The sequence below is a fragment of the Leopardus geoffroyi genome, chromosome X (assembly GCF_018350155.1).
Source record: "Leopardus geoffroyi isolate Oge1 chromosome X, O.geoffroyi_Oge1_pat1.0, whole genome shotgun sequence".
Taxonomy (NCBI): Eukaryota; Metazoa; Chordata; class Mammalia; order Carnivora; family Felidae; genus Leopardus; species Leopardus geoffroyi.
The window spans coordinates 68758478-68902656 of record NC_059343.1 but is presented as its reverse complement, the minus strand read 5'-3'; positions in this window follow the sequence as shown (position 1 = coordinate 68902656).

Genomic DNA, 144179 nt, shown 5'->3' with positions numbered 1-144179 from the left:
CATGAACAGGGGAGGGGCAGAGAGAGAGAGGGAGACACAGAATTGGAAACAGGCTCCAGGCTCTGAGCCATCAGCCCAGAGCCCCACGCGGGGCTCGAACTCACGGACCGCGAGATAGTGACCTGGCTGAAGTCGGACGCTTAACCGACTGCGCCACCCAGGTGCCCCGAGGCTGTTAATTTTTAATGCTACAGTGCAACATAAAAAAAAGGAATAAAGTTATGTCAAATGAACATGTCATAAAATGTGTTGTTCTTCCTAATATTTAGTTTTTCTTGAATAAATGCTTCTCAGATAGTTTTTTTTTTCAGATAGTTTTAAATTATTGGTTAACTTTCAGAGTTCCAAAAAATGCATTTTGACAATTTTTCCCATGTCTTTGTTTTTCATAGAGAGATTATTATCAGATGTTTTTATATGACAAATTTAACACTGCCTTTTAATTAGGTTATTTTAATTCAAAACTCAGTAGTGGCACAAGACTCCTCCTCTTTTAGGTCTTTCAACAATTTCAACAATTTATCTTCTTTCCTGCATTAAATTAAATTATTATTAATTAACTATAATAATTTGTTTCTTACACTAAATTCTTATTTTTATATATTCATTAAATAACAATCAAAACAACATTATTATAATTTTTCATCATACACCTTGCTTTCTTATTGCTACTTGTTTTTTTAAATGATTTATTAATTTTGAGAGAGAGCAAGTAGGGAAGGGGAAGAGAGAGAAGGGGACAGAGGGTCTGTAGTGGGGTTGGCACTCAAAGCAGGGACCCCCATTTGGTACTTGAACTCATGAAACATAGCCTGAGCAGAAGTCAGAAGCTCAACCAACTGAGATACTCAGGTGCTCCTTTTAATCCTACTTGTAAGTTTTGAAAATTATTTCTTTGTTAATTGTATTTTTTTTTTCAATTTATTGTCAAGTTAGTAACATACAGTGTAGTCTTGACTTCAGGAGTACATTCTGGGATTCATCATTTATATACAACACCCAGTGCTCACCCCAACAAGGGCCTTACTAAATGCCCATCACTTTCCTACCTTCCCAACCCTGACTGCCATCAACCCTCAGTTTGTTCTTTGTATTTAAGAGTCTCTTATGGTTTGCCTCCCTCTCTGTTTGTAACTATTTTCCCCTTCCCTTTCCCCATGGTCTTCTGTTAAGCTTCTCAAGTTCCATATATGAATGAAAACATGATATCTGTCTTTCTCTGGCTGACTTAGTCCACTTAGTTTAATGCCCTCCAGTTCGATCCATGTTGCAAAAGTCCAGGATCGTGATGCCTCCAGTTTTGGTTTTCTTTTTCAACATTACTTTGGCTATTTACAATTGTTAGCTTTTCTTGATGGATAGACCCCTTACTTGTGATATACTGTCTTAATCTCTTGTTACAGTACTTGTTTTAAAATCTATTTTGTCTAAGTATGGCTACTCGGCTTTCTTTTGACATCCAGTAGCATGATAGATGGTTTTCCATGCCCTCACTTTCTATCTCTAGGTGTCCTCATATCTAAAATGAGTCTCTTGAGGGCAACATACAGCTGGATCTTATTTTTTCATCCATTTTGATACTCTATATCTTTTGATTATGACATTTAGTCCATTTACATTCAGAGTGATTATTGAAAGATATGGATTTAGCATCATAATGTTATCTGTAGGTTTTGTGCCTGTGTTGAGGTCTCTGGTCCTTTGCAGTCTTTGCTGCTTTCCACTCACAGAATCCCTCTTAGTATCTCTTGTAGGGCTGGTTTAGTGGTCATGAACTCCTTTAGTTTTTGTTTTGTCTGGGAAAGCCTTTATCTCTCCTGCTGTTCTGAATGACAGCCTTGCTGTATAAAGGATTCTTGGCTGCGTATATTTCCTATTCAACACATTGAATATTTCCTGCCACTCCCTTCTGGCCTGCCAACTTTCAGTGGACAGATCTGCTACTACCCTTATGTGTATACTGTTTTAGGTTAAGGCCCATCTGTCCCTAGCTGCTTTTAGAATTCTTTCTTTATCTTTGTATTTTGCCAGTTTCAGTATGATATGATGTGGTGTTGACCTGTTTTTGTTGATTTTGATGGGAGTTCTCTGTGCATCTTAGACTTGGATGTCTATTTCCTTCCCCAGATTAAGGAAGTTCTCAGCTATAATTTGTTAAAAAAAAAGAAAAAAATCTTTTGCCCCTTTATCTCTCTTCTTCTTCTGAAACTCCTGTGATACAGTTATTATTCCATTTCATTGAATCAATTAGATCTCTCATTTTACCGTCATGGTCTAGTAATTTCCTTTCCCTCTTTTTTTCAGGTTCATCATTTTCTATAATTTTATCTTCTATTTCACCTATTATCTCCTCTGCTTCTTCCAGCCTTACTGTCACTGCATCTAGTTTATTTTGCATCTCATTTACAACATTTCTTTATTCATTGTGACCCTCTCTTAGGTCTTTGATCTATGCAGCAATAGATTCTCTGTTGTCTTCTATGCTTTTTTCAAGCCTAGCTATTAGTCTCATTAATATTATACTAAGTTATTGTTCAGATATATAGTTTTTATCTGTTTTGAGCAATTCTCTGATTATGATTTCTTCCTGGAATTTCTTTTGAGGCGATTTATTCTGTTTTGTCATTTTGGCTAGGTTTCTTTTATGTGATTTAATCTCTGTCTATTCCTAGACTCTACCATTAGACTATTAGCTCCGTCAGGCCAGGAACCACATCTTTCTTGTTATTACTATATCTCACTAACTAGTCCAATGATTGGAAAATAATAGATGATTATTAAACATTTATGAATAAATGAACAAGTGAATTAAAAACTGGAAAATTATTAAGATGTATGGAAGAATGAAAGACAATGTTTAGTTTGGTACCAATGCTATGTGTGTTATGCTTTCAAATACTGTTGTTTCCTGGGGCTTTCAGAGTTGAAGTTCTCCGACATTCAGACTATGAGGAAAATTGAGATCAAAAATCTTAATTTTGTTGTTTATTTATTAAGCTGGCTAACAGAATAAAAACACTATTGTAAATTTAAAAATGTATAAGAAGGTCTCTATGTTGTATTTTTATTTTCAGAGATGTGTCTTTCATATCTAAAGCAATAGCTAGTACATCGTAGGCACACTGAAAAAATTTGTTAAATAAGTAAAAACATATATGTACTTTGTTTCCATATTCTTTATTTTTTCCAGCTTTGTAGAGGCATAATTGACAAATAAAATTATATATATTTAAAGTGTACAAATGATATATATGTTTACTTTGTGAAATATTTACCAATATCAAGTTAATTATCAATCAACTCATATTGTTACATTTATTTTGTGGTGAGAATAATTAACTTTATTATATTATCAAATTCAAGTATACATTGTAGTATTTTTGACTATAGTCACCAGGCTATATGTAAGAACTAAAGAACTTCTTACTGAAAGTTTCATCCCTTTTACTAATATGTCTCCGTTTCCCCCATTTACCTGTCCTTGGCATTTTTTTTTCTGTTTCTTTGAGGTTGACATTTTTTTAAGATTACACTTATAAGTGAAAACACAGTCTTTCTTTGGCTTATCTTTCTCACTCTAATGCATTTTAGGTTCATCCAAGTTGTTACAAAATGCAGGTCTGTCTTCTTTTTATGGCTGGGTAGTCTACTATGAGTGAGTGCCCCTTTTTAAAAATCTATTAGTTTCTTATTTGTCAAATATGATAAATGATAATATTTACCTTATGAGGTTATAATAAGGTTATAATGAAGATTACATGAGGCCATTTAGTAAGTACTTAATACAGTGCTCAGCATTTAATAATTTCTCCATTTAATGTTCATTTTTACTCTTGTTATTATTACTATGACATAACCATGGGATTTAGACTCAAGTCTAAAATGTTTTTTGAAGTAAGTGTCCTTGATCAAATTAATTTTCTGTTCTGGAAAATGGGGATGATAGTTATATTTCTCCAACTTTTTATTTAAATTCCAGGTAGTTAACAAACAGTGTAATATTAGTTTCATGTGTAGAATTTAGTGATTCATCACTTACATACATAACCCAGGGCTCTTACAAATCTCTTCTTTAATAATTATCACCCATGTGACAGATCCCTCCACCCATCTCCACTCCAGTAACCCTAAGTTTGTTCCCTATAGTTAAAGGTCAGTTCTCTGGTTTGCCTCTTGTGGTTTCCCCTATGTTCATCTGTTTTATTTCTTAAATTCCACACATGAATGAAATCATATGTTATTAGTTTTTCTCTAACTGACTTATTTTGCATAGCATAATACACTCTAGCGCCATCCACATCACTATAAATGGAAATAATTCATTATTTCTTTTTCATTATTTTTGGGATTGAATAATATCCCTGTGGTTTGTATCCCTGTACATATACGTGTGTGTGTGTGTGTGTGTGTGTGTGTGTACACACACATCACAGGGATATTATTCAATCCCATACACACATGCACACACATCACACCTTATTTATCCATTTCAGTTGACAGACATGTGAGATGTTTCCATAGTTTGGCTATGGTTGATAGTCCTGTTATAAACATCAGTGTGCATGTACCCCTTCAAATCAGTATGTTTGGATTGATTGGGTAAATACCTAGTAGTGCAAATGCTGAGTTGTAGGGTAGTTCTATTTTAACTTTTTGAGGAACCTCTACACTGCTTTCCAGAGTATCTCACCAGTTTGCATTCTCATGAACATTTTAAAAGTGTTCCTCATTCTCCACATCCTTGCCAACATGTGGTGTTTCCTGTGTTGTTATTTTAGCCATTCTGATTGGTGTTAGGAGATATCTCATTGTAGTTTTCATTTGTATTTCCATGATGATGAGGGATGTTGAGCATGTTTTCATTTGTCTGTTAGCCATCTAGATGTCTTCTTTGGAAAAAATGTCTATTCATGTCTTCTGCAATTTTTTAAACTTGATTATTATTATTATTTTGTGTGTGTTTGTGTGTGTGTGTGTGTGTGTGTGTGTGTGTGTGTGTGTTGAGTTTGGTAAGTTCTTTATATATTTTGGAGCTATTTACCAAATATGTCATTTGCAAATATCCTCTCCCATTCTGAAGGTTGTCTTCTGGTTTTGTTGATTGTTTCTTTCACTATGCAGAAAATATTTATGTTGATGAAATAACAACAGTTTATTTTTCCTTTTGTTTCCCTTGCCTCAGGAAAGATATCTAGTAGGGAGTTGCTATGGTTAATGTCAAAGAGGATAATGTTTATGTTCTCCTCTGGGATTTTGATAGATTTCTGTCTCAAATTCAGATTTTTAAATAATTTTGAATTTATTTTTGTGTATGTTGAAAGAAAGTAGTCCAGACTCATTCTTTGCATGTTGCTGTGCACTTTTCCAAACAACTTTTGTTGAAGAGACGTTTTTTTCTGTTGGGCATTCTTTCCTATTTTGTTGAAGATTAATTGACCAAATAGTTGTGGATTCACTTCTGGGTTTTCTATTCTGTTCTATTGATATGTGTCTATTTTTGTACCAGTAGCATCCTGTCTTGATCACTACAGCTTTGTAATATAACTTGAAGTCTGGAATTGTGATGTCTTTAGCTTTTTTTTTTCAAGATTACTTTGAGTATTCAGGGTCTTTTTAAGTTCCATACCCATTATAAGATTGCTTGTTCCAACTATGTGGCATTTTGGTAGGGACTGCATAGAATGTGTAGATTGCTTTGGGTAGTAAACATATTTTAACAATATTTGTTTTTCTTATCCATGATCTTGGAATGTTTTGCCATTTATTTGTGTCATCTTCAATTTCTTTCATCAGAGTTTTATAGTTTTCCAAGTACAGAAGTTTTTCCTCTTTGGATAGGTTTATTCTGAGGAAACTTATGGTTTTGGGTGCAATTGTACATGGGATTGATACCTTGATTTCTCTTTCTGCTGTTTCATTATTAGTGTGTAGAAATGCAACAGATTTCTGGACATTTATTTTGTATCCTGTGACTTTACAGAATTTATGTATCAGTTCTTGCAATTTTTTTGTGGAGTCTTTTGGGTTTTTTATATAGTGTACCATGTCATCCACAAACAGGAAACATTTGACTTCTTTCTTGCCAATTTGGATGCACTTTGTTTCTTTTTGTTTTCTTTTTGCTAAGGCTAGGACTTCCAGTGGTATGTTAAATGACAGTGGTGAGAGTAGATATCCCTGTCTTGTTCCTGACCATAGAAGAAAAGTTCTCAGTGTTTTCCCATTGGAGATGATATTCCTTGTGGGTTTTGTATATATGGCTTTATTATGTTGAGATATGTTCTATCTCTGTTAAGGGTTTTCATCATAAATGGATGTTGTACTTATCCTTTCTTTTATTAATGCACTGTGTCACGTTGCTTGTTATTGAGCCATAGCTGCAACCCAGAAATGCATCCCATTTGATCATAGTGAATAATTATTTTAATATATTGTTGGATTCAATTTGCTAGTAGTTTGTGAATAATTTTTGCATTTATGTTCATCAGGGATATTAGTTTATAAATATCTTTCTAGTGGAGACTTTGCCAGGTAATTCTAGCCTCATAGAAAGAGTTTGGAAGTTTTCCTTCTGTTTCATTTTTGGAATAGTTTGAGATAAATAGGTATTAACTCTTCTTTAAATGTTTGAAAGTATTTTCCTGGGAAGCCATCTGGGCCTTAACTTTAATTGTTGGGAGATTTTTGATTATTGATTCTATTTCTTTGCTGGTTATAGGTCTGTTCAAGTTTTAAATTTCTTCCAGATTCAGTTTTGGTAGTCTATATGTTTCTAGAAATTTATCCATTTCTTCCAAATTGTCAGATTTGTTGGCATATATTTTTTCATAATATTCACTTATAATTATTTGTATTTATGTAATGTTATTTGTTACTTGTCTATAATTTGTGTTTTATTTATTTAGCTCTTTTTTTTTGAAAAGTCTGGGTAGGGGTTTATAAATTTTATTAATTTTTTTCAATTAACCAGGTCCTGGTTTTATTGATCTGCTCTACTTTATTTTAATTTTTTTAATGTTTGTTTATTTTTGAGAAAAACAGAGACAGAGTGTGAGCAGAGGAGGGGCAGAGAAAGGGAGACACAGAATCTGAAGCAGGCTCCAGACTCTGAGCTGGCAGCACAGAGCCTGACACGGGGCTTGAACCCACAAACTGTGAAATCATGACTTGAGCCAAAGTCAGATGTTCAACCGACTGAGCCACCTAGCACCCCTGATCTGTTCGACTTTAAAAAAAAAAAAGTTGTTTCTATATCATTAACTTATGCTCTAATCTTTTTATTTCCCTTCCTTCTTCTGCCTTTAGGCTTTGTTTGTTGTTCTTTTTTCTATCCTTTTACATGTATGGTTAGGTTGTTTATTTGATATTTTTCTTTCTTCTTGAAGTAGGCCTAAATTGCTATTTATTTTCTCCCATAGAACCACTTTTGCTGTATCCAGAAGGTTTTGAACCATTGTGATTTGATTTTCATTTGTTCTAATGTACTTTTAAATTTCTACACTGATTTCTTTGTTGACACATTCATTCTTCCATAGCATGTTGTTTAACCTACCTGTATTTGTAGTCTTTGTAGTTTATCTTGTGGTTGACTTCAAGTATCATAGCATTGTGCTCAGAACACATGCATGGAAAGATCTCAAATATTTTGTACTGTTGAGGCCTGATTTTTGACCTAGTATATGATGTATTCTAGAGAATGTCCCATGTGCATTTGGGGGGGGGGACATGTGTATTCTGCTGTTTTAGGATGGAAAATTATGAATATAAATGTTGTATATCTGATCCATTATGTCACTCTAAGTCATTGTTTCCATGTTGATTTTCTGCTTAGATGATGTGCCCATTGATGTAGGTGGAGTGCTAAAAGTCCCCTTTGATTATTGTATTATTATCAATGAGTTCTTTTATGTTTTTTCTTAAGTATTTTACATATTTTGATTCCTTCATATTGGGGGCATAACTATTTACAATTGTTAGATATTCTTTTTGATTTTCCCTCTGATTATATATAGTGCCTTTTTTCATCTCTTGTTACAGATTTTGGTTTAAAATCTAGTTTTTATGATATAAGTATTGCTATTCCAACTTTCATTTGATGCCCACTTGTGGGATAAATATTTCTCCATCTCTTCACTTTAAATCTGCAGGTGTCTTTAGGTCTAAAATGAGTGTCTTGTAGGCAGAATATACATTTTTTATCCATTCTGACACCCTATAACTTTTGATTGAAACATTTAGTTCATTTACATTCACAGTTATTATTGATAGATATGTATTTAGTGCCATTTTATAATTTGTTTTGTTGTTGTTTCTTGGGATTTTCTCTGTTCCTTTCTTATCTTTGTCACTTTTACTCTTTCCTTTACAATTACAGCATCCCCTTTAATATTTATTGTATGCCTGGTTTAGTGGTAATAAACTTATTTAGTTTTTGTTTATATGGAAAACTGTTTATCTCACCTTCGATACTGGATAATCACCAGATTTTTCCCATTCAGCATGTTGAATATATCATGCACTCTTTTCTGGTTTCCACATTTCTGTGGAGGAATATTCTGATAATGTTATTGGCCTTCCCTTGTAAATTTTGGACTTGTTTTGTCTTGCTCCTTTTATGATTTTTTTCTTTATAACCATACTTTACAAATTTAACTACAATATGTCTTGGGGTTGGCCTATTTCATTTTATTTTGATGAGTTCTCTGTGCCTCCTGGATTTGGATGTCTGTTTCTTTCCCCAGATTAGGGATAGTTTCAGCTATAATTTCCACAAATATACCTTCTGCCCCGCTTTCTTTCCCTTCTTCTTCTGGGACTCATAATAGGAAAGGTATTTTGTTTAATGGAGTCACTGAGTTGCAAAGTCTGCTCTTGTGATTTAACATTTTCTTTTTCTCTTTTGTGCAGCTTCATTATTTTTCATAATTCTGTCTTTTATATAGTTATTTGTTCCTTACTTCTTCCATTCTTTTAGTCTTTACATTCACTTGGTTTTGAATTTCAGTTTCTTTCTTTTGAGATTCATTCCTCTGTTTTGTCAGTTTGTCTAAACTAGTTTATTCTTCTCTGTGTTAGGAAAGCTTGTAAAGTGTCCTACTCCTAAGAGTAATGGCTTTATGAAGAAGAGATCATATCATGTCCAGGCACTGGGCTTTCAGGAAGTGTCTCTGATGTGTGCTGTGTGAATTTTGCTGCTGTGTTATGTATTCTTTACCCCTCAGATCAGTATTCTGCAGAGTTTCTCCTTGCTTGCAGTGGGGGGTGTTTGGACCTTGGCCAGAGTGTGGTGAGTTTTAACTAGCTGTGCTCTGGTTGGCTTGCTAAAAGAGATGTGATGCTATTTCCACTAGATCTGAAGCTTGTTGAATTCTATGGTCAGTAGACATATTGTGTCCAAAGTTTTGTGTTTGTCTTCTTGGAGAAGGCCCACTGCTGGTCTTTAGGCACACCTGCCCATGAAATGCAGTAACAGCAGATTGCAGGGAGGAGGGTTTGGTGTAAGCAAGTTAGGCCACCCTCAGTAGGTGTCTCTGTGACTATGCTGAGGGATAGGGGAATAAAGTGATAACCACAGTTTCTTTTGTCCCTGAAAGGCAATGCCACCTCTCAGAGATGTGCCCCAAGAAGAGGGAACAGTATCTCCCTGTGCAATTTTGGTGATCCTCAAATCATGTAATCTGCCCTGGAGTTATCTGCTTGCCTTCTTTTCAGGTGAAGGGCAGCATCTTCAGGTCTCTATACCAGACAATAACAGGACCTCGAAAATTCCAGTCTTAGACCCCACTGTTTTCAAAAAATTCCCAAAATTCAACCCCTTTTACTTTCCCTGTCAATGTTTTTGGAGAAGTGTTTTTTTGTGTGCAATCCTATGCCTGTGTGCTGCTTTTTCTCTCTTACTTTTCCTTATGAATGCAGCACACCTGATCCATTTCTCCCCCAAACCACGTCTCTGCACTTCTTACCTTCCTCAATGTGGCCTCTGCTGACTTTCTATTGTGCAGTTTGTTCTATAATTTTTCAGGTCAATTTCTTGAGTATTCAGAATGATTTGATAGTTATCTAGTTGTGTTCAAGGAATGAGGCAAGACTAGGGTCCTCTTACTATGAAGCCATCTTAGCTCCTTCTGATAGTGATATTTTTAAAAGGAAGCCATATACATTTTCCCCCAGAGCTATTGTCAAGGGTTAATGAGGTGATATATTTTAAAACATTGTGTAGGCTATATAATGCAAATATTATGAGTGTACTAAATATGTTTACATAATTTTAAGCAACTGGCAAATTTATATAATGAGGTAATATAAACTAATAGGGTTTAATTTGTGTCTTTCCAAAACAACATATTTCCATTTCACATGACCAGAATGTTGGAACTTAAAGCAATATTGGGATTGTCTGTTCCAAACTCTCCACCTATTTAGAAGAAACTGAGGTTTAGAACTAGGTGAGTTTTGCAAAGTACATAATGAGTTCATGGCGTAGATGAGTATAAAACTCAGATTTCTGCATATCTCATCTAGTGTAGTTTTCAAAGAAAATTATGATACTACTATGATGCTATTGGCAGGAAAATCGAGAACTAGAAGAAAGTATGTTGAAACATTTGAGCCTCTGTATTACACTGGTCTTATTTCATTGGTTATTAATTCACTAATACCTACAGTAAACCTATTATGTAGAAGTGGATGTTACTGGGCTTCCTAATAAGTGCAAGAGTGGTGGATGCAGATACCTTCCACCAAAATCTAGAAGCATAATATTACATGTATGCACTTATCTAAAACCCATATGAGTATATGTGTTTGTATTCACTTTGAAAAAGTACTTATTGATTTTGAAAATTAGAGTTTTTTTGGGGATTTGTTGGCTTGTTTTGACACTATCCAAAAGGCTTAACTAATGGAAGTTAAAATAAACAGAAAAAAATCATTAAAATAAAAGACTGATATATCTGAATCCTTGTTTCATATTTCCAATGAAATAGAGCTAAAAGAGTCTGAAATCTATTAAGGATGTAAAGAAACTCTTATCAATGGTAGTGTGCTTTGTGGTAAATGGGAATAATGTAAAACGGGTAATAGTTTTCTTTGGTGTAAGATATGCACAGGGTTAAATTTCTGCTCGGTTACTTATTAGTTCTATAACATTTTGACAAGCTTTTAATCTAAGAAAATATTTCCTTATCTGTCAAACTAGGTTTCAGACTAATACCTATTTTATTGGATTGTTATGAGGATTACATGATATGATAATCCATTTAAAGCTCTTACTACAATGCCTGTGTAAAGTAAGAACTCAATAAACGGGAATTGTTATTATGATCTGTGTTTGTTGCTGAAGTAACACATAATAAAGCCTAAAGGTATAAATAGTAGAAAATCTCCCCCAGTCAGTAATTAGTGCTACAATTTAGCTCTGCTAGATGGATAGAATTTTATAGGTCATTTAATAGCTACTTTCCTTGTTTTTCACTCTAATTTTCACATGGAACTGCATTTAGCTTTTCCCCTTTTATCTATAATATCTAAAAATTTTAAAATAAAAATTTTACCCATGTGAGTAACTCATGGGTAGAATTATACAATCTTATGGTAAGCTTCTTATGTAATGCTTGAAGCTGTCAATTAGACCATTAAGAGTGTTAAAAAATACCTATCTTAACAGGGGTTTTATGTGTCCTTATGTATGTATATATGTATGTATGTATGTATGTATGTATTTTTGTTTTCCCTTTTTTAGATATCACCATTGATCCTAGTTAAATAATCCTTTACAAACATGGTAAATTGAGATTGCTCCTTGAATGCAGACCAAACTTGCTCTTTGTATTTTATACACAATACCTTTTCACATATTTGCAGAGCTTTCATGTGCTCCAGTGAACTTTTCTTTCTCACGAAAGATAAACAAAGGTATTTGAAACATATATCACATGACAATCTGTCCATTCTAATTACTATCTTTATCATTATTTTCAAATCATGTAATGCATGAAAAACCTATAATTTCCAGATAGAAAACCAATATTTTAGGTATTGTTTGACTTCAGAAAGTAGAACAGGAATATCTCTTCCCTTATTTCAAGTATTGTACTTCTGTTAATGTTGTATAATATCACGTTAAATTTTGGCTGTCATATATTGTTTTTACTCTCACTCAACTCAGTGTCAAAGAAAAGTCATTGAACCTTTATTGTGTGTGCTATAGGAAAATCTTCCTTAGGCGTTCCGTAGACATATTCCCCTTTGCTGTTTTTTTAATTTTCTTTCTTTCTTTCTTTCTTTCTTTCTTTCTTTCTTTCTTTTTAATTTACATTCAAGTTAGTTATCATACACTCCAACAATGATATCAGGGGTAGATACCTTGATGCCCCTTACCCATTTAGCCCATCCCACCTCCCACAATGCCTCCAGTAATGCTCTGTTTGTTCTCCATATTTAACAGTCTCTTATGTTTTGTCCCATTCCTTGTTTCTATATTATTTTTGTTTCCCTTCCCTTGTGTTCATCTGTTCTGTGTCTTAAAGCCCTCATATGAGTGAAGTCATGTGATATTTCTTTTTCACTGACTGACAAATTTCGCTTGCATAATACCCTCTAGTTCCACGAAGTTGCAAATGACAAGATTTCATTCTTTTTGATTGCCGTGTAATACCACATTGTATATATGTACTGCATCTTCTTTACGCATTCATCCAACGATGGACATTTGAGTTCTTTCCATACTTTGCTTATTGTTGAAAGTGCTGCTATAAACATTGGGGTGCATGTGCCCCTTTGACACAGCATACCTGTATCCCTTGAATAAATACCTAGTAGTGCAATTGCTGGGTCATAGGGTAGTTCTATTTTAAAATTTAAAGGAACTTCCATATTGTTTTCCAGAGAGGCTGCACCAGTTTGCATTTGCACCAGCAGTGCAAAAGAGATCCTCTTTCTCCACATCATTGCCAACATCTTTTGTTTCCTGAATTGTTAATGTTAGCCATTCTGACAGGTGTGAAGTGGTATCTCATTGTGGTTTTGATTTATATTTCCCTGATGATAAGTGATGTGGAGCATTTTTTCATGTGTTGGTTGGACATCTGGATGTCTTCTTTGGAGAAATGTCTATTCATGTCTTTCAACCATTTCTTCACTGGATTGTTTGTTTTATGGGTGTTGAGTTTGATAAGTTCTTTATAGATTTTGGATACTAATCCTTTATCTGATATGTCATTTGCAAATATCTTTTCCCTTTCCATCGCATTCTTTTTAGTTTTGTTGATTGTTTCCTTTGTTGTGCAGAAGCGTTTTGTTTTGATGAGGTCCCAATAGTTTGTTTTTGTTTCTGTTTCCCTTGCCTCTGGAGATGTGTTGAGTAAGAAGTTGCTGCAGCCAAGATCAAAGAGGTTTTTGCCTGCTTTCTCCTCAAGGATTTTGATGGCTTCCTGTGTCACATTTAGGTCTTTCATCTCTATTGAGTTTATTTTTGTGTATGGGGTAAGAAAGTGGTCCACGTTCATTCTTCTGCATGTCGCTGTCCATATTTCCCAGCACCACTTGTTGAAGAGACTGTCTTTATGCCATTGGACATTTGTTCCTGCTTTGTCAAAGATTAGTTGGCCATAGGTTTTCAGGTCCATTTTTGGGTTTTCTCCTCTGTTCCATTAATCTGAGTGTCTGTTCTTGTGCCAGTACCATACTGTCTTCATGATTACAGCTTTGTAATACAGCTTGAACCCCAGAATTGTCGTCCTTCCTGCTTTGGTTTCCATTTTCAAGATTGCTTTGATTTTCAGGGTCTTTTCTCATTCCATACAAATTTTAGGAGTCTTTGTTTTAGCTCTGTTAAGAATGTTGGAGTTATTATGATAGGGATTACATTGAATATGTAGATCGCTTTGGGTAGTATTGACATTTTAATAATATTTGTTCTTCTTATCCAGGAACATGGAATCTTCTTCCATTTTTTTGTACCTTCTTCAATTTCTTTCATAAGCTTTCTATAGTTTTCAGTGTATAAATTTTTCACCTCTTTGGTTAGATTTATTCCTGGGTATTTTATGTTTTTTGGTGCAATTGTCAATAGGATCGATTCCTTGATTTCTCTTTCTGTTGCTTAATTGTTGGTGTATAGGAATGCAACAGATTTCTGTGCAGTGATTTTATATCCTGCAACTTTTGAGAATTCATGAATCAGCCTCACATTTTTTTGGTGGAATCTTTTGAGTTTTCTATGTAAAGTATCATGTCATCTGCAAAGACTGAAAATTTGGCCTCCTCTTGGTTGATGTGGATGTCTTTGATTTCTTTGTGTTATCTGATTCCTGAGGCTAAGTATTCCAGTACTATGTTGAGTAACAGTGGTGAGAGTGGATATCCCTGTCTTGTTCCTGACCTATGGGGAAAGCTCTGTTTTTCCCCATTGAGGATGATATTAGCATTGGGTCTTTTATATATGGCTTTTATAATCTTGAGGTATGACCCTTCTATCCCTACTTGTTTGAGGGTTTTTATCAAGAAAGGATGTTGTATTTTGTCAAATGCTTTCTCTGTATCTTTTGAGAGAATCATATGATTATTGTCCTTTCTTTTATTGATGTGATGAATCACATTGATTGGTTTCCGGATTTTGAACCAGCCCTACATCCCAGATATAAATCCCACTTGGTCGTGGTGAATAATTTTTTTAATGTATTGTTGGATATGTTTGGCTAATATCTTTTTGAGGATTTTTGCATCCATGTTCATCAGGGAGATTAGTCTATAGTCCTCCTTTTTGGTGGGATCTTTGTCCAGTTTTGGAATCAAGGTAATGCTGGCTTCATAGAATGGGTTTGGAAGTGTTACTTCAATTTATGTATATTTTCTTTTTTTTTTTTTTTTTTTTTTTTAATTTTTTTTAAATTTTTTTTTCAACGTTTATTTATTTTTGGGACAGAGAGAGACAGAGCATGAACGGGGGAGGGGCAGAGAGAGAGGGAGACACAGAATCGGAAACAGGCTCCAGGCTCTGAGCCATCAGCCCAGAGCCCGACGCGGGGCTCGAACTCACGGACCGCGAGATCGTGACCTGAGCTGAAGTCGGACGCTTAACCGACTGCGCCACCCAGGCGCCCCAAATTTTCTAACAGCTTCAAGAGAGTAGATGTTAACCCTTCCTTAAATGTTTGTCAGAATTCCCCTGGAAAGCCATCTGGTCCTGGACTCTTGTTTGTTTTGGAATATTTTAAATTACTCATTCAATTTCTTTACTGGTTATGGGTCATTTTAAATTTTCTATTTCTTCCTGTTTCAGTTGTGGTAGTTTATGTTTCTAGGAACATGTCCATTTCTTATAGATTGACCATTTTATTGTCGTATAATTTCTCATAATATGCTCTTATTATTGTTTTTATCTCTGCTGTGTTGGTTGCAATCTCTCCTCTTTCATTCTTGATTTTATTTATTTGGGTCCTTTCCTTTTTCTTTTTGATTAAACTGGCTAGTGGTTTATCAATTTTGTTCATTCTTTGAAAGAACCAGCTTCTGGTTCCATTGATCTGTTCTACTTTTTTTTTTTTTTTGGTTTGATAGCATTAATTTATGTTCCAATCTTATTATTTCCTGTATTCTGCTGGTTTTGGGTTTTATTTGGTCTCCTTTTTCTAGCTCCTTATGGTGTAAAGTTGGGTTGTATATCTGTGACCTTTCTTCCTTCTTTAAGAAGGCCTGGATTGCTATATACTTTCTTCTTATGACTGCCTTTGCTGTGTCCCACAGGTTTTGGGTTGTGGTGTTACCATTTTAATTGGTTTCCTTGTACTTTTTAATTTCTTCTTTAGCTTCTTAGCTGGCCCATTCATTCTTTAGTAGGATGTTATTTAGTGTACAAGTATTTGTTACTTTTCCAGATTTTTTCTTGTGGTTGATTTCGAGTTTCATAGCATTGTCATCTGAAAATATGCATGTTATGATCTCGATTTTTTGTATTTACTTAGGGCTGATTTGTGTCCAAGTATGTGGTCTATTCTGGAGAAGATTCCACGTGCACTTGAGAAGAATGTATATTCCACTGCTTTAGGATGAAATGTTCTGAATATATCTGTTAACTCTATCTGGTCCAGTGTGTCATTCAAAGCCATTGTTTCCTTATTGATTTTCTGATTAAATGATCTGTCCATTGCTATAAGTTGGGTGCTGTAGTCCCCTACTATTTTGGTATTATTATCAATGAGTTTCTTTATGTTTGTGATTAATTAATTTATATATTTAGGTGCTTTCATATTTGGAACATAAATGTTTACAGTTGTTAAGTTTTCTTGGTGAATATGCCCCTTAATTACGATATAGTGCCCTTCTTCATCTCTTGTTACAGTGTTTATTTTAAAGTCTATATTGTCTGATACAAGTATGGCTACTCTGGCTTTCTTTTGTTGACCATTAGAATGATAGATGGTTCTCCATCCCTTAACTATCAATCTGAAGGTGTCTTTTGGTCTAAAGTGGGTCTCTTATAAACAGACTATACATGGATCTTTTTTTCTTATCCATTATGTTACCCTGTGTCTTTTGATTGGAGCATTTAACCCAATGACGTTTAGAGTGAGTACTGAAAGATATGAATCTATTGCCATTAAGTTGGTTGTAGAGTTGGAGTTTCTAGTGGTGATCTCTTGTCCTTTCTAGTTTTTGCTGCTTTTGGTATCTATCAATCTACTTATTTAATCTCTTCTCCCCTCAGAAAGTCCCCCTTAAAATTTCTTGTAGGCCTGGTTAGTGGTCATGAACTCCTTTAATTTTTGTTTGTCTGGGAAACTTTTAATCTCTCATTCTATTCTGAATGACAGCCTTGCTGGATTAAGAATTCGTGTCTGCGTATCTTTCTGATTCAGCATATTGAATCTATCCTACCACTCCTTTCTGGCCTGGCAAGTTTCTGTGGATAGGTCTGCTGCAAACCTGATCTGTCTTCCCTTATACGTTAAGGACTTTTTTTCCCTGTGCTGCTTTCATGAGTCTTTCCTTGCCTGAGTATTTTGTGAATTTGACTCTGATATGCCTTGTTGATGGTCAGTTTTTGTTGAATCTACTGCGAGTCCTCTGTGCTTCAAGATTTTGATATCTATGTCTTTCCACAGGTTAGGAAAGTTTTCTGCTATGATTCGCTCACATAACCCTTCTACCCCTCTCTCTTCATTTTCTGGGACCCCTATGATTCTAATGTTGTTCCCTTCTAAAGAGTCACTGATTTCTCTAAATCTTACATTGTGCTCTTTTGCCTTAATCTCCCTCTTTTTTTCTGCTTCATTTTTGTCCATAAGTTTGTCCTCTATATCACTGATTCTCTGTTCTGCCTCATCCATCCTTGCTGCCACTGCATACATTCGAGATTGCAGCTCATAGTATGTTTTATTTCATTCCGACTAGCTATTACTTCTTTTATCTCCACAAAAAGGAAATTTAATCTATTTTCAATTCCATCTATTATTATTATTTTTGTGATTATAAATTCTGGTTCAGACATCTTGCTTGTATCTGTGTTAGTTAAGCCCTGGATGTAGTTTCTTCCGGCTCCTTCTTTTGGTGTGTATTCCTTCATTTTGTCATTTTGAAAGGAGAAAAGGAATTAACGAAGTTAAAGAAAAATAAAAAAAACATTAAATTAAAATAATTAAAATTAAAATATTAAAAACAACAAACAAAAAAATCAAATAACTGATGCTAGATCCTAGGTGTGTTTTGCTCTGGGTGTTGAAAAGGGCTTGATACATTAGAGAAAAAAAGGTGGAAGAAAAAAAAAAAAAACAGGAAATCATTTTAAGATTTGAAAAAATGAATACACTGAAATAGAGTAAAATGAAATATCGAAGTACAATAAAATTTGAAAAAAATACATAAAAGTAAAATATATAGTAGAAATAAAATTAAGGAAAATGTTTTTAATAAAAATTGAAAATAAAAACTTGTTTTTATCTTTTTGTATTCAAGAAAAAGAAAAGAAATGAAAAAGTTAAAAACAGGAAAAAAAAGAAAATTGAATAGATGGACCAGTGAACAGACTAAAATATGATTGAAATTCTACTTCATCTAGAATTAAAAGTATAAGCACTTTATAGTTCATAAACTAGCAGGTGAAGAGACTTGTGTTCATGAAGAGCAAGGTTGGCCCAGTTGGGAGGGGCTTAATGTAATAGCTCTGTTCTCCACTAGATGACGCTGTTTAGCTTACTGGGGTGGATTGTCCTGGTGCATCTAGTGTGGGAGCAGTGAAAATGGCATCTCCCCGTTACCAAGTCTGTTGTATCAGGACTCCGTTCTTCCCGATCACCAATCACGCATCTGTCCTTTGTCTTTGGCTTCCATCCACTCCCCACATTTACACTGTCCATGACTATGTCCCAGGAAGCACCTCCCTCCTGACTTTTATCTCCGTTGCAGCTGTGTTTCCCTACCCCTTACTTCCTGGGGACTGAGGCTTTGACCCATTCTGCCCCTCTGCAAGAGGATCTCACTAATGGCCGGGTGCTGGCCATACCCAGGTACCTTCACAGGACTGTGCTGCTGCCGATGCCCAGATACTGCAGCTGGGTGCCAGCCCACCCCAGAAAAATTTCACAGATCCTGTAGCAGGAGCGTTTCAGGGATTATGGCAAATCACAACACACTTCTGGTCCCAACTTCACCCTTAAAGACATTGTTCCAGCACCAGCGAATGTGGTGCTGGGGTCTTTGCCTTTGGGGGAGCCACAAAGCCTCTACCAGATGGGGAACCACCTCTCCCCATGTGGCCTGAAGACCCCTGGACTTCACTCTGCTCCTGGGGATTCACCTTTCCCAACATAACACTGCCAGGCACTGCCAGGTATTGAGCTGTGGAGTTTCATATTCTGCACCTCCCCTGTTTATAGAGTCTTAATGGAATTTAAACCCTCTTCTTTCTACTTTCTCCCTTTTTAGTTCAGTCCCTGTGATTGTTTCCACTTTCCACTTTCTCTCCAGCTGATTTGGGGGGGGTTGCTTTTCCCATATTCTCCCCCCATCTCTATCCTCTCTCCATACACAAAAACAGCTCCCCGCCCCCTGCGGATTCTCCCTTCCCCAGTTCACTTCTCTGCACCACATACCTGCTGAGTTCTGTGCTTCAGGTTGTGCAAATTGTTGTCTTAATCCTCAGATCAGTTTTCTAGGTGTGCAGGATGGTTAAGTGTTGATCTGGCTGTATTTCATGGATGTGAGACACACAAAAAGATTCCATGCTGTTCCACCATATTGGCTCCTCCTGACATATTCCCCTTTTCAATGCAGAAATATTTTTCTTTCTTCCTTTTTTTTTCATGCTGATGATAACTACCATATATTCTGTTTCCTGATGTGCCACTGGAATAACATCAGCAAAACTGGAAACTAAAGTTCTCAAACCTCTTATTCTACCACAGAAACACTGAAACATTTAGAAACTATCTGAACCACTATATCAATGCTCTGGAAACCATTCAAAAACTTTTTTTAAATGTTTTTATTTATTTTTGAGACAGAGAGAGACAGAGAATGAGCAGGGGAGGGTCAGAGAGAGAGGGAGACACAGAATCCAAAGCAGGCTCCAGGCTCCGAGCTGTCAGCACAGAGCCCGATGCAGGGCTCGAACTCATGGACTGTGAGATCATGACCTGAGCCGAAGTCAGAGGCCTAACCAACTGAGCCACCACGGCGCCCCAAAGACTTAAAGCAACCAAGTAAGCATCCAATTAAAAAAATCTGTTTTGAAAGTGTTAAGAATATTTTTTAGTGTTTTTATTTACCCTTGGTTCACACCCTTCCTTGTGTGGTAGCAATCTTAGTCTTGAATTGGGAGCTGCTTGGTTCCCAATTACATGCTTAAATTCAGAGGAAACAACATACTTAATTTTCAAATTATTGTGTAATTTATTTTCTAATATGACTGGGCATTACCTGAAATAATGATGCAAGGTGCACATCTCTGTTTTGCCTAAGTTAGATCTAATGGAGAAAAAGCAGTTGACATTTACTGTGAAAGCTTCCAGAGGGACTTAAAACCAATAGACATGTGGGACAAGAAATTATGGATGCCTTCCAACATACAATAGATGATCTATGAAAGCAAGAAAAATCTGGGATGGAAATCTTGGTTAAACTACAATATTCTAAAACAGCCATGTATACTGAAGCATTTAGAAAACCATGAACAAGCCCAGGCAAGATACATGCTCAGAAATTCTTGAGAAAAATTTTAAGCTTTCACCTTGAGCTAATACTTATACTAAGAAAGTAAGTGTTGAAGTATCTAAGCACAGAAAAAATCATTAAAAACTAAGATAGGTAATTTTTTCCTACTTTCTCTCTTTATATTTTTATGTGCTTGTGTTTGTTTCAGTTCTTTGCACTCTAGGAAATTTCTGGACATGGGTAAAAGAAGGGAGACATCAGTAACACATGACAAGGAATAATCTTTGCAAAAACAGTTTGGAAAAATATAGGAAAAGTATTCAACAACTAAAAATCAGCAAACACTGTTGAAAGGAGAAAAACCTGATTTCTAGAGTTACAATGCCATACTATTTAGATGCAAATTTTTCCATAAAAATAATAATTTATGTGCAAAAATTGAAACCATGACCTATTCTAAAGAACAGAGAAAATATACTACTGTTTCTGAAGAGCAAACATCAGATATACTAAACAATGACTTTAAAACAACTATATTAAATATACTCAGTTAAGGGAGAATGTGGAGAAATAACTAAAGAAAACCAGGAAAATGACATGAGAACAAAATGAAAATTTCAACAAAGATGTAGAAATTACATAAAGGAATGAAACAGAAATTTGGAAATAAAAAGTATGATAACTAAAATACAAAATTCACTAGATTTCAAAAGCAAATTTGAGTAGGAAGAAGAAAGAATAAGAGGGGCACCTAGGTGGCTTGACTGGCTGAGCTCTGACTTTGGCTCATGTCATTATCTTTCATTTCATGAGTTTGAGCCCAGTGTCAGGTTCTCTGCTGGCAGATCAGAGACTGGAGCCTGCTTTGTATTCTATGTCTCCCTCTCTTTTTGCCCTTCCCTCACATGCACTCTATCTCTATCTCTCAAAAATAAACATTAATTTTTTTTTTTTGGTGATTTTATTTTTATTTATTTATTTATTTTTTCTTCTTTTGTATTTTTTTTTTGGAATTTATTATTTTTTTTTTATTATTTGAAATTTATTGTCAAATTGGTTTCCATACAACACCCAGTGCTCATCCCAAAAGATGCCCTCCTCAATACCCATCACCCACCCTCTCCTCCCTCCCACCCCCCATCAACCCTCAGTTTGTTCTCAGTTTTTAACAGTCTCTTATGCTTTGGCTCTCTCCCACTCTAACCTCTTTTTTTTTTTTTTTCTTTTTTTTTTCTTTTTTCCTCCCCCTCCCCCATGGGTTCCTGTTAAGTTTCTCAGGATCCACATAAGAGTGAAACCATACGGTATCTTTCTCTGTATGGCTTATTTCACTTAGCATCACACTCTCCAGGTCCATCCACATTGCTACAAAAGGCCATATTTCATTTTTTCTCATTGCCACGTAGTATTCCATTGTGTATATAAACCCCAATTTCTTTATCCATTCATCAATTGATGGACATTTAGGCTCTTTCCATACTTTGGCTATTGTTGAGAGTGCTGCTATGAACATTGGGGTACAAGTGCCCCTATGCATCAGTACTCCTGTATCCCTTGGGTAAATTCCTAGCAGTGCTATTGCTGGGTCATAGGGTAGGTCTATTTTTAATTTTCTGAGAAACCTCCACACTGCTTTCCAGAGCGGCTGCACCAATTTGCATTCCCACCAACAGTGCAAGAGGGTTCCCGTTTCTCCACATCCTCTCCAGCATCTATAGTCTCCTGATTTGTTCATTTTGGCCACTCTGACTGGCGTGAGGTGATACCTGAGTGTGGTTTTGATTTGTATTTCCCTGATAAGGAGCGACGCTGAATATCTTTTCATGTGCCTGTTGGCCATCCGGATGTCTTCTTTAGAGAAGTGTCTATTCATGTTTTCTGCCCATTTCTTCACTGGGTTATTTGTTTTTCGGGTGTGGAGTTTGGTGAGCTCTTTATAGATTTTGGATACTAGCCCTTTGTCCGATACGTCATTTGCAAATATCTTTTCCCATTCCGTTGGTTGCCTTTTAGTTTTGTTGGTTGTTTCCTTTGCTGTGCAGAAGCTTTTTATCTTCTTAAGGTCCCAGTAATTCACTTTTGCTTTTAATTCCCTTGCCTTTGGGGATGTGTCGATAAACAAAATTGACAAACCTCTAGCCAGGTTTCTCAAAAAGAAAAGGGAGATGACCCAAATAGATAAAATCATGAATGAAAATGGGATTATTACAACCAATCCCTCAGAGATACAAACAATTATCAGGGAATACTATGAAAAATTATATGCCAACAAATTGGACAACCTGGAAGAAATGGACAAATTCCTGAACACCCACACTCTTCCAAAACTCAATCAGGAAGAAATAGAAAGCTTGAACAGACCCATAACCAGCGAAGAAATTGAATCGTTTATCAAAAATCTCCCAACAAATAAGAGTCCAGGACCAGATGGCTTCCCAGGGGAGTTCTACCAGACGTTTAAAGCAGAGATAATACCTATCCTTCTCAAGCTATTCCAAGAAATAGAAAGGGAAGGAAAACTTCCAGACTCATTCTATGAAGCCAGTATTACTTTGATTCCTAAACCACACAGAGACCCAGTAAAAAAAGAGAACTACCGGCCAATATCCCTGATGAATATGGATGCAAAAATTCTCAATAAGATACTAGCAAATGGAATTCAACAGCATATAAAAAGAATTATTCACCATGATCAAGTGGGATTCATTCCTGGGATGCAGGGCTGGTTCAACATTCGCAAATCAATCAACGTGATCCATCACATTAACAAAAAAAAAGAGAAGAACCATATGATCCTGTCAATCGATGCAGAAAAGGCCTTTGACAAAATCCAGCACCCTTTCTTAATAAAAACCCTTGAGAAAGTCGGGATAGAAGGAACATACTTAAAGATCATAAAAGCCATTTATGAAAAGCCCACAGCTAACATCATCCTCAACGGGGAAAAACTGAGAGCTTTTTCCCTGAGATCAGGAACACGACAGGGATGCCCACTCTCACCGCTGTTGTTTAACATAGTGCTGGAAGTTCTAGCATCAGCAATCAGACAACAAAAGGAAATCAAAGGCATCAAAATTGGCAAAGATGAAGTCAAGCTTTCGCTTTTTGCAGATGACATGATATTATACATGGAAAATCTGATAGACTCCACCAAAAGTCTGCTAGAATTGATACATGAGTTCAGCAAAGTTGCAGGATACAAATCAATGTACAGAAATCAGTTGCATTCTTATACACTAACAATGAAGCAACAGAAAGACAAATAAAGAAACTGATCCCATTCACAATTGCACCAAGAAGCATAAAATACATAGGAATAAATCTAACCAAAGATGTAAAGGATCTGTATGCTGAAAACTATAGAAAGCTTATGAAGGTAATTGAAGAAGATATAAAGAAATGGAAAAACATTCCCTGCTAATGGATTGGAAGAATAAATATTGTCAAAATGTCAATACTACCCAAAGCTATCTACACATTCAATGCACTCCCAATCAAAATTGCACCAGCATTCTTCTCGAAACTAGAACAAGCAATCCTAAAATTCATATGGAACCACAAAAGCCCCCGAATAGCCAAAGGAATTTTGAAGAAGAAGACCAAAGCAGGAGGTATCACAATCCCAGACTTTAGCCTCTACTACAAAGCTGTCATCATCAAGACAGCATGGTATTGGCACAAAAACAGACACATAGACCAATGGAAAAGAATAGAAACCCCAGAACTAGACCCACAAACGTATGGCCAACTCATCTTTGACAAAGCAGGAAAGAACATCCAATGGAAAAAAGACAGTCTCTTTAACAAATGGTGCTGGGAGAACTGGACAGCAACATGCAGAAGGTTGAAACTAGACCACTTTCTCACACCAAAGGACCTGAATGTGAGACAGGAAACCATCAAAACCTTAGAGGATAAAGCAGGAAAAGACCTCTTTGACCTCAGCCGTAGCAATCTCTTAAACATTAATTTTTAATTAAAAAAATAAGTAGAGAACTTAAAGATAAGGAAATTGAAATTTTTTAGTATATAGAGCAGGAAGTAAAAAAGGAGAAAACGTTGGGGTGCCCAGGTGGCTCAGTTGAGTGTATGACTCTTGATTTCAGCTCAAGTCATGATCTCAAGGTCATGGGATCGAGCCCTGTATTGGGTTCCACACTGAATGTGGAGCTTGCCTGGGATTCTTTCTCTCTCTCTCTCTCTCTCCCTCTGCCCTTTTCCCCTGCTTGCTCTCTCTCTCAAAAATAAAAATAAATAATAATATTAAATAAAAAATTAAAAAAGGAGAAAAATAAACGGAACCTAAGGTACTTGTTATAAACCTTTAAGTGGAGATATATATTATGTGAGTCCCAGAAGAGAAAGAGAGAAGAAAAAATAATTCAGAGAGTTAATTTAAAGAAATAATGGCAAAAAAGTCCTAAATTTGATAAAAGGCATCAATATACAAAGTCCAAATTTCAAAAACTCCAAGTGAATAATCCCAAAGATATAAGACTGAGACAATTTTAATCAAACTATTGAATGCCAAAGACAGAGAGGAGCTTGTGAGCAGGAATACAAAAGTGAATCATGACATTTAATGGATTCTCTACAGGATTATCAGCCCAGTGTTCATTCAAAGTCTTGGGAACCAAAAAAGCAGTGAGATAGTCTATTTGAAGTATTGAACACAATCTGTCAACCAAAAATTCTACATCTGGTAAAACGTACTTTTAAAAATTAGGGAAAAATTAAAACATCCCCAAAAGAAAAATGAAAACCTGAAGGAGTTTATTAACACTAGATTTTCCATAAAAGAAATAGTAAATGGAGTCTTTTGGATTAACATAAATTGATGCATGGCAGCAATTTTGAAGACATATGAAAAAATAAATAATTTTCATAAATATTAATACATGGGTGAATATAAAAGCCAAAATTATTATAATTTTAGTTTGCAACTTTACTTTTCATGTTTTGCATAATTAAAAAGACATATGTTTAAAAATAATTACAAATATGTTAAAAGGAACAGAATATAATAACATGTAAGTTGTGACAGTAATAATATAAAAGGGAGTGAAGTTCTACAGGAGACGTTTTGTATGAAGTTAAAGTTTAAGTCGTTATCAATTAAACTTATACTTTTACAACTTTAAGATTTTATGTGTCCCAATGGCAATCAAAACGTAATAACTACAAAATATACACAAAAGAAATGAAAGGGAAACAAAGTATGTCACTTTAAAAATCAACTAAATACAAAAGAAGGCAGTAATGAAGAAAATGAGAGGGGGAAAAAAACTGTAAGACATACAGGAAACAAATAGTCCTTTGTTTTCAGGAACATTATATGTAAATAGATTAAACTCTCTAATTAAAAGACAGAAATTGATGGAATGGAGGAAAACACATGATCCAACACTGCTGTCTATAAGAGGCCTACTTTATATCTAAAGGAACAAATAGGTTGAAAGTGTACAGAAAAGGGGACCCCATTCCAATAGGAATCAAATGGAAGCTGAAATAACTAAATTAATATCAGACAAAGCAGAGTCAACTTAAAAACTGTAACAACAGACAAAGTAGGATGTTATTGATAACAGGGTCAATTCATCAAGAAGATATAATAATTGAAAACACATATGCATCAATCAGAAGAATCTTATAATATATGATGTAAGCATTGTTAAAATTCATTAAACAAATAGAAAGTTCTTCAACAATATTTGGAAACCTCAATATTTCACATCAAATTTTTGATAGAACACCCACAGAGATGATAAACAACAAAATAGAAGCTATGAAGCAACACTATAAACAGTTTAGACCTAATATATATATATAGATATATATAGATATATCTATCTATCTATCTATATATATAGATAATATATAGTTAGATATATATATATATATATATATATATATATATAGAACACGACATGTAGGAATAGCAAAATGTAAATTTTCTTCAAGTGCACATGAAATATTCTTTAAGCCTGATCACACATAGGCCACAAAAATAGTCATAATAACATTTTTAAAAATATTGGAATCATAATTTTTATCATACTGGATTAAAACTGAAAATCAATAGAAACTGAAATATTTACAAATATGTGGAAATCAAAGACTATAATATTAAATAATCACTGGGCCAATGGAAAAAAAATAAGAGAAATTAGAAAATATCTAGAAACAAATTAAAACAAAAATGAACATTGTAAAACTTATGAGATGCATTTAAAGCAGAGCTAAGTGGGAAATTTACAGCAGAAAACACAGACATTAAAAGAAGAAAGTTATCAGTATCCTGTTGTTACACCTTAAAAGAACTAGAAAATAAGAGATATGGGCAAAATCCCAAGCAAGAGGACAAAAGAAATTCATTAAATTTAAAGTGGAAATAAATAAATTATAAAAAAAAAAATAAAAACAAAGAACATCAATGCAGACAAATACTGGATAATAGAAAACATGAATAAAATGGACAAAACATAGACTTCTGGGGAAGATGGTGCAGTAAAAGGACCTTAGGTTCACCTGGTCCCCAAGAAACCACTAGATAACACTCACATCAATGCAAATAACCCAGAAAATGACCCACGAAGAGGCCACATCGAGGGGGATAGGAATGGCAGAGATGCCATTAGGAACTAAAGGGACTCATGAGACTGTTTGTGGTAGAGAGGAACCTTGAGGGCATGGAGAAAGCAGATAAACAGACCTCCACACTGGGAAGCCTGCACAGGGAAAATGAATCCTCATAATATTTGGCTCTGAAAAACAGAGGGACCAAACTTCATGAGGTCTTAGAATCAGCAGGACTTAAAACCTGGAACTTAAAAGAAAAAACAAATCAGTGAGCTCAGCTCTGGGAGAGCAGGTGGGTTGAACAAGAAGAAACTAAGTGCTTACTCTTAAAGAGAAAGCACAACATACAGCCTATGTAGATATAAAATAGAATCAGCAGTTTGAAAAGCTCATGGAGAATACAGGAGGGAAAGTTTTTAATTTCAAAGCATGTCTTGAAGGGACAGAAATCACACGATTTTCTCTAAGAACAAAGGAACTGGCACAAACCATTTCCCTCCTCCTCCCTCCCTCAACATAAACACTCAGCCACCTGAAGAACACACTACCTAATTTGCTAGTACTGCCACCTCCCCTTCCACACTCACCTTTTGCCAATCCACCCATCCTGACAACCTACCTCAATCCAGGAACTGCAGGCCCTCTCCTGCAGAGGAATGGTGGTACATAAAGCTTGCTAGCAATGTCACCTGCCCCCCACCTCCCATGCTATGCTTTGGCAAATCTGCCTTTTCCAATACATTCTTGGCCAGAGCCCATTCAGGGTGATGTCAAAACCTGGCAGTGTGAAACCAGCCACTACGGTGACCAGAACCACTCCAAAGTGACTCTTTCCCCAGAAAGAGGGAAAGGTAACCATGCAAAGCAGTCAGAGGAAGGTCCAGCAATGGGCTGGAGGAAGAAAACTAGTCAGACTGAAACCCCACCCCTCACTGAAAGCTTCTCAGAAGGCAACACAGAGAAAACACTCTGCATCTTAGTGCTACTGCATCACTGGCAAATGCCTGGTTTGACTCAAGTCTTAGGGGTACCCAGACTGGCCCACCAACACCATAGGGACCAAATACTATCCACGATAGTCAAAGAGAGCCATTGCAGATGGCTGGGTTGAAGGAAAAGGTGGCTCAGCCACAAAAATAAGGCACGCACATTACACATCAGAGACACCCCTGAAGTGTCAGGTTATGGTGAACAAGGGTCACTACAAGGCAGAACACTAGAGAACTTATTCTTCATAAGGCCATTACTTTAAAGTGCAGGACATGTAGCTGTCTTTCCTAACACATAGAAACAGAGAGTGAGACAAAATGAAGAGACTGAGAAACATGTCCCAAATGAAAAAACAGGACAAAATCACAGAAAGAGACCGAAGTGAAATGAAGGTAAATAACATGACTGATAGGGAATTAAAGTAATGAACATAAAAATACTCAGTGGACTTGAGAAAAGAGTGGAGGACATCAGTAAGACTCTTAATGAGAATAGAAAAGAGATGAAGAATACAATAAATGAAAGTAATAATATACAAGATAAAAAAAATAGTAGGCTAGATAATGCAAAAGAATGAATCCGCAACCTTGAAGAGAGAGTAGTGGAAAGCGATCAAGCTGAGCAGGTTTGAGGAAAAACTATGCAAAATAAGAATAGACTCAGGGAACTCAGCAACACCATCAAGTGTAAAAACATCCCCATTATAAGAATCCCAGAAGAACAGAAAGAAAAGGGGAAAGAAAATGTATTTGAATAAATGATACCTGCAAACTTCCCAAATCTGGGCAAGGAAACAGAAATCCAGATCCAGGAGGTACAGACAGCCTCCAACATAATCAACCCAAAGAAGTCCATATCAAGACACATAGTAAGGAGAGATAAAAAGTTTTCCAGACAAAAGTTATAAAAAGAATTATAAAAAAAGTTATAAAAGATCATGAACACTAAACTCCCCTACAAGAAATGTTAAATGGTACTCTTTGACTGGAAAGGAAAGACCATAAGCAAGAGTAAGGAGAGTGGGAATCACAAAAGCAGTAAAATAAGTATGTCTGTAAAAATCAGTTAATTGACTCACAAAATAAAGGGATATAAGTATGACACCTTACACCTAAAATGTGGGAAAGAAGGAAGTAAATAATGGGCTCAAACTTAAGCAACCATCAACTTAATATAGATTACTATATGCCAAAGATATTATATAAAAACTGAATGTTAATGACAAATCAAAAACCAGTGATAAATACACAAAGAATAAAGAAAAAAAAAGAATCCAAGTATATCACTTAAGTAAGCTAACTAATCATAAGAGAAGAGAGCAAGACAAGAAAGGAATGGAGAAAAAAAATACAAAAAAAAGTTTTTTAATTCATATAACATGTAACAAAATGGCAATAAATACATATCTATCAATAATCACTTTGAATGTTAATGGACTAAGTAATCAAATGACATAGGGTGATGGAATGGATAAAAAAAAAAACAAGACTCATCCACATGTTTCCTACAAGAGGCTCATTTTACACCAATAGACACCTGCGGATTGAAAGTGAAGAGATGGAGAAACATTTATCATGCAAATGGACGTGACAAGAAAGCCAGGATAGCAATACTCATATGGGACAAAATAGACTTTGTAACAAAAATGGTAACAGGAGACAAATGACACTACATAATCATTAAAGGGGCAATATTACAAGAAGATATATTATTTATGCAACCAGTATGGGAGCACCCAAATACTTAAATCAGTTAATAACAAACATTCAGGAAGTAATCATAATAAAATAATAGTAAGGGACTTTAACACCCCAATTATATCCATGGATATATCATCCAAACAGAAAATCAACAAGGATACACTGGCTTTGAATAACACACTGGAACAGGTGGATTTGCCAGATAAATTTAAAATATCCCATCCTAAAATAGCAGGATACCACTATTTTAAAGTGCATATGTAACGTTCTTCAGAATAGATCATATATTAGGCGACAAAACAAGACTCAACAAATTAAAAAAAGATTGCAGTTGTTCCATGCCTCTTTTCTAACTACAACGCTATGAAACTAAAATTCAACCACAAGAAAAAATCTGGAAAGAGCTCACATACACGGAGATCAAATAACGTGCTATAAACATTGAATGGGTAAACAACAACAGCAACAACAATTAAAGACAAAATTTAAAAAAATACATGGAGACAATTAGAAATGAAAATACAACAATCCAAAATTTGAGGAATACAGCAAATATATTCTGAGAGGAAAGTTCAGAACAATATAGGCTTACTCAAAAAGTAAGAAAAATCTTAAACAACCTAAAAATTAAAGCAGAAATAAAGAAAATAGGAACTAAACACAAAAACAAAAACAATATAACAGATCTATGAAACCAGGAGCTGGTTCTTTGAAAAGATCAACAAACTTGGGAAAACTTTAATGAGACCCAAAAACAAAAACAAAAACAAAACAAGTCAGAGAAAGACAAATACCATATGATTTCATTCATATGTGGAATTTAAGAAACAAAACAGATAAACATAGGAGAATGGAAAAAAAGAGAGAGGGAAGCAAACATTAAGAGACTCTTAACTATAAAAAATAAGCCGAGGATTGATGGAAGGAGGTGGGTGGTGGATGGGCTAAATGGGTGAAGGGTATTAAGGAGGGCACCTGTGATGAGAAATGGGTGTCACAAAATTTTATACCTGAAACCAATTTTATCATATGTGTTAACTAGAATTTAAATAAAAACCTGAAGAAGACAGAGAGAGAGAGAGAGGACTGAAATAATCAAAATCAAAATCAGAGGAGAAATAACAACCAACATGACAGAAATGCAAAGGATTATAAGAGAATACTATGAAAAATATATACCAACAAATTGGACAACCTAGATGAAATGGACTAAATCCTAAAATCATAACCTCACAAAATGGCATCAGGAAGAAATGAAAAGTTTGAATAGACTGAGTACCAGCAATTCATTTAAATAAGTAATTTAAAAAATACCAATAAACAAAAGTCTAGCACTAGATGGCTTCACAAGTAACTTCTAGTAAACATTTTAAAAAGAGTTAATACCTATTCTTAAACTACTCCAAAAATGGAAGAGAAAAGGAAGCTTCCAATTTCATTCTGTGAGACCAGCATTACCCTGTTGTTAAAAGTATATAAAGACACTATGAAAAAAATAGAATTAAATATTCATGTCTGATGAATATACACGGAACAGTCCTCAACAAAATATTAGCAAAACGAATCCAGCAAGACGTTACAAATAATTAACCACAATCAGGTGGGATTTATTCCCAAGACGCAGGCTGGGTCAATATTCATAAATCAATGTGATACATCACATCAATAAGATAAAGACTAAAAACTAAATGATCATTTCAATAGATGCAGAAAAAGCATTTCACAAAGAACAACACCATGATTAAAAAAAACCTCTCAATAAAGTAGGTTTAGAGGGAACATACTTCAACATAATAAAGGCCATATATGAGAAACCTACAACTAACGTCATACTCAATGATGAAAAACTAAGAGTTTCACCACAAGATCAGGAACAAGACAAGGATATCCACTGTATCCACTTTCATTCAACACAATACTGAAGTCCTAGAAACAACGATCAGACAACAAAAGCAACATCAACAACAAATAAAAGACATTCATTGGTAAATAAAACCTAAAATTTTCACTATTTGTAGATGATATAATACACATGTAGAAAAATTTTATATATACAAAAAACTACTAGAAGTGACAAAATAATTCAGTAAGGTTACAGTATACAAAATCAATGTACAGGAATTCATTGAATTACTTTACACTAATAATGAAGCAACAGAAAGAGAAATTAAGAAAGAAATTCTAGGGGCGCCTGGGTGACTCAGTCGGTTAAGCGTCTGACTTCAGCTCAGGTCATTATCTTACGGTTTGTGGGTTCAAGTCCCGCATCAGTCTCAGGCTCAGAGCCTGGAGCCTGTTTCAGATTCTGTGTCTCCCTCTCTGTCTTCCCCTCCCCCACTCGCGCTCTGTCTCCCTCTGTCTCAAAAATATATAAAAATTAAAAAGAAAGAAACAATTCCTTCCATATACAATTGCACCAAAAGTAATACGAATATGTAAGAATAAACTTAACTAAGGAGGTGAAAGATTTGTACTCTGGAAACTATAAAACATTGACTAAAAAATGGAAGATGACAGGAAAAAAGGAAAAAAAAAGATGTTGCATGTGCATGGATTGGAAAAACACATTTTGTTATATTGCCTATACTACCCAAAGTAATATACATGTTTAATGCAATCCATATAAAAATACCACCAGAATTTTTTTATAGAACTAGAACAAATGTTCCTAAAATTTTTATGGAATCACAAAAGATCCTAGTAGCCTAAGCAACTTTGAAAAAGGCAAGCATAACTGGAAGCATCACAATTCCAGACTTCAAGTTATATTACAAAGCTGTAGTAATCAAAATAATATGGTAGTGGCACAAAAATATACACATAGATCAGTGAACAGCATAGAAAGCCCAGAAATATACCTACAATTATATACTCAATTTATTCTTGACAAAAGAGACAAGAACATGCAATGAGGAAAAGAATGTCTGTTCAACAGGTGTGTTGGGAAAACTGGACAGTTACATGCCAATAAATGAAACTGGGTCAGTTACTTACACCATACATAAAATATATTCAAATATATTAAATACCTAAATATGAGTCCTGAAATCATAAAAGTCTTAGAAAAGAGCACTAGCAGTAATTTCTCTGACATGTGACACAGCAATATTTTTCTAGATGTCTCCTGGAGCCAGGAAATAAAACCAAAAATTAAACTATTGGGGCAACATCAAAATGCTCAGCTTCTACACAGTGAAGGAAATAATCAGCAAAACGAAAAGATATCCTAGTGAATGAGAGAGGTATCTGCAAATGATATATCCAATAAAGGGTTAGTATCCAAAATGTATAAAGAAGTTATAAAACTCAAAACTCAACACCCTGAAAAACATATAAGCCAGTTAAAAATGGGCAGAAGTCATGAACAGGCATTTCCCCAATGAAGACATTCAGGTGGCCAACAAACACATGAAAGGATGCTCAATATCACTCATCATCAGGGAAATGCAAATCAAGACCACAATGAGATATCACTTCCCAACTGTCAGAATGGCTAAAATAAAAAAAAAAAAAAACAAGAAACAGCAAGTGTTTTTAAGAATATAGAGAAAAAGAACCCCCTTGTACTGCTGGTGGGAATACAAACTGGTGCAGTCACTGTAGAAGACAGTATGGAGGTTCCTCAAAAAGTTAAAAGTAGAACAACCCTACAATCCAGTAATCACACTACTGAGCATTTACCCCAAAAATACAAAAAAACTAATTTGAAAGGATACATGCACCCCTATGTTTATTGATTCATCATTTATGATAACAGCCAAATTATGAAAGCAGCTAAAATTTCCATTGATAGATGATTGAATAAAGAATAAGCATTACTGGGCCATAAAAAATGAATAAAGAATAAGTATTACTGGGGCATAAAAAAGGTATGAAATCTTGCCATTTACAACATGGGTGAGGCTAAAGAGTATAATGGTAAGCGAAATAAGTCAGTCAGAGAAAGACAAACATGATTTCATATATGAGTGATTTCACTCATATGAACAAAGGAAAAAAAAGAGAGAAAGATGAACCAAGAAACAATCTTAATTTTAGAGAACAAACTGATAGTTACCACAGGGGAGGTTGGTGGCATGATGGGCAATATAGGTGATAGGAATTAAGGAGTGTGCTTGTTGTAATGACTAATGGGTGATGTATAAAATAGTTGAATCGCTATATTTTATACCTATTTATTACACTGTATTTTAACTATACTGCAAATAAAATAAAACAATTGTAAAAAGAATTATGCAAATTTTATCAGCTATTAAATGCCTATAAATAAGATAACCTAGACTAAATGGAAAAGTTTCTAGAAACATACTACCAAGACTGAATCATGAATAAATAGAAAAGTTTAATAGATATAAACAGTACGTATATTAAAACAGCAATAAAAAAACACGAATCAAAGATTTGACTGCTTCACTGGTGAATTCTACCAAACATTTAAGAATAATTAACCCCAATTCTAAAGTTTTTCCAAAAAATATTAAAGGGAAAGGATACTTCCTAATTCTGTCTATAAGTTCAGCATTCCTTTGTTACAAAAGCCAGACAAAGACACAGCTAGGAAAGCAAACTACAGACCAGTCAGTATCCTTTATTAATACTAGTGGTAATTTTCCTGAAGAAAATACTGTGAAACTGAATTCACCAACATATTAAAAGGCTTATACACCATGGCCAAGTGGAGCTTATCTAGAAAATGCAAGGATTTTTCAATATACAGAAATCAAACACTGTAATATGCCACATTAACAGAATGAAAGGAAAAAAATCACTTGATCACCTACATAGATGCACAAAGAACATTTGACAAAATTTAACACCATTTATTGTTAAAGACACTTGATATGTTAGGAATTGGAGGTGTATCAGTTTGCTAAGGCCAAGGTTACAAAGTACTGCAAACTAGGTTGCTTCACAATATAAATTAATTTTCCCACATTTATGAAGCCTAGAAATATATAAGCCAGGTGTCATCAGGGCTGATTCTTTCTGAGAGCTGTGAAGATGAATATGTTCTATAATTCTCTCATAGCTGGCTTCTGTTTTTGTTTTGTTTTGTTTTTGTTGTTGTTTGTTTTTGCTTCTGGTTTTTTGATGGCATTTTTGTCATTCGTTGAGTTGTAGAAACATAAATCCATTCTCTGCTTTCATCTTCCCATAGCATTCTCCCTGTGTTTACTTATCTGTCTCCAACTGTTTTTCATTTTTATAGCATTGCTAAACATATTGTATTATGTATATAATATGTATATGTATAATATATATAGCCCAACAATAATAAGCTCATTTTAATTTGATTAATTTTATAGGGATTCTATCTCCAAATACAGTTGCATTCTGATATTGGGAGTTATGACTTAAAAATATGAGTTTCTGGAAGACATATTTCAGTTCATAAGTGAAAGAAAGTTCCTTAACATGATAAATCCATGCTAACATAATCAGTGTTGAGAGATTAAAAGCTTTGCTTTAAAAACAGGAACAAGATAATGATGCCTAGTTTCACCACTTCTACTCAACATAACATTGGTAGTTCTAGCCATATAAATTAGTCAATAAAAAGAAAAATTATACAAATTTGAAAAAAAGGAGGTAAAATTATATATATTTACAAATAACATGAGATTATATGAAGAAAATCCTAAAGGTTCCACCATAAACCTGCTAAAAGTTAAAGACAAATCCAGCAAAAAACAAGATACAAAATAAAAATGTAAAAACCAACTGCATATGGGAGTGGGGGAAAAAAGGAGAGAAGAGAACAACCCACAAGAGATTCTTAACTATAGAGAAAAAACTGAGGTTTGATGGAGGGAGGTGGGTGGGAAATGGGCTAGATGGGTGATGAGTAGTAAAGGCAGAGCTTGTGATGAGCAATGGGTGTTATTTGTAAGTGACGAATCACCGAATTCTACTCCTGACACCAATATTGCACTGTATGTTAACTAAATAAAATTTAAAATGAAAAAAATAAACAAACTGCATTTCTAAACTTACAATGAACAATACAAAATGGAAATTAAGAAACAGCTCCATCTGCAATAAACTTAAAAGAATAAAATACCTTAGGAATAAATTTAACCAAGGGGGAAAACATTTGTACACTGGAAAGTACAAAATATTGCTGAAAGAAATTAAAGAAGACATAAATTAATAGAAAGACATTCCTCGATCATGAGTTGGAAGACTTGATGTTGTTGAGATGATAAGACTGCCCAAAGTGATCTAGATATTTACTGAAACTCCTATCAACATCCAAAAAGTAGTTTTTGTGTAAATAAAAAATTCATCCAAAGATTCACATGGAATCTCAAGGGACCATAAATAACCAATTTTGAAAAAGGGAATCAAAGCATATAGACTTCCAATTCCTGATTTCATGTCTTACTATAGGCTACAGTAAGCAAAACTATGACACAGTAATAAGAATCAATATATAGATCAAGGAAATAGAATAGAAAATACAGAAAAAAACTCTAACATATATGTCCCTAACCAAAAAAGTAAAATGCAACCTACTGAATAAAATGAAATATTTACAAATTATTTATCTGATAAGAAATTAATATTCATAAAATTTAAAAGACACTGTATTAGTCAGGATCCTCCAGAAAAATAGAACCAATAGGATATATATGTATAGACATTATATACATATATATAATTAAAATAAGATTCAAAATCTTATTTTTATATATATAACTTATTTAGAAATTGGCATGTATGATTATGAAGGCCAATGATCTGATATCTGTAAGCTGTAGAACAAAGAAAGCCAGTGGTTTATTTTAGCATGAATCTGAACGCTTGAAAACTGGGGAAGACAATGGAAGCCACTCCAAGTTCAAATGCCTGAGAATCAGGGGACTGATAGGATAAGTCCCAGTCAATGCCCAAAAGATTAGGAACTAGTAGTGCTGATGATATCCAAGGGCAGAAGATCGATGTCCCAGCTCAAAAAAGAAAGAAAAAATTGTCCTTTTTCTGCCTTTGTGTTCTATTCAAGCCCTCAGTGAATTGTATGATGCCTACTGGCATTAGTGAAGGTAATATTTATTTAGTCTACCATTTCAAATACTCATATCATTCATAAACATCCTCACAGAGACACCTAGAAATAATATTTTACCAGCTATCTGTTATCCCTTAGCTCAATCAGATTGACACATAAAATTACCCAGCACAAGTCCACCCATTGTCATCTTGCACCCAAATACTTCAATGTTGCTGGGAAAACTGGACAGCTACATTCAAAGGAATGAAACTGGGCCCACTTTTACAAAATACACAACAGTAACTTCAAAATGAGTTAAAGAACTAAATGTGAAACCTTGAACCATAAAAAAATACTAGAAGATAACAAGGGCAGTGATTTTTTTTTTTTTTTGACATCAGCTGTAGCAACATTCTTCTAGATATGTATCTTTAAGCAAGGGAAATGAAAGCAAAAGTAAACTATTGGGACTACATTAAAATGAAAATCTTTTGCACTGTGAAAAAAAAAAGAAAACAACAACTTAGGGAATTGGAGAAGGTATTTTCAAATCATATATCTGATAAGGGGTTAGAATCCAAAATATATAAGTAACTTACACAACTTAACATAAAAAGTAAACAATCAAATTTAAAAAATGGGCAGAGGACCTGAATGACATTTTTCCAAAGAAGACATTCAGATGGCCAAAAGACACATGAAAAGATAGTCAGCATCACTAATTATCATGCAAATGTAAATAAAAACCACAATGAGATACTACTTTACACCTATCAGAATGGCTAAAATGAAAAAGACAAGAAATAACAATTGTTGGCAAGGATGTGAAAGAAAAGGAACCCTTGCATACTGTAAGTGGGAATGTAAATTTGAGACAGCCACTGTGACTATCAGTATGAAAATTCCTCAAAAAAAAAAAAATAGGAATAAGATATGATCCAATAGCTCCATTATTAAGTATTTACACAGAGAAAACAAAAACACGAATTAAAAAAGATACATGCATCCCTATGCATATCACAGCATTATCTAAAACAACCCAGATATGGAAGCAACCTTACTGTCCATTGATATGTTAATAGATAAGAAATATATGAGACACACACAGTGGAATATTACACAGTTATAAAAAGGATGAGAGATGTTGCCTTTTGCAAAAACATGGATGGACCTAGTATTTCATTCATACTAAATGAAATGAGTGAGATGGCAAAAGACAAAACCATGTGATTTCACTTCCACATGGTCTAGAAAGCAAAACAAATGAGTAAACAAACAAAAGGCAGAATCAGCAAAATAAATACAGAGAATACACTGATGTTTCCTAGAGGAAGGGGATGAAGGATGGACATAATGGATGAAGTGGAGTGGGATATACAAGTCACCAGTATGGTATAAATAATTATTGGAATAAAAGTCATATCATGGGGAATATAGTCAATAATATTGTCATAGCATTGAATGGTGGCAGATGGTAGCTTGTATGATAAGGGTCTCTTTTGCAAATTTAAAAATTCTGCCTTTTTCTTGGATTTTGACTTAGTTTCTATGTTTTGGTGAAGCCTTTATGTTTAAATACTTGGGGATTTTTGATTTCATGTCCCTAGATGTTCATATTTTTCCCCATTTTTGGAAACTTTTCAGCCATTATTTCTTTCAGTAAGATTTCTGCATCTGTCCCTTACACTTATACTTCTGGGATTTCCATAAAGTTTATATTAATTCTTTTTTTCTCATATTTCATAAACCCCATAGTCTTTCTTTACTTTTTAATTTTGTTTCTTTTCCCCTCTGATTGCTTATTTTCAAATAAATTGTCATCTAATTTATAGATTTTTATTTGCTTGACCAAGTCTGATATTGACATTTTCTACTGTGCTTGTGCTTTTAAGTTAGACTTTAGCTTTTGTTTTATTTTGTTGTTAATTTTTAATATCAAATATATTGTCAAATTTGTTTCCATACAACACCCAGTGCTCATCCCAAAAGGTGCACTCCTCAATACCCATCACCTACCCTCCCCCACCCTCCCACCCCCAATCTACCCTCAGTTTGTTCTCAGTTTTTAAGAGTCTCTTATGCTTTGGCTCTCTCTGTCTCTAACCTCTTTTATTTTCCTTCCCCTCCCCCATGGACTTCTGTTAAGTTTCTCAGGATCCACATAAGAGTGAAAACATATGGTATCTGTCTTTCTCTGTATGACTTATTTCACTTAGCATAACACTCTCCAGTTCCATCCACGTTGCTACAAAAGGTGATATTTCATTCTTTCTCATTGCCACATAGTATTCCATTGTGTATATAAACCACAATTTATCCATTCGTCAGTTGATGGACATTTAGGCTCTTTCCATAATTTGGCTATTGTTGTAAGTGCTGCTATAAACATTAGGGTATAAGTGACCCTATGCATCAGCACTCCTGTATGCCTTGGGTAAATTCCTAGCAGTGCTATTGCTGGGTCATAAGGTAGATCTATTTTTAATTTTTTGAGGAACCTCCACACTGTTTTACAGAGCAGATGCACCAGTTTGCACTCCCACCAACAGTGCAAGAGGGTTCCCGTTTCTCCACATCCTCTCCAACATCTATAGTCTCCTGTTTTGTTCATTTTGGCCACTCTGACTGGCGTTAGGTGGTATGTCAGTGGGGTTTCGATTTGATTTGTATTTCCCTGATAAGGAGCGACGTTGAGCATCTTTTCAGTGCCTGTTGGCCATCTGTATGTCTTCTTTAGAGAAGTGTCTATTCAAGTTTTCTGCCCATTTTCTCACTGGATTATTTGTTGTTTGGGTGTGGAGTTTGGTGAGCTCTTTATAGATTCTGGATACTAGCCCTTTGTCCGATATGTCATTTGCAAATATCTTTTCCCATTCCGTTGGTTGCCTTTTAGTTTAGTGGATTGTTTCCTTTGCTGTGCAGAAACTTTTTACCTTCATGAGGTCCTAATAGTTCATTTTTGCTTTTAATTCCCTTGCCTTTGGGGATGTGTCAAGTAAGAAACTGCTGTGGCTGAGGTCAGAGAGGTTTTTCCCTGCTTTCTCCTCTAGGGTTTTGATGGTTTCCTGTCTCACATTCAGGTCCTTTATCCATTTTGAGTTTGTTTTTGTGAATGGTGTAAGAAAGTGGTCTAGTTTCATCCTTCTGCATGTTGCTGTCCAGTTCTCCCAGCACCATTTGTTAAAGAGACTGTCTTTTTTCCATTGGATATTCTTTCCTGCTTTGTCGAATATTAGTTGGCCATACTTTTGTGGGTCGAATTCTGGGGTTTCTATTCTATTCCATTGGTATATGTGTCTGTTTTTGTGCCATTCCCATGTTGTCTTGATGATTACATCTTTGTAGTAGAGGCTAAAGTCTGGGATTGTGATGCCTCCTGTTTTGGTCTTCTTCTTCAAATTTACTTTGGCTATTCAGGGTGTTTCGTGGTTCCACAAAAATTTTAGGATTGCTTGTTCTAGCTTCGAGAAGAATGCTGGTGCAATTTTTATTGGGATTGCATTGAATGTGTAGATAGCTTTGGGAAGTATTGACATTTTAACAATATTTATTCTTCCAACCCATGAGCAAGTAATGTTTTTCCATTGCTTTATATCTTCTTCAATTTCCTTCATAAACTTTCTACGGTTTACAGCATACAGACATTTTACATATTTGGTTAGGTTTATTCCTAAGTATTTGATGCTTCGTGGTGCAGTTGTGAATGGGATCAGTTTCTTTATTTGTCTTTCTGTTGCTTCATTGTTAGTGTATAAGAATGCAACTGATTTCTGTACATTGATTTTGTATCTTGCGACTTTGCTGAATTCATGGATCAATTCTAGCAGACTTTTGGTGGAGTCTGTCGGATTTTCCATGTATAATATCATGTCATCTGCAAGAAGTGAAAGCTTAACTTCATCTTTGCCAATTTTGATGCCTTTGATTTCCTTTTGTTGTCTGATTGCTGATGCTAGCACTTTATGTTCAACAACAGAGGTGAAAGTGGACATCCCTGTCATGTTCCTGATCTCAGGAAGAAAGCTCTCAGTCTTTCCCCATTCAGGATGATATTAGCTGTGGGCTTTTCATAAATGGCTTTGATGATGTTTAAGTATGTTCCTTCTATCCCGACATTCTCGAGGGTTTTTTACTAAGAAAGGATGCTGAATTTTGTCAAATGCTTTTTTGGCATCAATTTACAGGATCATATGGTTCTTTTCTTTTTTTTTTCTCTTTTTTCTTTTCTTTTCTTTTCTTTTATTAATGTGATGTATCACGTTGATTGATATGCAAATGTTGAACCACCCCTGCAGCCCAGGAATGAATCCCACTTGATCATGGTGAATAATTCTTTTTATATGCTGTTGGATTCGATTTGCTAGTATCTTATTGAGAATTTTTGCATCCATATACATCAGGGATATTGGCCTGTAGTTATCTTTTTTTACTGGGTCTCTGTATGGTTTAGGAATCAAAGTAATACTGGCTTCATAGAATGAATCTGGAAGTTTTCCTTCCCTTTCTATTTTTTTGGAATAGTTTGAGAAGGATAGGTATTATTTCTACTTTAAATGTCTGGTAGAATTCACCTGGGAAGCCATCTGGTCCTGAACTCTTATTTGTTGGGAGATTTTTGATAACTGATTCAATTTCTTCGCTGGTTATGGGTCTGTTCAAGCTTTCTATATCTTCCTGTTTGCATTTTGGAAGTGTGTGGGTGTTTAGGAATTTGTCCATTTCTTCCAGGTTGTCCAGTTTGTTGGCATATAATTTTTCATAATATTCCCTGATAAGTGCTTGTATTTCTGAGGGATTGGTTGTCATAATTCCATTTTCATTCATGATTTTGTCTTTTTGAGTAATCTCCCTTTTCTTTTTGAGAAGCCTTGCTAGAGGTTTATCAATTTTGTTTATTTTTTCAAAAAAAACAACTCTTGGTTTCATTGATCTGCTCTACAGTTTTTTTTTTAGATTCTATGTTGTTTATTTCTGCTCTGATCTTTATTATTTCTCTTCTTCTGCTGGGTTTGGGGTGTCTTTGCTGATCTGCTTCTATTTCCTTTAGGTGTGCTGCTGGATTTTGTATTTGGGATTTTTCTTGTTTCTTGAGATAGGCCTGGAATGCAATGTATTTTCCTCTCAAGACTGCCTTCGCTGCATCCCAAAGCGTTTGGATTGTTGTCTTTTCATTTTCATTTGTTTCCATATATTTCTTAATTTCTTCTCTAATTGCCTGGTTGCACCATTCATTCTTTAGTAGGGTGTTCTTTAACCTCCATGCTTTTGGAGGTTTTCCAGACTTTTTCTTGTGGTTGATTTCAAGCTTCCTCGCATTGTGGTATGAAAGTATGCATGGTATGATCTCAATTCTTGTATACTTATGAAAGGCTGTTTTGTGACCCAGTATGAGCTCTATCTTGGAGAATGTTCCATGTGCACTTGAGAAGAAAGTATATTCTGTTGCTTTGGGATGCAGAGTTCTAAATATATCTGTCAAGCCCATCTGATTCAATGTATCATTCAGGGCCCTTGTTTCTTTATTGATCATGTGTATAGATTATCTTTCCATTGTTGTAAGTGGAGTATTAAATTCCCATGCAATTACCACATTATTATCATTAAGGTTGCTTATGTTTGTGATGAATTGTTTTATATATTTGGGGCTCCCATATTCGGCACATAGACATTTATAATTGTTAGCTCTTCCTGATGGATAGATCCTGTAATTATTATATAATGCCCTTCTTCATCTCTTGTTACGGTCTTTAATTTACTGTCTTTTGTCTGATATAAGTATGGCTACTCCAGCTTTCTTGTGACTTCCAGTAGCATGATAAATAGTTCTCCATCCCCTCACTTTTGGTCTGAAGGTGTCCTAAGGTCTAAAATGAGTCTCTTGTAGACAGCAAATAGATGGGTCTTGCTTTTTTTTTTTTTTTTTTTTTATCCATTATGATACCTATGTCTTTTGGTGGGAACATTTAGTCCATTTACATTTAGTGTTTTTATTGAAATATATGGTTTAGAGTCATTGTGATGTCTGTAGGTTTCATGCTAGAAGTGATGTCTCTGGTACCTTGTCTCACAGGTTCCCCCTTATGAACTCTTGTAGTGCTGGTTTAGTGGTGACGAATTCTTTCAGTTTTTGTTTGTTTGGCAAGACCTTTATCTCTCCTTTTGTTCTAAATGACAGACTTGCTGGATAAAGGATTCTCAGCTGCATATTTTTTCTGTTCATTACATTGAAGATTTCCTGCCAGTCCTTTCTGGCCTGCCAAGTTTCAGTAGATAGATCCGTCACTAGTCTTATTGGTCTATCTTTATATGTTAGAGCTTGTTTATCCCTAGCTGCTTTCAGAATTCTCTCTTCATCCTTGTATTTTGACAGTTCCATTTTGATATGTCATGCAGAAGATCGATTCAAGTTACATCTGAAGGGAGTTCTCTGTGCCTCCCGGATTTCAATGCCTTTTTCCTTACCCAGATCAGGGAAGTTCTCAGCTATGATTACTTCCAGTACACCTTCAACACCTTTCCCTCTCTCTTCCTCTTCTGGAATCCCAATTATGCATATAATTATTACATTTAATTGTGTCACTTAGTTCTCTAATTCTCCCTTCACACTCCTGGATTTTTTTATCTCTGTTTTTCTCAACTTCCTCTTTTTCCATAATTTTATCTTCTAATTCACCTATTCTTTCCTTTGCCTCTTCAATCTGAGCTGTGGTCGCCTCCATTTTATTTTGCACCTCATTTATAGCATTTTTTAGCTCCTCCTGACTGTTTCTTAGTCCCTTGATCTCTGTAGGAATAGATTCTCTGCTGTCGTCTATACTTTTTTCAAGCCCAGCAATTAATTTTATGACTATTATTTTAAGTTAATTTTCTGTTACATTGCTTAAATCGTTTTTGATCAGTTCGTTAGCTGTAGCTACTTCCTGGAGTTTCTTATGAGGGTAATTCTTCTGTTTCATCATTTTGGATAGTCCCTGGTGTGGCATGGAACTGCAGGGCTCTTCCCCTGTGCTGTCTGGAATAACTTGCGTTGGTGGCCGGGGCTGCAGTCAGACCTGATGTCTGCCCCCAGCCCACCGCTGGGGCCACAGTCAGACTGGTGTGCACCTTATCTTCCCGTCTCCCTGGGGCAGGACTCTTTGTGGAGTGGTGTGGCCCCTGTCTGGGTTACTTGCACACTGACAGGCTTGTAGTGCTGCTTCAGTGGGATCTGGCATATTAGCTGGAGTGAATCCACATGGTGCACAGGGGTGGGAGGAGCAGACTCAGCTCACTTTGCTCTAGGTGGTCCCCTGCAGACGGGGCCCTGCAGCACTAGGAAGGAGGCTGACCTGTCTGAGGGATTGACCCACAGAAGCACAGGGTTGGGTGTTTGTGCTGTGCAAACAAGTTCCGTGACGGGAAATGGTTCCCTTTGGGATTTTGTCTGGGGCATGGGTGAGGGATATGGCGCTGGCAATCGCCTTTGTTTCCCACCAAGATGAGCTCTGTCGTCCGGGGCTCAACAACTCTCCATCCCATTGTCCTCTAGCCCTCCCGCTCTCAGAGCAGAGCTGTTGACTTACAACATTTCAGATGTTAAGTCCAGCTGGCTGTCAGAACACACTCCGTCCAGCCCCCACTCTTTTGCAAGCCAGACTTGGTGGCTCTGCCTTGCAGGGTGGGCTGTTTGCCCCTCCACTGCCCGGTTCCCTCCCACCAGTCCGTGTAGCACGCACCGCCTCTCAGCCCTTTTTACCTTCTTCCATGGGCCTCTCGTCTATGCTTGGCTCCGGAGAGTCTGTTCTTCTAGTCTTCTGGTGGTTTTCTGGGTTATTTAGGCAGATGTGGGTGGAATCTAATTGGTCAGCAGGACGAGGTGAGCCCAGCGTCCACCTATGCCGCCATCTTCCTCTGTCCAATCTGAGACTTTAGTTTTTATAACAGTTAAAGTTCAAGGCAAAATTGAGTGAGAAGGGCAGATTTCCCATATGTTCCCTGCCCATACATAGCTTTCTTAATTATCAGCACCCCCACCAGAATGGTACACCTGTTCCAATTGATCAACACTATAAACCCTAGAAATCCATATTTTACATTACATTTCACTCTAGGTGTTCTACATTCTAAGTGTTTGGACAAATGTATAATGCTATATATCCATTTTTATTATGCTATTCAACAGTGTATTTTCACTTCCCTAAAAATCCTCAGTGTTCCACCTATTCATTCTTTTCCTGCCGCCATCAAGCCTTTGCAACTACTATCCTTATTTTCTTCATGGTTTTGCTTTTCCCCACATGTCTTATTATTGGAATTACATACATTATGTAGAGTTTTCAGATTGACTTCTTTCATATAGTAATATGAATTTAAGTTTTCATCATGTATTTTCATGTTTTAATGGCACATTTCATTTTAATGTTGAATATTCCAATACCTAAAGGTACCAACATTTATTTATCCAGTTACCTTCTGAAAAACATTATAGTTGTATCCACAATTTGACATTATCAATAAAATTATTATGAAGATTCTTGTGCAACTTTTTATGTGAACATAGGGTTTCAACTTCTTTGGATAAATACCAAGGTGTGTGATTTCATTTATTGTATTTTTCTTCTTTTTCTTTGTTAAAGTTTTCATTTTGTTCATGTATTGTTATCCTGCTCATTGAGTTATCTATCTGTGTCCAGCTCATGGGCTTCAATTATTTTGATTTATTTGTCAAGCAATTTATAGATGTCCATTTTGGCATTGGTTTTGAAAAATTATTGTTTTCTTTTTGTGGTGTCATGTTTCATTGATTGTGTTTCTAGTAGTTTTGCACTGTTGTCTTCACATTTATAGATTAAGTCACCTACTTCTGTCTTTACTGACTGGTTTTAGGAGAGAAATACCTTTATCATATGGTATTTGCCTTTCTTTGATCATTCTGCTCAACAAGGCATTCTGAGGATCTTTTAGACCTCTTCTATGGATGCAACCACTCCACATATCTTGTTTCCTCCTGAGGAGGATCCTTAAGATTATATTTTTTCTCTCCATCTTGCAAAGTTGGGCTGGGCACTGAAAGTCTGCCATTTGTTTTCTCTAGAGGGAGATACCTTAAAATGCTCATGTTTGAATGTTTTCCCCAAATTCTGCAGAGTTAAGCTGGCTTCCTCTGTGCGCTTGTGTTTCCTCTGTAAAAACTTTCACTTACTGTCAAGAACCTGACAATGGGATGTTGATGAGGTATGTGAGGCATTAGGGGCTCCCATGCACCAGGTGAAGGTGTCAGTAGGCAGGGCATCCATGTGCAGCTCATGGACAGGCTTCCTGATGAGGTCCATGGAAAATTTCTGTGATATTTGTGTAACTTTCATGAGTTCTGAGCCCTGGTTACTGTGCTGCCAGACTCTCCCAACCCTTCAGCTTTTCCAATTACTTCAGCATTATAGGTGAGGCATGAAAGAAGTGAGCTCTTGGGCAGCGTCTTACTTGGCTGGGGAATCCAGGCACTCATTAACTACACTCTCACATTCTCCTGTGGAGAAATATCAGCTCAAGGTGGTCTATCTTGGAACTGAGCTTTGTCTTATGGGAGGGTAATGTGTATAAGGTGAAACTATTCTTATACTCCTCAATTCATCTATCCTTGGATTTTTTTGTTCCAGTGGTGTTCTTATATTTCTCTGTTGGACTCTCGGACTTCCACAAAAGTACTCTTGTCCATGGGTGGTTGTCAAAATAAATGTTCTATGGAGGGACAATAGAAAATTCCTATTATTCCTCCATTGTGCTAGGCCATTCTTCTCAAGACTTCATTGTCAACAATTTTCCAATCATGTTTCTTCCAAGTCTGTGACCATCTAGCTAAACCATTGGAAATAGCCCATAAATTGGTATATAACCATACTTGTGACCATTTCTCCTTCCAAGCAAAGTGAACAACTGTGTACCCTGCCCAAAGTTTTGCCCACTGGGAGGACTTCCTTTCACTATTGTCCTTCAAGGATGTTCTATAGAGGGGCTTGGGTGTTATAGCTGTACAATTTCAGTCCTTGACAGCATATCATGCAGCATTATTCATAAACCAAGGCAAAGTCTTCTCTTCCTCTGTCAAATGATCATAGGGAAATACCCATGAATTCATAGGTGCAGGCTGGGATACAACATTCCGTGTAGCAAAAGTGGGGATCATGGGCCTTTAGGCCACTTCTTCATGTAATGTAATTGTGCCATTAGGGCTTACTTTGGCCCAATCACATATACACCACTTCCATTTGATGATGTAGTGATGCTATGCACCCCCTAACATTATGGTTTGGTGGGTCAGATAACAGCCATTTTATTATGAGAAGATCAGTTTGCATGGTAAATTTGTGGCCTTTGGATAAGTGTTCAATCTCTACTAAGCCCAGTAGCAGGCTAAGACCTGTTTATCAAAAGGAGAGTAGTTATCTTCAGATTATGTAAGGGCTTTGCTCCAAGTTATAAAAGTTTGTTCTATGTTTCTCTTATCTGGTTATGTCATGAGTGACATGTAAATATCTTACCGATAAGTGTACAGAAGTTTTCACTTCTCTGTTACTAGGGACAACTAGCATATGTAATCACATCCACCTTGCCTTTGGCAGTTGAGTGCTGTCACGTGGCTCTTGCCGCTCCAAGATCCAATTACTATCACTGCATTTAGGTTTTCCAGTTGAATGGCTATAACTCTCACTATAATATCTAGCCTGCAGAGAAGAGCTACCATGGAACTCTAAAGATACTGGGGCTTCACTCAGAAATTTATTCCTCAAAATATTGATGAACGTATGTCTTTTAGACCCTCCCAATGTGGGTGAATTGGTATTAAATGACAACTTTGCTCTAACATTCTAATATCTCTAAACCTCTGAATCCTTTTTATACATTAAACCAAGGAACATCAGGCATTTCCAATTCACTCATAGTGGACATTTTTTTGATCAACATTTCAGCCAATCAACCAAAGTGTTGGAGTCCCTTTTAACTCCCAATGCTGCAACATTAAATTTAGAATTTCTTCTCAGTAGAACCATACTGATCCAACTTTATATTTCTTCTATTCCTTATACCATTATCTCACATCCTTACTATCCATTCTCATACATGTTCCTCAGATTTCTGCTTGTTTAAATTGGAAAAATCATGTAGTTCTTTTGGAGTATACTGTATCTCACCTTTAAGGACCTGCTGGGATTTAAGTCTAGATATAGGTCTAAAAGCAAAGAAGGGTGGTGGGGATGGTTCCAGAGGACAGCAGCATTGTCTCCCATGACAACTGCATCAAGGGAAGAAATTGCCATTTCCTCGGGCAATGTTGGGTTAATCCCCCCAGATGGAGGTAGAATGGCCAATTCCACTTTGGGTAATGCTGCCACTGGGAGTGGGGAGGTCACCTCAGTGGGATTAGGGCAGTCACTTTTGCTGAAGATTGGAAGGGGGTGGGAAAACCTCTTCCACTGCAAAGATGGATAACCAGAATTTAAATGATCAATGCCTTCCACTTCATCAGTCTTCCCAAAAGTCTTCATCCAAATGTACATTATTCTAGTATTTATCAATGTCCTCACTTTAACAGTAAATACCCTGTAATTCTGAGAATTTTACATGTTTTGCAATTTAACCAATTGCAGGATGTTTTTCTATATTTGAATTTCAGCAATTTTAGCCTTATGGCTATAGGAAATAAGGCTCTCCTTCAAGACACACATAGATCCTAGACATTCATGCAGGTCTTGCATAAAGTGGCATTTTCTTGGGTATTCAACTCTGTTACACAAATTTTACTTGGGTCGTTTTTGTGTGTGTTGTTGAATTGTAAGACTTTTCTCTAAAGAAGACATGTGGATGTCCAAATAAGCACATGTAACTATGCTCAATATTAGTAGCCACTGGGAATTGCAAATCAAAATGACAAGAAGATACTACTTCACTCATTAGGATGACTATTAAAAATAGTACTACTGGGGTACCTTGGTGGCTCAGTCAGTTAAGCATCTGACTCTTGGCTCATGTCAAGATCTTATAGTTCATGAGTTTGAGCCCCACATAGGGCTGTATGCAGACAGCACACAGCCTGCTTGGGAATCTTTCTCCTTCTCTCTTTCTGTTCCTCTTCCTCTAGTGCTCTCACTCTCTGTCACTCTCTCTCTCTCTCTCTCTCAAAGTAAAAAAAAAAAAAAAACCTTAAAAAATAAAAAAATAATAAAAATAATGTTACTGATGCTGTGCCTGGGTGGCTCAGTTGATTAAGCACCCCACTCTTTATTTCACTTCAGGTCACACTCTCACAGTTTGTGGGATCAAGCCCCACATTGGGATCTGCACTGACTGACAGCTCAGAGCCTTCTTGGAATTCTCTCTCCCTCTATCTCTGCCCTTCTTCTGCTTGCTCTCTCCTTCTCTTTCTCTCTTTCCCTTTCTCTTTCTCAAAATACATAAATAAACTTTTTTAAAAGATGGATATTGTGAAATTCGAAACCCTAGTTCATTGTCTGGTGGGAATATAAAATGTGCAGCTGCCATGGAAAACAATTTGTCAATTTCCTACAAAAATCAACATAGCATTAACATATGACCCAGAATTCCAATTCTAGATACATACATATTCCAAAGAATTCAAAGAAATACTCAAATAGATATTTGTGTATCCATGTTCATAGCAGCATTATTCACAACAACCCAAAGGTGGAAGCAACTCAAGTGTCCATCAGTGGAAGAATAGATTTAAAAAATGTGACATATACCTACAACAGGATATTATTAAACCTTAAAAACGAATGAGTGTGACACATGCAGTAGCATGGATGAATTTTGAGAACAGTATGTTTAGTGGAATAAGTCATTATAAATAGATGAGTAACATGGTTAAGTTTAAAAAGTAAATATCAGGTGGGATAAGCTTAATTTACATGTTTTAATTACCAACTTTTACCATTCTCTGCTAACATCTGTCAAAAATAACTTTGTCCTTGGGGCACGTGGGTGGCACAGTATGTTAAGCATACAACTTTGACTCAGGTCATGATACAATGGTTTGTGTGTTCAAGTCCCATGTTGGGCTCCACACTGATTGTGCAGAGCCTGCTTAGGATTCTCTCTCTCCCTCTCTCTCTTCTCCTCCTCTACTTGTGCTTTCTGTCTCTCTTTTTCAAAAATAAATAAATAAATCTTAGAAAATAACTCTGTCCCTTTTGTTTGGCATCTACTTATTTCCTACAATGAAGAATATTGGCTAAAGATATAACTAGGTATAAGAACTTAAGAAAAGCTATGAATAACAGAGATATAAAAGGATATTGGTGTAAGTTTATGGTGATTGTTACATATCTCTGAGTATCAAGGTTGCCAAAAATAAGGGAAAACTATGACCTTTATTCATTCATAGAGAGAGTCTTGAATATGATTAATCATGATCTGTGTTTATTCTTATAAAAATGTAGAATACCCTTAGTGATTAGTTGTTCAACTTCCTGAGCTTCAGCTCCTGTAAGCTATATTCACTCCTAGTTTAGAAGAGGTAAGTTACCTAACGTTGAGCTGAATTTAAAGTAGAGACACTTAAGAGAAGGCAGAAATCCATAGTGAAATGAAGGCTGATCCTTTGCAATTTAATCAATTGTCACTTTTGTTATCTTCTTTCTCTTAGATGAAACTAAGAAAAGTACAAATTGATTAAAGTAGTTCTCATTCATCCAGAAAGCCTCATAAATCAATTCTCAATTGTGTCATTTTATTGCAATAAAATCACAATAAGCATTAACTGTGGAACATACAAGTTATCCATTTAAGGTGATTTTTACGAATGCTATTGGAAAAGTTGAAAAATAACATCTGATACCTTTCCTGCTTTTTACAAATTCTAAAAACTAAAAAGAAACAGCATCCTCTTGTACCACAGTTTCAATTTTTAATAACTCACCACTTATTAACAGGCCACACAACATTATTATGAGTTCATGGGTAAGTTAATCTTTTTCAAATCTTAATCATATTTTTTTCAGAATTATATAACATTAGAAATTAAGGAAACTATAAAGACCACTGATTCTAACCATTTCATGTATTATTTCCAAGTAGAATTATTGAAACACAGGGAAGGGAAATGACCTATATAAGGTAATATTGCAAGTTAATAACAGATCTGGATTAAAAAAAATAATAGAAGTTCTGTCTTTGATTATGCACTCTTTGCATTTTGGGCCTTGAATAATTTTTTAGTTGGCCAGCAAAACCTGCTGTATGCATGGGTATGCAGTTGCTTAAGTGGTAAAATAAAGGGCACCAGACAAAATTTCATGACCCACATATTTCTCCCACTGCCGAGTGTTTAAATGTGTTTACACTACTAAGACATCCATTTGGGAAGGGGCATACCTTCTCTGATCTTCCTGTATAAAAATACAAATCCTCTGTCTACCAGCCCACATAACCAGGGTTAAGAGAGGATGTTAAGCAGTTTTCCTTTACTAAATTTTTAAATGTAACTTATTATTTTTACCCGAGCAGTCCTCTCAACAAGTGGATTAAGGTCAGATTAAAATTGTGAGAGATAAAACAGGTCTAGATTTTGTTTTATTCACCTACTGTTTAACTATTTTGTAAATAAAGGATCCCTAAGCAAGGGTTATGTGGATGGACAAACACATAATACCTGACAATAGTAAAATGAAATCTACAGTAGTATATTAGTTACATACACTAATAGTTTAGTGGAGGAGGAGACCAGGTGCCATGAATGACCACATGAGGTTGTTCTCAGGAAGAGTGAAACCAGGAATGTGGGAAGCAGGCATTGTAGTATTAAGAAGGTGAGATGTTACCTGGTTCCCATGTAATGGCATAATTGGCTTGTTTGAATAAATCCATGGTCTAGCATAGAACTGAAGCCTTATACTTAAGGACATGTGGGCATTTTGGTTCCCCGTGATAATAAGGGTTGTTTGGATAGTTATCTTTCTTCAGGATAACAATACGGAGAGGAATTTGCAATTAGACCATTCAATTTTTTTCCAGTTTTTCCAAATGTCAAGACATATATAATGCTGGGCCTCAAATTTAAGTTCTATATCACATATTTTAAGTATGGGGGTATTTCTAGGTAGGATTCTTCAATGGATTTTTGATGTTTTTAAGACAAAGATCTACATTTTTTAATAAAGCACAAAGAGACCAAAATAGTATAACTCTTATTCACTTCTCTAGCCTATTACATTACACCCTTCCCCTTCACTAACTTGATGAAGAAATGTTTGTTTTATTTATTACCTTAAATAAAATCTATTGTATCTTTTTAATTAATTTTTTAACATTTATTTATTTCTGAGAGACAGAGAGAGACAGAGCACATGTGGGGGAGTACTAGAGAGAGAGAGGGAGGCACGGAATCCATAGCAAGATCCAGGCCCTGAGTTGTCAGTACAGAGCCCGACATGAGGCTTGAACTCACAAACCCTGAGATCATGACCTGAGCCGAAGTCGGTTTAACCGACTGAGACACCCAGGCTCCTAAAATCCATTGTATCTTAGATATCATTTTCATCATCTCTAGGCTTGTATACATACTTTCCCCTATTTTGGAAACTTTCCTCCTACACACTCTATTTTTAAACATGTACTTACTAGTATTTTTTTTTTTTTGAGAGAGAGAGAGAGAGAGTACTAGAGGGAGAGAGAGAGAGAGAGAGAGACAGAATCCGGAGCCGGCTCCAGGCTTTGACCTGTCAGCACAGAGCCCAATGTGGGGCTAGAACCTACAAACTGTGAGATTATGACCTGAGGCAAAGTCAGATGCTTAACCAACTGAACCACCAAGACGCCCTATCCTCCTACACACTTTCATTTCTCTGGCTAACTCCTATTCTCTCTTTAGATATCAGCTAATAAATTACTTCATTAGGAAGCTATTTCCTGAACTTCTAGTTAGACCCTTGTAACATTTTCAAAATAACATTCTGTACTTTTATAAAGACTTGTTTTATTTCTATTGAGAGAATAATGGCTCTCCCCTATGTATGCATGACCTAATTCCAAAATCCTATCAATATGTTTACCATATATGACAAAGGGACTTTGTAAATTTCATTAAGTTCATGAAACTGAGATGGAGAGATGATCCAGGTAGACCAAGCTAATCACATGACTCCTTAAAAATAGGGACCTTTTTATCTGATGAATTCAGAGAGATGTGGTAGAAGAAAAGAAAAGAAACAAAGCATAAGAAGGACTTGATTTACCATTTTTGGCTATAAAGATATAGAAAAAAGGCTACGAGCCTAGAAATGTGAATGGCCTCTGAAAGCTAGAAACAACCCCCAATTGATAACCAGCAAGAAAGTGGAGAACTCAGGGCTATAACTACAAGGAGTTAAATTCTACCAATTACGTGTGTGATCAAGGAAATATATTCTCCCTTACAGTCCCCAGACGGGAATACAGCACTCCTGATACCTTGATTTCAGCATTGTGCAACTCTAAGCAAAGGAATCAATTCAGCAAACTATTTTGGGCTTCTCTGACTTACAGAACTGTGGGATAATACACCTGTGCTGTTTTAAACTGCTGCTTATGATAATTTTTGTGGCAGTCATAGAAAATTAATACTGTAATAGCCTGAAAACTCCATAAAGGCAGGGGTTATATCTGACTTTATTTTCTTCCAGTATCTCCAATGTGCAGTTCAGTGACTGGCAATCAAATGCTGTTATCTGAAAAGGATTCAACAGGAGGTTGGTAGGTAGAACCAAGTTCCTAAGTTCTTACTTGGAGGCATTCAGGCATAGAAAAAGGAAGAAAAACACAAAAGAGACAGCCATGAAAGTACCATAGATCAGTCTTGTCATTAGATTGATGATTAAACCAAGGACCACCTCTTATAGCTAGCTTTATTTAGAGAAGATAGTATGCAGTCTCCAGTGGAAAAAGTTAGCTTTATGATACCATCAGTTGTGGTATTTGCAAGCACTTTAACTCTGTTGCCTGAATCTACAGAGATCTCTAATGAATTTAGGCAATAACTCTAGCACTTATACCCCTCGTTTCTCACTTTCACTGTTTCTTTTCGATAATTGCTTTACCTTCATTTAATTATTTTAGTTATGGATTAGCATATTTCAGGTAAAATCACAGCACCCTGAAAAATGCCTTGAATCATCAGCTTCAGTGGCTCTATAGACCATGCATTCATATAAATAATATCCCAAAGCCTATTCATTTTGCTCAGAAGAAAATTAAATGTGCTCTAAATGCATTTAATGCTCCTGTATTCAAATAGTTAATTTTCACTGTGTTCTGTTCAGGAAAAAGAAAACTGTCACCTTGTCATTTTAGGGTCTGACATTAAGCTTGTCAAAAGAGGCAGCTGTTAAACTGAATTACTGGTGACATGCAGAGAAATGGCTCTTGCCAGATGTAAAATACATCTGTGGCATAAAATAGTACAGAGAGGCTTTTCAAATATGGTCACACTGGTATTTGAATAATATGTCTATGGTGTGAAAACATGGCTTTGATTCATTTAAGGCAGCAAACTGAAGCAAATGAGAAACATAAAGAACCTCTACCATATCCATAAGTTATGCCTAGGTATAAAAACAGTACAGTAACAATGCCTTCATATTCTTATCTTTATCAAGAAGCAACCATGCTTAAAGTACAGCAAGAAAGAATTTGAGTTTCCAGGTTTTTGAGTATGTATCTGGGTGAGATGTACATTTACAAAGTAGATTGTACAGAGAATGAATAAATCTATCTTCCAGAAACAAATGTTACCAAGATAATTTTCTTCCTGTGACATTAATGAAAAGTTTTCTGGCTGAATTATCCTGACACTGTTATTCAGTAAATTCAAAGGAATGAATAATTTACAAACAAAACAGATAAATCCATAGTACATATGAGCTATACTGATAACCAAACAACAGAGGCAGTTCAAAAATATTTACTAGTGTCTAATATGTCTCAGTTACTGTGTTAGGTATTATCCAGAATGCATGAAATATTCAAAACAGAGGTCATTCCCTCTCAAAACACTCATTAAATAGTGAGAAGACAAACACAAACACAAGAAAGTCTCTTCTCAGGAAGATTGGCTAATAGCTGGAATTGAAGCACACACACACACACACAAATTTTCAAGTATGAGTAAGAAAGCAAGATCATCAAAGTTATCATGGAGAAGGTAAGAAATGAGCAGAATCTTAAATAACAGGTATATATTTATACAAAGTTATTAAGAAAAAATTAAGTACAAACACAATTTCTAAGAGTAGTTTCACAAATAACTCAGAATTTAAGGTATTGAGCTAGACAGTGCATTCTATTATTAACTGTTGTGTCCCTTGACCATCTCTAATTGTACCTCAAACAGAACTATAGTCACTCTCAGACAAGACCAAAAAGTCTGAGATTATTTATCCTTAGAGTTAAGTTCATCTCAGCAGTTAAACTAGGTCAGCAATGATCTTTCTTTTCCATTATTGGTAAGAGCAAAATCACCTCGCTTTGTGTTTCTATATAGAGACAGAGTAAGAAATCATTTTATAAAAAGCAGGATGGTCTGACTACTATATTAGATATAATTAGCCATCCTTTATTGTGCTAGTTGCTTTACATCATATACCAATTAATAGGTACATTACTGTTGAGAGATATTATCATATTTCAGATAAGAAAACTGAGGCTAAGAGAAATGGAATCCCTTGCATAGATCACATAGCTAGAAAGTGGTGTATCCCTTGGAATGTCTGAGTCAAAAACCTTTTATCCTTTGTACTTACAACTGTGTTTTCATGTTCCAGAGTAGATGCTGGATAGCTGTAATCAATTAGAACAGAAGGTCAAATTAAAAGAAATATCTGTGACTCCACTTTAATGTTTTCTGTCCCAGTTTACTACTCCCTGAGACACCATGTATTACCATATGGACCAAAAATTTCTTGGTGAATCATTTGGATTAGATTTTTGGCTACTGAAACACACCTGAAACGGATAGAAATAATTGAAGACTCTAATTAAACAAAATAGAACTGTAAGAACCAGTTTCATATAGTTCAGAATCCTGTCTATTATGCTACAAAAAGAATTAAAAATGTAGCAAAATTGGAGCTGTATGTAAATACCAATATAAAATCTACAGTAGGTGCTTGGTTTTAGTAGACTTTGTTTTTAGAGTAACTTTAGGTTCACAGCAATATTGAGCAGAAGGTACAGAGATAGACCATACTGTCCCGTCCTACATGTGCATAGCCTCTTCCATTATAAATATTCCCCCACTGGGTAGTACATTTGTTAATATTGATGAACCTACATTAAAACATTAGTATCATCCAGAGTTCATAGTTTACATTAGAATTCAATCTTGATGTTCTATAATATATGGGTTTGGACAAATGAATAATGGTGTGTATCCACTATTATAGTACCATACAGAGTAGTGTCACTGCCGTAAAAAAATCTGTCCACCTATTGATTCCTCCTTTCCCTTTAACCTCTGGAAACCACTGATATTTTTACTGTATTTATAGATTTTCTTTTTCCAAATTTCATGTAGTTAGAATTGTAGACTATGTAACTCTTCAGACTGACTTCTTTCAATTAGTAATATGTATTTTAAGTTTCTTCCATATCTTTTCATGGACTGATATATCCATACTAATAGGTGTTAAGTGATATCTCATTGTGGTTTTGAATTTCATTTCCCTAATGACTAAAGATATTTAGAATTCTTTCATGTGCTTAGTGGCCATCTTTATGCCTCCTTTGGAAAAATATATATTCACTTCCTGTGTCCATTTTTTAATTGGTGTCTTTTCTTTTTTATTATTAAGTTGTAAATGTTGATTTATTCTCTATATGTTCTGAATATTAATGTCTCAGAAGATATATGATTTTCAAACATTTTCTTTTATTTTGTACACTGTGTTTTCACTCTCTTTTAAAAAAAATTTAAATGTTTATTTTTGAGAGAGAGAGAGAGTGTGTGTGTGTGTGTAAGCAAGGGAGTACCAGAGAGACAGAGGGAGACAGAATCTGAAGCAGGCTCCAGGCTCACCTGTCAGCATAGGCCTGATGCAGTGCTTGAACCCACAGAGTGTAAGATCATGACCTGAGCCAAAGTTAGATGCTCAATTGAATGAGTAACGCAGGTGCCCTTCACTCTCTTGATAGTGGTATTTTATCCACAAGTTTTTAATTTGAATGGCGCCCAATTTACTTTTCCTTTTGTTATTTTCATGTCATACTAAAGAAACCACTGCCAAATTTAACATAATTAAAATGTGCCCTCATATTTTTTTTTACATTTGTAGCTTTTAAATTTAGGTTTTTGAGGGCGCCTGGGTGGCTCATTCAGTTAAGCATCCAACCCATGATTTCAGCTCAGGTCATGATATCACAGTTGGTGAGATCTAGCCCTGCATCGCCTTGCATCAGGATCTGCATTGACAGTACGGAGCTTACTTGGGATTCTCTCTCTCCCTCTATCTCTGCCTCTACCTGCCTCTCTTTCTGAATCTCTCTCTCTCAAAATAAATAAACTTCAAAAAATAAAGTTTGGTTTCTGATCCATGTTCATTACTTTTTGTATGTGATATAAGAAAAAGTCAGTCTACTCTTTTCATTTATATTTTAGTATACTCAATTTTTCCAGCATAATTTTTGTTCTTTCCCCATTATATAATCTTGGAGTTCTAGTTGAAAATCAGTGGGCCTTAGATGTGTGGGTATACTTCAAGGTTCCTAATTTGATTACATTGGTCTTTATGTCTGTACTTATGCCAGTTCTACATTCTTCTGACTACTATACCCTTGTGGTAATTTTTGAAGTCTGGAAGTTTGAGTTCCCAAATTTTGTTCCTTTTCCAAACTGTTTTTGGCTCTTTGAGGTCTCTTGAAGTTCCATATAAGCTATAGAATATTTTTTTCATTTTTTTTAAATTAAAAAAATAAAACAATGCTTATTTATTTCTGAGAGACAGAGAGAGAGAGAGAGAGAGAGAAAGAGACCAAGTGGAGGAGGGACACAAAGAGAGGGAGACACAGAATCCAAAGCAGGCTCCAGGGTCTGAGCTGTCAGCATAGAGCCTGAGACAGACTTGAACTCATGAACCATGACATCATGACCTGAGCCGAAGTCAGCCACCCAACTGACTGAGCCATCCAGGAGCCTTTCTTTTTTTAAAAAAATAAACACCATTGGGATTTTGATGGGGACTTCATGGAACCTGTAGATCACATTGAATAGTACTGACATCTTAACAATATTAAATCTTCCAATACATAAATGCAGAGTGACTTTGTGTTTATTTATGTCTTCATCTTTAAGCAATGTTTTGTAATTTTCAGCATATGAGTCTTTTGCCTTCTTAATTAAATTTATTTCTAATAAGTTTTTATGTTATTGTAAATAATTATGTCCTTAATTTCCTTTGAGGTTGTTTATGTTAGTATGTGGCAATATGGCTGATTCTTTGCATGTTGATTTTGTATACTGCAATTTTGCTGAATTTGTTTGTGAGTTATAACAGGATTGATGTGTGTACGCACACGTGTGTGTGTATGAGCATACATGTATTCTTTAGGGTTTACTAGAAATAAAATCATATCATCTGAGAATATAGTTTCACAACTTCCTTTCCAAACCGGAAGCCTTCTATTTCCTTTTCCTTGTCTAATTGCCTTAATTAGAATTTCCAGTAATATGCTAAATATACATGGTAAAAGCTGGCATCTTGTCTTATTACTCATCTTGGGAAAATTATTCAGTCTTTCCCCATTGAGCATGATATGAGCTGTGAGTTTTTCCTATATGACTTTTCTCATATTGAGAAATTTCTTCGTATTCCTAGTTTATTTAATGTTTTTATCATGAAAGGGTGCTTGATTTTGTCACATCTATTTTCTGCATCAATTGATATGGCCATTTTTTTCTTTCATCCTATTCCTGTGGTGCATTACATTGATTATTTTTCATATGTTAAACCACCCTTACATTTCTGAGATAAATCCTACTTGGCCATAATGTATAATTGGTTTAATATGTTGCTGAGTTAGGTTTGCTAGTATTTTGTTGAGGATTTCTAAATCTATGTTCATAAAGGATATTCTTCTTCAGTTTTCTTTTCTTGCATTATCTTGTTCTGATTTTGATGCCGGGGCAATGCTGGCCTCAGGGAATGAGTTAGAAAATACTCTTTCCTTATACTTTCTTTAGAAAAAAAGTTTGAGAACTATTAGTGTTATTTTTTAATTTTGGGTAGAATTCACTAAAGAAACCACTTTATTTTGGGGAGATTTTTATTAGGAATCCAATCTTCTTACTTGTTATAGGGCTATTGAGATTTTATATTTCTTCCTAAGTCCATTTGGTAGCATGTGTTTTTATTCAGAATTTGTCCACTTGATATGTATATCCAATTTAGTGTCGTACAGAAGTTCATGGTATTCTCGTAATCCTTTTTATTTCTGAAAAATTAGCAGTTATGTCCCTCTTTTGTGACTGAGTTTGATAATTTGAGTCTTCTTTATTTTTTTTAGTCTAGTCTAACTAAATGGTTGCCAATTTTGTTGATTAAAAAACCCCCACAATTTTAGTTGAGTTGATTTTTTCTATTATTCTTTCTCTATTTTATTTTTCTCCACTTTTAACATTAGTGTTTCTTTCACTGTGCTTGTTTTCAGTTTAGTTCATTTTTCATTGTCTAATTCCTTAAGATGTATTGTTGGGTTATTTAAGATTTTGTTAATACATTCATTTATGGTGTTAAATTTCTATCTTATCATTGCTTTTGCTGGATCCCATGAGTTTTTCTATGTTGTGTGTTTAGTTTCATTTGTATTGAGAAATATTCTAATTCATTTTGTGATTTGTTTTTTGATCTGTAGGTTATTTAATTGGATGATGTTTATTTTCGACATATTTGTAAATTTTCTAGTTTTCTTTTTGTCATTAATTTCTAGTTTTTCTTTTAGTTTGTATTTAAATTCCAGTTAGATGGGGCACCTTGGTGGCTCAGTCAGTCAAGCATCTGACTTTGGCTCATTTCATGATCTCATGGTTTGTGAGTTTGAGCACTGTGTCCGGCTCTGTGCTGGCAGCTCAAAGCCTGGAGCCTGCTTCAGATTCTGTGTCTCCCTCTCTTTCTGCCCCACCCCCCCCACTCGTGCTCTGTCTCCCTCTCTTTCTCAAAAATAAATAAATATTTTAAAAAGTAATTCCAATTAGTTGACATACAATAAAATATTAGTTTCAGGTTCACAATTTAGTGATTCAATACTTACATAAAACACCCAGTGCTCGTCACAAGTGGCCATCAATTATTTAACCATCTCCCCATTCATCAAAAAATCCCTTTGTTCTCTATAGTTAAGAGTCTGTTTTATGGTTTGCCTGCCTCTTTTTTTTCCACTATCATTTGTGTTATTTCTGTAATTCCACATATGAATGAAATCATATAGTGTTTGTCTTTCTCTGACTTTTTCCCTTAGCATAGTACACTCTAGCTCTATCCATGTCCTTGTAAAAGGAAACTTTCATTCTTTTTTTGTGGCTGAGTAATATTCCACTGTATGCATATGTGTTTGTGTGTGTGTGTGTGTGTGTGTGTGTGTGTGTACAACATATTCTTCATTCATCTGTTGACGGGCATTTGGGCTCTTTCCATGATTTGACTCTTGTTAATAATGCTCCTATAAACATTGAGGTGGATGTATCCCTTCAAATTAGTATTTTTTAATCTTTTGGATAAATACCTAGTGGTGTAATTTGTAAGGTGTAGGGTACTTTTATTTTTAACTTTCTGAGGAATCTCCATAATGTTTTACAAAGTGGCAGAACCAGTTTGCATTCCCACCAGCAGTGGAAGAGGGTTCCCCTTTCTCCACATCCTCAACAACACTTGTTTCCTATGTTGTTAATTTTAGCCATTCTGACAGGTGTGAAGTGGTATTTCATTGTAGTTTTCATATGAATTTCCTTGATGATCAATGATGTTTAACATCTTTTCATGTATCTGTTGGGAATATGGATTATTTCCTTGGAAAAATGTCTCTTTATGAATTCAGCTCATTTTATAACTGAATTTTTTTGGGTTTTATAAGTTGAGTTTGTTGAGTTTTACAAGTTCTTTATATATATATATATATATATATATATATATATATATTTAATTAATTAATTTCTTTCTTTTTTCTTTCTTTTTTTAAAAATATGAAATTTATTGTCAAATTGGTTTCCTTACAACACCCAGTGCTCATCCCAAAAGGTGCCCTCTTCAATACCCATCACCCACCCTCCTCTCCCTCCCCCCCCCCCATCAACCCTCAGTTTTTTCTCAGTTTTTAAGAGTCTCTTTTGCTTTGGCTCCCTCCCTCTCTAACCTCTTTTTTTTGGATACTAACCCTTTATCAGATATATCATTGGTAAGTATCTTCTTCCATTCTAAAGGTTTCTTTTTAGTTTTGTTGATTGTTTCCTTCAGTATGCGGAATTTTATTTTTCTTGATCAAGTCCAAATAATTTATTTTTGCTTTTGTTTCCCTTGCCACAGGAGACATATATAGTAAGAAATTGCTACAGCTGATGGCAAAGGTGTTTCTATCTGTCTTCTTGTCTAGCATTTTGATGGTTTCCTGTCTTACATTTAGGTCTTTAATCAATTTTGAATTAATTTTTCTGCACGTTTTAAGAAAGTGGTCCAGTTTCATTATTTTGCATGTAGCTGACGAGTTTTACCAACACCATTTTTTGAGAAGATTGTCTTTTTCCCATTTGATATTCTTTCCCGCTTTGTCAAATATTAATTGATCATGTAGTTGTGGGTTAATTTCTGTGTTTTCTATTTTGTTTTATTCATCTATATGTCTTTTTCTTGTCCCAGTATCATTCTATCGAGATCACTTTAGCTTTGTAATATAACTTCAAGTCCGGAAATGTTAGGTTATCAGATTTGTTTTTCTTTTTCAAGATTGCTTTAGATATTTGGGGCCTTTTGTGGTTCCATATACCTTTTAGGACTGTTTGTTTTAGTTCTGTGTAAAATGCTGTTGGTATTTAGATAGAGATTGCATTAAATGTGTACATTTTTTGGGTAATTAGACATTTTAACAATGTTTGTTCTTCCAATCCATGAGCATAGAACGTGTTTCCATTTTTTAATGTCATCTTCAATTACTGTCATCAGTGTTTTAAATTTTTCAGAGTACAGTCCTTTTGCCTCTTTGGTCAGTTCATTCCTAAATATCTTATGTTTTTTGGTTCATTAGTTCCTAGCTTTAATCCATTGTAGTTAGAAGGATACTTTATATGACTTCAAACTTTTTAAATTTATTAATACTTGTTTTGTGTTTCAACATATGCTCTATTCTAGAGAATAACCTATGTACACTTGAAAAGAATGTGTATTTTGCTGTTGTTGGATAGGGTGTTCCTCATACATCTTTTAGGTCTAATTGGTTTTTTTTTATTTTTTTTTAGTATTTATTCATTTCTGAGAGTGAAAGAGACAGAGCATGAGCAGGGGAGGGGCAGAGAAAGAGGGAGACACAGAATCTGAATCAGGCTCCAGGCTCTGAGCTGTCAGCACAGGGCCCGACGCAGGGCTCGAACTCACAAACTGAAAGATCATGACGTGAGCTGAAGTCGGACACTTAACCGACTGAGCCACCCAGGTGCCCCAGGTCTAATTGTCTTATAGTGTTGTTCAAATCTGTTATTTTATTATTTTTCCCTTGTCTTGTTGTTTATTACAATCTTGAGAGTGTGGTGTTGAATTCTCCATTTATTTATTCTACATGTATATATTTTCATTTTAATTTTGTCAATATTTCTTTCTTTTATTTTGGGGCTTTGTTGTTAGGTATGTGTATGTTTATGTTTATTGTATCTTCTTGATTGATTGAGCCTTATTCAACATATAATGTCCTGATTGGCTTCTGTAATCTTTTATTATTAATACCTATTTATATGATAATTATATAGCCACTCCAGCTTTTGTTTGGTTAATCTCTTTTTGGAATAACTTTTTCTATCCTTTACTTTTCACCACTGTGTTTGCATCCAAAATTAGTCTGTTGCAAGGGCACCTGAGTGGCTCAGTTGGTTAAGTGTCTGACTCTTGATTTTGGCTCAGGTCATGATCTCACAATTTCTGAGACTGAGCCCTGTGTCAGGATCAGTACTGGCAGCTTGGAGCCTGTTTGGGATTTTCTCTCTCATCTCTCTCTCTCTGTCCCATCCCCTGCTCACACACATGCTGTCTCTCTATTTCAAAATAAATAAATAAAAATAAAAGTAAAATAAAACAAAAAGTCTGTTGCAGATGGTATATAAATGGATTGTGACCTTTTACCCATTTTTCCATTATCTGCTTTTTAATTGGAAAATTTCATCCATTTTCATTTAAATTAGTGATAAGGAAAGGATTATTTCTGCCATTTACCTACTTTATATGTCTTATATGTGTTTTTTCATTTTCCAGTTGTTTTTTTCCTGATTCATTATGTCCTTTGTTGTATAATTTTGACTATTTTTCATACATCTCGCATAGTTAAGTTTGACAGTATCTGGGTGTTTTTTGATGTTTCTGTGAAGGAATGGGAATTTGGAATTGCCTACTCCATTATCTTTCAATGTTTCTCTATCCAATGATAATTTATTGGCCTCTATATTTTTTACAGTCTTTCTAGGATTCCTATGGTCATATATAATGCACACTGTTTATGTCTGCAATACTCAGTTGAGTTTATATTTAAACTATTATGACTGAATTTGTGCTTATAGGTCGTAGGTGTGAATTTCATTTTCTTCTTTGTGTATAAATTTATGTTTGTGGTTGCTTTCTTTCTTTAAATTGAAGTCTGAATGTTGTATCTGTGTATATGGGTAAGATGTGTCCATTTGCAAGATACTGGTTAGAGTGCAAGGGTGTGTAGTCTGCCAATAAAACGTGGGATAGATTGTGGGAACTCCCCAAATGACAAAATGAGATCTTTAATCAGGTATATGGTCCTACTCTGGGAGCCTTAGTTATGTGAAATAAGTTTATTTTCTTAGAAAATAATCTTGTGTATTTTGCCTACAGGTAAATATCAAGTTTCCAATCATTCAGAAACTGGTGTGTGTTTGTGTGCATGTATGGTAGGGTGCTAAGTAGTGGTGCTGCCCTGTTTTCAGCCACATATTATTCACCAGTTCTTTGAATAGCCTCTCTTGTGTTCCTCTGGGAAGATTGGTTCTTATATCAACATTTGTACACATATGTTTTTCTACTTTGTCAATATGCACTCATTATCTTATGATTCTGTTCCCTCTCGTATATTTTGTTTTACTTTTTTAAAAAGGGTATTTATTTTGAGAGAGATAGAGATACACAGAGAGAAAAAGAGAAAGAGAGAGAGAGAGAGAGAGAAAAGGGGAGGGGTAGAGAGAGGGGGAGAGAGAATCCCAAGCAGGCTTCCCACTGCAGAGCCCAATGTGGGGTGCTACCCACAAACCATGAGATAATGGCCTGAGGCAAAATGAAGGGTCAGATGCTTAACCAACTGACTCACCCAGGTTCCCCTCTCTTATGCATTATTATTTTTTTACTCCCTATCATTCTATAATGGTTTGAAAAAGAATGATAGTTAAAAATGTGTTTAGTTCACTGTATTGAAATGGCAACATACTGAAATGTTTGAGTTTTGTTTAATAACGTTTCTGGCCCCAAAAAATCTGTTGAAAAGAAATTTTAGGTGCTAGAGTACTTAGAAAATGAAGGAATAAGAAGTGATATTCTAGACAGGAAGTGTATGGGATCTGTTATAGATTGCTTAGACAATTGTAAGAAAGGAAAAAAAAATATCTGAATGAAAAAATCAGAGGCCTTACACTGTGAAATACACAACGCAAAATTCTTCTACAAGCAGGATTTAAAGTGGGAAAAAGATAATCTGGAAAGAATATCCACTGAAAAATTTTACTTATTATGTGACAAATGAAAATTATGAGCCAAACATTTTAATTATTCTGTTCTGAAAATTTATTACTATTTTAAGATAATATAATTGAGACCAATTGTCATTTTAATATATTAAAAGATCATGCTTCTGTACTTTATAAATCTTGACTGCAAAATAACTGAAGATTGACCATCTGTGAACAGCTAGAAAATAATTTATTTTAGAAGTTTGAAAATTATGTATCACTTGGGTTGAGGACTGTCTTAATGGAATTAGTTATAACAAGACAACAATGTATTACTATAAAGGAACAAATTACACAACCTAGAAATTGCCTCATCATGTAGTAACAGATATTGTAATTATTTCTTATCTTTGGGTTTCAAGGAATTTAGAGGTTTAGAGTAGAATAAGGTTTTCCTAGGCCTACTGTTCTTAGAACATCCTTTCATTCATTGATACAATATTTACTAATAACCATTCTGTCCAAAAGACATATAATCATATTCTGAAAACAGTGGTGAAGAAAATACAAGCTCCCAACATTCATGGAATCTGTGGGTAAGTCAGAAACCAATGAAAAAAATTAAATAAACACATAAAATAATTACAAATAATGTAAGAATGTTGAAAATAAATAATATATTGAAATATAGAATTAAAAATAGCAGTATTTTAGATAGGATGAACAGAGATCTTTTTGATGAATGACATTTAAAGCTATTATCTGGGGCGCCTGGGTGGCTCAGTCGGTTGGGCATCCGACTTCAGCTCAGGTCATGATCTCACGGTCCATGAGTTTGAGCCCCGCGTTGGGCTCTGTGCTGACAGCTCAGAGCCTGGAGCCCGTTTCAGATTCTGTGTCTCCCTCTCTCTGACCCTCCCCCGTTCATGCTTTTTCTCTCTCTGTCTCAAAAATAAATAAACGTTAAAAATAAAAATAAAAATAAAGCTATTATCTGAAGAATTAGAAATGTCAAGCATAAGAAATGTAGTGGAAACATAGAAGAATATTCCTGGCAAAAGTAATAGCAAGAGTTAGGCCTTGAGGCTTAAATTCCTGAAGTATTTATTTCTTTATTTTTAAGTGTTTATTTCTTTTGAGAGAGAGAAAGAGAGAGACAGAGAGAGAGTGAGAGAGAGAGAGAAAGAGAGAATCCCAAGTAGGCCCCGTGCTGTCAGTGTAGAGTCTGACGTGGGGCTCAAACTCATGAACTATGAGATCATGACGTGAGCAGATCTCAAATCCTCCCCAAAACTCTTGAAGTATTTACAAATTAATCACATTGTATTAAAATTGTATGTTTATTGGGGGCAATAGAGCAGTGGTGTTTATGTGTATGTTCTTTGAAGTACATCAGTTTGTATTCAAATCAGAAATTTACCACATCCCTTAAATTGTGACATTAGTTTTAAGATCCCAACTGGAAAAGAAACTTCATCTCTAGACTAGGCATATAATAAGAATTTAATAAATTCTAGTTATGTTCATTGTTTTTTTAAACTTTACAGTTTAAACTTTTTTAACTTTACAGTTAACATGGCATATAACATTGAATAAGTTTAAGGTGTACAATATGGTGTTTAATACACTTATATGCACATATATTTCAATATGTTAATCATTATAATGTTTGATTTCTATATTCTTTATTAGACTATGAACTGCTTGAGTTAATAAACTATATATTAATAATTATTTTGTCTCAAGAGCCTAAAAAAATGTTTGATACAAAGTAGGATCTAGCCAATTTTTAATAAGTAGATTTTTAGAAAAGATAAAAAGTCTGGAAAGAAAAATAAAATAAGATAAAAACAGAGGGAAGCAAACCGTAAGAGACTCTTAAATATAGAGAACAAACTGAGGGTTGATGGAGGGGAGGTGGGTGGGGGAAGGGCTAAATGGGTGATGGGCATTAAAGAGGGTACTTGGGATGGGCTCTTGGATATGGGATGGGCTCTTGGGATGGTACTTGGGATAGTGTATATATACTACACTATATATTAACTGACTTGAATCTAATTAAAAAATGATAAATAAATATAAATTACAAAAAGAAAAAAATTAAAATAAAAAGGAGGAAAATTCTGGATACAAATGCTGATGTTTACTTGGAGTCATTGAGGTATGTTTATCTAGGGATATGTGATGTACATATTGTGCGAGGGGGTTATTTTTTGGAAGGTTCTAGGAAATGCTGATTGTACAAACATGCAGGAACAGATCAAACTACCTAATTAGGGTTCAGGCCACTAGATAGTAACACATGGAATTATTTTCATCATGTTGCCAACATCTTTGCCAGCCACCTTTGACACTTAGCTAGATGATAAAAATCATTAGAAGTATTAATTTTCTAACATTTATTTTATGTGTGATATATTTAATTTTCACAATGATCTATGAAGTAGATGATAACATATCTCTGTTTTCTAGGTTAAGAAATAGAAGCAAAGAGAAAATATACAATGTATCCCTAAGGTCACACAATTAATAAATGATGGAACTGGATCTTGAATTAGACCTGCTGCTTGTTGACTTAGCTCCCTTAACCACTATGTTATATGTAAGACATAAGAATCACAGCTGACTCAGGTCCCTTATGAGAAGATAATTCAAAGGATAGGAAATCAGTTTCTTTCCTTTTTTGAAAGTATTTATTTTGGACTTGGAGAAGATGGCAGCGTAGGAGGATGTTGGGCTCACTGCGGCCTGCAGATCGATTAGATTCCACCCATATCTGCCTAATTTACCCTGATAACCACCAGAAGACTAGCAGAATGGACTCTCCAAAGCCAAGGGCAGATGAGAGGCCCACAGAAGAGGGTAAGAGGGGCGGAGAGGCAGTGCACACTATAGGGACTAGCTGGAGGGAGCCAGGGCGGTGGAGGGACAGCCAGCCCACCCAGCAAGGCAGAGCCCCCAAGTCTGGCTTCCAAAGCAGAGGGGCCTGATGGAGTGTGATCTGACAGCCAGTGGGACTTAACATCTGGAATGTAATAAGTCAACAGCTCTGCTCAGAGAGTGGGAAGGAGAGTTGTTGAGACCCTGAAAACAGAGCTCAGCTTGGTGTGGAACAAAGGCACTGGGAAGCGCCATTCTGTCACCCAATCCCCCAGCCAAAATCCCAAAGGAAACCAGTTCCCATCACAGAACTTGCTAGCACCACTCAAACACCCAACGCTGTGCTTCTGTGGATCCATCCCTCTGACAGGTCTGCCTCCCTCTCGGTGCCACAGGGCCCCTCCCAAAGCAGACCACCAAAGGCAAAGCTAGCTAAGCCTGCCCCCCTCTGCCCCTGTGCATTTTGAGGATCCAATCCAGCTAATATGCCAGATCCCATCAAAGCAGCACCATAAGCCTGGCAGTGTGCAAGTAGCCCAGACAGGGGCCACACCACTCCACAGTCAGTCCTGCTCTGGGAGAACGGAAGATAAGGTACACACCAGTCTGACTATGGACCCAGCAGTGGGCTCAGGTCAGACATTGGGTCTGACTGCAGCCCCGCCCACTAACACAAGTTACTCCAGACAGCACAGAGGAAGAGCCCTGCAGTTCCAGACCACTCCAGGGATTATACAAAAAGACAAAATGGTATAATTCTCATCAAAAGAAACTCCAGTAAGTAGAAACAGCTAATGAACTGATGAAAAAGATTTAAGCAATATAGCACAAAATGAATTTAAAATAATAGTCATAAAATTAATCACTGGGTTTGAAAAAAGTAGAGGACAGCAGAGAATCTACTACTACAGAGATCAAGGGACTAAGAAACAGTCAGGAGGAGCTAACAAATGCTATAAATTCGGTGCAAAACAACATGGAGGCAACCACAGCAAGGGTGAAGAGGCAGAGGAGAGAATAGGTGAATTAGAAGATAAAATTATGGAAAAAGAGGAAACTGAGAAAAAGAGAGATAAAAAACCCAGGAGTATGAGGGGAGAATTAGAGAACTAAGTGACATAATTAAACGAAATGATGTATGCATAATTGGGATTCCAGAGGAGGAAGAGAGAGGGAAAGTTGTTGAAGGTGTACTGGAAGAAATCATAGCTGAGAACTTCCCTGATCTGGGTAAGGAAAAAGGCATTGAAATCCAAGGGGCACAGGTAACTCCCTTCAGATGTAACTTGAATCGATCTTCTGCATGACATATCATAGTGAAACTGGCAAAACACAATACAATACAATAATAAAGATCAGAGCAGAAATAAACAATATGAATATAAAAAAAATGTAGAGCAGATCAATGAAACCAAGAGTTGTTTTTTTTGAAAAAATAAACAAAATTGACAAACCTCTAGCCAGGCTTCTCAAAAAGAAAAGGGAGATGACCCAAACAGACAAAATCATGAATGAATATGGAATTATTACAACCAATCCCTCAGAGATACAAGCAATTATCAGGGAATACTATGAAAAATTATATGCCAACAAACTGGACAACGTGGAAGAAATGGACAAATTCCTAAACACCCACACACTTCCAAAACGCAAACAGGAAGAAATAGAAAGCTTGAACAGACCCATAACCAGCGATGAAATTGAATCAGTTATCAAAAATCTCCCAACAAATAAGAGTCCAGGACCAGATGGCTTCCCAGGGGAATACTACCAGACATTTAAAGCAGAGATCATACCTTTCCTTTCAAGTTATTCCAAAAAAATAGAAAGGGAAGGAAAACTTCCAGATGCATTCTATGAAGCCAGCATTACTTTGATTCCTAAACCAGACAGAGACCCAGTAAAAAAAGAGACCTACAGGTCAATATCCCTGATGAATATGGATGCAAAAATTCTCAATAAGATAATAGCAAATTGAATTCAACAGCGTATAAAAAGAATTATTCACCAGAATCCAGTGGGACTCATTCCTGAGCTGCAGGGGTGGTTCAACATTCGCAAACCAATCAACATGATACATCACATTAATAAGAGAAAAGATAAAGAAAAGAAAAGAAAAGAAAAGAAAAGAAAAGAAAAGAACCACATGATCCTGTAAATTGATGCCAAAAAAGCATTTGACAAAATTCAGCATCCTTTCTTAATAAAAACCCTCGAGAAGGTCGGGGTAGAAGGAACATACTTAAACATCATCAAAGCCATTTATGAAAAGCCCACAGCTAATATCATCCTGAATGGGGAAAGACTGAGAGCTTTCTCCCTGAGATCAGGAACATGACAGGGATGTCCACTTTCACCTCTGTTGTTGAACATAGTGTTGGAAGTGCTAGCATCAGCAATCAGACAACAAAAGGAAATCAAAAGCATCAAAATTGGCAAAGATGAAGTCAAGCATTCACTTTTTGCAGATGACATGATACTATACATGGAAAATCTGATAGACTCCACCAAAAGTCTGCTAGAACTGATACATGAATTCAGCAAAGTTGCAGGATACAAAATCAATGTACAGAAATCAGTTGCATTCTTATACACTAACAATGAAGCAACAGAAAGACAAATAAAGAAACTGATCTCATTCACAATTGCACCAAGAAGCATAAAATACCTAGGAGTAAATCTAACCAAAGTTGTAAAATGTCTGTATGCTTAAAATTATAGAAAACTTATAAAGGAATTTGAAGAAGATATAAAGAATTGGAAAAACATTCCATGTGCATGAATTGGAAGAATAAATATTGTTAAAATGTCAAATACTACCCAAAGCTACCTACACATTCAATGCAATCCCAATCAACATTGCACCAGTAATCTTCTCAAAGCTAGAACAAGCAACCCTAAAATTTGTACGGAACCACAAAAGGCCCCGAATAGCCAAAGGCATTTTGAAGAAGAAGACCAAAGCAGGAGGCATCACAATCCCAGACTTTAGCCTCTACTACAAAGCTGTCATCATCAAGACAGCATGGTATTGGCCCAAAAACAGACACATAGGTCAATGGAATAGAATAGAAACCCCAGAACTAGACCCACAAAAGTATGGCCAACTCATCTTTGACAAAGCAGGAAAGAATATCCAATGGAAAAAAGACAGTCTCTTTAACAAATGGTGCTGGGAGAACTGGACAGCAACATGCAGAAGGCTGAAACTAGACCACTTTCTCACACCATTCACAAAAATAAACTCAAAATGGATAAAGGACCTGAATGTGAGACAGGAAACCATCAAAACCCTAGAGGAGAAAGCAGGGAAAAACCTCTCTGACCTCAGCCACATCAGTTTCTTACTTGACACATCCCCAAAGGCAAGGGAATTAAAAGCAAAAATGAATTATTGGGATCTCATAAAGATAAAAGCTTCTGCACGGCAAAGGAAACAATCCACGAAACTAAAAGGCAACCAACGGAATGGGAAAAGATATTTGCAAATGACATATCGGACAAAGGGCTAGTATCCAAAATCTATAAAGAGCTCACCAAACTCCACACCCAAACAACAAATAATCCAGTGAAGAAATGGGCAGAAAACTTGAATAGACACTTCTCTCAAGAAGACATCCAGATGGCCAACAGGCACATGAAAAGGTGCTCAATGTCGCTCCTCATCAGGGAAATACAAATCCAAACCACACTCAGATATCACCTCACGCTAGTCAGAGTGGCTAAAATGAACACATCAGGAGACAATAGATGCTGGCGAGGATGTGGAGAAACAGGAACCCTCTTGCACTGTTGATGGGAATGTAAACTGGTGCAGCCACTCTGGAAAACAGTGTGGAGGTTCCTCAAAAATTTAAAAATAGACCTACCCTATGACCCAGCAATAGCACTGCTAGGAATTTACCCAAGGGATACAGGAGTGCTGATGCGTAGGGCACTTGTACCCCAATGTTTATAGCAGCACTCTCAACAATAGCTAAATTATGGAAAGAGCCTAAATGTCCATCAACTGATGAATGGATAAAGAAATTGTGGTTTATATACACAATGGAATCCTACGTGGCAATGAGAAAGAATGAAATATGGCCTTTTGTAGCAACATGGATGGAACTGGAGAGTGTGATGCTAAGTGAAATAAGTCATACAGAGAAGGACAGATTCCATATGTTTTCGCTCCTATGTGTATCCCAAGAAACTTAACAGAAGATCATGGGTGAGGGGAAGGAAAAAAAATGGTTAGAGATGGAGGGAGCCAAACATAAGAGACTCTTAAAAACTGAGAACATACTGAGGGTTGATGGGGAGTGGGAGGGAGGAGAGGGTGGGTGATGCATATTGAGGAGGGCACCTGTTGGTATGGGCACTGTGTGTTGTATGGGAACCACTCTGACAATACATTTCATAATAATTAAAAAAAGAAAATATTTATTTTGAGAGAGAGAGAGTGAGAAAGCAAGTGGGGGAGGGGCAGAGAAAGAGGAAGGAAAAGAATCTCCAGCAAGCTCAATGATTGATGGGGGACTTAAATCCAGGAACCATGAGATCATGACCTGGGCTGAAATCAAGGGTCCTAAGCTCAACCAACTGAGCCACCCATGCGCCCTGGAATTTCTCTCCTTTTTAAGCATTTGGGATTATTGCCAAATGTATAGAAGTATGGAAAGTTTAACAAGTACAAAGAGATCCAAATTAATACAATACTGGAGTCCTTAAAAGTCAAAGGCATGCCTTACTCTGACAGTATTTACTTTGTTTCTAATTTACTCAAGATCATTTATTTTTTTTAATGTTTATTTATTTTTCAGAGAGACAGAGACAGAATGTGAGTGGGTTAGGGGCAGAGAGAGAGGGAGACACAGAATCCAAAGCAGGCTCCAGGCTCTGAGCTGTTAGCACAGAGCCCGACATGGGTCTTGAACTCACGAGCTGTGAGATCATTACTGGAGCCGAAGTCAGTTGCTCAACCGGCTAAGCCACCCAGGCGCCCCTAGATCATTTAGACTGAATTATGACTTCCTCATTTAATTCACTGAACATTATATTTCAGTAGCAGTGAATTATTGTGATGATACTATTTAACATTTGGTAAATGGCAACAATGAATTATGCATTATAGAGACAGTGGGAAATGCAACCTTTTTCCACTGCCTTAGGCAAAAAGTAGATAGTGGCCTGCCTTTGAGAGAATGAAATATAAGACAAAGATAAGTAAAGGCAAAAGATTTATGCAATCTGAAGAGAAACTAGAGTATAATGCAAAAATAAATCAGTCAGAGAAAGAAAAATACCATGATTTTACTCATATGGAATTTGAGAAATGAAACAAATGAGCAGAGAGAGGAAGAGAGAGAGAGAGAGAAACCAAGAAACCGACACTTAACCATAGAAAACAAATGGATAGTTAACAGGGGGAAGTGGGTAGGATGGATGATATGTGTGATGGGAGTATACTTATCACGATGAGCACTGAGTAATGTATACAATTGTTGAATCACTATTTTTTACACTTGAAACTAATATAACACTGTATGGTAACTATACTGAAATTAAAATTAAGAACTTAATAAAAAACAAGGGCAAAGAATATAAAGAGAAAAATATAACAATAACCATAAATCAAAACCAAAAAAAAAAAATAAATACCTCTCTTGTTGTACAGGGCTAGATCTATGGGAAACAGCTCATTGTTGAAATTTGTCTTTACCTCCCACTTCATCTTTTCCAAGATTTCACTTTCTTTACTTCTCTTCCTCTTTTCCCACAAATATTTACTAAATAATGATCATGTCCAATATCCATCAAATACATGAATTCATGGTAATCAATATCTTTGCTGAGTAAGATATTTTTCCAGTTTTGTTAAAAATAATTGATATATATCAACGTGTAAGGTTAAGGTGCAGAGCATGATGGTTTGATTTATATGTAAATGTTTTATTTATTCTTGAGAGAAAGAGATACAGAGCATGAATGAGTGAGGGGCACAGAGAGAAAGGGAGACACAGAATCTGAAGCAGACTTCAGGCTCTGAGCTTTCAGCACAGAGCCCGACGTGGGGCTTGAACTCATGAGCTGTGAGATCATGACATGAGCCAAAGTCGGATGCTCAACTGACTGAGCCACCCAGGTGCCCCCGATTTACATATATTTTAAAATGATTACCACAAGGGCGCCTGGGTAGCTCAGTCAGTTATGTGTCCAACTCTTGATTTCGGCTCAGGTCATGATCTCACGGTTCCTGAGATGGAGGTCCATGTCTGGCTCTGTACTGACAGTGTAGAGCCTTCTTGGGATTATCTCTTTCCCTCTATTTCTGCCTCTCTCTCTCTCTCTCTCTCTCTCTCTACCAAAATAAATAAACATTTAAAAAAATAAAATAAAGTGATTACCACAATAGGTTTAGTTAACACCCATCATCTCATAATAGATATAATAAAAATAATATAAAAAGAAAAAAATATTTTTGTAATGAGAACTTTCAGAATCTACTATCCTAACAACTTTCCTGTATATCATAGAGCAGCATTAACTACAATTATGTAGAACATCACATCCCCAGTGCTTAATTTATCTTATACTTGGAAGTGTCTGCTCTCTGACTACCTTTCTCCAATTTATCTCCCCCCATTCTCTGAATCTGGTAACCACAAATCCAATATTTTTTCCTATGAGCTTTGTGGGTTTTTTTGTTCATTTGTTTCTTAAAATATACATTTAAGTGAATATAGTATTTTTCTTACTCTGACTTATTTTACTTAGTATAATGATTTTATGGTATAATCACATTGTCACAAATGGTAGGATTTTCTTGTTTTTTTTAAATCACTGAATAATATTTAATTGTGTGTGTATGTACACACACACACACACAGAGACATACACACAGATACACACACACACACACACCACATCTTCTTTATCCATTTAACCGTTAGTAGATACGTTTTCATGCTTGTAAAATATATGGTTATGAACACGGGGGGGGGGCAGATCATTTTCATTTCCTTTGGGTATATTTCCAGAAGTTGAATTGATGAAACATAGGTTAATTATATTTTTAATTTTTTGAGGAGTCTCCATACTGTTTTCTATACTGGTTAATATAGCAATATACAGTGCTACCAAAAGTGCACAAAGGATTCCATTTTCTCCACATTCTTGACAGTATTTTTTATCCTCTTTTTTTGATGATAGCAATTTATATAACTGTGAGGTGATACTTTACTATCATTTGGATTTCCCTTTATTTAAAGACTAGTAAGGTTGAACATTTTTTTCATGTACCTGTTAGCCATTTGTATATATTCTTCTTGAAAAAATAAAGTCTCTTCAGGACTTTTGCCTAATCTTTGTTTTTGTTTTTGTGTGTTTTTTTAAATTTTTTATTTAAATTACAGTTAGCATGCAGTATAATATTAGTTTCCAGTGTACAATATAGTAATTTCCAAACCACAACAGATGTTTGTAACATCAAGTTCACTCATTGATCCCTATCACCTATTTAACCCAGCCCCTCATGCACCTCAATTCTGGATACCATCAGTTTGTTCTCTGTAGTTAAGAGCCCATGGTTTTAGATGATTAATAACAGCCCTCATTAGTGCTCTTTACCTCTTTTTTTATTTTTAAGCAAAATAAAATATTGTCAGATATACCCTAATTTATGAATCAAAAAATGTAACATGACTCATTAAAAACAGAGTATTAAAAATGCCTCTCAAAAGTTAAAAAAAAAAAGTCTCTTCCTTGGTTTGCCTTTCCCTCTCTTTCTTCTTTCCCTCTTTGTTCATTTGTTTTGTTTCTTACATTCCACATATAAGTGAAATCATATGGTACTTGTCTTTCTCTGACTGACTTACTTCTGTTAGCATAATACTATCTACCTCCATCCATGTCTTTGCATTCTTTTTGATGGCTGAGTAATATTCCATTGTAAATAAGGACAACAACTTCTTTACCCATTCATTAGTTGATAGATACTTGGGCTATTTCCATCATTTCACTATTGTAGATAATACTTCTATAAACATAGGGTGCATATATTTCTTTGAATTAGTGTTTTTGCATTCTTTGGTTTAAATACTTAGCAGTGCAATTGCTGGATCAAAATGTAGGTCTATTTTTAACTTTTTGAGGAATCTCCATACTGTTTTACAGAGTGGCAGCACCAGTTTGCATTCCCATCACCGGTTCAAGAGGGTTTCCCTTTCTCCACATATTCACCAACACTTGTTGTTCCCTGTGTTGTTAATTTTAGCCATTCTGACTGATTTGAGGCAATATCTCATTGTAGTTTTGACTTGTATTTCCCTGATGATCAATAATGTTGAATGTCTTTTTATGTGTCTGTTGGTCATGTAGATTATTTCATCTACATGAAATAATGAAATGGAGCATTTCATCTACATGAAAAATGTCTCTTTTTGTCCTCTGCTCATTTTTTAACTGGGTTATTTTTTTTTTCTACTGGGGGGGTTGTTGAGTGTTATAAGTTCTTTATATATTTTGGACACTTTTTATCAGATATGTCATTTGCAAATATATTCTTCCATTGCAAAGGTTTCCTTTTAGTTTTGTTGACTGTTTCCTGTGCTGTGCAGTATATTTTTATTTTGATAAGTCCCAATAGTTTATTTTTTATTTTTTACCCCTTGTCTCAGGAGACATCTAGAAAGATGTTGCTATGACTAATGTCAAAGAAATACCTGCCTGTGTTCTCTTCTAGTTTTATGGTTTCAAGTGTCACACTTAGTTATTTGATCTAATTTGAATTTTTTGTGTGTGACTGTTGTAGAAAATTGGTCCACTTTCTTTCTTTTGCATGTTGCTGTCCAGTTTTCCCACCAACATTTGTTGAACAAACTGCCCTTCTCCTAATTGGATATTATTTCCTGCTGTGTTGAAGACTAATTGACCATTAACTGCGGGTTTATTTCTTTTTTTTTTAATTTTTTTAATGTTTTTATTTATTTTTGCGACAGAGAGAGACAGAACATGGGCAGGGGAGGGCCAGAGAGAGAGGGAGACACAGAATAGGAAGCAGGCTCCAGGCTCTGAGCTGTCACCACAGAGCCTGATGCGGGGCTCTAACCCACAGACTGTGAGATCATGACCTGAGCCGAAGTCGGACGCTTAACCGACAAGCCACCCAGGCGCCCCTCTTTTTTTTTTTTATATTCTATTCAACTGGTCTTTGTGTGTACTTTTGTGCCATTACCATACTGTCTTGACCACTACTGCTTTTTATTTATTTATTTTTCATGTTTATTTATTTTTGAGAGGAGAGAGAGAGAGAGAGAAATAGTGTGAGCAGGGGAGGGATAGAGAGAGGGAGACAAAGAATCTGAAGCAGACTCCAGGCTCCAAGCTGTCAGCACAGGGCCCAACGTGGGGCTCAAACACAGGAGCCTTGAGATCATGACCTGAGCAGAAGTCAGAGCCTTAACCCACTAAGATACCTAGGCTCTCCAATCACTACAGCTTTTTAATATAACTTGAAATTTGAAATTGTGATGCCTCCATATTTGCTTTTCTTTTTCAAGATTGCTTTGGATATTTGGAGCCCTTTGTGGTTCAGTAAAAATTTCAGGATTTTTTGTTCTAATTCTGTGAAAAATGCTGGTGGCATTTTGATATGGATTGCATTAAATGTGTATATTGCTTTGGGTAGTATAGATATTATGACAATATGTTCTTATATTCCATGGTCATGGGATGTGTTTCTATTTCTTTATGCCATCTTCAATTACTTTCATCAGTATTTTATCATTTTCAGAGTACACGTCTTTCACCTCCTTTGTTAGGTTTATTCCTAAGTATCATATAGTTCTTGGAGCAATTTTAAATGGGATTTATTTCTTTATTACTTTTTCTGATACTTTATTATCAGTGTATAGAAATGCAACAGATTTCTGTACATTGATTTTGTATCCTGTGACTTTAATAATTTCATTTATCAGCTCCAGCAGTTTTGTGAGCATGGGCATGTGTGTGTGTGTGTGTGTGTGTGTGTGTGTGTACTTTGGATTTTCCACATACCGTATCATGTCATGTGAAAATAGTGAAAATTTGACTTCTTTTCCTTGCTGATTTTGATGCCTTTTATTTCTCTTTTGTTTTCTGATTGCTGTGGCTAAAACTTCCAGTATTATTTTAAATAAGAGTGATGAGAGAGGACTTCCCTGTCTTGTTCCTGATCATAGAGTAAAAGGTTTCAGTTATTCCCAATTAGCATAATATTAGCTGTTGGTGTTTCATATTTGGGCCTTTTTAAGTTGGGGTATTAACCCTACTTTGTTGAGAGTTACTTTTTTTTATCATGATTGCATGTTTTTCTTTGTCAAGTGCTTCTTCTGCATATACTGAAATGACAGTGTGGTTCTTATTTTTTTCTTTTATTAATGTGGTGTCATGTTGATTGATTTGCAAATATCGAACCACCCTTGCAACATAGGAATAAACACACCTGATTGTGGTGAATAAATTTTTAATGTATTGTTGGTTTGAGTTTGGTAATATTTTACTGAGAATTTTTCCATTTATGTTTACCAGGGAAATTGGCCTGTGGTTCTCTTTTTTGGCGGTGGCTTTATCTGGCTTTGGTATTGAGGTAATGCTTACCTAATTTTTATATTATTATTAACATTACTGTTATTCTTGTTTTTGCCTGATTAGACTGAGACTCTTATTTTATTTTGGTTTTTAAAGAAAATGAGGGCAGAAAATTTTATTTATTTATTTATTTATTTATTTAATTTATTTACTAGTAATTTTATATATTTTTTAAATGTACATACAAATTAGTGTATAGTGCAACAATGATTTCAAGAGTAGATTCCTTAATGCCCCTCACCCATTTAGCCCATCCGTCCTCCTACAACCCATCTAATAAGCCTCTGTTTGTTCTCCATATTTAAGAGTCTCTTACGTTTTTCCCATTCACTGTTTTTACATTAATTTTGTTTCGCTTCTCTTATGTTCATTTGTTCTGTGCTTAAAGTCCTCATATGAGTGAAGTCATATGATATTTGCCTTTCTCTGACTAATTTCACTTAGCATAATACCTTCCAGTTCCAACGATGTAGTTGCAAATGGTAAGATTCCATTCTTTTTGATTCCTGAATAATATCCATTGTGGAGATATATATATATATATATATATATATATATATATATATATATATATGTCACATCTTCTGTATCCATTCATCCATCAATGGACATTTGGGCTCTTTCCATACTTTAGCTATTGTTGAAAGTGCTGCTATAAACATTGGGGTGCATATGTCCCTTCAAAACAACACACCTGTATCCCTTGGATAAATACCTAGTAGTGCAATTGCTGGGATGTAGGGTAGTTCTATTTTTAATATTTTGAGGAACCTCCAAACTGTTTTCCAGAGTGGCTGCACCAGCTTGCATCCCCACCAAAAATTCAAAAGAGATCCTCTTTCTCCATATCCTTGCCAACATCTGTTTTTGCTTGAGTTGTTAATGTAAGACATCTGACAGGTGTAAGGAGGTATCTCATTGTGGTTTTGATTTGTACTTCCCTGATGATGAGTGATGTTGAGTATTTTTTCATGTGTTGGTTGGCCATCTGGATGTCTTCTTTGGAGGAGTGTCTATTCATGTATTTTGCCCATTTCTTCACTGGATTATTTGTTTTTTGGGTGTTGAGTTTGATAAGTTATTTATAGATTTTGGGTACTAACCCTTTTCTGATATGTCATTTGCAAATATCTTCTCCAATTCCGTTGGTTGTCTTTCAGTTTTGCTGATTGTTTCCTTTGCTGTGAAGAAGCTTTTTATTTTAATGAGGTCCCAGTAGTTCCTTTTTGCTTTTGTTTCCCTTACCTCAGGAGACCTGTTGAGTAAGAAGTTGATGTGGGCAAGATCAAAGTGGTTTCTTCCTGCTTTCTCCTCGAGGGTTTTGATGGCTTCGTGTCTCACATTTATGTATTTCATCCATTTGGAGTTTATTTTAGTGTATGGTGTAAGAAAGTGGTCCAGGTTCATTCTTCTGCATGTCGCTGTCCAGTTTTCCCAGCACCATTAGCTGAAAAGATGGTCTTTATTCCATTAGCTATTCTTTCCTGCTTTGTTAAAGGCTAGTTGGCCATATGTCTTTGGGGCCATTTCTGGGTTCGCTATTCTGTTCCATTGATCTGACTGTCTGTTTCTGTGCCAGTATCATACTGTCTTGATGATTACAGCTTTGTATTATAGCTTGATCCAGGATTATGATGCCTCCTGCTTTGGTTTTCTTTTTTGAGATTGCTTTGACTATTCGGGGTCTTTTCTGACTCTATACAAATTTTAGTACTCTTTGTTCTAGCTCTGTGAAGAATGTTGGAGTTATTATGATAGGGATTACATTGAATATGTGGATTGATTTGGGTAGTATTGACATTTTAACAATATTTGTTCTTCCAATCCAGGAGCATTGAATCTTTTTCCATTTTTTTGTGTCTTCAATTTCTTTCATAAGATTTCTATAATTTTCAGTGTATAGATTTTTCACCTCTTTGGTTAGATTTATTCCTAGCTATTTTATGGGTTTTTTTGTGCAAATGTAAATGGGATCTATTCCTTGATTTCTCTTTCTGTTGCTTCATTGTTGGTGAATAGGAATGCAACAGATATCTGTGCATTTATTTTATATCCTGTAACTTTGCTGAATTCATGAATCAGTTCTAGCATTTTTTTGGTGGAATCTTTCAGGTTTTCCATATAGAGTATCATGTCATGTGCAAAAGGTGAAACTTTCACCTCCTCCTGGACAATTTGGATACCTTTTATTCCTTTGTGTTGTCCGATTGCAGAGGCTAAAACTTCCAATACTATTTTGAATAATAGTGGTGAGAGTGGCATCCCTGTCTTTTTCCTGACCTTATTCAGAAAGCTCTCAGTTTCTCCCCATTGGGTCGTTCCTATATGGCTTTCATGATCTCAAGGTATGCACAACCTCACCAACACTTGTTATTTTTTATATTTTTGTTAATATCAATTTTGATAATTGTGAGGGGATATCCGTTTTGATTTTTATTTCCCTGGTGATTAGTGATATTGAACATCTTTTCATGTGTCTGTCCATTATCCATATGTCTTCTTTGGAAAACTATTATTGAAGTCCTCTGTCCATTCTTTAATTAAGTTTCTTGTTTTTTGAAATTAAGTTGTATAAGGCCTTTATATACTTGTATTTAACACCTTATTGAATGTATGATTTGCAAATATATCATTCAGTGAGGTGCTTTTTGTTTTCTTGGTGGTATCCTTCATTATACAAACCTTTTTAGTCTGATGAAACCTGATTTGTTTATTTTAGTTTTTACTGTCTTTAAACTGAGGAGAGTGGTCCAAAAACTATTGCTAAGAACAATGTCAAAGGGCTTATTGTCTATGTTTTCTTCTAGGAGTGTTATGGTTTCAGGTATTATATTTAAGTATTTAATTCATTCTGAATTTATTTCTGTATAATGTGTAAGGTAGTGGTCCACTTCCATTCTTTTTAATGTAGCTGTCCAGTTTGTGCAACAACATTTATTAAAAAGACTTTCTTTTCCTCCTTGTATATTCTTGCCTATTTGTCATAGATTAATTGACCATATATGCATGGGTTTACTTCTATCTAGACTTTCTATTCTATTCCATTGATCTATGCGTTTGTTTCCATGTCAGTATCATATTGTTTTGATTACTATAACTTTGTATTATAGTTTGAAATCAGGAAACATTATAACTCCAGTTTGTTTTTGTTTTTTTCATGATTTCTCTGGCTATTTTGGGTTATTGGTGTTCCCATACAAATTTTAAGATTTTTGGTTCTAATTCTGTGAAAAAATATCATTGACATTTTTGTAGAGATTGCATTGAAACTACAGATTGCTTTGTGTAGAATGGACTTTTTAACAATATTAATTCTTCTAGTCAATGAAAATGGAATATCTTTCCATTTATTTGTTTTGTCATTAACTTACTAATGTCTTATAGATTTTAGAGTACAGGTCTTTTGTCTTCTTGGTTAAATTTATTTCTATGTATTTTATTCTTTTTGGTGCAATTATAAATGGGATAGTTTTCTTCATTTCTCTTTCTGATAGTTTTTTCTTAGTGTTTAGAAATGAAACAGATTTTTGGGGTGCCTGGGTGGCTCAGTTGGTTGAGTGTCCGACTTCGGCTTGGGTCATGATCTTGTAGTTTGTGAGTTCAGGCCCTACGTTGGGCTCTGTGCTGACATCTGGGAGCCTGGAGCCTGCTTTGGATTGTGTCTCCCTTTCTCTCTGTTCCTCACCTGCTCATGCTCTGTCTCTCTCTCAAAAATAAATAAACACTAAAAAATTTTTTAAAAAGCAACAGATTTTTGCATATTGGTTTTGTATTCTGAAGCTTTATTAAATCTGTTTATTAGTTCTAACAAGATTTTTGGAGGAGTCTTCAGGATTTTCTCTATATAAAATGATATTGTCCATAAATAGTAAAAAGTTCTACTTCCTCTTAAAATTTGGATGTCTTTTACTATTTTTTTCTTACCTAACTCTTCTGGCTGGTAATTCCAATACTATGTTTAATAAAATTGGTGAGATTGGGTTCTTTCTCCTGACCTTAGATGAAAAGATTTCAGGTTTTCATATTTGAGAATGATAATGGTTTTGGCCTCTTCTAAAATGGCTTTTATATTGATCAAGTATGTTCCTTCTAAAATAATTCTTGAGTTTTTATCATGAATAGATGTTGAATTTTGTCAAATGTTTTTTTTTCTGCATCTATTAAAGTTATAATATGATTTTTACTCCACATTTTGTTAATGTGGTGTATTGTTTGATTGACTTGTTAATGTTGAACCAGCCTTGTATCCTTGGAATTAATCTCATTAGATCAAGATGTATGATACTTTTAATGTATTGTTAAATTGGTTTGGTAATATTTTGATAAGGATTTTAATCTATGCTTATCAGGGATATTGCCCTAGAATATTCTTTATTTTTGTGGTATTATTATCTGGTTTAGTTATCAGGTAATGTCAGCTACATAAAATGCATTCAGAAAGGATCCTTACTCTTCAATATTTTGGAAGAGTTTGAGGAAGTTAGGTATTACATCTTCATTGAATGTTTAGGAATTTACCAGTAAAGCCATCTGGTCCTGAGCTTTTTATTGGGGAGAATTTTGATTACTGATTCAATTTTTTTGTAGTAATCAGTCCACTCAGATTTATTATTTCTTCATGGTTTAGTCTTGGAAGATTTTATTTTCTAGGTGTGTGTCCATTTCTTGTGTTTCTAATTTGTTCATATATAATTGTTCATAGTAGTCTTTTATAATATTTGGTGTTTTAAAAGTGTCAATTGTAGCTTCTTTTTCATTTCTCATTTTCCTTATTTGAGCCCTCTGTATTTTTTCTTGGTTAGTCTAGCTACAAATTTGTCCATTTTTTTAAAGAAACAGGTTTCAGTTTCATTTATCTTTTCTATTGTCTTTTGAAACAGTAATTCATTTATTTCTGATCTTTGATATTTCCTTCCTTCTTTGGCTGCATTTGTTCTTTTTCTTTAGGTGTAAAGCTAGATTTATTATCTGAAAGTGTTCTTGGTTATTGAAGTAGGCTTACGTTGTTATGAACTTCCTTCTTAGAAGTGTTTTTATTGCATCTTATAGAATTTGATATGTTGTATTCCATTTTTATTTTTCTGAAAGTATTTTTATTTCATTTTTTATTCTTCTGCATATTTTCTTGTTACTAATTAGTGTTCTTTCTTTTAAGCTTAAAGAAGTCACTTTAAAATTTATTGTAAGTCCCGTTTAGTGGTAATACACTCCTTTAGCTTTTGATTTTCTGGAACACTTTACGTGTCTTTCAATTATAAATGACTATTCTTTATTGGAAGTTTTTGCTTTTGCTTTTATTTTCTTTTCAGCATTTTGAATATATCGTATTACTCTTTCCCTTCCAACATGCAAACTATCTGCTGATAGTCTTTTGAGGGTTTTCTTATAGTAGCAAGTTGTTTTTCTTTTGATGTTATTGAGATTCTCTCTTTAACTTTTGACATTTTATTATTACACATCTTAGCATAGATATCTTTGGTTTTATCTTATGGGGAACTGTCTGTGCTTCCAGGATCTGGATGTCTGTTTCCTTCCTCGTATTACAAATATTTTTTAGCCTTCATTTCTTTAAGTAAATTTTCTGGCATTTTCTCTAACCCTTCTCCTCTGGGACCCCTAAGATGAAAAGGTTTTTTTACACCTGACATTATCCCATTAGTCCTTTAAGTTATCTTCATTTTTTAAGAATTCTTGTGCTGTTGTTGCTGTTGTTGTTGTTGTTGTTCCGTATTGGTGAGTAACACTGACCTGTTCCTAGTTCACTAATCTTTCCCTCTACATTACCTAGTCTGCTATTTACCTTCTCTAGTGTATTTTAGTTCACTTATTGAATTTTTCAGCTCTGTGACTTCAGCATAGTAGTTTACTGTATTTTCTCTTTTTGTAGAAGTTTTCAGTGTGTTCATCCATTCTTCCCCCAAGTTATATAAGCATCTTTGTGACCAATAACTTGAAATCAGGTAAACTATTATTTTATTAAGATTGTATTTTTCTAAAGTTTAATTTGCTTTTTTAGTTTAAAACATATTACTCAGTTTCTTCAGTTTTCTCTTCTCTGTATGTTTCTTCCCACATATTAGGCAAAATGATGACTTTCCCAACCTTGAAGGTTTGGCCTTGTGTAGGTGATGACACTTGTCATTCAACCTTTCCCTAGCTCTTGCTTGTCTCTTGAGTATTTGTGATTGTGTAAGCAGTCTGATTTATTCTTGATATGTCCTAAAATTTGTGGGTGTGCCAAGACTTGTCAGTCTTGTGAAGGAAGGGATCTCAGCCAGCTCCTAGTTTCAGGCTTATTAGAAGTCTTACTCTCAGGTTGCAGCTTTTAAAATATGTAAAAATATATAGTCACATGGGACTACAGCCATATAACCTGCTAACCTCCAGGCCAGGCCATCTGAAGGTTTCTCCCTTGGCAATAGATGTGAAAATTGAAGCTCCAGACTAGGGTATACACCCCCCTGGGAAGTACCAGCAAGTTTTGGCAAAGCCTAAGGAAAGCAAAAATAAAGCATCCCTTAGCCAAGGTAGTGATGTGTTATAGTCCTGTGTCTGTGCAATGCCTTGGACATGGTAGCCTGCCAAGAATTGTGTTTCTGATTGTTACAGTCCTATGGGAACCAGGAATGCAAGATTATTGACCAATACAGCCAGATGATCAAGGAAATTCCCCTGTGTGGTCTGAGTATGCCCACCAGCTTTAGCAAGACAGGTGAAAAGTGTAGGGGTAGTGTGTGCTTACTAGTCTTAACAGGGCTGTGGGAGACTGCAGAAACTGTGTGTACCTTTAAAAATTAGCTAACTCAAAACTGGATAAACCCAGAGAGTGAGGGAGAGCTGAGTTGCCCCCTTTGAGAGATAGCAGCTTGTGGGGAATAAGCTTAGTAATTCCCTGAGCTTGCACCAAGGTGTTAACAAGGCATAAAGAATTAGAAAGCCATAAGATGTACACACCCAAGTTTGGGTAAACAAGATTAGGTAAATAAGTATAGGTAAATGGGGCAAAGGCCCCCAGTATAGGTAACTGGGGCAAAGGTCCCAGTATAGGACAAAGGTATAGGAATAGGTAATCTCAGGATGAAAACACCCAAGATGAGGTAAACAAGATTAGGTATTCAGGGTGGAAATGCCCCCCAACTTAGTATAATAGCAGAAAACTGCTTTCACAGAAAGGAAGGACCAAATTAGGTAAACAGGTAAATAGGCCTATTCACCTCAGGGGGGCAAAGTTGCCCAGAGCAGAGCTAATTAGCAAAAGAAAGATGCCTTGTTGACCCTGAGGTAGCATGCTCTGTCTTTCTTGTCCCCTAGGCCAGTTTAGGTAAACAGAGGTGGGGCCTCATGTCTGCTGTAAACAACCTCTGCCTGGCACCATGATTTTGTTTTGTATTGACCCAAACCACTAACATTGCATATCTTCAAAACCTGCATTCCCTCACACCCATGAGTTTATGTTCACAATTCCACTGACTGTGCACATCCATCACCATGTTTGTAAGCTTTCTGTTCCTAATAAAAACAGAGCAAGGACCTTTACCCGGGGCTCTTGTCTCCTCCTGGACATTAGCCTCTCTTGCATTTTTAATCCTGCATCTTGCTTTCTTGCTGGACAAGAGAGAACTCCAGACCTAGAGTCTCCAACAGCAGCCAGCATGGAGAGGCAATATAAAAATAGCAGTTTGCACAATGCCATGAATAAATAAGAGGCAAATATTTTCATACTAATTTAAGACTGTGTTGGGGCAAATCTAAGGAGCTGGTAAGATGACATTTTCATTCCATACCCCACAGAATAAATACAGAGTCATCTTTGGGAGGCAAAGCTGCACAGATACTTGCTCCCAACCTTCTAGCTATGTTCCACACCAAGAGTTATCCTGAGGACTTGCTGACTCCAAGCCTGCTAGCCTCAGCCTGGGTTCAGGGAAAATTTTGTTAAAGCCATCCCCATGACACACCCAGCTGCTGGACACACAACTGCCACCACATAACACACCCAGATGCAAGGATGTGCTCAATCATATGCTCCCAGTCACTTCATACTCTGGGCCCAGCTGTGCCCAGCCATCATTACATGACCCACCCAACCTTGAACCCCAGGCTTTGTCAGCTAACAGAGCCCAGATACCCCAGGAGTACCAAGGATCTGGCATAAGACTAGTGGCTCAGCACAAATTTTATTAACACTATTACCTCCCTCTGAAGTTTGCTGGCAGATATGCCTTCACAAAGCTGGCCTGCCTGGGTCCCAGTGACACCAAAGAGATAAAGCACATCCCACAACAGGCAGAGTCAATGCAGATGACTACACTAAAAGGAAAAGTAACTAAGACACATTAGCAATAGGACATAAAGAAAACACATAGGATGATCTCCTGAAGTGCCAGTTTCCGGTGAATAGGAGACTCTGCACTGAAAGTCACTCTAGGACCTCTTCTTCATAAATTCATTATGTTCAAGAGTAGAGGACATAGCTGACTTTATTAACACAGAGAAATAAACACAGAGAGGCAGGCAAAATGAGAAGACAGAGAAATTTGTCCCAAATGAAAAATAGGACAAGGCCATGGCCAGAGACTTATACAAAACAGATATAAGTAACATGCCTGATAAAAATTTAAAGCAATGATTGTAAGGACACTTGCTGGATTATAGAAAAGAGAGGAAGACATGAGTGAGATGCTTAACACAGAGAAAAGGAATAACATAGCACAGAAAAAAAAACATAGCAGAGATAAAGGGTTCAATAATCAAAATAAGAAACACATTTGATGGAAGAAGCAAAGGACAAAATTAGTGACCTAGAAGACAGAGTAAAGGAAAGTAATAAAGCTGAAAAAAGAGAGCTAAAAGAATATTTTTATATGAGGATAAACATAGGGAACTCAGTGACTCCATCAAATATAAAAATATGCATATAATAAAATTCCTAGAAGAAGAAGAGAGAGAAAAGGGGGCAGAAATTTTATTTTAAAAAAATGTAGCTGAAAACTTCCCTAATCTGGGGAAAGAAACAGATACCCAGATCCAGGAGCCACAGAGAAGTGCCATCTAAATCAACAAAAACAGACACACACCAACACATATTGTAGTGAAATTTGCAAAACAAAAAGGGGGGGGGGAAGAAAAATCCTTAAATGTAGTAATTCCAAAGAAGACAGTAACTTACAGGGGAAAATCCATAAGACTAGCTGGAGATTTTTCAACAGAAACTTTGCAAACAGAAGTGAGTGAAATGATATATTCAAAGTGTGTAATGGAAAAAAAATACGTGGCTAAGAATGCTCTATCTAACAAGGCTATCATTCAGAATATAAGGACAGATAAATAGTTTCCAAGAAAAGCAAAACCCAAAGGAGATAATGATCATTAAACCAGTTCTACAAGAAATGTTAAAAAGGAATTTGAGTGGAAAGCAGAGACCACAGGATGATGGCATGAAACAAAAAAAAGCAGTAAAAATGAATTTTTATGTAAAAAAAATCACTCAAGGAACTCACAAAACAGAAAGATGTAAAATATACCTAAAATGTGGGGAAAAGAGGAATAAATAATAGGTTCAAAATGAAATTACCATCAGCTTAATATAGACAGATATATACTGAAGAGGGTATATATAAACCTAATGGTAACCATATATCAAAAAACACTAATAAAAATGCAACAATAAAGAGAATGAAATCCAAATCCAAATATATAACTAATGAAAATAAGGAAACCAAGAAATACACAAAAAGTTTCAGAAAATCTTCAGACACAAACCACAAAACAGATAATGAAATGACAATAAATACAAATCTATCAATAATTACTTTTTTAACATTTATTCATTTTTGAGAGTGAGAGAGACAGACCATGAGCGGGGGCAGGGCAGAGAGAGAGGGAGACACAGAATCCAAAGCAAGCTCCAGGCTCTGAGCTGTCAGCACAGGGGGCGATGCAGGGCTCAAACTCACAGACTGCGAGATCATGACCTGAGCTGAAGTCAGACGCTTAACCAACTGAGCCACCCAGGTGCCCTGCTACTTTGTTTTTTAAAATATATTTATTTATTTTGAAAGAAACAGAGAGCATGAGTGGGGGAGGGGCAGAGAGAGGGAAAGAGAATCCCAAGCAGGCTCCACATTGTCAGTGCTGAGCCCAATGTGGGGCTTGAACTCACGAACTGTGAGATCATGACCTGATCTGAAACCAAGGGATGGCTGCTTAACCAACCACTCAGGCTCCCCTATCAGTAATTACTTGGAATGCAAATGGGCTAAATACTCGAATCAAAAGACCTAAGGTGATGGAATGGTTAGTAAAACAGGACCTGGGTGCCTGGGTGGCTCAGTTGGTTAAGTGTCTAACTCCTGGTTTCAGCTCAGGTCATGAACTCATGGTTCATGAGATCAAGTCTGGCATCAGGCTACATGCTGATAGCATGAAGCCTGCTCAGGATTCTCTTTCTTTTCCTCTCTCTCTGCCCCTCCCCCACTTGCACTCTCTCTCTCTCTCTCTCACTCAAAGCAAATAAAGTATTGAATAAAAAGAAAAAGAAAAAGAAAAAACCACCCAACATATGCTGCCTACAAGAGATTCATTTTAGATTCAAAGACACCTGGATATTGAAGGTGGGGGAACGGAGAAACATATGTCATGCAAATGGATGTCAAAAGAAAGCTAGAGTAGCATTACTTATATCAGCCAAACTAGACCTTAAAACAAAGACTAACAAGACACAAAGAAGGACACTATACAATAATAAAGGGGGCAATCCAACAAGAAAATAAGATAATTGCAAATATTTATGCACCCAACAGAGAGACACTTAAATACATAAAATAATTAATAACAAATATAAAATAACTAATCAATAATAATACAACAATAGAATGGGGCTTTAAAATGTCATTTATATCAATGGACGTACAATTTAAACAGAAAATCAAAAAGGAAATAATGGCTTTGAATGACACACTAGAATATATATATTCAGAACATTCCAACCTAAAAAAGTAGAATACATATTATTTTCAAACACACGTGGGTCATTCTCCAGAATAGATCATGTATTAGCACACAAAACAAATCTCAACATATTCAAGAAGATCGAAGTCATAACATGCATCATTTTTTACCATTGTAAAGGTATTTTCATTGTAATGACTTTTTTTTTTCATTGTAAGAGGGTTGTTTATAACAATAAAGGCTCACCTCAAAAGCAAGAAAAAACTCAGAAAAACAACCTAACCTTAACCTAATGGAGCAAGAAAATGAAAAACAAACAAAAAAAACCAACCCGTAAATCTATCAGAAGAAAGGAAATAAAGATTAGAGCAGAAGTAAATGATATAGAAACTAAAAAAATATATTAGAACAGATTGAGGCCATCAGGATCTAGTTGAAAATATAAATGAAATTGATAAAACTACATCAGTGGAAAATAATAGAAAACCCAGAAATGAACCAACAACTCTGTGGTCAATTAATCTTCAACAAAACAGAAAAGGATATACAATCAGAAAAGACAGTCTATTTGATAAATGGTGTCAGGAAAACTGGACAGCAACATGCAAAGGAAATAAACTGGACCACTTTCTTACACTGTACACCAATATAAATTCCAAAGAGATCAAACACCTAAATGTGAGACTTGAAACCATGAAAATTCTAGGAGAAATCACTGGCAGTAATTTCTTTGGTATTGTCTGTGAGAACTTTTTTCTAGATATGTCTCCTGAGGCAAAGGAAACAAAAGGAAAAATAAACTATTGGGACTTCATTAAAATTAAAACAAGCAAGCAAGCAAGCAAACAAACAAAGAAAAAAAAAAAACTTCTGCACAGGAAGGAAATCAACAAAAGTAAAATACAATCTATAGAATGGGACAAGATATTTACAAAACATATGTGATAAAGGGTTAATATCCAAATATATAAAGAACTTGTAAAACTAAATTCCCGCAAAATGAAAATCCAATTTAAAACTGGACAACAGGGGCACCTGGGTGGGTCAGTCAGTTAAGTGCTAGACTTCAGCTCAGGTTATGATCTCAGGGTTCATAGGTTTGAGTCCTGCATCGGGCTGGCTGCTATCAGCACAGAGCCTGCTTTGGATCCTCTGTCCCCCTCTGCCTCTGCTCCTCCCCCACTCATGGGCTGTCTCTCTTTGTCTCAAAAATAAATAAACATTTTTTTAAATGGGAAGACAATATAAACAGACATTTCCCAGAAGAAAACATACAGATAGCCAACAGATACATGAAAAGACTCTCATTATCACCTACCACCAGGGAAATGCCCATCAACACTACAATAAGGTATAACCTCACACCTGTCAGAATGGGTAAAATCAACAACACAAGAAACAACAGATGTTTGCAAGGGTGTAGAGAAAAAGAACATTTGTGCAGGGTTGGTGGGAATGCAAACTTGTACAGCCACTGTTCTTAATGTTATGTAAGCGTCTCAAAATGTTAAAAATAGAACTATCCTAGGATCCAGCAATTGCACTTCTGGGTATTTACCCATAAAATAACAGAAACACTGACTTAAGGAGATTTGTGCATCCCTAAGTTTATAGCAGCATTATTTACAAAAGTCAAGATATGGAAGCAGCCCAAGCATCCATCAATTGATGAATGGATAAAGAAGAAGTGGTATATATGCATGTATACACACACACTCTCTCTCATGCACACACACACACACACACACACACACACACACAATGTGTCTCCCTCTCTCACTGCCCTCCCCACACTCACGGTCTGTCTCTCACTCTCAAAAATAAAATAAATAAACATTAAAAAAAGAAGAAAGAGGGAATCACTGCTGAAGGAACAACTCAGAAATCATGACAGGTCTCTGCTGCACACAGCTGTAGACTTGTGTCAAATGGAATCTGGAATGAGTGAGAACCACTGCCATTCATCCAACTGGAAACATGCACACAACCAGACACAGGAGAATGAGACCCATCTGCTGGTTAACATTCTTCCATTTTAATGACTCCTTTAGGTAAGATTTAGGGACTGGTAACAGGAAGTGAGTCATAAGATATATACAGGTTCTAGGAACAGGATTTTATTTGCTCAGGGGACAATTTAAACCTACAAAAGTGAACTTTGCTGTGTAAGAGGTTACATTTCCTGGTTTGTGAGCATGCTGAAAATTTGGCTTTCCTTACAGAGTTGTTCTAAAATATATTCATGTTGATTCCTAAAGGCAAAGTGAGAGGAATAAAAAAATTGAGGCTGTTCCTTTGAGACATGAATATGGGAATAATCAGACATTTTTCTCATGGGAAGAGGAAGATGGCAAACGAAGCGAAATAGAATTGCATCTAAAGACCTCAAGGACGTTACCCTGTGTTTGGACTGGGTATGCGCCTCCCCACATCTGTGTGCATGCCTCAATTTCTAACCAGAGTGGCCCTGGAAATGACAGAGAGCCAAGCCATGGGCACCTTAGGGAACCACCAAAGGGGCTGTCCTAGTCCTTCCTGTGGCCCAAAGGCCCTGCCTCGCGCTCATGCAACCTGTCTCTTGTTTCTTGCCTCTGGAACCCATGTTGTCACCAAGGATTGACCACATAGGACACACTACGTGCCTGCACTCCCAACCCACAAGTTCAGGTCACATGCTCTGGTGAATGAGCTTGACCAATAGGGCTGGATGGTTCACTTCTGAAAGCATTTCTAAAGCTGTCCTGCCAGACAGGCATCCTATTCCAAAGTGGAAGCCAGCTGGTAACTCCTTTTCACACCCACTCCCCTCCTTCCTATACAGTTATATGTAGGCCTATAAATACTCATCAAATATTTGCAAATGAATAACTTTTAAAAATTTCATGGATATTTGTAACTGTTAGCAGTTTTGAATATATATATATGTATGTATATATAAAAATATATATGTGTATATATACAAATATAAATATATAATATGTGTGTGTGTGTATATATATATATATATATATATATACACAAATATTCCAAGCTAAAGGACTTCAGCTTGTCAATTCAGTCCTACCCTCTAATTTTTTCAAATTAAGATTTGCAAGGGCTGTCAAAAAAAAGGGGGGGGGGAACTGAGCGAGATAGAAAGGGACAGAGAGAGAGAGAGAGAGAGAGAGAGAGAACAAAGCCAAACTCTGAATTATAGAGAACAAACTGATGGTTACCAGAAGGGACAGTTGTGGGGCGATAGATTAATTAGTCGATGGAGTCTAAGGAGCATACTTGTCATGATAACTACTGGGCGATATATGGAATTATTAAATTACTATATTTTACATCTGAAACTAATATAATACTCTATGTTAACTAACTGGAATTAAAAAAAAAACTTTCTAAAAATTTGTAAGGGCACGAATAATTAAAAAAAATACTTTTTATTGGGTTGCATAAATTGGAGGTGAGGAAGATAAGTCCATAAGTATAGCCAACTCTGTCAAAAACATAACTGTGAAAAGAAGGGAAGAGATAAGAGAGAAGCAAGAGCTCTGTATGAGGCCGGAATTTTCTCTTTTCATTTATTCATAACTGTAAGTTAAATTCTTCCTTAAGAACTTTTTTTTTAGGGGTGCCTGGGTGGCTCAGTTGTTTGAGCGTCTGACTTTGGCTCAGGTCATGATCTCGCAGTCTGTGAGTTCAAGCCCCGCGTTGGGCTTTGTGCTGACAGCTCAGAGCCTGGAGCCTGCTTTGGATTCTGTGTCTCCCTCTCTATCTGCCCCTCCCCCGATCATGCTCTGTCTCTCTGTCAAAAAATAAATAAAAATAAACATTAAAAAAATAAGTTTTTTTTTAAATATGAGACAATTAATTGTGTCTATATGTTGATGGCAATAGAATACAAGGCACAAAACTTTGGTGTAGGTACCCAGGGCTGATATTGTGTCTCCAGTTATCATAGACACAGGTTCTTTTAATCTTTTTGTTCCATTTCTTAGTACATGGCTTCTATTATCAAGGTCACATTATAGTTTAAATGGCAGTTTGGTCTAGTATTATATCCATGTTATCAAGAGTAGGAAGGAGGCAGGGACAGAGGGCAAAACATGGAACCACCTGGCAGAATCTGCATTTCCCAGATGGAGTGGGAAAAGTGTAACATAGGATGCCTTTACCTAAAAAGCTGATGTGATCTTCTTAGTTTCTTATTGAAGAAAGACTAGGGCTTAATATCAGAACTTTATTTTTACCTTCCACATTTTACAGTCTATAATGATATGCATTAAAATCACATAAAATTCTGACTTAGGATGGGCTAAGTCATGTTTAAGAAGTCCTTTTTGGGCTTAATAAAAAACCCACTCAGGAACTATGTCAGGACTATTACAATAAAGAGTCCTGTATTATGGAGTACTTGATAAGCAGGAGGTCTTATGGAATACTACCTTCATTAAACTCATTTACCTGTTTTTTGCTATTCATTATACAGTATCTTGGATACACAAATTCTATGAATTTAATTGAATTATTAACACAAAAGTAATTCACCAATCCATCATCAGCTAAGGCATCTCTATTGCTCAGTTCATTTGATGATGAGACAAAAATGCAAAAGTTGCAGTTTTTAACCCCACACTATTCTGGCATTACTTCTCTGCTTTGAATTTAATTTGTTAAATGTCTGCAGAATAATAAGACCTTATAGCTACAGAAATGCTAAGCCCTTTACATGCATTGTTTTCTTTAGTATTAATAAAAATCTGGTTAAAAAACTTGTTTTTGTCTCCAATATATCAGAGAGATTAACTTAGCTATACACAACTTTGTGGTGGAGAGTATACCATTTTATAAACTGTGCTCTTAAATTGGTCTTCACAATGTATGGTGAACATGCTTATGATTTGGAGTGGTACATGTTTAAATGTTTTGATAATTTAAGTAGGTATGTATTCAATTTTAATATATTTGAAAAATATAACATGTACTTTGTTGATATTGAATGGAGTGTTACATAAATATAAATTAGATCAACCTGATTGATACTGTTGTTCAAGCCTTCTATAACCTTATTGATTGTCTAAATGTTGTATCAATTATTAAAATGGAAGCTGAAGACTCAAGCTATAATTGTGGCTTTGTTTGTCTTCCATATTTTGTAGCTATATTTTAGATACATACACTTTCAGGATTGTTATGCTTTTTAATAACTTAATATTTGTATTGATATGAAAAAATCCTCTATTTCATGTTCTGAAGTCTATTTTATCTGATATTAAGATATTTCAGCTTAACATTGATTAGTGTTTTGATTATATTTTTCTATCCTTTAATTTTTTAATAAACCTAAATAATTTTATGTAAAATTAGGTTCTTTCATACAACACATAATTGGGTTTCATATTTTTCTCTAAATTTATTAATATATAATTGGCATACAAACACTGTAGAAGTTTAAGGCATACAGCGTCAAGAATTCATTTACATATATTATAAAATGACTACCATAAGTTCAAAAAAGGAGAAAATGCATCCACTTATAACAAAATGGATGGATCTTAAGGACATTGTATTAAGTGAAATAAGTCCCACAGAGAAAGACCAATGCCTTATGCCATAATTCAAGTGTGGAATAAAAAAAAAAAAAACATAGTAAAGGAGAACAGATTTGTGTGCTTACCAGAGGCAGGGATGGAGGGTGCAGAAACTGGATGAAAGTGGTCAAAAGATATAAAACTTCCAGTTACATGAAAAATAAGTACTGGGGCTTTACATTTTTATCCAATATGACAATTTCTGCTTTTTGTGTATTTTTACTTTTTATGCTTAATATAATAATCGAATTGGTTTGGCTGAAGTCTACTATCTTGCTATTTTTTAAAAATTTTCCCATCAGTTTGTTCTTTCCTGTCCTCTTTCCTTGCCTTGTCTTGAATTAATATTTTTTTTAACAATCCCATTATATCACTATTAAAGGGTTACTTATCATTAAAAAAAAGTATTATTGGTATGTATTCTTATATCCAAGCAGTTAACAATTGGAAATTCGATTGATTGATTGATTGATTGATTGATTTTGGAGGGGTTCAGGGAAAACAGCTTTTATTTTGTGGATTGCTGTACACAAAGATGAATTAATATCAATGAGGTAAATAAAAGTTCTCTATTTAACAGAAATGATGACCATAAGCAAGACAATGATTATATCATAACCAGAGTTCCCTCCCAGAAATGGCCAGCCTTAATATTCCTCTCTGAAAGTACATCCAATGTTTATTTTCTGTGTGATATCAGTGGTAATGATTACCTTGAACTATACTATATTGTTTGTTAGGTTTTACTTCTTAAAGGATATTTATAATACTGTAACAGTTTTCCTAATTTCCTACTTTTTGTGGGGAGCAGGGTTAGATTTAGGATTTGGAAAAAATATTTAGATTTCCAGAAAAATATCATAAAGAATTTTTGCCTAGAACAGTAGGCACAGGAAAATATCCTGGCTCCTTTTATTTATTTATTTATTTATTTATTTTCAAATTTTTACTTTAATTCTTGTTAGTTAACATGTAGTTTAATATCGACTTCAGAGTAGAATTTAGAGATTTGTCACTTACATATAACACCTACTGCTCAATACAAGTGGCCTCCTTAATACTCATCACCCTTTTAGCCCATCCCCCACCCACCTCCTCTCCATCAACCCTCAATTTGTCGTGTATAGTTAAGGGTCTCTTGAGGTGCCTGGGTGGCTCAGTCATTTAAGTGTCCAACTTCAACTTAGGTCATGATCTCATGGCTTTGAGTTCAAGCTCCATGTTGGGATCTGTGCCGACAGCTCAGAGCCTGAAACCTGATTCCAATTTTGTGACTCTCTCTTTCTCTTCCCCTACCCCACTCTTGCTCTCTCTCTGTCTCAAAAATAAATAAACATTTAAAAAATTTTAGATACATTTAAAAAAATGTCTCTTATAGTTTCCTTCCTCCTCTTCCTTTCCCCTTCTGCTATGTTCATCTGTTTTGTTTCTTAAGTTCCACATGAGTGAAATCATATAGTATTTGTCTTTCTCTGAATTATTTCTGTTGACATAATACACTCTAGCTCCATCCAAGTCACTGAAAATGGCAAGATGCAATTCTTTTTGATGGATAAGTAATATTCCATTGTATATGTACACCACATCTTCTTTATCCTTTCATCAGTCAATGGACATTTGCACGCTTTCCATAATTAGGTTATTGTTGATAATGCTGCTATAAAGGAGTGCATGTGCTCCTTTGAATTAGATTTTTTTACCCTTTGGGTAAATATCTAGTAGTGTAATTGCTGGGTCATAGAGTAGTTCTATTTTATTTTATTTTATTTTGTTTTATTTTATATATATTTTCTTTACTTTTTGATGAATCTCCATGCTATTTTCCAGAGAGGCTGCACCAGTTTGCATTCCCACCAATAATGTAAGATGGTTCCCCTTGCTTCACATCCTTGCTAACATCTGGTGTTTCCTGTGTTGTTACTTTACCCATTCTAACTGGTGGGTGGTGATATCTCATTGTTATTTTGATTTGTATTTCCCTGATGATGAGTGATGCTGAGCATCTTTCCATGTGTCTGTTGGCAATCTGGCTGTCTTCATTGAAAAAAATGTCTGTTCATATCATGTGGCTATTTCTTAAATGGATTACTTGTTTTTTGGATGTTGAGTTTTTTTAAGTTCTTTATATATGTGGAAATTAAAGCCAATATTATTTTTCATTACTATCAAATTATAGTTTTTATATATATGTAATATATAATATATATGACACAGTATCAGTCAAAACCCCAGTAGATGTTTTGTAGAAGTTGACAACCTGCTGCTAAGATGTACATTGAAATGCCAAAGCCCTAGTATAATCAATATAATTTTGAAAAAGTATAAGATAGTTAATGATCTTAGACAACCTTATATCAAGACTTAATATAAAGCTATAGTAAGCAAAACAGTGTAATAATGGTGAAAGCAGATGCATAGACCAATGGAACAGAATAGACTTACCAAAACCTTATACATATATCCAACTGAATGTAAGTAAAGGTAAAGGGTAATTCAATAATGAAAGGATAGTTATTTTCAAGAAATAGTTCTGAAACAAGTGTATAACCATCCATAAAAATTTAACTTAGCCACAGACCCCACATTTTACACAAAAATGAACTCAAAATGTATTATACAAATAAATGTAAATTCCAGGGTTAAAAAATATATAGAAAAAGACATTAGAAAATCTGCATGACTTTGGGTTTGGTGATGAGTTGAGTTTTTAGATACAACACCCAAAGCATTACCCATTAAAAAAATGATATGCTGGACTTTAATAAATTTAAACCCTCTGGTCTGCAAAAGATGCTGTTAACAGAATGAAAATGCAAACAGATTGGAAGTGAATATTTGCGCAATATACACCTGTTAATGTACTTCTTTCCAAAATATACAAAGAATTCTTAAAACTCAAAAATAAGAAACAAACAACCCAATTAAAAATGGGAAAAATATCTAAACAGACACCACCCCAAAAATTACATATGGCAAGTAAACATATGAAAGGATGTCCAAAATCAATTATTATTATGAAAATTAAAATAAAAATAAAAAATAGATACCACTCCAACCTACTAATATGAATAAAACCCAAAAATATGACAATACCAGTTGCTGATGAGGATGGAGACAACAGAAACTCTATTCATTACTTCTGGGAATTTAAAATGGTACAGCAACTTTAAAGGACAGTTTCTCAGTTTCCAATAAAGTAAAGATAGTTACCACATGATCCAGCAATCACACTTCTAGGTACTAACTCAACACTTTAGATGACATATGTTTATGTAAAGACCTGTATGCAAATGTTAATCACAACATTTGCCAATGACTGAAAACAATCAAGATTTCTTTTTGTAAATATAATTTATTGGCAAACTGGCAAACATACAGTGTGTAAAGTGTGCTCTTGGTTTTCGGGGTAGATTCCCATGGTTCATCGCTTACATAAACACCCAGTGTTCATCCCAACAACTGCCCTCCTTAATGCCCATCACCCATTTTCGCATGTCCCCCACCCCCCATCAATCTTCAGTTTGTTTGCTATATTTAAGAGTCTCTTATGGCTTGTCTCCCTCCCTCTCTCTTTGTAACTATTTTTCCCCTTCCTTTCACCCATGGTTTTCTGTTAAGTTTCTCAAGATCCACATATGAGTGAAAACATATGATATCTGTCTTTCTCTGACAGACTTATTTCGCTCAGCATACCTTCCAATTCCATCCGCATTGCTGCAAATGGCATGATTTCATCCTTTCTCATTGCCAAGTAGCATTCAATTGTATAAATAAACCACATCTTCTATAACCATTCATTGGTTTATGGAAATTTAGGTTCTTTACATAACTTGGCTATTGTTAAAAGTGCTGCTATAAACATTGTGGCACATGTGCCCCTATGAATCAGCACTTCTGTATCTTTTGGATAAATTCCTAGTAGTGCTATTGCTGAGTTGTACGGTAGTTCTATTTGTAATTTTTTGAGGAACCTCCACACTGTTTTCCAGAGCAGCTGTGCCAGTTTGCTTTCCTACCAACAGTGCAAGAAGGTTTCTGTTTCTCCACATCCTCACCAACATCTGTTGTTTCCTGATTTTTTCATTTTAGCCACTCTGACCAGCATGACGTGTATCTCAGTGTGGTTTTGACTTGTATTTCCCTGATGATGAGTGATGTTGAGCATCTTTTCATGTGTCTGTTGGCCATCTGAATGCCTTCTTTGGAAAAGTGTCTATTCATGTCTTCTGGCCATTTCTTCACTGGATTATCTTGTTTTCAAGTGTGGAGTTTGATAAGTTCTTTATAGATTTTGGATACTAACCCTTTATCTGATATGCCATTTGCAAATAATTTTTCCCATTCCGTCAGTTGCCATTTAGTTTTGTTGATTGTTTCCTTTGCAGTGCAGAAGATTTTTATCTTGATGAGGTCCCAAGAGTTCAGTTTTGCTTTTAATTCCCTTGCCTTTGGAGATGTGTCAAACAAAACATTGCTGCGGCTGAGGTCAAAGAGGTTGTTGCCTGCTTTCTCCTCTAGGGTTTTGATGCTTTCCTGTCTCACATTTAGGTCTTTCATCCATTTTGAGTTTATTTTTGTGTATGGTGTAAGAAAGTGGTCCAATTTCATTCTTCTGCATGTTGCTGTCTAGTTCTCCCAGCACCATTTTTTAAAGGGACTTTTATTCCATTGGATATTCTTTCTTGCTTTGTCAAAGATTAGTTGGCCACACATTTGTGGGTCCAATTCTGGGTTCTCTATTCTATTTTATCAGTCTATGTGTCTGTTTTTGTGCCAATACCATACTGTCTTGATGATTACAGCTTTGTGGTAGAGGCTTAATTCTGGGATTGTGATGCCTCCTGCTTTGGTTTTCTTTTTAAACATAACTGTGACTATTTGTGGTCTTTTGTGTTTCCATAGAAATTTTAGGATTGCTTGTTCTAGCTTTGAGAAGAATGCTGGTGCAATTTTGATAGAGATTGCAATGAATGTGTAGATAGTTTTGGGTAATATTGATATGTTAACAATATTTATTCTTCCAATCCATGAGCATGATTTTTTTTCCATTTCCTTATGTCTTTTTAAATTTTATTCATAAGGTTTCTATACTTTTCAGCATACAGATCTTTTACATCTTTGGTTAGGTTTATTCCTAGATATTTTATGCTTCTTGGTGCAATTGTAAATGGGATCAATTTATTGAGATCTCTTTATGTGGTTTCATTATTAGTGTATAGAAATGCAACTGATTTCTGTACATTGATTTTTAACCCTTCAACTTGGCTGAATTCATGTATCATTTGTAGTAGACTTTTCATGGAATCTCAGGTTTTCCATGTAGTGCATCATGTTGTCTGCACAAAGTGAAAGTTTGACTTCTTTGACAACTTGGATGACTTTTATTTCATTTTGTTGTCTGATTGCTGATGCTAAGATTTCCATCACTATGTTAAACAACAGTGGTGAGAGTGGACATCCCTGTGTGCTCTTGATCTCATGGGAAAAGCTCTCAGTTTTTCCTCGTTGAGGATGATATTAGTGTTGGGTCCTTCATATATGGCTTTTATGATCTCAAGGTATTATCCTTCTAGCCCTACTTTCTTGAGGGTTTTTATCAAGAAAGGATGCTGTATTTTGTCACTTTTTCTGCATGTTTTGACAAGATCATATGGTTCTTATCCTTTCTTTTATTAATGTGATGTATCACATTGATTGATTTGTGAATATTGAACCAGCTTTGCAGCCCAGGAATGAACCACACTTAATCATGATGAATAATTAATTTTATATGCTGTTGAATTTGATGTGCTAGTATCTTGTTGAAATTTTTTGCATCCATGTTCATCAGGGGTATTGTCCTGTAATTATGATTTGGGGGGGGGGTCTCTTTCTGGTTTGCCTTCATAGAATGAGACTGGAAGCTCTCTTTCCGTTTCTATTTTTTTGAACAGTTTGAGAAAATAGTATTAACTCTGCTTTCAATAGCTGGTAGAATTCCCCAGGGAAGCCAATTTCTTCACTAGTTATGGGTCTGATCAAATTTTCTATTTTTTTTTCCAATTTGAGTTTTAGTAGTGTTTGAGTGTCTAGGAATTTGCCCATTTCTTCCAGATTTTCCAGTTTGTTGGCATATAATTTTCCATAGTATTCTCTGATAATTCCTTGTATTTCTGAGGGATTGGTTTTTATAAATCCATTTTCATTCGTGATTTCATCTATTTGGGTCCTCTCTCTTTTCTTTTTGAGAAGTCTGGCTAGGGGGTTATCAATTTTGTTTATTTTTTCATAAAACCAACTCTTTGTTTCATTGATCTGTTCTATTGTTTTTTGATTCTATTATTTGTTTCTGCCCTGATCTTTATTACTTACCTTCTTATGCTGGCCTTGGGGTTTCTTTGTTGTTCTGCTTCTAGTTCCTTTAGGTGTGCTGTTAGATTTTGTATTTGAGATTTTTCTTGTTTCTTGAGATAGGCCTGGATTGCAATGTATTTTCCTCTAACGACTGCCTTTGTTGCATCCCAAAGGATTTGGACTGTCATGTTTTCATTTTCACTTGCTTCCATATATTTTTAATTTTTTCCTTTAATTGCCTGTTGACTCATTCATTCTTTAGTAGGATTTTCTTTAACTTCCATACATTTGGAGATTCTCCAATATTTTTCCCGTGGTTGATTTCAAGTTTCAAAACATTGTGATCTGGAAGTGTGCGTGGTATGATCTCAATTTTTTTATATTAATTGAGGGCTATTTTGTGACCCTGTATGTGATCTATGTTGGAGAATGTTCCATGTGCACTCGAGAAAAGGTATATTCTGTTGCTTTAGGATGAAAATTTCTGAATATACCTGTCAATTCCATCTGGTCCAGTATATCATTCAGGGCCATTGTTTCCCTATTGATTTTCTGTCCAGATGAGTTGTCCATTGCTGTGAGTGTAGTATTAAAGTTCCCTGCAGTAACTACATTCTTACCTATAAGACTGCTTCTATTTGTCATTGTTTTACATATTTGGGTGTTCCCAAATTGGATGCATAAGCATTTATACTTGTTAGCTCTTCATGATGGATATACCATGTAATTATGATACAATGCCCTTCTTCATCTCTTGTTACAGCCTTTACTTTAAACTAGTTTGTCTGATATAAGTATGGCCACTCCAGCTTTCTCTTGACTTCCAGTAGCATGATAGATGGTTCTCCATGCCTTCAATTTCAATCTGAAGGTATCTTCAGGTTTAAAATGGGTCTCTTGTAGACACCAAATAGATGGGTCTTGTTTTTTTTTTTTTTAATCTATTCTGATAACCTATGTCTTTTGATTGTAGCATTTAGTCCATTCACATGCAGTGCTATTTTTGCAATATATGGATTTAAAATCATTGTGTTATCTGCAGGTTTCATGCTTGTAGTGATGTCACTGGTCCTTCGTGGTTTTGACAACATTCTCCTCACAGAATCCTCCTTAGGATCTCTTGTAGGGCTGCTTTAGTGGTGATGAAGTCCTTCAATTTTTGTTAGTCTGGGAAAACCTTTATCTCTCCTTCTATTCTGAATGACAGCCTTCCTATATAAAGAATCCTTGTCTGCATATTTTTCCTATTCGTCACATTGAATATTTCCTGCTATTCCCTTCTGGCCTGCCACGTTTCAGGAGATAGGTCTGCTACTAACATTCTGTGTTTACCCTTTTCGATTAAGGCTCATTTGTTCCTAGCTGATTTCAGAATTCTTTTATCTTTGTATTTTGCCAGTTTGACTATGATATGTCATGGAGATCGATTCAAGTTACTTCTGAAGTGAGTTCTCTGTGCCTAGTGAATTTCAATGTCTGTTTCCTTCCCCAGATTGGGGATGTTCTCAGCTGTGATTTGTTCAAGTGCACCTTCAGCCCCTTTCTCTCTTTTTCTTCTTGTGGAGCTCCTATGATACAGATACTATTATGTTTCATTGAATCACTAAATTCTCTAAATCTCCCCTCATGATCCAGAATTTTTTAATATTTTTCTCAGCTTCATCTTTTTCCATCATTTTATCTTCTGTTTCACTTATTCTCCCCTCTGCCTCTTCAACCCTCATTGCCACCACCTCTAGTTTATTTTGCACCTCATTTACAGCAATTTTTAATTAATCATGACTATTTTTTAGTTCCTTGATCTTTTCAGAAATAGATTCTCTGCTGTCTTCTATGCTTTTTTCAAGCCCAGAGAGTAACCTTATGACTCTTATTCTAAATTCTTCTTCAGTTATATTTTTTATATCTGTTTTGATCAGTTCTTTAGCTGTCATTTATTCCTGGAATTTATTTAGAGAATAATTCTTCATTTTCAACATTTTGGCTAGTTTTCTGTTCCATATGTGTTTTAAAAGTTGTTCCTGCACCTGCGAGCACTACTATATTAAACAGGGGTCATACACTGTCCAGGGCCTGGCCCTTCAGGATGTGGTTTTTGGAGTGTTTACTTGCTCTCTGTTGTCTTGGTTCTAGTTGCTTTATGTACATACTCATAGTGATGTTTTGGACCCTCCACCATGTGTGCTTTGATTTGTTTGTTGAAGTATCCCTGAAAAAGGAAATAAACACACAAGCAAATAAAAATAGAAACAAAACACCAGCTACAGCAAAACAATGGGTGGGAACGTTGCTGATGGAAGAGGTCTTATCCCATACAAAGAGAGAAATGACAGGGGTGGGGGAAAAGAAAATAAAAGAAAATTGACCATGCAGAGATACTATATGGTTTAATCCAGAGAGAGAGAGAGAGAGAGGAAAATAAGGAAGGAGATATAGAACAGGTATAAAAAGAATAGATTAAATATGTCTGCTTAAAAGAACCAACAAACAGAATAACCAGACTAAAGGAGGAAACAAATAAGGAGAGAAGGAAGAAATATATATATATATATATATATATATATATATATATATATCAGCTATATATATTGGCTACATATATATATATATATAAGAATTGTCCAAGAATTAAATCAGGAAACACATAACCACTGGATGCCTTGGAATCAGTGGCAGAGCTGTTCTGGAGGAGGGACTGTCTGGTTGGTCAGTGTCAATCCCACTCCAGTAGATAACACAGTTACCAGGTGCAGAGGAGAGTGGTTTAGTGTAGGCAGGTCCTGCCTCCACTGTGGTCCCACTGTCCATTCCCTGAAGCCCCACATTTTTGGGGATGGGGAGAAAAATGGTAACACCACAATCTCTCTTCCTCGGACCAGGTGTCCAAAACCACTCTTTTCAGGCTGTCCTCACAGTGCTGCAGGCACAAATGAAGTGGTTTGTCCTGCTCTGCCAGCTTCCACGACTCCCTGGTGTTTGGCTAGTGTTTAAACCCCAATGTCTTAAAAGGTCCAGCTCTGTGTGCTCTGGTTCAGAGGAAGTGCTGCTCCATGCTGCTGATATATGGCCTGTGGGTGGTGGGCGCAGGTAGTCTTTGTCCTTTGAACAGTTATATACTTTCTTCCACAACACTCCATGAAAGGTATTGCTTTCTCCCATTGCAGACTGCGTCTCTGAACTAGTTACTGAGTCTGGGGCTGGTTCCCCTCCTCCCCACATACGTGAACACAGCCCTTGACCCCAGTCCAGAGAAAGTCCTGCAGGTAGAGATTGGATCTTTACCTGTCCTGGTCCGTGGTTTTTCTCTTATCCAGATACAGTCTTACACTTCCCTAGACTCTCTTTATCTTCCTTTTGTTTCTCTGCAGAAGAGGATCTCTCCCAACCATGCCTATTCAGCCAATTTTATCTCTTCTGGTTCACAATCACACACCTATGACCCATCAGGTTGTCCCCTTGGGCCCCTGGAGACATCTTTGTCACTCTGCAACCCAGAATCTTGGAATTCAAAGTCCTTTGGCCTCAACACTGCTGTGTTTTTCAAACGAGGGAAATTTGGGTTCCCCTACTTCTTTGCCATGTTGGATATCCAACCCCCTGGTCTGGACATACTCAGAGGCTCAAAAGGGGCAGGCACGGTCCTCTCTGAGAGGCACTGAGTGCTTCTCTACTCACCTGCAGTGGTCACTTCTCTTTCCCAGGAGAAGGAGGGAGAAGTGGTGCGGGATGGAGGAGGAAAGTGAGTTGCTGAGGAGAATTTAATAATTCAATTCTTACATCCAATACCCAGTGTTCATTACAAGAGTTTGTTTTTGCTCTTTTTTGCCATTATGTTTGTTTGTTTTGATTCTTAAATTCCACATATGAGTGAGATCATATGGTATTGGTCTTTCTGTGACTGACTGATTTCATTTCACACAATACTACATAGCTCAATCCACATCATTGTGAATGGCAAATATTCTTTCCTTTTTATTACTAGTATTCCAACGTGTGTGTGTGTGTGTGTGTGAGCGTGTACACAGTTTGGCACCCTTGCCAAAAAATTAACAGACATTAATTCTGAAAAGTATAAAACGATGATGAAAAAAATTGAAGATGACACAAAGAAATGGAAAACCATTCCATGCTCAAGAAATGGAAGAAAAGATATTGTTAAAATGTCTATACTAACCAAAGGAATCTACACATTTAATGCAATGCTTATCAAAATACCACCAGCATTTTTCACAGATCTAGACCAACCAATCCCAAAATTTGCGAGGTACTACAAAAGACCCTGAATAACCAAAACAATACTGGGAAAGGAAAGCAAAGTGGGAGGGATCACAAGTCTGGACTTCAAGCTATATGACAAAGCTATAGTGATCAAGAGAGTATGGTACTGGGACAAACACAGACACACATTTCAGTGAAACAGAATAGAAAACTCAGAAATGAACCACAACTATATGGTAGACTAAACATAGAAAAGGCAGGAAAGAATATCCAATGGAAAAATAAAAAGAAAGTGTCCTCAACAAATGGTGTTAGGAATACTGGACAGCAACATGCAAAAAATAAAACCAGACCACTTTCTCATACTATATGCAAATTCAAAATAGATGAAAGACCTAAGCATGAGATAGGAATCAATAAAAATCCTAGAGGAGAACACAGGCAGTAATCTCTTTGACATCAGCCATAACCACTTCTGACTAGATGTGTCTCCTGAGGCAAGGGAAACAAAAGAAAAAAGGAACTATTGTGACTTCATCAAGATAAAAATCTTCTGCACAAGAAAGAAAACAATCAACCAAACTAAAAGGCAACCTTCAGAATGGGAGAAGATATTTGCAAATGACATATGTGATAAAGGGTTAGTATCCTAAATATATGCAGAACTTATCAAACTCAACACCCCTGCCACCCCCCAAAATCCCAAATAATCCAGTTTAAAGACAGGCAGAACACACAAATAGACATTTTTCCAAAGAAGATATAAAAATGACTAACAGAAATATAAACAGTGGCCCCAAATCACTCATCAGCAAGGAAATACAAATGAAAAGTACAATGAGATACCACTTCACACCTGTCAGAATGGCTAACATTAATAAGAAAGGAAACAACAAGTGCTGGCAAGGATGTGGAGAAAGGGGAACCCTCTTACACTGTTGGTGGGAATGTAAACTTATGCATCCACTCTGTAAAATACTATGGAGTTTCCTCCATAAAAGCTGTTAAAAAATAAAAGTACCCTACAATCCAGTAATTACACTACTAGGCATTTACTCAAATGATACAAAAATACTGACATGAAGGGGAACACACAATCTAATGTTTATGGCAGAATTATCTACCATAACCATATTTTGGAAAGATCTGAAATATCCATTGAGTGATGAATGGGTAAAGAAAATTATATATATAAATTTAAAAATATAAATTTATAAATACAATAGAATATTACTCAGCAAGAAAAAACAAATGAAATCTTGCTGTTGGCAATAATGTAGATGGAGCTAAAGAAGACTATGCTAAGCAAAATCAGTCAACCTGGAAAGGAAAAATACAATACAATTTCACTCATATGTGGAACTTAAGATTTAAAAAAACCAGATGAACATAGGGAGGAAAAAGAGATGCAAACCAAGAAACATAATTTTAACTGTAAAGAATAAAAAGGGTTACTGGAGGGGAGCTGGGCAGTGGATGGATTAAATAAGTGATGGGTATTAGTAAAGGCAGTTTTTGTGATGAATACTGGGTGTTGTATGTAAGTGATGAATCACTAAATTCTACACTGGAAATTAATATTACACTGTATGTCAATGAACTGTAATTTAAATAATAATTTGAAATAATCACAAATGGAAAAATAAAAAGTCTGAATGCTGGATTCTGGGAAAATGGTATAATCAGAGGATCCTAAGTTCACATTACCACACAGATACATCTAGATAACAGCCATGTTAGTGCAACTAGCCCAGAGAATGACCTGAAATCTTGCAGAACAGACTCTGTACAATTAATTGTTCAGAGGAAACCACATTAAAAATGATAGGAAGGGCATAGCCCCAAACATATCAGCGAGACCTACAAAAGATGGGAGAATCCCCACAAGCATGAAGAAGTGAGAGGAACAGACTGCACACCAGGCATCCTAGACACAGAGGACCTGCATTGGGAATATGAGTCCCCATAACATTTGTCATTGAAAACCAGAGGGGATTAACTTCACAAATTTTTATAATCAATTGGTCTTAAAATCTGGAACTATAAAATCAGTAGACTCAGCACTGGGAGATCCTGAGGGCAATTGGAAACTGAGTTTTCACCCTTAAAGAGCCAGCATAACAGACATGCCACCTGGATACAACATAGAAGTAGCAGCTTAAAAAGTGCCTGGGGTAAAAAGGAAGGATTAGTTATTAATGTCCAAACAAGCTTTGGTGGAGCAAGGATCATTAGGAGACATCTTCAAGAACAACAACAACAAAAAAAATTGCAGGTGACATTTTTACACCTTCCAATCATTGATAGCTATACACCATCAGGAACAAGCTCAAACCCTCTCAACATAACTTGCTAATACCATGCACCCCACCCGTGTGATCTGCTGTGGACTCAGCACCATAAATCTGCACCAGTAGGCAGGATTCTCTCCAAAGTGGATTCAGCCACGTCTTATCCTACAATCAGCTCAGTAGGGATCCACACATACCTTTCTGAGAATGTGTGTTCCATCCTTTTTATTCCCCTGCATACTTCCCCATGAAACCTGCACCCCTCAGGATGACTCCCTCCAACATGGCACCTGACATACCCTATTCTGCAAGCAGTTCTGACAGTACCAGCACCACCTCAAAATGACGCCCTGGAGGGAGGGGAAAATAAGCACACACAGCAGTTCAACTAAGCCCCAACAGATTGTTCCGGGGACATATCTGAATCAACTACTGGCCCTTCCTACCTGAAAATACCTCACAGCTTGTGGCACCAGGAGGGAGCCCTGTATTCAGTTTCACTGCAACCTCAACAGACAGGGACAGACATCTGGGTCTGACTTCAGGCCCTACCATCACCTAAAGCCTCTCAGAGGACAAAGCAATGAGATTGCCTTGCAGTTTGGTGTGATCAAAGTCCTGACAAATGGGCTGAATTCAATCATCTGGTCTGACTTAAATACAAGCCCAAAGCAGCACAGATTGGACTGTTATTAGCACAGGGACAAAACCCTGAACACAACAGCCGAAGAAGGGTATAGCAAGCAATTGGACTGAAGGCAAAGGTGGCTCAAAAACAACAATAAGGGATACATTAAATGTGCTTGCTTCTGATGAATAGGGGACATTGTCTATAGGGCACTATAGAACGTCTTCAAGTCTACTACTCCCAAGAACAGGAGACATATTTGAGTTTCCTAATATAGAGAAAAAAAAGTTATGCAAAATAAGGAGACAAGGGGATATATCCAAATGAAGGAAAAGGACAAAGTTGCAGCAAAAAGCTAAATGAAATTGAAGTAATCAATATGCATTCCTGATAGGTAACTCAAAGTAATGGTCATAAAGATACTCATGGGACTTGAGAAAAGAATGGACGATCTCAGTGGCACCTTCAACAAAGAAATATAATATATAAAAAAGGGGCCAGTAAGAGATCAATACCTCAATAATTAAAATTAAAAATATATCTGAAGGAATAAATGGTGGACTAAACAAAGCAGAAGAATGGATCAACAACTTGTAAGACAGAGTAATGGAAAGCAACCATGATCAACTGCAAATTTAAAAAAAAAGATGTAAATACAAACTAATAGGTTAAAATGACTCAGTGAAATTATCAACTGTGATAACATTTGAATTATAGGAATACCAGAAAAAGAAGAAATACAAAAGAAGAAGGTTTTTCTTAAAGAAATGATTGCTGAAAACATATCTAATTTGGGGAAGGAACCAGACATTCAGATCCAGGAGTTACAGAGAGATCCAAACAAAATCAATACAAAAAGCCCATACCACACAATAATTAAAATGGCAAAAAGTAATGATAAGAGAGAAATTAAAAAGCAGCAAGCATGAGACAAAAAGTTACATATGAGGGAAACATCATAAGGGTATCAGTTGATTTTTCAGCAGAAACTTTGCAGGTCAGAAAAGAGTGGCACAATGCATTCAATGTGGTGAAAAAGAAGAAAAAAAAAATCCTGCAACCAAGAATACTATATCCAGAAAAGTTATCATTCACAATAGGAGAGATACAGAGGATGAAGACAAACAAAAATTAAAGGGGTTAATCAACAATAAAGCAGAATTACAAGAAACATTAAAGGGAATTCGTTGAGTAGGAATAAAAGTCCATAATTAAAAGAAAATAAGAAACTGAAAAAATGGTACATACAAACATAAGTACTATATTAATCAATTATAAAGCCAATTTGGAGGTTAAAGCAAAAAAGCAGTAAAATCAATGTATCTATAAAAATTAGTGAAGGGTTCACAAAATAAAAAAGATTTAAAGTATGAAATTATGTACATAAAACATGATTTAGGTTAAAAATTTAGTGCTTTTACAATGGGTCAAAATTTAAGTGTCTACTTAATATAGACTCTTATATGCATAGCATGTTGTGTATAAACCTAATGTTAACCAAAAATCACAGACCTGTAAAAGATATAAAAATAAATAAGTAAAGGGACAGAATTGAAGCAAATCATTAAAGAAAGCCATCCAACCAAAAGCAAAGAGTGTAAGAGAAGGAAGGAACATAAAATAACTACAAAACTTCTGTAAAACAAATAACAAAATGGCAAAATTGCATACCCATCAGTAATTACTTTGAATGTAAATGGACTAAATTCTCCTATCAAAAGTTATAAAGTGAGAAAAAGGATAAAAATACAAGACCCATTTTTACTGCCTAAAAGTGACTCATTTCAGACCTGAAGATACAAGCATATTGAAAGTAAAGAGACAGAAAAACATTTATCCTTCAATTGGAAACAGAAAGAAAGTTAGGAGAACAATACTTATATTAGACGAAAGAGGCTTTAGATAATACTAACAAGATACAAGGACACTATATAATCATAATGGGAACAATAGAACATGATGATATAACAATTATAAAATTTATGCACCCCAAATGGGAACATTCAATTATGTAATGCAAATTTAGCTGACATAAAAAATAAATTTATAGTAATACAATAAAAGTAGGTGATTTTCATAACCCACTTACATCAATGGATATTTCATCCAAACAGAAAATTAAAAAAAGAAACAGTTACTTTGAATGACACACAAGACAAGATGAACTTATCAGATATATTCATAACATACCATCTTAAAGCACCAGGGTACACATTCTTTTCCAGTGCACATGCGACATTCTTCAGAATATATCACATACTAGGTCACAAATTACACCTCAACCAGTTCAAAAAGACAGATCATACCATACATTTACTTTTGGATCACAATGTTATAAAACTTGAAGTCAACCACAAGAGAGAATCTGGAAAGACCATAGTACATGGAGTCTAATTAACATGCTACTAAACAATGAATGGATCAACCAAACAATCAAAGAGAAAATTTTTAAAAACACATGGAGATAAATGACAATAAAAACATGATGATCCAAAATCATTGGGATGTAGCAAAAGTTGTTTTAAGAGGGAAAATTATAGCAATATCATCTGCATCAGGAAACAAGAAAAATTTCAGGATAGAGTTAAGATGGTGGAAGAGTAGGGAGACCCTAGGCTTGTTTCATCCTTCAAACATAGCTAGATAAGTATAAAATCATTTTGAAAACCCAAGAAATCGATCTGAGTACTTAGAGAGCAAAATGCACACTTAGAGGTGAAAAAAACTGCCACATCATGGAAGTTAATAACCGTGGAGAGATGATTTGTAGCAGAGAAAACTGCAGGTTCTGTAATGGGGAGGGAGCCCTAATCATGGAGAGATGAGCAAGAAAGAAACAGAAAGAGTGAAAGTGCATGCTGAGAATCACACAAAACTCCTCCCCAAAACTATTGACTGAGCAAAGGATAGGGACTGAATATGGCAAGTTTTTATAAAGAGCAGAATACAGAGTCTGAAGTTTCAGAGGTCCACACCATTGCCAGGGTTGTGCCTGGCAGGCTTAGCAGTGCTCCTGTGGGGAATGAGGGCGGGGACCCAGAAGCAGGTAATGTGGTCTGAGGATCCTCTGGGTCCCACAGGGAGAAGCAGTTCCCCTGCTTGGAGTGCATTTTGGAGAAATGGCATGGCCTTGCTGGGAGTAAAAGACCCAGCAGGAGCTATTGAGCTTCCCCATTCATTAACATAGGAAAGGGGATTGGGCTGAGGGCAGCAAGACTTGGTGTTGGCTTTCTGCAGCACTTTACCATAAACTACAAACCGCTTTGGGGTTCACAACTGCATTATGGGATGAGCCAGCACCGACCACACCACAGTGAGACCCTTCCCCAGAGAATCAGTGTGGGTCCACACCATGCAGATCTCTAAAATTTGGAGACTTGAAACCCAGTCATGCATCTGAGAGAAAACACAAGAGTGCTATATCGCCTGGCAAGGACACAGCTCAGACACAGGCATGGTGAAAATGGGGATCTTGCAGAAGTCAGGGACACAAGAGAGGTGATTGTTTGCTATTCTTTTAGGGCTTCCTGAAGAGAGCAGTAGTGAGCTAGATGCTCTTGGAACAAGAGAACCTGACAATGGCATTTTCATCCTGCCCATCAACACTGACCAACTTCAGTGAGCAAAACAGCACCACCAAGAGGAGGCCAGAGCACCTTACACCAAGCTCCACCACCCTGCATCCTGAAGGTGTATCTCCACTAGGGCAAATCCACCTTAGAAGCAATGCAGCAGGCCCCACCACCAGAAGACCAGCACAAACCCCTCTCAAGCACCATGTCTACTGGTAATAGAGTGATACAAAGTTTCACCCCTAGGGGAAATAAGGTCTAGCTTCTTCATTTGTTTGTTTGATTGATTGTTTGGAATACAGAAAAATCAGGTTTTTTTTTTACTTTTATATATTTTTTAAAATTTAAATTATTTTATTTTATTTTGTTATGTTATTTTATTTTGACCTAGCTTCTTTAAACAAACAAAATGAAACACACCTAGAATCTAGAGCTTTTGGCAGTACTTTCCGCAAACACCAGGCCCCTGTGTGGTCATGAGACCTATATATATACATATACAAATACATATACATATACACACATACATATATATGTGTGTGTATGTATATGTATGTATATGTATATATAGGTCTCATATAGATATACATACATACTACATCTTTTTTATCCATTCATCACTCAATGGACATTGGGTTCTTTCCATAGTTTGGCTATTGTTGATAGCACTACTATAAATTTTGAGGTGCATGTGTTCCTTCGAATGCACCCCAATATTTATAGCAGCATTATCAACAATAGCCAAATTATGGAATATTATTCTGCTATCAAAAATAATGGCATCTTTCCATTTGCAATGACGTGGATGGAGGTAGAGAGTATTATGCTGAGGGAAATAAGTCAGTCAGAGAAAGACAAATACCATATTATTTCACTCATATGTGGAATTTAAGAAACAAAGCGTATGGATATAGGGGAAGTCAGAAAAAAAAGAGGGAGGTAAGCCATAGGAAACTAACTATAGAGAACAAACTGAGGATTGCTGGAGGGGAAGTGTGTGGGGGATGGGCTAAATTGGTGATGGGCATTAAAAAGGACACTTGTTTTGATAAGCACTGGATGCTATATGTAAGTGAAGAATCACTAAAATCTACTTCTGAAACAAATATTACACTACATGTTAACTAAGTAGAAGCTAAATAAATACTGAATAAAACCAAATGAAAATGTTTGGAGAAAATACTTTGAAAAAATAAATATCAACAATTTGAACAACTAATAAATAGTGAATAAATTCCAAGAAATATATAACCCTCTGAGAAAGAATCAAGAAGAAACAGAAAATTTGAGCAGACCTATTACTTTCAATAAAATTGTTTCAGTAATGAAAAATTTCAACACATTAAAGTGAAAGACCAGATGGCTTCACAGGTGAATTCTAACAAACATGTAGAGTTAAAAGCTATGGTTCTCAAATTATTCCAAAAATTAGAAGAGGAAGTAAAGCTTCCAAATTTCTTCTGCAAGGCCAGCATAACCTTGATAAAAAAAAATAAGAACACTACAAAAAGGAAAATGACAAATGAATATCTCTGATGAACATAGATACAAATGTCCTCAGCAAACTTTTAGCAAACAATACAATACATTAAAATAATCACTCATCATGATCATGCAGGATTGATTCCAGGGATGCAAGAGTAGTTCAATATTTGCAGATCCATCAATGTGATACATCACGTTAACTACAGACAATTTTAACCATATAATCACCTCTATAGACACAGAAAAGTTATTTGAAAAAGTACCAAACTGCTTCATGATTAATGATATATATATGATTCTTTTATATGATAAAACACTCAACAAATTAGGTCTAGAGGGAATATACCTCAACATAATGAAGGCCATATATGAAAAATCCACAGCTAACCTTATATACAATTGTGAAAAACTGAGAACTTTTTTGCTAAGATCAGGAACAAAATACAAGATAAGTATATCCAATCTCATTATGTTTATTTTACACAATAGTGGAAAAATTATCCACATCAATTAGAGAAGAAAAACAAATGAAAGCCATACACATTGGTAAAGAAGATGTAAAATATTCACTCTTTAATGAAATTATACTATATGGGGAACCCTAACCCCCAAAAGTACTGGAATTGATAAATCAATTCAGTAATGTTACATAATACAAATTAATATACTGAAATCTGTTCTTTTTCTAGACACCAAAAGAAGTAGAAGAAAAAGATATAAGGAAAATATTTCCATTTACAGGGGTGCCTGAGTGGCTTAGTCACTGAAGCATCTGACTTCAGCTCAGGTCATGATCTCACAGTTTGTGGGTTCAAGCCCCATGTAGGGATCTGTGCTGGGCTCTGTACTGGGCTTTGTGCTGGCAGCTTGGAGCCTGGAGCCTGCTTTGGGTTATGTGTCTCCCTTTCTCTCTGCCCCTCCCCAACTCATGTTCTGTCTCTCAAAAATGAATAAACATTAAAAAATATATACAATATTTCCATTTACAATTGCAAAAAATAATTTAAAAATATCTAAGAATAAACTTAACAAATGAGGAGAAATACTTTTATTCCAAAAACTATAAAACTTTGATGAAACAAATTGAAGGTGACACAAAAAAATGGTAACATTCCATGCTCATGTATTGGAAGAATCAATACTGTTAAAATGTTCATATTACTCATAGTAATCTAGAGATTTAATGTAATCCCAATCAAGATATCAATGACATTTTTCACAGAACTAGAACAAACAATTCTAAAATGTGTATGTAACTGCCAAAATCCCAAATAGCCAAAGCAGTCTTGAAAAACAAAAATAAAACTAGAAGTATCGCAATCCCAGTTTTCTAGATACACTGCAAATCTGTAATAGTTAAAACAGTATGTGTATGAAAACCAATTTGACAATAAATTTTGTATTTAAAAAAAAGGAAAAACCCTCCGTGACCTCAGCCGCAGCAATTTCTTACTTGACACATCCCCAAAGGCAAGGGAATTAAAAGCAAAAATGACCTATTGGGACCTCATGAAAATAAAAAGCTTCTGCACTGCAAAGGAAACAGTCAACAAAACTAAAAGGCAACCAACGGAATGGAAAAAGATATTTGCAAATGACATATCAGACAAAGGGCTAGTATCCAAAATCTATAAAGAGCTCACCAAACTCCACACCCGAAAAACAAATAATCCAGTGAAGAAATGGGCAGAAAACATGAATAGACACTTCTCTAAAGAAGACATTCCAATGGCCAACAGGTGCATGAGAAGATGCTCAATGTCGATCCTCATCAGGGAAAGACAAATCAAAACCACATTCAGATACCACCTCACGCCAGTCAGAGTGGCCAAAATGAACAAATCAGGAGACTCTAGATGCTGGAGAGGATGTGGAGAAAGGGGAACCCTCTTGCACTGTTGGTGGGAATGCAAACTGGTGCAGCCACTCTGCAAAACAGTGTGGAGGTTCCTCAAAAAAGTAAAAATAGATCTCCCCTATGACCCAGCAATAGCACTGCTAGGAATTTACCCAAGGGATACAGGAGTGCTGATGCATAGGGGCACTTGTACCCCAATGTTTATAGCAGCACTCTCAACAATAGTCAAATTATGGAAAGAGCCTAAATGCCCATCAACTGATGAATGGATAAAAAAATTGTGGTTTATATACACAATGGAATATTACGTGGCAATGAGAAAGAATGAAATATGGCCTTTTGTAGCAACGTGGATGGAACTGGAGAGTGTGATGCTAAGTGAAATAAGCCATACAGAGAAAGACAGATACCATATGTTTTCACTCTTATGTGGATCCTGAGAAACTTAACAGAAGACCATGGGAGAGGGTTAGAAAAAAAAAAGAGGTTAGAGAGGGAGGGAGCCAAAACATAAGAGACTCTTCAAAACTGAGAACAAACTGGGGGTTGATGGGGGTGGGAGGAAGGGGGCGGTGGGCGATGGGTATTGAGGAGGACACCTGTTGGGATGAGCACTGGGTGTTGTATGGAAACAAGTTTGACAATAAATTTCATATTATAAAAAAATAAAAATAATAAACATAAACAAAAAAATTAAAAATAGAATTACCACATGATCCAGTAATTTCACTACTGGGTATTTACCAAAAGAAAACAACTATAATTCAAAAAGGTGTATGCACCCTTATGTTTATAGCAGGACTCTTTACAATATCCAAGATAAAAAACTAGAAGCAACCAAAGTGTCCATTGATGGTTGATGTATGACTGGAAAAAGAAGTGGTGTGTAAAGATTGATAGATAGATAATAGAGAGAGAGATAGAGAGATAGATAGATAGTAAAGGTTTTATAGTTTTCGGAATATATATAACTGATATGTCTGTTATCTGTGTCCATGGGTTGAGGTGAGCTCAGAATTCTCATATTCCTCTATCTTCCCAGAGCTCCTGGGTTGCTGCCTTTATTATTATGTAGTTCCATTCTTTCCATCTTGCTACAATCTTTGTTTTATAGTTTTTTTTTCTTTTTATTTCCTTTTAGCATGCTTATTTTATCATTTTTTTTTAATTCTAGTTAGTTAACATACAGTGTAGTATTGGTTTCAGGAGTACAACCCTCTGGTTCATCACTTACATGTAACACCCAGTGCTTAATGCCCACCAATTTAGCCCTTCCCCTTACCCATTTCCCCTTTAGCAACTCCCCGTCTGTTCTCTGCATTTAAAAGTCTCTTATGGTCTGCGTCTCTCTCTGTTTTTATCTTACTTTTCCTTACCTTCCCTTATGTTCATCTGTTATATTTTCTAAATTCCACATGTGAGTGAAATCATAAAATATTTGTCTTCCTCTGACTGAGTTATTTCACTTAGCATAGTACACTTTAGCTCCATCCACGTTGTTGCAAATAGCAAGATTTCATTCTTTTTGATTGCCGAGCAATATTCCATTGTATATATACACCACCTTTTCCTTATCCATTCATTGGACTATGGACATATGGGCTCTTTCCATAATTTGACTATTGTTGATTGTGTTGCTATAAACATTGGGGTGCATGTACCATTTTGAATCAGCATTTTTTATCATTTGGATAAATCCCTAGTAGTGCAATTGCTGGGTTATAATGTAGTTCTATTTTGAAATTTTTGAGGAACCTCCATACTGTTTACCAGAGTGACTGCACCAGTTTGCATTTCCACCAAAAGTGCACAAGCGTTCTCCCTTCTCCACATCCGTGCCAACACCTCTTGTTTCCTGTGTTCATTTTAGCCATTCTGACAGGTGTGAAGTGGTATCTCATTGTATTTTTGATTTGTATTTCCCTGGTGATGACTGATGTTAAGGATCTTTTCACGTGTCTGTTAGCCATTTGGATGTCTTCTTTGGAAAAGTGTCTATTCATGTCTTCTGCCCATTTCTTCATGGGATCATTTGTTGTTTGGGTGTTGATTTTGGTAAGTTTTGTACAGATTTTGGATACTAACCCTTTATCTGATATGTTATTTGCAAATATCTTCTACTATTCTGTTTTGTGTCTTTTAGTTTTGTTGATTATTTCCTTTGCTGTGCAATTTTTATCTTGATTAGGGCCTAATAGTTCATTTTTGCTTTTGTTTTACTTGCCTCCTGAGACATGTCTAGTAAGAGGTTGCTGCATATAGTTTATTTTTCTGATATACATATTTCCACTGTGATTTTTTGTTTTCAAGTCCACTTGCATGGGATAAGTTTGTCCATCAATTCACTTTCAGTCTGTATGTGTCTTTAAACCTGAAGTTATTCTCTTGCAGGCAGCAATATATGTGTCTTGTTTTGCTTCCCCATTCAGTCATCCTATGCTTTCTTATTGGAGCATTTAGTGTATTTACATTTAAAGTAATTATTGATAGGCATGTAGTTATTCATATTTTCTTAGTTGTTTTCTGGTTGTTTTGGTAGTTTTTACCTATTATTTTTTCTTCTTTTGTTATATTCTTTGAGGTTTAATGGCTTTCTTTAGTATTGTACTTGGATTCACTTATACTTATTTTTTGTGTATTTGTTATAGTTTTTTTATTTTTAGTTACCATGAGACTGTACATAATATCTTTTTTCCAGTACATTTTATTTTATTTTATTTTTTTAATATATGAAATTTATTGTCAAATTGGTTTCCATACAACACCCAGTGCTCATCCCAAAAGATGGCCTCTTCAATGCTCATCACCCACCCTCCCCTCCCTCCCACCCCCATCAACCCTCAGTTTGTTCTCAGTTTTTAAGAGTCTGTAACCAAAGATGTACAAGATCTGTATGCTGAAAACCATAGAAAGCTTATGAAGGAAATTGAAGAAGATATAAAGAAATGGAAAAACATTCCGTGCTCATGGGTTGGAAGAATAAATATTGTTAAAATGTCAATACTACCCAAAGCTATCTACACATTCAATGCAATCCCAATCAAAATTGCACCAGCATTCTTCTCAAAGCTAGAACAAGCAATCCCAAAATTCATATGGAACCATAATATCTTATTTGTATAGCCATCTATATTAATTTGATGGTTGATTCAGTTTGATGATATTCTAAAAGTGCCAACGTTTTATTTCCCCCTCCTTGTTTTATTTATATGATGCAATATTTCAAATCTTTTTATTTCTTGTACTCTTCACTAATTTTGGTAGATATAATTGATTTTAGTACTTTTGTCATTAACCTCCATATAGGCCTTATAAATGATTAATCTACTATATCTACCATAACTTTGTTTTTATATGTGATTTTTTTCCTTTCATAAATGTCTTTTATTTTTCATTCCATTTAAAAATTCCCCTGAATGTTTTGGGTAAGGCTAATTTAGTGGTGATGAATTTTAATTGTTTTGCTGTCTTAGAAACTCTCATTCAGTTCTCAATGATAATCTTTCTGCATAGAGCATCTTAGTTATTTGTTCTCTTTCAGCACATTGAATACATTATGCCACTTCCTTCTGTTGAAAATAAGCTGAGGAACTTTTGGGGTTTCTCTTGTATGGAACTATTTTCTTTTCTCTTCCTGCCTTTAAAAATCTCTCTTTGAAAAGGAGGGCTTATGGAACTCAATCAAATGTAATAGCTTTCATATTATAGGAGTCCCAAAAGGCCATCAAATGTAAAAGCATTCATATTATAGGAGTCCCAAAAGAAGAGGGAGAAAAGGGGACAGAAAAGTTATTTGAGGAAATACTACCTGAAAACTTCACTAATCTGAGAAAGGAAACAGATATTCAGATCCAAGAAGCACAGAAAATAACAGTCAAAAATCAATAAAAACAGGCCAAAACCAAGAAGTATTGTACTTAAATTTGCAAAATAGAGTAATAAAGAAAAAAAATTTAAAAACAATAAGACAAAATAAGTCCTTAATTTACAAGGCAAGACCCATAAAGCTAGCTGGAGATTTCTCAATGGAAGCTGGGAAAGGCAGAAGGGAGTGGCATGATATATTCAAAGTGCTGAATGGGAAAAATTGGCATCCAAGAATACTCTATCCAGTAAGGGTATAATTCAAATGGAAGGAGAGATAGTTCTCCAGATCAACAAAAACTAAAAGAGATCACGATAGGGAAGCCAGTCCTGCAAGAAATATTAAATGAAAATCTGTGAGTGCAAAGAAGAGATCAAAAGTGACAAAGAAAAGAATGAATCAGGGAAAATCCACAGAAACTATGACAAAATGTGTAATAAAATTGCAATAAACGCATATCTATCAGCAACTACATTGAATGAAAATGAAGTAGATGCTCCAATCAAAAGACATAGGGAGTAAGAATGGAAAAACAAAAACAGAAAAAAAAACCCAAAAACAACAACAAAAAAACAAGACCCATCTATATCCTGATTGCAAAAGACTCATCTTAGACCAAAAGACACCTGCAGATTGATAGTGAAGGAATGAAGAAACATTTATCACACAAATGGATGTCCAAGAAAAAAAAAACATGGAGTAGCAATATTTATATAAGACAAATGAGATGTTGAAACAAAGATTTTAACAAGACCTAAAGAAGGGCACTACCTCATAATAAAGTGGATAATCCAACAAGAAGATGTAAAATTATAAATATTTATATCACTGATATGAAGGCACTTAAATAATATAAAACAATTAATAACAAACATAAACTACTGTTAATAATACAATAATAATAGAAGGCTTTAACACCCCACTTACATCAATGGACAGATCATCTAAACAGGAAATCAAGAAGAAAACAATGGCTTTAAACGACACACTGGACCAGATGGGCTTAACAGATATATTCAGAACATTCCATCCTAAAACAGCAGAATACACATTCAAGTGCACATGGAACATTCTCCAGAATAGATCACATATTTGGTAAAAAATCTGGCCTCAACAATTACAAACATTTGAAATCATACATGGACCTTTACTGACCACAATGCTATGAAACTAGAAATCAGCCACAAGAAAAATGTGGAAAGAACACAAATACAGGGAGGTTAAACAACATGCTTCTAAACAATGAATAAATTAACCTGAAAATCGAAGAAGAAATAAATAAAATACATGAATAGAAATGAAAATTAAAACACACCAGTCCAAAATCTTTGGGATACAGCAAAAGCAGTCCTGAGAGGAAGTATATAGAAATACAGGTCTAAATCAAGAAGTAAGAAAAATTAACAATAAACAATATAACCTTACACTCAAAGGAGCTAAGAGAAAAATAACAAATAAACTCTAAAACCAGGAGAAGGAAGGAAATTGGCTAGAGCAGAAATAAATGATATATAAAGTTTTAAAAAAAAGCAATATAACAGATCAATGAAACCAGAGGTGGTTCTTTGAAAAAATGAATAAAATTGATAGACTTCTAGCCAGACTTATGAAAAAGAAAAAAAGACCCACATAAATAAAATCACAAATGAGAGAGGAGAAATACCACAGAACACCATAGAAATCCAATTATAAGAGAATATTATGAAAAAAATATTTTCCAACAAAATCTACAACCTAGAAGAGCTAAATTCCTAGAAACATAAAACCTACCAAAACTGAAATAAGAAGAAACAAAATTTGATCAGACCCATAACTAACAAAGAAATTGAGTGAATGATTAAAAAACTTCTAACAAAAAAATCCAGGACCAGATGGCTTCACAGGTTAATTCTACCAAGCATCAAAAGAAGGGTTGACACCTATTCTTTTCAAACTATACCCCCCCAAAAAATAGAAGAGGAAGGAAAACTTCCAAATTCATTCTATGAGGCCAGCATTATTCTGATAGTAAATCCAGATAAAGACTCCACTAAAAACGAGAACTACAGGCCAATATCCCTAATGTACCTGGATGCAAAAATGCTCAATAAAATACTGGTAAACCAAATACAAAAATATGTTAAAAGAATCATTCAACATGATCAAGTGGGACTTATTCCTGGATTGAAATGGTGGTTCAATTTATGCAAATCAACAAATGTGATGGACCTTATTAATAAAAGAATGGATAGGAGACATATGATCATTTCAATAGACAGTGAAAAAGCATTTAACAAAGGACACCACTCCTGATATAAAACTTGAGCCAACTAGGTTCAGAGGAAATACACATAAACATAATAAAGGGCATATATGAAAAGCCCAGGGATAAATATCCTCAATGGGGAAAAACCGAGAGCTTTTCCTCTCTCTCACCAATGTCATTTAACTTAGTACTGGAAGTTGTAACAACAACAATCAGACAACAAAAAGAATAAAAGGCATCCAAATCAGCAAGGAATAAGTCAAGCTTTGACTATCTGCAGATGTATAAAAAACCCAAAAGACTCCACCAAAAAATTTCTAGAAGTGAAACATGAATTCAGTAATTTTGCAGGATACAAAATCAACATACAGAAATCTTCTGCATTTCTCTACACCAATAATTAAGCAGCAGAAATAGAAATTAAGGAATACATGCAATCTACAATTGCACCAAAAACATGATACCTGGGAATAAATCTAACCAAATTAATCAAAGACCTGTACTCTGAAAATTATAAAACACTGATGAACAAAACTGAAGATGACACAAAAAAATGGAAAAACATTCCATGTTGATGTATTGGAGGAACAAACATTGTTTAAATGTCTATATTATCCAAAGTAATCCATACATTTCATGCAATTCCTATCAAAATACCAAAAACATTTTTCACAGAGCTCGAAGAAATAATCTCAAAATTTGTATGGAACCTCAAAAGACCTCAGATAGCCAAAGAAAAAGACCATCAAAGCTGGAGGCATTACAATTCTTAACTTCATTTGTATTACAAAACTGTACTGATCAAAACAGTACAAAAATAGCACAAAAATAGACACATCGTACAAAAATAGACACATGGCACAAAAATAGACACATCGGTAGAACAAAATGGAGAACCCAGAAATCAACCCACAACTCTATGATGAATTAATTTTCATCAAAGCAAGAAATAATATCCTATGGGAAATACATAGTCTCTTCAACAAATTGTGTTGGGAAAAATGGTCATCAACATGCAGAAAAATGAAATTGGACTACTTTCTTACACCATATGCAAAAATTAATTCAAAATGTATGACAGACCTAAATGTGAGAAAGTAATCTATCAAAATACTAGAGGAGAACACAGGAAGTAATCTTTTTGACACTGACCATAGCAACTTCTTTCTAGATCTGTCTCCTGAGTCAAGGGAAACAAAACCAAAAAATAAACTATTGGGACTTCACCAAAATAAAGAGGTTCCACAGAGGGAAGGGAATGATCAACAAAACTAAAATGCAGCAGACATAATGGGAGAAGATATTTGCAAATGACACATCTGATAAAGGGTTAGTATCCAATATATACAAATAACTTATAAATCTGAACACTCAGAAAATGAATAATCCAATTAAAAATGGGAAGAAGACATGAATAGACATCTTCTCCGAAGAAGACATACAGATGGCCAACAGAGACATGAAAAGATACTCAGCATCACTCATCATAGGGAAATATAAATCACAACTACAATGAGATATCACTTCACACCTGTCAGAATGATTAAAATAAACAACACAAGGAACAACACGTGTTGATGAGGATATGAAGAAAGAGGAACCTTCTTGCACTTCTGGTGGGAATGGAAACTGGTGTGACCACAGTAGAAAACAGCATGGAGGTTCCCCAAAATTTTAAAAATAGAAGTACCCTATAATCCAGAAATTTATCTACTATTTCTTTACCCAAAGAATACAAAGTTACTATTTCAAAGGGATATTTTCACTCCAATGTTTATAGCAGCGTGTGTGTGTGTGTGTGTGTGTGTGTGTGTGTGTGTGTGTATGCTCATCCATTACTGCTCATTCATTAAACAGAAAGAAATCTTGCCATTTGCAAGGTGTGGGTGGAGCTAGAGAGTATTATGCTAAGGGAATTAAGTCAGTCAGAGAAAGACAAATACCACATGACTTCACTCATATATGGAATTTAAGAAATAAAACAAATGAAAATAAAACAAATGATTATAGGGACAAAAAGAGAGAGGTAAACCAAGAAAAGGACTCTTAACCATAGAGAACAAACCGATGATTAGCAGAGGGGTGGTTAGTGGGGGGATGGGTTAAATAGGTGATGGAGATTAAGGAGTGCACTTTTGAGCACCAGATGTTATATGGAAGTATTGAATAACTAAATTTTACACCTGAAACTATTATTACATTGTATGTAAACTAACTGGATTTTTTTTTTTTTTTTTTTGCTGTCAGGTTTATAATGTGTCTTGGTTTATAATGTGATTTGGACTGTCTTGGATTCTACTTATTAGTTGCTGTCTTTGCTTTCTGACTTGGATGTCTGTTTTTGCCAGATAAGGGAAAAGTTTTGCTATTATTTTTTCAAATAAGTTTTCTTCCTCATTTTCTCTCTCTCTCTTCCTCTTAAATCTCTATAATATGAAAGTTGTTATGCTTGGTGATGTTGCTGACTTCCCTTAACCTAGTCTCATTTTTTCAATACTCTTTCTCATTTTGTTGTTCAGTTTTCTGCTTTCCAATACCTGGCCTTCAAGATTGCTGATGCTTTTTTTCTGCACCTTGATTTCATCTGTTGATTCTATCAAATGCATTTTTATTTCAGTTATTGAATTCTTCAGATGTGACTGGTTTTTTTTGTATTTTCTTTTTCTTTGTTGATGTTCTCACTGATTTCATCCATACTTCTTAAGTTCAGTGAGTATCTTCATGACCATCACTCTGAATTATTTACCATATTGTTTATCTCTATTTTATTTATCTCTTTTGCTGTGATTTTGTATTATTCTTTCATTTGGGGAACAATCCACTGTTTCCTCATTTTTTCTATTTTTGTTGTTTGTATGTATTAGGTAGATCACCTATGTCTCCTGGTCCTGAAAATAGTGGCCTTGATTAGAAGAGTTTCTTTGGTGCCATATAGCACAATATCCCCTGGTCACCAGAACTGGGAACTCCAAGGGTGTTCCCTCTGTGTTGAATGCACCCTCTTGTTGGGACAGACTCTCATTTGTGTTCAGCCCACTTGGCTGCATTGACTTATTTTGCCTCCTGTGGGTGCACTGGGCAGAGTTTCCTTCCAGTTCTGCTGATATGCCTGATTGCAGCTATAGAGGGTTTGAGGTGGGCAGGACTGGCAGTCAGCCTAGCTCTCTGTACTCAGCCTCTTTGCCACAGCTGCAGATTCAGTGAAGGGCAAGCCTTTCTCTCTGTCCAGCTAGCTATGAGGCCTAGCTGTATGAGATGTGGTCACCTTGGTGTGTGTGGTTATTCTTCCACCTCATTGGGCAGGTGAAACTTTGGAGTGACATCAGGCCTCACTGGGGCTGCCTGGCTAGATGTGACATGAGCCACTTTAGAGAGATGCCTGCTAACATGGGAAGGTTTAATGCAGCTGGTGCACAGAGAAATGCCAAGGTGGGATATATGGTACTAGCAAGAAAAATGGAGAATGTTGGCATTGGCTCCTGCAAGTGTTGGGCTCTACAGGCTGGTAAAGGGGTAGAGAAATTGCCTCCACCATTAATTTTTGTTCCTGGTGAAGTCTACAGATCCTTGTCCCCCCAGCTCATGTTCTAAAATAACTCAATAAGTCTTCATGTATTTCCCCAGGCACTCTTCAAATGGCTGCTTTTATGTTGTGTCTCAGGCCAAGTTGTTTAGTACATTTGCATATATATATATATATAATTGGTTTCCATACAACACCAAGTGCTCATCCCAACAAGTGCCCTCCTCAATACCCATCACCCACTTTCCAGTCTCCCCCCCCCATCAACCCTCACTTTTTTCCTCAGTATCCAAGAGTCTCTTATGGTTTGCCTTCCTTCCTCTCTGTAACTTTTCCCCCTTCCTCTTCCCCATGGTCTTCTGTTAAGTTTTTCATGATCCACATATGAGTGAAAACATATGGTATCTGTCTTTCTCTTGACTGACTTATTTCACTTACCCTCCAGTTCCACTCATGTTGTTGCAAATGGCCAGAATTCATTCTTTCTCATTGCCAAGCCGTAAGTGAGTAGACTCAGCTTCCTATTGCCCTTTGGCTCTCCAGGAGTTGAACCTGCTGATTTATAAACCCCTTTGGTTTTTAAGGCCAGACATTAATGGGACTCATCTTCCCAATACAGGTACCCAGTGCTGTAGTGTCTGATACTCTCAGTTCTCCATACTTTTAATGTCCCTCCCATTTGTGGTTAGTTGTGCCAGGGATTTGTTTCCAAACCATGTCTCCGCTCTTCCTAGCCTTTTTGATGTGGCCTTCTCTCTATGATTAGCTTTGGAAGTTCTGCCATTCTCTAGGTCATTTTCAAAATCAGTCACAATAAATGTAGCTGTTATCTCAGTGTGTCCTTGGATGAGGTGAGCTCATGATGCATCTACCTGTCATCTTCCCAAAAACCTTTTCTTGTTTTCTTTTGTGTATTTACAATAAGTTTTTGCCTTCTGGTTATTGTGAGGTTAACATATAACTTCATATTTGTGCATTGGTCTGTTTTCAGTTGATATCAAGTTAATTGTGAACATATCCTAAATCTTTACATGTCTCCCCAACCCCCAAGTTTTATATTTTGATGTCATATTTTACATCTTTTATATTCATTTCTTAACTAATTATCGTAGCTTTAATTTTTTTTTCATTTAACTTTTATGCTTGCTTTATGAGTGATTGATTTACTACTTTTACTGTATATTTACCTTTATAGTGAGATTTTTACTTTGTATGCCTTTTTGCCATTAATTAGTGTCATTTATTTTCAGTTTAGAGAAGTCTCTTTAGCATTTCTTGAATGACTGATTTAATGGTGATGATCTCCTTTAGCTTTTGCTTGTCTGGAAAACTCTATATATTCCTCAATTATAAATGATAAACTTGCTGTATAAAGTCTTCAGTCAAAAGTATTTTCCCCGCTAGTAATTTGGATATGTTGTTCCACTCTCTTCTAGTTTGCAAAGTTTCCGCTGAAAAATCTGCTTATAGCTGTACCGGGCTTTCCTTGTATGTAATATGTTGTTTTTCTCTTGCTTTTTTTAAGATTCTCTATCTTTAACTTTTGCCATTTTAATTATAATGTGTCTTGGTTTGTATCTCTATGGGTTCATCTTATTTGGAACTCTAGGATTCCTGAACCTGTGTATCTGTTTTCTTCCCCAGATTAGGAAAGTTTTCAGCCATTAGTTCTTTCAACAGGCTTTCTGTCCCCTTTCCTCTTTCTTCTCCTTCTGGGATCCCTAGAATACAAATGTTATTCTACTTGATATTATCTTCATTTTTCACTATTTTTTCTTCTTTTTGCTTGTCTTTTGTGTGAGTTATATTGCCTCGTCTTTCAGCTTGCTGATCCTTGCATTGGCTTTATCGATTATTCTGTTGTACCCTTCTAGTGTGTTTTAGAGTTCAGTTATTTTTTTAATTATTTTTTAAATATTTTATTTTGTTTTTGAGAAAGAGAAAGACCACCAGAAATATCTACTTAGATGCTGTTCCCTTTGAGCACTCCACATACTTGTCTGCTGTGGTGGACCTAGGTCTGTGTCACAATGTTGGGAAGTGCTGGTGCCCAGCTTAGCTGCATCATCTGGCTGTCCTTTAGTGTGGATTTGGGCATGGCTGCTTCCTCTCCTATTTCATGAGTCTATTCCATGTCAGCAAGGGAGAAATTGCTGGTACCTGGTCTGGCTGCAATAAACAGCTGCACTAGGGGATGGGAATGAGCTGGGCTATGGACTGGCCATGAAATGTGGTTGTGCCGTACTGGTGCATGGGGTTCTCAGCTTGGAATTTCCACTGGCTCAAGAAGGTTAGAGAGATATTTCCAAAATTATGCTTACCAGTGCCAATCTTAGCAAGGTAGAATGAGAACAAATATGGCATCCACCCATGTCTCTGTCCTTGGAGATATTCCCAAATGTTTTTTTTTGTCTCTCGAGCTCGCCCTTCAAGATTAGTAATGGTTATCCTTTACATATAGTATAAACACTCTTCAAATTGGTGCTTTGGGGCTGGGTCACAGGGAAAGTGGGTCTTCACAGGAGCCCTTTAAGAGCATATTCCCCTTTTCATATTTTATATGGTTTTCCTGTATATAATCCTGGTTGGTTTTGAAAGCCAAACATTTAGGGCGCTGGTCTGTCTCATTAAAGATCTAACATTTGGGATTCCTGACATAAAGCACAATCTCCTTACTCCTCAGGAAAAAGTTCTTTGATATCTTTGAGATCCCTGTCAGTTATGAGCACCATGTCTTGTGTGGGTTGTTGTTGTTGTTGTTGTTCGTTGTTGTTGTTAGTGTCTCTGACTCTTTGTATTCTTTGTTGTGGAGTCTCTGTTAACTCAGTTTTCTGGTATTTTTCTAGAGGAAATTATTTTATATGTATTTGTATATTTTTTATTTACAGGAGATAAAGTGAGATCAGGATATTTCTACACTCCCATCTTGAAACCAAGTCCTCATTGCTAGTATTTTGTTAAACATTTTTGCATTTATGTTCATCAGGGATATTGGCATATAATTTTATTTTCTTGTAGTGGTTTGCTTTGCTTTGGAATCAGAGCAATTCTGGCCTTGTAAGATGTTTCAGATATTCTTTTCTCTAAAAGCTTGAAGAAAAATTTGAGAATTGACATTCTTTCTTCTTTAAATGCTTGCTCTTTAGGAAAGTTATCTTGTCCTAGACTTCTCTTTGCTGGGGTGTTTTGTATTACCGATGTATTACTCCTTACTCATTGATATTTCAGATATTCTATTTCTTCATGATTCAATCTTGGTTGGTTGTGTATTACTAGGAATTTATTCATCTTTTCTACATTCACAAATTTTGTAGGATATAATTTTTCCTAGTAATTTCTTATGATCCATTGTGTATCTATGCTATCACTTGTAATGTTCCTTATTTCACTTATTATTTTTTGAGTTTTCATTTTTTCTTATTTATTTTTTTAATTTTTTTTCAATATATGAAATTTATTGTCAAATTGGTTTCCATACAACACCCAGTGCTCATCCCAAAAGGTGCCCTCCTCAATACCCATCACCCACCCTCCCCTCCCTCCCACCCCCCATCTACCCTCAATTTGTTCTCAGTTTTTAAGAGTCCCTTATGCTTTGGCTCTCTCCCACTCTAACCTCTTTTTATTTTTCCCTTCCCCTCCCCCATGGGTTTCTGTTAAGTTTCTCAGGATCCACATAAGAGTGAAAACATATGGTATCTGTCTTTCTCTGTATGGCTTATTTCACTTAGCATCACACTCTCCAGTTCCATCCACGTTGCTACAAAGGGCCATATTTCGTTCTTTCCCATTGCCATGTAGTACTCCATTGTGTATATAAAGCACAATTTCTTTATCCATTCATCAGTTGATGGACATTTAGGCTCTTTCCATAATTTGGCTATTGTTGAGAGTGCTGCTATCAACGTTGGGGTACAAGTGCCCTTATGCTTCAGCACTCCTGTATCCCTTGGGTAAATGCTTAGCAGTGTTATTGCTGGGTCATAGGGTAGATCTATTTTTTAATTTTTTGAGAAACTCCACATTGTTTTCCAGAGCGGCTGCTCAAGTTTGCATTCCCACCAACAGTGCAAAAGGGTTCCCGTTTCTCCACATCCTCGCCAGCATCTATAGTCTCCTGATTTGTTCATTTTGGCCACTCTGACTGGCGTGAGGTGGTATCGCAGTGTGGTTTTGATTTGTATTTCCCTGATGAGGAGTGATGTTGATCATCTTTTCATGTGCCTGTTGGCCATCCGGATGTCTTCTTTAGAGAATTGTCTTTTCATGTTTTCTGCCCATTTCTTCACTGGGTTATTTGTTTTTCGGGTGTGGAGTTTGGTTAGCTCTTTATAGATTTTGGATACTAGCCCTTTGTCCGATATGTCATTTGCAAATATCTTTTCCCATTCCATTGGTTGCCTTTTAGTTTTGTTGGTTGTTTCTGTTGCTGTGCAGAAGCTTTTTATCTTCATAAGGTCCCAGTAATTCATTTTTGCTTTTAATTCCCTTGCCTTTGGGGATATGTCGAGTAAAAGATTGCTAGGGCTGAGGTCAGAGAGGTCTTTTCCTGCTTTCTCCTCTAGGGTTTGGATGGTTTCCTGTCTCACATTCAGGTCCTTTATCCATTTTGAGTTTATTTTTGTGAATGGTGTGAGAAAGTGGTCTAGTTTCAACCTTCTGCATGTTGCTGTCCAGTTCTCCCAGCACCATTTGTTAAAGAGGCTGTCTTTTTTCCATTGGATGTTCTTTCCTGCTTTGTGAAAGAGTAGTTGGCCATACGTTTGTGGGTCTAGTTCTGGGGTTTCTATTCTATTCCATTGGTCTATGCGTCTGTTTTTGTGCCAATACCATGCTGTCTTGATGATGACAGCTTTGTAGTAGAGGCTAAAGTCTGGGATTGTGATGCCTCCTGCTTTGGTCTTCTTCTTTAAAATTACTTTGGCTATTCAGGGCCTTTTGTGGTTCCATATGAATTTGAGAATTGCTTGTTCTAGTTTCGAGAAGAATGCTGGTGCAATTGTGATTGGGATTGCGTTGAATGTGTAGATAGCTTTGGGTAGTATTGACCTTTTGACAATATTTATTCTTCCAATCCATGAGCAGGAATGTCTTTCCATTTCTTTATATCTTCTTCAATTACCTTCATAAGCATTCTATAGTTTTCTGCATACAGATCTTTTACATCTTTGGTTAGATTGATTCCTAGGTATTTTATGATTCTTGGTGCAATTGTGAATGGGATCAGTTTCTTTATTTGCCTTTCCCTTGCTTCATTGTTAGTGTATAAGAATGCAACTGATTTCTGTACATTGATTTTGTATCCTGCAACTTTGCTGAATTCATGGATCACTTCTAGCAGACTTATGGTGGAGTCTATCGGATTTTCCATGTATAATATCAAGTCATCTGCAAAAAGTGAAAGCTTGACTTCATCTTTGCCAATTTTGATGCCTTTCATTTCCTTTTGTTGTCTGATTGCTGATGCTAGAACTTCCAGCACTATGTTAAACAACAGGGGTGAGAGTGGGCATCCCTGTCGTGTTCCTGATCTCAGGGAAAAATCTCTCAGTTTTTCGCCATTGACGATGATGTTAGCTGTGGGCTTTTCATAAATGACTTTTATGATCTTTAAGTATGTTCCTTCTATCCCGACTTTCTCAAGAGTTTTTATTAAGAAAGGGTGCTGGATTTTGTCAAAGGCCTTTTCTGCATTGATTTACAGGATCATATTGTTCTTATCTTTTCTTTTATTAATGTGATGTATCACATTGATTGATTTGTGAATGTTGAACCAGCCCTGCATCCCAGGAATGAATCCCACTTGATCATGGTGAATCATTCTTTTTATATGCTGTTGAATTCGATTTGCTAGTATCTTATTGAGAATTTTGCATCCATATTCATCAGGGATTTTGACCTGTAGTTCTGTTTTTTTTCTGGGTCTCTGTCTGGTTTGGGAATCAAAGTAATCCTGGATTCATAGAATGAGTCTGGAAGTTTTCCTTCCCTTTGTATTTCTTGGAATAGCTTGAGAAGGACTGGTATTATTTCTGCTTTAAACGTCTGGTAGAACTCCCCTGGGAAGCCATGTGGTCCTGGACTATTATTTGTTGGGAGATTTTTGATAACCGATTCAATTTCTTCGCTTGTTATGGGTCTGTTCAAGCTTTCTATTTCCTCCTGATAGTTTTGGAAGCGTGTGGGTGTTTAGGAGTTTGTCCATTTCTTCCAGGTTGTCCAATTTGTTGGCATATAATTTTTCATAGTATTCCCTGATAATTGTTTGTATCTCTGAGGGATTGGTTGCAATAATTCCATTTTCATTCATGATTTTATCTATTTGGTCATTTGACTTTTCTTTGTGAGAAGCCTTGCTAGACGTTTATCAATTTTGTTTATTTTTTCAAAAAAACGTACTCTTGGTTTCGTTGATCTGCTCTACAGGTTTTTTAGATTCTATATTGTTTATTTATACTCTGATCTTTATTATTTCTCTTCTTCTGCTAGATTTGGGGTGTCTTTGCTGTTCTGTTACTATTTCCTTTAAGTGTGCTGTTAGATTTTGTATTTGGGATTTTTCTTGTTTCTTGAGATAGGCCTGGATTGCAATGTATTTTCCTCTCAGGACTGCCTTCGCTGCATCCCAAAGCGTTTGGATTGTTGGATTTTCGTTTTTGTTTGTTTGCATATATTTTTTAATTTCTTCTCTAATTGCCTGGTTGACCCACTCATTCTTTAGTAGGGTGTTCTTTAACCTCCGTGCTTTTGGAGGCTTTCCAGACTTTTTCCTGTGGTTGATTTCAAGCTTCATAGCATTGTGGTCTGAAAGTATGCATGGTATAATTTCAATTCTTGTATACTTAAGAAGGGCTGTTTCGTTACCCAGTATATGATCTATCTTGGAGAATGTCCCATGTGCATTCGAGAAGAAAGTATATTCTGTTGCTTTGGGACGCAGAGTTCTAAATATATCTGTCAAATCCATCTGACCCAATGTGTCATTCAGGGCCCTTGTTTCTTTATTGGCCGTGTGTCTAGACGATCTATCCATTTCTGTAAGTAGAGTGTTAGAGTCCCCTGAAATTACCACATTCTTATCAATAAGGTTGCTTATGTTTATGAGTAATTGTTTTATATATTTGGGGGCTCTGGTATTCGGTGCACAGACATTTATAATTGTTAGCTCTTCCTGATGGATAGACCCTGTAATTATTATATAATGCCCTTCTTCATCTGTTGTTACAGCCTTTAATTTAAACTCTAGTTTGTCTGATATAAGAATGGCTACTCCAGCTTTCTTTTGCCTTCCAGTAGCATGGTAAATAGTTCTCCATCCCCTCATTCTCAATCTAAAGGTGTCCTCAGATCTAAAATGAGTGTTTTGTAGACAGCAAATAGATGGGTCTTGTTTTTTTATGCATTCTGTTACCCTATGTCTTTTGGTTGGCGCATTTAATCCATTTACATTCAGTGTTATTATAGAAAGATACAGGTTTAGAGTCATTGTGATGTCTGTATGTTTTATCCTTGTAGAGATGTCTCTGGTACTTTGTCTCACAGGATCCCCCTTAGGATCTCTTGTAGGGCTGGTTTAGTGGTGACAAATTCCTTCAGTTTTGTTTGTTTGGGAAGACCTTTATCTCTCCTTCTATTCTAAATGACAGACTTGCTGGATTAGAATTCTCGGCTGCATATTTCTTCTGTTCATCACATTGAAGATCTCGTGCCAATCCTTTCTGGCCTGCCAAGTTTCAAAAGAGAGATCTGTCACGTGTCTTATAGGTCTCCCTTTATAAGTTAGGGCACGTTTTTCCCTTGCTGCTTTCAGAATTTTCTCTTTATCCATGTATTTTGCCAGTTTGACTATGATATGTCATGCAGAAGATCGATTCAAGTTACGTCTGAAGGGAGTCCTCTGTGCCTCTTGGATTTCAATGCCTTTTTCCTTCCCCAGTTCATGGAAGTTCTCAGCTATTATTTCTTCAAGTACATCTTCAGCACCTTTCCCTCTCTCTTCCTCCTCTGGGATACCAATTATGCGTATATTATTTCTTTTTAGTGTATCAATTAGTTCTCTAATTTTCCCCTCATACTCCTTGATTTTTTTATCTCTCTTTTTCTCAGCTTCCTCTTTTTCCATAACTTTATATTCTAGTTCACCTATTCTCTCCTCTGCCTCTTCAATCCGAGCCGTCATCTTTTCCATTTTATTTTGCATTTCGTTTAAAGCGTTTTTCAGCTCCTCCTGACTGTTCCTCAGTCCCTTGATCTCTGTAGCAAGAGATTCTCTGCTGTCCTCTATACTGTTTTCAAGCCCAGCGATTAATTTTATGCCTATTATTCTAAATTCACTTTCTGTTATATTATTTAAATCCTTTTTGATCAGTTCATTGGCTGTTGTTATTTCCTGGAGATTCTTTTGAGGGAAATTCTTCTGTTTCGTCATTTTGGATAGTCCCTGGAGTGGTGGGGACCTGCAGGGCACTTCCCCTGTGCTGTGTGTATAACTGGAGTTGGTGGGCGGAGCCGCAGTCAGACCTGATGTCTGCCCTCAGCCCACTGCTGTGGCCACAGTCAGACTGGTGTGTGCTTTCTCTTCGGGATTCACTGTGGGGTGGCGTGGCCAGTCTGGTCTACTCGCACACTGCCAGGCTTGTGGTGCCGGGGATCTGGCGTATTAGCTGGGGTGGGTAGGCAAGGTGCACGGGGGCAAGAGGGGCAGGCTTAGCTCGCTTCTCCTTAGGTGGTCCACTTCAGGAGGGGCCCTGTGGCAGTGGCAGGGAGTCAGACCCGCTGCAGGAGTGATGGCTCCACAGAAGCACAGCGTTGGGTGTTTGCGAGGAGCAAGTTCCCTGGCAGGAACTGGTTCCCTTTGGGATTTTGGCTGGGGGATGGGCGAGGGAGATGGCCCTGGCAAGCGCCTTTTTTCCATAACAACCTGAGCTCTGGCACCCAGGGGCTCAGCAACTCTCCCTCCCTTTGTCCCTCAGCCTTCCTGCTTTCTGAGCAGAGCTGTTAACTTATGACCTCCCAGATGCTAAGTCCCACTTGCTGTCAGAACACAGTCTGTCTGGCCCCTCCACTTTTGCAAGCCAGACTCCGGGGTTCTGCTTGGCCGGCAGGCTGCCCCTCCACCCCGGCTCCCTCCCGCCAGTCCGTGCAATGGGCACAGCCTCTCCGCCCTTCCTACCCTCTTCCATGGGCCTCTCGTCTACACTTGGCTCCGGAGACTCCATTCTGCTAGTCTTCTGGTGGTTTTCTGGATTAGTTAGGCAGGTGTAGGTGGAATCTAAATGATCAGCAGGATGTGCGGTGAGCCCAGCGTCCTCCTAGGCCGCCATCTTCCTTCCCTCCTATTTTTTCTCGTTTATTTTACTTAAGAATTAGTCAATTTTTTTATCTTGTTAAAAAAAAACCTAAATTTGTTGATGTAACAAAATTGCTGTTGTTGCTTTTTCTTATCTCTAGTTTATGTTTCTACTCTAGTGATTATTTTTTTCATCCTGCTAACTTTGGTCTAGTTTATTTATCTTTTTCTAGTTCTTTGAGGCTTAGACTTACATTTTTGTATTTGAGATTTTTTTTAAGTTTATATATTTATTTTAAGAGAGAGGGTGAGAGAGACAGCACAAGTCAGGGAAGGGCAGAGAGGGAGAGAGAGAATCCCAGGCAGGCTCTGCAGTGACAGAAATGTAGAGAAAACTCCATATTTTATTTATTTCTCCACACTTCATGTATTTTATATCACAGCTTACATTTCTTTTTAAAATTTTTTTAATGTTTAGTTTTTTTGACAGAGACAGAGAATAAGCAGGGGAGGGGCAGAGAGAGAGGGAGACACAGGATCCGAAGCAGGTTCCAGGCCCTGAGCTATCAGCACAGAGCCTGATGGGGGTCTCGAACCCACAGACCTCGAGATCATGACCTGAGCCAAAGTCGGATGTTCAACCAACTGAGACACCCAGGTACCCTGCTTACATTTCTTTTTATTGTGTAATATCAACAATTATTAAAGATATAGGTTTTTAAAAAAATACTGTTGTCTTTTGATTTTTATACTTGAGTTAAATGTGATGTCTGTATCAGCAATATAGTATAAGAGCATTCTAGATTTTACTATGTACTTACCTTTACAACTGAGTTTTATATTTTCCTAAGTTTTTATGTTGCTGAATAGCATTCTTTCATTTCCACTCTAACTACTTTTAGCATTTCTTGTAAGACAGTTCTAGTAGTGATAAACTGTCTCAGCTTTTATTTTCCTGGGAAAGTCTCCATTTAAATTTCAGTTCTGAAGGCAGTTTTGCCTTATAAATGTTCTTATTGCAAGTTTTTATCTCTCAATACTTTGAACATATTATCCCCTTCTATTCTGTCATTACAGGCTTATTCTGAGAAATCACTAGCAGTCTTATGTGGGGGGAGAGTGGGTCACATTGTATGTGAAGTTACTCATCTCTTGATGCTTTCAATATTCTCTTTATATATGACTATTGACAATTTGATCATAATGATTCTATCTGGAGGTTTTTGGACTTCATGAATCTGTGTGTTTATTTTTTTCCCAGATTTGCGAAGTTTTGTGCCATTGTTTCTTGAAATCCAATTTCTCAATATTTTTTTTTTCTCTGCTCCATATGGGACTTCCATAATGTGTATTGATTTGCTTTATGCTGTTCAATAATTCCTGTAGACTTTCTTTATTCTTTATTCTTTTTTTTATTTTTATTTTTTCCTTCTTACTAGTAAGTTCAAGTAATCTGTAGTCAAGCTTGCTGATTATTTCTGCTGTTTAATCAGGTCTGCTGTTCAAGGTCTCTATTGATTTTTTAGTTAATTTATTGTATTAACTCCACATGATATGATTTTTTTATGGTTTTTATTTCTTTGCTGAACTTCTCATTCCGATCATTTCTTGTTCTCCTGATTTCATTTAGTTGGTAACTGTGTTGTCTTGTAGTTCAATGCACTCCTTGAAGATGATATTGTAAATTATTTTTCAGGCAGTTCATAGAACTCCATTTCTTAACAATCACTTACTAATATATATATTTTTTCATTGAGTGTATGTTTTTCTGATACTCCTTGACCCTTGTTACCTAGTGTTTGTGTCTGCTCTTTGAAGAAATAGTTACTTCTTTCAGTTTTTACATATTGTCTTGGTCAGAGAAAGCTCTTCACTAGTTAGTCTGTTCAGGGCTTTGGGTGATCTGACTCATTTTGACTGTAGAAAGACCTGTTGCCTGGGTCCATGGACAGAAATACCTGTTTCCTGTCTGTGGGCAGGCAACCTTGTTAAATGGGTCCACGTGTGAGTGAACTCCTGGGTCCACATGGATTGGCCTCACATCGTGATCCACTGAAGCCAGTCTGATTCTTGGTTTCCTGAGTGTGGGCCTCATGCTTCGTTCCATAGATGCCAACCTAGCACTGAAACAAGCTTGGAGCCTGTGCCTATTGTGGCCAGCCTAGCACCATCTTCATTGAGACAGGCCCAGAGCCTGAGACCATGGGATTGTCCTGTGCTGGGGTTGTCCTTGCACCTTGGTTCATAGGCTACACTGATGTGGGCCTGGAGCCAAGGTCCAGAGGGCCCACCTGCTGATAAGGCAGACCTCAAAGTTAAGTCTTAATGCTTCATCCTAGTGCCAAGGACTACTTATGTGTGCCAAGTCTTGGTCCATAGGGACATGTTTGGTGCTAGGGTCCACCTAGGTAGGCCTGGAGCCTGAGTTTGTAGTGAAGTTGAATGCTAGTTTCACTCTTGTAGAACTCCAACGCAGAGGAAATCATCATGCTTGGGAGAAAAGTGACTCAGAGTGAAAGCTTCTTCCTACCCTGTTCAATGTGTGTTTTTCTTATTTCTGTGCAGTCTGGGTGCTTTCATCTCTCACCTGGAATCCAGAGCTCTCATGAGGTATTTTTATACATGGTTGGTTGTTGATATTAGTGTTTTTGTTGGGGGACATTGGATGAAACCTCTTTTTCTAGCATCTTAGTGGTGTTCTTGTTCAATGTGGCTAAACTACTGAGATGATTTTTTTAATGTATATTACAAAGTACTCTTGAATACATAAATGATATTCTCATAGTTCTTGTAAATGACATTATGTCATGATGGCTTGTAGTAACTATTATCTTATTAATACACAAACTAATATATATAATATATATTAATATATTATATATTATAATATATTATATATATTAGTTTCGAATAAGAAACAATGCAGATTTTGTTTTTCATTGCTTGATGAAGTAATGACCTCTAGATTATATCCTAATGATGATAATTGCAGGTGGATACATATGAATTTTGCCAGTGAGAAAATAAGTAAGCTATATTATATATTACACTACACTCTGTCAAATATATCTATATATTCAATTTTATCAATAATGATATTGATATTAAAATGTCAATATATAGATATATTTAAATCTATATATCTGTATGTAACTTAGACACTGGATACTAGCTTTCCCATATTTAGTGTTTATTTGTAATAACAGAGCCAAAAAGATTTTAACTCAAATTCTGCCTCACTTACTTATTGGCTGTGTATTATCTAAGGCATTTACATAACTTTTTGGTACCTCAGTTGCCACATTGCTAAAGCTAGAATAAAAGGAACAGGCATCTCATAAGGTTGTCATTATCAAACCAAATAATGTAATATTGAGTTCTTAGCACAGTGCCTGATGTATCATAAGTTTACAATCAGTTTTAGCATTGATAATAATGCCAGCTTTTCTTCAAGCTTCATTATCAGGATCACATTATAGCCCACCTGTGCTAAAAGTTCTGTTAGAGACAGGAAGGCAGAATATAATTTTAAGACCAAAGAATAAATACAAAAAAAGTATTTTTTTCTCATATCATTTCTCCTTTATGGAAATCATAACATAGTTCAGGAGAAAATGTACTTTAAAAAATGCCCAGTGTCACTCCTTTTTAACAAAATGGATAATTGTATAAATCATACAGAAACTCAGAAAAGTCTGAGTTTTCTTTCTTTTTTTCTCATATCATTTCTCCTCTATAGAAATCATAACCTAGTTCAGGAGAAAATGTACTTTAAAAAACACCCAGTGTCACTCCTTTCTAACAAAGTGGGTAATTGTATAAATCATAAAGAAATATAAACATTTTGGAACTAGAAAGGAAATTTGAGGAAATTTTCTCTATTTTATTTTACATATGATAAAACATACCAGAAAGCAAAGTGTCTAAAGGGACTTAGTCAAAAGTCAAGACTATAAAAACCATTCATCATCATATTGTCCACATGTTTTCCTATTTGTCTCAGTTTGTTATTATTTTTAGTGTAGCACAGTTTCTTCATTAATTATAGTAAACTCAAAGGGGTCACAAGACACATTTTAAAAATGTCATTTATTTCACTTTGGCTAAGTGTCAACAGATTGTTATTTATTTCACTTTGGCTAAATGTCAACAGATCAGTGTCCTCTCTTTTTTAAGGTGCTTGTGTTTTTGTTGCATTGATTTAAATTAGTTTTCTTGAATTGCAATGACATATAGGTAACAAATAAGTAAAATTTACTTTCTTTATATTAACTTGACTATTCAAGAGCATTAATTGTATTGTGGATTGATAATATAAATTCTTCACATCTATTAAGTACTTCAAATATTTTAAACCATTTTTACACCAATTACTTCACTGAATATTTTAAACTTCAAACTTATTTTCCTTTCTACTTCCTTGTTTATTCTTCAGTTACTACATTACTCAGGATAGATTGTTTTAACAAATAACTCCAATATTGGTGGTTTAACACAATAAGCATTTTATCTGTCCCTTGTGAAAAGTCCCTGGTTAAATAGCTTATGTGGGCATCTTTCCTCAAAAAGTGAGTCAGAGACCCATCCAGCTTTCTTGCATTTTGTGTAGTCATCTTCAACACATGATCTGCAAGATGACCATAAAAATGGGAAGGAACATGGGGAAATCTCAGAAGATAATTAACCACCTTGTATTGGAAGTTACACATAGAACTTTTGCTCTCATTTAGTGTATCAGAGCCAGTCATATACCTCCACCTAGATGAAAGGGAGAATTGGTAATATAGTCCTTGGCAACAACACTACAGTATGGATGAGGAAAATGCATTTTTGATGACCACTTAAGTGTCTCTGTCATACTCATCTTCTAAGACAGTGTCAGTATACTAAAGTGACAATAAATTTTCAACAGTTTTTAAAACTGTTTTATTATTTTAAACTACAATCATTTTCATTAAGACAGGGCTGAAATTCATGCTGGTGTATATTTCAAATATATATATTTTTATAAATACCTTGCTGTTCATTCATGCTTCCATTTAAGTGGCACAAAAGTAATATCCTTTGTCCTTTAAAGAATTTCCTAACATACATATAATGTACTATAACAAAGAACATTTTACAGAGACAATCATAGTAAACAGTTTCTACATTATGGTTTGTTGTGTTGTCATAGAATGGTTTCTTCCAATAGTTTGTGTCTTTTATCATTAAAATTCAGAGCCATTTCAGCTTGGTTATATGCATTATTACAGATTAAAATATAGCTTGACTATATTTTCTTTCTACAAAATCCCACCTCATGTGTTGCATGCTTTTGGAAATTTGTTGTGTAAAGACTGAAGTTAGATAGCTCATAACTATTAAAGTTTAAGGAGAATTTAGAACCAGGTGTGGCAAATTTCCCCATATAGTGATTATAATACTATTATTCCTTGCTAGGTTTAAGTTAAAATACTTTTTTCATCTTGTCATATGAATGGAAAATGAGACTTTTCAAGAGTCTTCATGATATTTGCAGTTTTATTTATACATGTCTGCATGTGGAGCCTGGGAAAGCAAACTACTCTGCTCCCAAATGAAATTATTTAAAGTATGCTATGATAGTCTTACATAATAAAGCTTTATACTGGTGACAAATAGTAAAGATGTCTTTGCCTAATTTTAGTATTTTAAAAGCAGACAATTTAGGACCCCATTTCTGAGAATTTACTTACACTGAAATTACTATGAATCTAGGGTAGTCAGTGAATAGATTTCAGACCCAATTTACATTCTTACTTGTATTGTTTAAAGTCTTGGAGGAAAAATGGAGATAAAAACATATGAGCAAATTATAAGTATGATTGTGTGGTTTCACTTTTTATGTCCCTACATAATATATCTACATGTGTTTTTTTTTCCAGAACTGAACATACTTCATACCTTATTCATTTACAGATTGATTTCTATGTAGTTCATAGTCAGTTTCTTGGCATTGACAAGAATTATAGGGCTAATTCAACACAGGACCATTTCCTATTGTGCGACTTTTTCCTAAAGACTCAACCCATAGGTTCCTTGTTGTAGAAAATATAGAAATTAACATATATATGTACATATATATGTAATTATAATTTAATAAATAACATTAAAATTTACTAATTATTAATTATGTCATAATTAACAATATTATAATAATTATTAATTTTTACTACAATACCACTTGTTAATGTAACATAATTTATTACATATATATTTGTTTGTTTCTGCTTTATTCACATGTATGACAAACCATTTGTCTCACCTCACAAGGCAATAGTCTGGTTATGGGGCAAACAACTTGATACAATTGCAAATGTTGAACCTTCCCTTGCCCTTTCACCTTGACCCCTCCAAGTAATGGTGATAGGTATGCAAGATGCAGCCAATGGTAAACTACCAAATAGATTTTTAATGTGTGTCCTTATGTATTAACTAAATTTGTCAAGCTTTACCAGCTACTACTAAAGCATTTTGAAATAAACCATACAGAGAAAGACGGATACCATATGTTTTCAGTCTTATGTGGATCCTGAGAAACTTAACAGAAACCCATGGGGGAGGGGAAGGAAAAAAGGAAGTTAGAGTGGGAGAGAGCCAAAGCATAAGAGACTCTTAAAAACTGACAACAGAGGGTTGATGGGGGGTGGAAGGGAAGGTAGGGTAGGTGATGGGTATTGAAGAGGGCATCTTTTGGGATGAGCACTGGGTGTTGTATGGAAACCAATTTGACAATAAATTTCATATATTAAAAAAATAAAAAAATAAATCCTAAAAAAAAGCATTTTGAAATTGTAGAAACAAAGTTTGAGGTTTTATGCATTGAAATTGTGGGATTTATAAAGAAAAATATATCTAGTAATAACCCATTTACCCTTCCTTTAAGTCTATAATTAGCAAATAATGTTTCTCTTGTTTTTTGAGTATAGCTAATGCATATGCTTTTATATATATATATATATATATATATATAAATTTTAGAGATCAAAGACAGACTAATTATTGGATTCTAAACCAACACTTTACTTACTTTGGCATAAACATGTGAGTATTTAGCAAACATTTATTTTGGAGACAACACAAGATATAATGAGCTCACATTGACTTATATGTAATAAGTTGATGATTTTTGAGCATTGATACATTATGGTTATGATAGAAAAGGAAATCAGTATTGTCAAGAGCAAAACACTAAGAGAATTTTAATTTTTGTCTTAAGCATATTTCACCGTGAAAAACCTTAAAAGACCTAAGTCTACTTCTAAGGAGTACCATGGTCCACTATTGGCTTCCCAAAATGAAGGCAGAACTCAAGACTTTCATGGTCTTCTCTTCATTACTTGTTGCAAGAATGAGTCTTGCTGCAAAAATGAGCCAGGAACCCAGTGTATAGGAGTATCCACAAAACAAAAACCAAAAGGGAGACCAGAAAGAAAGACCCCCTAGTTATTGACCTAAGGCTCAATGTTTTTAATGTGTGTGGTTTTTCACCCTAGAATTACTCCAGTGATTACATTACATGCAAAAGGCATGCTTTAGATGACATACCAATTAAATAGGAATGTTATTCAGCAGGCCTAGCTTAATCACATAAGCTCCTTAAAATGTACAGAGTTTTCACCAGTTGGAAGCAGAAAAAGAAGTCGAAGTTATTCCAAGTGTGAGAACGATTTAATATGTTCTTATGTAATCTTATTTGAAGGGGGCCAGAGGGCAGGACATATGTATGGCCTCTAGGAACTGAGAGAAGTCTCGGTTCAATAGCCAGAAAGAAAATATTGACCTTAGTCCTATAACTATAAAGAAGTGGACTCTGTCAACAATCTGAATGAGCTTACGTTCTAGGAAACTCCACATAATAGTCCATCCTGGCCAACACCTTGATTTCAGTCTTGTGATAGCCTGAGCAAGCGAACACAGTGAAGCCTGCCTGGACTTTTGGCTTACAGAAATATGAGATAACAAATGCTTATGGCCTTAAGTCACTAACTTAAGTGACTACCACATTTGTGGTAATTTGTTATGCAGCAAAAGGAATCAGGTGCAATGAGGAAAGTAAAGAAAGATTTTGTGCCAGTTTCTGACCTACATGTGTTTTTGTTATGGTCTAAAAGTGTTGTTTTATTTCTGGAATGAGCTGTACCTGAATGTCTTTCCAGGTATTAAGGGGCATAAGAGAGAGGATATTTATGTACATTAGTTAGTTTTTATTATCACAATATAAGGCATTGAAGCATAAAAAAACATATACACCCTCACAAAAAATAATAATAAAATATAAATTTGAGATGTTGGGACCAGAAGAACTGAAACAGCTTTTTTAATATATTGGCAATCCACTGACCTAGATATCAGATTTATAGTACTATCAATTGTCCCATTTATTTAAGACACAGAAATAAGAGAAAAAAGAGGAACTGAGCAAGAAGTAGCAGTATCAAGTCTAATGAAATTGCTTTCATAAAGAAAATCATGAAGTAATCCTCATGTTGTCACCCTTCAAAAAAATTCGTGTGTTGTAAGAAGATATTAAGATTGTGCTTAAAAGTGAATGCTAGAGGAAGATGGAGGTGTAGGAGGACGCTGGGCTCACTGAGTCCTACTGACCACTTAGATTCCACCCACATCTGCCTAAATGACCCAGAAAAGCACCAGAAGACTAGCAGAATAGACTCTCCAGAGCCAAGTGTAGAAGAGAGGCCCACGGAAGAGGGTAGGAAGGGAGGAGAGGCAGTGTGTACTACACGGACTGGCGGGAGGGAGCTGGGGTGGTGGAGGGGCAGCCAGCCCACCCGACAAGGAAGAGCCCCAGAGTCTGGCTTGCAAAAGTGGAGGGGCCAGACAGAGTGTGTTCTGACAGCCAGCGGGACTTAACATCTGGAATGTTATAAGTCAACAGCTCTGCTTCGAGAGCAGGAGGGCTAGAGGACAATGGGAGGGAGAGTTGCTGAGCCCCAGAGGACAAAGCTCAGCTTGGCAGGGAACAAAGGCAATCGCCAGCACCATCTCCCTCTCCCATCCCCCAGCCAAAATCCCAAAGGGAACCAGTTCCTGTCACGTAACTTGCTTGTACCACTCAAACACCCAATGCTGTGCTTCTGTGGATCCATCCTTCAGACGGGTTTGCCTCCCTCCAGGTGCCACAGGGCTCCTCCTGAAGCAGACCACCAAAGGCAAAGAGAGCTGAGTCTGCCCCTCCTGCCCTCATGCACCATGTGGATCCACCCCAGCTAATATGCTAGATCCCATTGAAGAAGCACCACGAGCCTGGCAGTGTGCAAGTAGCCCAGAGAGGGGCCACAGACTCCACAGTGAGTCCTGCCCCTGGGAGAGGGGAAGATAAGGTACACACTGGTCTGACTGTGGCCACAGTGGTGGGTTGGGGGCAGACACTAGGTCTGACTGTGGCCCCGCCCACCAACCCAAGTTACTCCAGACAGCACAGAGGAAGAGCCCTGCAGTTCCACACCACTCTAACGAGTAAACAAAATGACTAAATGGAAGAATTCTCCTCAAAAGAAACTCCAGGAAGTAGTGACAGCTAACGAACTGATCAAAAACAATTTAAGCAATGTAACAGAAAATGAATTTAAAATGATAGTCATAAAATTAATTGCTGGGCTTTAAAAAAGTATAGAGGACAGCAGAGAATTAATTACTACAGAGATCAAGGGACTAAGAAACAGGAGGAGCTAAAAATGCTTTAAATGAGCTTCAAAATAAAATGGAGGCTACCACAGCTCGGATTGAAGAGGCAGGGGAGAGAATAGGTGAATTAGAAGATAAAATTATGGAAAAAGAGGAAGATGAGAAAATGAGAGATAAAAAAATCCAGGAATATGAGGGGAGAATTAGAGAACTAAGTGACACAATTAAACGTAATAACATACGCATAATAGGGATTCCTGAGGAGGAAGACAGAGGGAAAGGTGCTGAAGGTGTACTTGAAATCATAGCTGAGAACTTAACTGATCTGAGGAAGAAAACGGCACTGCAATTCAAGAGGCACAGAGAACTCCCTTCAGACGTAATTTGAATCTATCTTCTACATGACATATCATAGTCAAACTGGCAAAATATAAGGATAAAGAGAAAATTCCGAAAGCAGCTAGGGATAAACAAGCTCTAACATATAAAGGGACACCGATAAGACAAGTGGCGGATCAATCTACTGAAACTTGGTAGGCCAGAAAGGAATTGCAGAAAATCTTCAATGTGAGGAACAGAAAAAATATGCAGCCGAGAATCCTTTATCCAGCAAGTCTGTCATTTAGAATAGAGGGAGAGATAAAGGTCTTCCCAAAAAAACAAAAACCAAAGGTATTTGTCACCACTAAAACAGGCCTACAAAAAATCCTAAGGAGGACCCTGTGAGACAGGGTACCAGAGACACCACTACAAGCATGACACCTACAGACATCATAATGACTCTAAACCCATATCTTTCAATAATAAAACTGAATGTAAATGGACTAAATGCTCCCACCAAGAAACATAGGATATAAGAATGGATAAAAAAAAAAAACAGGACCCA